The 122,753-nt window shown below is 46.3% G+C and overlaps 1 protein-coding gene across 6 annotated transcripts; it reads right to left on the bottom strand.

Moving 5' to 3' along the window:
• Positions 1-37,994: 37,994 nt before the first annotated feature.
• PECAM1 (platelet and endothelial cell adhesion molecule 1) lies at positions 37,995-100,389 on the bottom strand. Of its 6 annotated transcripts, XM_043464565.1 has the most exons (17): positions 100,242-100,389; positions 99,515-99,676; positions 99,402-99,428; positions 89,110-89,403; positions 84,969-85,274; positions 80,728-81,003; positions 74,665-74,913; positions 72,511-72,786; positions 68,194-68,481; positions 67,265-67,372; positions 65,747-65,774; positions 65,000-65,076; positions 62,404-62,457; positions 61,333-61,395; positions 55,061-55,117; positions 44,478-44,500; positions 37,995-39,040 (listed from the first exon to the last, which is right to left on the bottom strand). In XM_043464565.1, exons 2-17 carry the CDS (start codon positions 99,576-99,578, stop codon positions 39,011-39,013), a joined length of 2,220 nt encoding a protein of 739 aa, XP_043320500.1. In that variant the 5' UTR covers positions 99,579-99,676; positions 100,242-100,389; the 3' UTR covers positions 37,995-39,010. The 6 variants fall into 6 exon arrangements, with proteins under 6 accessions (XP_043320500.1, XP_043320508.1, XP_043320489.1 ...); XM_043464573.1 differs by lacking the exon at positions 100,242-100,389 and having other exon boundaries at positions 37,995-39,098; positions 99,515-99,789; XM_043464554.1 differs by lacking the exon at positions 100,242-100,389 and having other exon boundaries at positions 99,515-99,788.
• Between the last annotated feature and the right edge of the window lie 22,364 nt (positions 100,390-122,753).

The raw sequence follows: 122,753 nt of genomic DNA, 5'->3' as shown, positions 1-122,753 counted from the left end.
TCCTGGATTGTCCCTCCCCTGGTTCCTTTTAGAGAATGATCTGTGGCTGTGTGGCCTCCAGCGCTTTCTGTTCACTCTGCACCACTCTCTGAGATGATGGAGGTGGGAGAGCATCCTTCTCTCTCGTCTGGTTTTCCTTCTAAAATAAAAACCTGTTAATGAACAGAAGGACACCCACTATCGTCATGGAGACAGGAGCATTTGCAGGAAGGGATGCTGGTGGGAAGTCTTCTGGGGCTTTAGAGGTGCCTCACCTGGTGGGTTGATGCACTTGTGAATAATTCCCAGTCATCAGGGAGTGGCAAACAGCCAGCTGATGTCGATTGTATATTTTGCTAATTAGCATGTGAGACCCGAGGTTATTAAATATAAATGTCTCAAAGCTCTGTCATTCTAAGGGAGGACCAGTGAGGGAATGGTGGCTTCTAACTAATGTGGAGCAGAGCTAGAGTGGACTTCTAGGGAGAAATCCTGACACCTCCCTCCATTTCCCTGCTGACTCTCTGCCCACCCTCTGCTCCACACAGAGAACGACTCCATCGCACAGCATTTACTCCCTCCCTTTCCCTCTAACCCGCCATCCTAGAGGCCTTCCAACCACCGAGGCTTCTCCTCCACTCCAGCACAGGAAATCCAGTCTCCAGCTTGTACAGAAGCACCCTGGCACACAATTTTAACTCCCGGAATGAAGGGTCAGCCCCGCAGCCAACAGGTGCTGGCCCCCACTTCTGTATCTCTTTTCCCCTTAAGTAGCGGAAGTGGGAGGACTCAGCTGGCTTTTTGGGGGTGGGAGATGCTCAGCTTGTAGTCTGTGGGATCTCAGTTCCCTGACCCAGGCCTTGGCAGTGAAAGCCCAGAATTCAACCACTAGATCCCCAGTGAACTCCCCCAGCTGGCCTTTTAATGACACATGTGCATGTGTGCTAACTCACTTCACATGTGTGCTAAGCTGGACAAAAAGTGTCCAACTCTTTGTGACCCTATGGACTGTAGCCCGCCAGGCTCCTCTGTCCAGATTCTCCAGGCAAGAATACTGGAGTGGGTTACCATGCCCTCCTCCAGGGGATTTTCCCGATGCAGGGATCGAACTGATGTCTCTTATGTCTCCTGCATTGAAGGTGGGTTCTTACACTAGAGCTACCTGGGAAGCCCTTAATGACATACACATCCACCTACACATAGGGGAAGGTTGTCTGTTTTCATTTTGAAAACATGATTTACATACCCTGATATAGAGTAGCTAGAAGTCAGTGGAAAATATCCACTCCCAATCAGATTAAATAAAATGAGAAATGGTAGAACTGCTAGCCTCTGCCATGTCCTTGTGGCTACTCTACTCAGCATCTATATGATTCAGAAGACAAAGATGGTCTATATTTGGGTAAAAGCTTAGGCAAAGAAAATGTTTCAATCTGTTTGGGCCAAGGTTCCCCCCAAAGCAGAACTTGAGACAAAGCTCACATGTGAGTACATTGCTCAGGAGCACGAACCCAGGGAACATACCCAAGGCTCAGGAACCAAAGCAAGGATGGGGGCAGAGGCATTTGATCATCCGTTACTGGGGTGGCCACTTTCCGGGCTGCTCGATTAGGAGATACTAAGAAGCCCTAAGAGAAACATGTTAGGACCCACCGTCTAGGGTAGGGGAGACAGAGGAAGGCATTTATCCAATGGTTTCTGTTGCTATTGGTGAAGACCTCTGCACAGGGGTCTGAGCTATGCTTCCAGGGTGTGCTGGCCTGGCATTGAGTGGGCATCAACAGAGATGCCCTGGGTGTGATCCAGAGACAAAACACTGTCAGATTGTACCTGCTGGTAGGAGCAGACACAGAACTGGCCACTAGAGTGGTGGCTGAAGATCTCCAGTGGTTTCCAATCCAAAGCCCATTTTTTAAACAGGGTTTCCCTTGTGGCTCAGTGATAAAGAATCCACCTTCCAGTGGAGGAGACACAGGTTCCATTCCTGGTCCAGGAAGATCCCAGATGCCGTGGGGCAACTGTTGTACCTGTGTGATCTAGAGTCTGTGCTCTGCAACAAGAGAAGCTGCCTCAGTGAGAAGCCTGCATAATGCAGCTAGAGAGTAGCCCCTGATCGCCAAAACTAGAGAAAAAAGCCTACATAGCCATGAAGACCCAGCACAGCCAAAACTAATTTTTTTTAAAGAGAAGAACATCCCACTCTACCAAAAAACTTGTCATCTTAAGTTAGGCTGGAGGGACACAAGATTTCAAATGTCTTTTAATTTTGTTGTAATGTTCTGCTTAGAGAAGCAGCATTAGGCTGGTGGCTTTGGGGTCATTTGGACTGGTTTCAAGTTTTGCATCTGTCATTTCTGAGCCATGTGACTTTGGAAAAGATATTGAACTTCCTTGAACTTCCTTGAATTGTTTCCTCATATATAAGTTGGAGATATCCACATCATATGTTATTATAAAGATTAAGAGTATGCATATATCCTTAGTGTAGCATCTTTTCATATTAAGTGCCCAGTTAGTGGAAGCTGTTGCTTTTCACTCTAGGACAAATTCCCAGCCATGGAGTTTACTGTGTACAGGAAGACAATGGGGTGATATGCCTAAGCCTCAAAAATAGAAGTGAAAGAAGATATCACATGGTTGCAGGCAACAAAAAATGTCTAATACTATGAAACAACCAAACAGCTTTTATCTACAGTGGCTAAATATCTTGGAGTTTCCAAGAAAGCTCAAGTTCAAATGTTCTTTTGTGTTGTTGTTCAGTTGTATCCGACTCTGTGCAACCCCATGGACTGCAGCATGCCAGGTTTCCCTGTCCTTCACCATCTCCCAGAGTTTGCTCAAACTCATGTCCATTGAGTTGGTGATGCTATCCAACCATCTCTCCTCCTGCCCTCAACCTTTCCCAGCATCAGGGTCTTTTCCAGTAAGTCAGCTCTTCACATCAGATAGCCAAAGTATTGGAGCTTCAGCATCAGTCCTTCCAGTAAATAGTCACGGTTGATTTCCTTTAGGATTGACTGGTTTGATCTTGCTGTCCAAGGGGCTCTCAAGTCTTCTCCAACACCACAGTTTGAAAGCATCAGTTATTCTCTTGTGTTGCCCCACTACAAAAATGCCTGTTTGAGGGGCAGTCACCTTGATTTGGACCAGAAGATAGCATTATATGTACATCCCACTAGGAATGGGATCATCAGTCCTCCAGTTTCTTTTGCTCTACCAATCCCTGGAGTGTGGGAAACACAGCTCTTCTTTTTCTTTTTAAAAATTTTTATTTATTTCTTTGGGGGATCTTCTCAGATCAGGAATTGAACCCATGTCTCTTGCATTGGCAGGTGAATTCTTTACCACTGAACTACCTGGGCTTCCCTAGTGGCTCAGACGGTAAAGAATCCACCTGCAATTTGGGACACCTGGGTTCGACCCCTGGGTTGGGAAGATCCCCTGGAGGATGGCATGGCAGCCCACTCCAGCATTCTTCCCTGGAGAATCCCCATGGACAGAGAAGCCTGAAGGGCTACAGTCCATGTGGTCGTAAAGAGTTGGACACGACTGAGCGACTAAGCACAGCCCAGAGCCACCTGGAAGCCCTCCTTTTACTCTTGTAGGAAGACTCCAGTGTCCTCGGCCTCTCTTTCTCTGATCCCCACACCAGCTCCTTATTCATTCCTTCTGTGGAAAGGAGCCCCAGGCCCTCATGATGCTCCCCTGGTGATCTCAGTCATGAGGATGTGTAAGCTGCCAAGAAGAGATGAGCAAAGGCCCTTCACCCTTACAGATAGCGCCTGCTCAGAGGAAACTGGAAACACTCTCATCAGGTCCCTGGGGCGCACGGGCAAAGAACGGAGCAAATGCAGACAGAACTGTCTACCCACTCATCCTCAAGGCTAAGTCCTATCGTTATCTTTGGGCTAGAAGATGATTGGCCTCTTTCACAGTATCCAGGACCCCACTAAGTCTCCTGGAGAGGACACCAAGTCTTTGCTTCTGAGAACTAACGCTCAGCTTCTGGTTTACTAGGTGCCTTTGATAGCCATAGAGGCTCCATAATTTTAGTAGTGGTGCCTACAACCATTTGGGGTGATAGATCTCTATCACAGCCATAAAAAGCCCAAAGACAAATTAAAAGGAAGGAAAAATCGAGTAGTTAGCCTGAGGCCCAAAGCAAACCCCGCTTACTGGTGGAATCGGAATTGCCCCCCTGCCATTTCCCATTGGGCTTCCCAGGTGGCGCAGTGGTAAAGAACCTGCCTGCCAATGCAAGAGACGCAGGAGATGCAGGTTCGAATCCTGGCTCAGGAAGATCCTCTGGAGGAGGAAATGGCAAAACCCACCCCAGTATTCTTGCCTGGAAAACTCCATGGACAGATGAGCCTGGCAGGCTACAGTCCAAAGGGTCAAAAAGAATCAGACACAACTGAGCACACACACATGCATTTGCTAATCACCCTTCCTGCCTGCCTACACCTACCTTGGTCTCTCGTGGCCCTCTGAGCAATCACGGTGTGACCCACTTAAATGATTCTTCAGAAGAGCAATTGGTCTTTGCTGGCTATAAGTCATCTGCTAGTCATCGTCATCATCATTATAATTAGTAAGACTTCTCTCATTAAGTTGTGAAGGCATCTGTCCCAAGCCTTAGTAGGTCACCCAGTTTCCAGAGGCTGGGAGAAACCATGATGCTATTCATTCATCCCAGGCCCAGCTCATGCTATAGTTTTCATGCATTTCAGAGCAGAGGAGAAAACACTCTGTATGCTCCAGTCTTACCCGATGCCTGCTAGGCCTCTCCTGGATATCTGATAATCATCTCATGATAAAAGTCCTCAAAAGGAATCCTTGGTCCCTGCCCACCCCCATCTTAGTCAACAGTGCCGCTGCCCACCCACTAACTTGCTGGAGTCAAGAACATCAAGAACACTGAGTTGGCAGAGGGGAGGGATAAACTGGGAGATTGGAATTGACATATACGCACTACTATATATGATAGTACTATTTACGGCACAGGGAACTCTGCTCAATACTCTGTCATGACCTATAGGGGAAAAGAATCTAAGAAAGAGTGGATATATATAACTGATTCACTTGCTGCATGGCAGAAGCTAACACAATGCTGTTAATCAACTATGTTGTTTGCTAAGCCATGTCAGACTCTTTTGCAACCCCATGGCCTGTAATCTGCTAGTCTCCTCTGTCCATGGGATTTCCCAGGCCAAAATACTAGAGTGGGTTGCCATTCTCTTCTCCAGGGGATTTTCCCAACTCGGGGATCAAACCCAAGTCTCCTGCATTGGCAGGCAGATTCTTTACCACCAAGCCACCAGGGAAGCCCGCTTTGAAAAAAAAAAAACAAAAACAATGAGTTATCTGAGATTCCATCCTTTTCTGCTCACATCCAATCCACCAAGGAGAACGCAATGGCACCCCACTCCAGTTCTCTTGACTGGAAAAATCTCATGGATGGAGGAGCCTGGTGGGCTGCAGTCCATGGAGTCGCTATGAGTGGGACACGACTGAGCGACTTCACTTTCACTTTTCACTTTCATGCAGTGGAGAAGGAAATGGCAACCCACTCCAGTGTTCTTGCCTGGAGAATCCCAGGGACGGGGGCGCCTGGTGGGCTGCCGTCTATGGGGTCGCATAGAGTTGGATATGACTGAAGCGACTTAGCAGCAGCAGCAGCCAATCCATCAATATACAAACTTGCTCTGGCATCTCTCTACTGAAAAATCTCCTCCCTTTTGTCCAAGACTCCCTCCTGTTGTCTTTACAGCACAACTTCTCAAAAGGGTTCCCCTCTTCCTCTCCCATCATCCTCTTTAAGCTGCTTCTCCAGCGGCTTCCACCTCTACTGCACCCCAGAAACTGCTCCTGTCACATCATTAATGACCTCCACTCTGTCAAGCCCAGGAGTCACTCCTCTGACCTACCTGACCCTTACTTAATACTTTTCACAACATCTACTGGCCACCTCCCTACGCGTCTAGTCCTCATTTCCTTAGTCCATCTCTCATACTCCCTCCAGGCCCTGGTGAGATGGAGAGACCAAACCTCATCACCCAGGTCACACATTTCCAGTGGCCTGTTGCTTGTCCAACAGATCAGACTTCAGGCAGGACCTCAAACTGTCCCTGGGTGCCAGGCTGGTCAGGGCAGGCCCTGTGATGTCCTCAAACAACATCCCTACGAGCCTGTTCTCTTTGTCTCTTACACAGAGCTGGAAATGGAAAACTTGACATGTTGGCGGAGGAAAGTGACAGCATTGCTGTGTGTTTTTTTCCCCCATCTCATTTTCCATTACTGCTGTTACAATGGTGTTTGCGCAATAGAGGAAAGTTGGGTGCCCAAAAATAAAATGCCTGATAAGAAGATTTGGCTCTCATACATGGATGAAGTTCTGGGGGGAGGTGCCAACGGTGGGCAGCAATCCATGTAGTGACAGCCGGGGGTCTGGCTGGCATTGCTCAAGCTTCCCTTGCAGCTGTGATGGTATCTCAGTGACCTTTTCAAGAGCTTGGCTGTAGCCTTCATGTGTCTGCTGTAATTCTTGTGCATGTTTATGCTGACAGAGCACCCAGCGAACAACTTGGAAAATTCCTTGCCTTTTTTGCCCTTTCTGGAGATTAATCCATATCGAATTGCAACTTTTTTCATCAACATTACCTCTACTACCTTCTTTTCAAACCTCTTCAGTCAGACTCTTGCTTTTCTTTTTCTTTCTTTTTTTTGGCCACACTGCCCAGCTTGCAGGATCTTAGTTCCCTGACCAGGGATTAAGCAGCATCCTTGACAGTGAAAGCGTGGAACCCTAGCCACTGGACTGCCAGGGAATTCCTCAGACTCTTCCTTCTCTAAAGATGAAATTGAGCCCTGTCACCCTGGCAACCCATTTCCTTTGGCCTTGGGTTGTTAATCAGCGTGGCCTAGATCTTTCTGGTCCTGACTATTTCCTTTGTGACACTTACCCAAAGAGTGATTCAAGAATTATTAGCATCTCTGTCCCTGGATGGTGAGTTCCAGGAGGCCTGGGATGGGATCTGTCTCTCCCTCCTTCTGCAAGACCAGGCCCATCACAGGCCCTCAGTAACACTCATTGCTGAAGGAGTGATGTCCCGTGAGAGCCAGTGAAGGGCCCTCCCTGGACCGGGAAGCACCTCTCAGCTCTCCTCTCCACTTGGCTCTTACAGACAAGCCCTTCCAGCTAGAGTTTGGACAGGTCCCGACTTCCTCCAGCCTGGTCTACCAGAAGGAAAGAAGAAAGAAAGTTCCTGCCTGCTAAGTTGGGAAATTTTTATTTTTTAAAAAATATCTTATTTATTTGGCTATGCTCGGTCTCAGCTGTGGCACACAAGTTCAATCCCCAGTCTGGGAACTTGACCCTGAATGTCATGATTAACAGCCTGCACGCCACAACTATACCTGGCGCAGCCAAATAAATTTTAAAAAGGGGGCGGGGATAGAGCAGGGACTTCCCTGGTGGTCCAGTGGTTAAGACTCTGTGCTTCCATTGCAGGGAGTGCAGGTTCAATCCCTGATTGGGGAACTAAGATATCCTTGCCAGTAGTGGGAAAAAAAAAAGAGAGAGTGAGAGATGAAGAAGAAGAAATAGCACAGCACCAGGAAAAAAAAGAGAGAGTTGGAAACCCTGTCGTCTGATCCTTAGGATGGAGTTTCCAAAGCCTGGGGGAAAGTACAAAAATCCTTCCTATACATGGTGGGTCAGGGTGGGGGCTCCAATGACTACATCTAATATCCACTGAACGTAATAAAACTCTGCAGTTGTGGTATTTAAGGGAGTGGACTCTCTCTGCCTTAAAATACTTTATTTCCTAAATCACATGCAATATATAAGAATAGCTAGAAATCCCCATCTCTATGGCCAAGTTGGAGGGACAGAGCAGGAGAAGGCATGCTAAATTTTGCTAAGTTGCTTTTTCTTAAAGACTTAAAAGAATATCCAGGGTTTATAATAAAATTTATATTTCTAATTACTCATATAGTAAAAGCTGAAGACACCTGAAATTTACTAAGCACCTATTTCATTCTTTCTTGCCTTATTTAAAGTTGAGATATAATTGACATATAGCATGATGTTAGTTTTAAGTATACAACATAATGATTCTATATTTGCGTATATTGCAAAACAGTCCCACAAGTCTAGTTAACATCCATCACCACACATCGTTACAAAATTTTTTCTTCTTGTGATGAGAACTTTTAAGACCTATTCTCTAAGTAACTTTCAAAGGTACGTTACAGGATTATGAACTCCAGCACAGTATAGTACTATAATGCTGTACATTATATCCTAAGGACCTATGTATTTTATAACTGAACGTTTGTACCTTTTGAGCCCTTTCACACACCCCCAAATTTGCCTTTGGCAACCACGAGTCTATTCAAACTGTGGTGCTGGAGAAGTCTCTTGAGAGTCCCTTGGACTGCAAGGAGCTCAAGTCAGTCAGTCCTAAAGGAAATCAACTCTGAATATTCATTGGAAGGACAGATCCTGAAGCTGAATACTTTGGCCACCTGATGCAAAGAGCAAACTCATTGGAAAAGACCCTGATGCTGGGAAAGATTGAAGGCAGAAGGAGAAGAGGGTGGCAAGGGATGAGACAGTTAGATAGCATCACCAGCACAATGGACAGGAATTTGAGCAAACTCCGGGAGATAGTGGAAAACAGAGGAGCCTGGCGTGCTGCGATTCGTGGGGTCGCAAAGAGTCAGAGATGACTTACCAGCTGAACAACAAGTGTGTTCTCTGTATCTCTTTTATTTATTTTGCCTGTGTTGAGTCTTCACTGAGACATATGGGCTTAGTTGCCTCTCTGCATGTGGGATCTTAGTTCTCCAACCAGGGATTGAACCCATATCCCCAGCATCGGAAGGTGGATTCTTAACCATTAGACCACCAGAGACGTCCCCTGTTCCTCTGTATCCTCTTGAGCTTGTTTTCTGTTTGTTTGTTTTTGATTCCATCTATTAAGGACTCTTGAAGACTGAAAAACCAAGATCTACGGTCGGGACACCATGCTGTTCCCAGGTTTCATCAAACATCCTCCTTTGGGTTTACCTCCCTGGGGACCAGCTGCCCAGAGTAAGTGCTGTGTGGACAAGCCCAGACCCGACTGCTGGCAGAATTGTCTGGGTGAGGCCTGTGTGTCCTACAGAAAGAAGACAGGAGGGTGGATAGAAGGTGCCAACCCATAGGAGGAAGAGCAGGGAGGGTGGGAGGGTGGAGGGGATTTGGATAAAACCACAGTGGTGTGTGCCAAGTACCAAGCAGTATAACTCTTTCCTTTTGATGCCATGACCTCCCCCAGAAGACAGTCTCCAAAAACACCTGTGTCCATAAAACAAAACATATGGCTTTTTAGATTTAAAACGATGGATGAGGGACTTCCCTGGTGGTCCAGTGGTTAAAACTCTGTACTTTCACTGCAGGGGGCATGGGTTCTACCCCTGGTTGGGGAACTAAGATCCCTTATGCCACACAGTGTGGCCAAAAATAATAAAATAAAATAATGAGTGAATTTCCCCCCGTGAAAGGGAATGCTGGACAATTCCAGAAATTTAACAAAGGCTGCACCAAATGATGGCTAGGAAGTGTGTGCATGAAATTGTCATAAGAGGATTGATTATAATTCAGAAGATGATTCTCAGAAGTTTAAAAAAAAAATGAAGACCAGATCTCTAAGACTCTTTCCAGCTCTATAATCCTGTTAAAAATAAAATCTTAGCAAAACAAAATCAGTTGATATGTTTTGGTTTTAGGGAGAACTTAACTTCTGTTTGATGGAGAGAGGGATATGAGCAAAATTATTCTGTTGGTAGAAAGCCACCTTTTTTCTTTTTTTCTGCCTTTCCCACTAACTGAGTACAGCAGGAGATAAAAGGCTGTCTTCTCTTGTAGATTCAAAGATATTTTGATTGCTATATTTTAAAGTCTTTGTCACAGGAATTTTCAAACATATACAAAGTAGAGAGAATAGCATAATTGACACCTGTGTACGCATAACCCAGCTTTATCAACCATCAACACACACCTAATCTTTTTAAAATCAATCCCACTCCTCCCTTACTTATTTTAAACTAAATTCTATACAATATTATTTCATTTGTAAATGCTTTACTATGTATCACTAGGAAAGGCTCTTTAAAAGTACATAACCACAGTACCATTAGCACATCTAGAAATATCAACAACAGTTCCTTAGTGTCATAAAATATCCAGCTAGCAGCCTAGATGGGAGGAGCGTTTGGGAGAGAATGAATACATGCATATATACAGCTAAGCCCCTTTGCTGGCCACCTAAAACTATCATGTTGTTAACTGGCTATATGCCAATATAAAATTAAAAGTTAAAAAAACAAAATATCTGGTCAGAGTTCAAGTTTTTCTGAAATTAAAAAATTTATATTTGGGGCCTCCCTCGTGGTCCAGTGGTTAAGGATCCGCCTTGTAATGCAGGGGACCCCAGTTTGACCCCTAATCTGGGAGGATCCCACATGCCTTGGGGCAACTGAGCCCCAGCACCACAAGTACTGAAGCCCGAGAGCCCCGGAGCCCGTGCTCTGTAGCGAGAGCCGCTGCGATGAGAAGCCCTCACATCACGCCTGGAGAGCAGCCCCTTCTCGCCACAGCTAGAGAAAACCCGCGTGCAGCAATGCAGACCCAGCACAGCCAAAATTAAAATAAATAAAATTTAAAAACAAACAAAAACATATTTGTGCTGTGTATTGATCAAGGGCCTTAAAATGTTTAGACTTAGTAAGTTCACTTCTAGAAAATTTCCTGAATCCAGAAAAAGCTTTATACATAAAAGATGTTTTCTGCAGCTTTATTTATAGTAATGAAAGTTGGAATAAGTTAAACGGACACCCTAGGTGAATGATTAAGTGAGTTTTGGTAATACCCAATGAAGCATTGTGATTAGAGACAGACAGTGATATTAGACATAATACATTTCACAACACCATTTATTATCAAGTTTTCTTGAAGCATCCTCTTTACTCAAAGATAAAATATGAGTAATAATAGTATCTACTTAATGGAATGAGGACTAAGTAAAAATACATGTAAAACACTCAGTAAAGTGTTTTCCTGGTACCAAGTGAGCCCTCAATATATGATCACTGTATAATATGCAGCAATAAACGTGTTTTTGAAGAACTTGTAGTAACATAGAAAATTATTACAGTATCAAATTTAAAATCCAGTAAGCAATTTTACCACCATTTAACCACAACCATGTAAAGAGTGTATACAAGGGTAGTATACCAAAATAACAAGTTTATCAGAGTGGTGATTCTCACCTCCCATCATTCTTATTTTGTAGAAGCAATGTAGTTCATTGCAGAAAAATTTTTAAGTGCAGAATAAAAAAAAAAAAATTAAGTTTTGATGGGTTAAGGAGGGAGCAATCTTGAGATTTCTTTTTTAAAGCCCTCAATGTTTTCCACGCCCCAACCAGTGGCCACCAAGCCCGTTAGCACTCCCTTGTGGTCAAACAAAGCAACTACTCTTAGACAAAAATCCAGTGAAGAATTAAACAGATGATCGTATCGCCCCGCAGGGAGTGTAAATGTCACACCGGGTCTTGTGCCATGGGACTTTCAACCCAAGCTCTATCTGAATCATGGGGCCAGGGGTAGCTTGGGGACATCGTGTGATTGTCCTCAGGTGAGAAACTTGGCTCACGGATTTCATATGACTCACGGACCCATGAATCTAGCTCACCCATCTCAGAACTATTGTATGAACCGTTCTGAAAATTCGCCTCCACTGTGTCCAGCCTTCAGAGAGAAGACACCCTGCCCTAGAGCTTCCTGCCTGCGCAGAGGAAACCTAGCCAGCATGTGCCCACCAGAAGATCAGCGGGGAGAGGAGAGAACCCAAGAGCCACACCTGAGTTTGTCATAGCTCCACCCACTGCAGGTCCTCCCTGGGTCAACCCTGCTTCCTAAGGGGCGAAACCAGCTGCAGGACCTCGTTAAAGTCCTCCAGCTCCACCAAACCCATTTCCCTTCCTGTAAAGTGGGAGGAGCAGACCCGAGGTTCTGGATTGCCAGCACCTGGATCAACAGCATCAGAACCACTTGTGTGGGGGGAGGTGTTGACATAATGAATTTTGATGCTTCCACCCAGAAATTCTGATGCAGGCAGTCTGTGGGGGATGAAGGGCTGGGAATCTGTAACTGAGGAAAGCTCAGCAGGTGTGGGGACCTGGGATTCTTCAGATGCTCTTCCTTTCGGAATTGCCGGTCTCTGTCTTCTTCCTGTGGAGTCTGGAAAACTTCCTTCGGACTGTGGCATTGCTTCAAGAACATCCAAAAGGAACGCATATGTCCTCATGGATAAGAGCAGGACTCTGGAGGTGGATTTCCTCCTGCATCTGCCCTTTCACCTTGCTAAGCTTCAGTTTCTTCCCTTGTGAGATGAAGAAGATGTTAGTATCTACCTTACAGGGTTGTTGTACATGGAAGATTAAATTATTTATTATAATGATTTAATTATATTTCCATTTAATTATAATTGTTTTAGCTACCAGTAAGTGGCTCAGATGGTAAAGAATCTGCCCACAGTGTGGGAGACCTGGGTTCGTTTCCTGGGTTAGGAAGATCCCCTGGAGAAGGGAATGGCTACACATTCCAGTATTCTTGCCTGGAGAATTCCATGGACAGAGGAGCCTGGTGGGCTACAGTCCGTGGGGTCTCAAAGAGTCAGACACTACTGAGCAACTAATACACACACACACACATAATTATTTTATATATGTAAAGCCCAAAGCTCTTAAAACAGTGTGTAACACACAAAGGCTATTTCAGCAGTGATTATTTTAACTATTATTATTGTTACTGATAAAGATACTGAGTATCTTTTTTTCAGAATTTTTAAAGTTTATACTCCATTAATAGTTATTGTAAAATATTGGCTATAGTCCTTGTGTTGTACAATATATCTTTGTATAGCTTATTTTACACCTACTAGTTTGTATTTCTTAGTACCCTATCCTATCTTGCCCTTGTTTCTTCCCTCTCCCCACTGATAACCACTACTTTGTTCTCTGTATCTGTGAGCCTGTTTCTTTTTTTGTTGCTGTTACAGATGGGTATCTTTAAATAATAATACTTTTTAAAAGGTACAACCCCTGGGGGAGTATGGGATGAATTGGGAGATTGAGAGTGACATATATTCACTATTGATACTATGTAGAAAATAAATAACTAATGAGAACCGACTGTATAGCCCAGAGAACTCTATTCAGTGCTCTGTGGTAACCTAAATGGGAAGGGAATCCAAAAAGAGGGGACATATGTGTGTGTGTGTGTGTGTGTGTTAGTCAGTCGTGTCCGACTCTTTGCGACCCCATGGACAGTAGCTGTCAGATTCCTCTGTACGTGAAACTCTCCAGGCAAGAATACTGGAGTGGGTTGCCATGCCCTTCTTCAGATATATGTATATGTATAGCTGGTTCACTTTTTTGAAGCAACTCTTCTCCAATAAAAGTTAATTTAAAATATAAAAGATACAACCCTTAAACCGTGAAAAAGAACCTGTGAGGTGTAGTTAAAACTCTGGGTTCAAGCCAGCCCTCTATCCCCTCCCAGAGTGAATCCAGGTGAACACCCAGGACAAAGATAAGCTGCACCATCTACGAAAGTGATGCTCCCTGGGAAAGATGTACAGAGGAGGTTGAGGGGTTTTAGGAAAAGGCCAGGTCAATTGTGGCGACAGGGGTCATGTCTTACAGACTTGTGGCCAGTATGTGATGATACAGAACAGGGTTTTCTGAAGTGGGCACTGCTGCAGACACTCAAGAAGTTTCCAGTGGTCCAGGGACCTAAATTGATCATGAAGATCCATGGACCACACCATTACTTTGACTCTATCCATGATGGGTCAGCTGACATGGGTGCTCAATGCTTTGCTGACCCCTCCCCAACGGCATCCAGTGAGCGTCCTGACTGCTCATTCAGCACCACTAAAACTCAGAGGGGCTGCCTGAGCCTACTCAAGACCTCAACCCCATCCTCCTCTTTCTTCACTTTTTTCTTTCTCTGCCAGGACACTTGCCTCCCAACTCTCAATCCCCAGGTCCTTGGAGGGTAGTTAGCAGATACATGAATTTATTCAGCCATTAGGGTGTGCTCAGAAATTATGCCCCAGAATACATATATATTTGAATCCCTGAACCTGTGGGTGCTCCTTCTATTCAAAAAATATCCTTGCAGATGTGAAGAAGTTAAGGTTCTTGAGATGGAGAGGCTATCTTCATTTATCTGAGTAGACTCTCAATGCACCAGAGTGTCTTTATATGACAGAAGCAGAGGGAGATTTGACCTGCAGAGAAGGTGTCAGGAAGACAGAATAGAGAGAGACTTGAAGACACCACCCCTGGAGTGAAAGCGCTACAAGTGAGGGAGGGCTTGGGAGTCAGGAGACCCGAGTTCAGGTCTCACTCTCCTTACTGGGGAATTCGAGGCAAGTCCTAATCTTTGGTTCCTTTGCCTGTAAAACTCCCACAGTGACACAGAAGAGGAAGGTTCCCTCCTGCTGCAAATGCTATTAGGCTTAAGGGAAATGCCGGTGAGAACACCGAATACAAACACATGCTACTGTTACCTTTGGGGCTGGGGGTGGGGGGGGAGGCGGGTGGCTCACGGTAGCTCTCAGATTCTGCCACCAGTAGCCACCCTGCTTTGAATTTTAGGAATAACAATTATAATAGGAGCATCTAACCTTGACTGCATGCCTACTATGTGCCAGGCGCTGTGCCAAGAATCTTATTTGCATCCTCCAGAGACATGTAGAAATGGGATAGTGGAGTTTGCACTTTAGTGTTTTTATTATTATTATTTTTGCACTTTGGAAGCAGAAAGACCTAAACTGGAATCTCAGCTGTGCCCTATTTAGTTATGTGACCTCAGGCAGGCAACTTCACCTCCTAAACCTCAGTGTCCTCACGGACAAACAGTGCTTTCTTTTTTTTTTTTTTTAAATCATTTGACCCTGCCTCATGGCATGTGGGATCTTAGTTCCCTGACCAGGGATTGAACCCGTGCCCCCTCCATGGGAAGCACAGAGTCTTAACCACTGGACCACCAGGGAAGTTCTCAAAATGGTGCTGTTTTGACCTGTCTTCCTGGGAGGTCACAAGGATCAGATCTACCCTAAGCAAAATGTCTGGCGTGGTCCTCTTATTACCATTGGTTCTCTATAATCAGTGGCGGCTTCGTGGTGAACACACAGGTTCATAACGGGGTGCACGCTCTCTCCCAGTGTGGAAACATCTATGTGCCACTGGCATCCATTCAAAAGGCAGCATTTCCACTCCCGCCCCATGCCTGTGGAACCACAGAATCTTTCTTCCATGACAGCACCTAGACATATTCATACGTGGTAATTTTCAGGCCAGAGCTGAGCAACTAATTTTCCCACCTAAAATTTATTCTTTCTTCTTTTGTTATTACAGGCTGGGGAAAAGACATAATAAAAACCCTCTGAGTCTGGCAAAGAGAAACAACAGTGAAATGCAATTTGAAACTGGGAGTAATCATTGTGTCTACAATTCTAAAAAAATAAATAAATCAAGGAGTAGCTTTTAGAGCCAGTTTTAAATCATGCAGAAGAGTCAGAGTTAGAAAAAAAATTCGTTATTTTCCTCTCTAAAATGCTGCTCCCCCTGGACTTTCCATCCTGGCTCAAAGCCCCACGAACCCTCAGACCCACTGTTCCTAAACCCCAGGATGCCATCAATATTCCCCTTTTAACTCCATCAGCTACCCAGTCCCTTGATTTTCTGCCTCTTACAGTCACAGGGCATTTTCTTTCTTTCTTTTTTTTTTTTTTTTAGGGCATTTTCATTAGTCCCCTCCAGGCTTGAACTTGGCTGAGAACCCTCCAAGCCAGCCGCCAAGGGATCTTCCTGAAACACAGATGAGAAGATTATCAGGATGACTGTCAATTACTGAAAACATGTGGGGCATCTACCACATAGCTGGTATCCTTTCACTAATCTCCCAAAGCCTCTCTCTCTCTCTCTTTAGTCGCTAAGTCGTGTCCGACTCTTGCAGAGGCATGCACTGTAGCCCACCAGGCTCCTCTGTCCATGGGATTCTCCAGGCAAGCACACTGGAGTGGGTTGCCATTTCCTTCTCCAAGGGATCTTCCCGACCCAGGGATTGAACCCCAGTCTCCTGCACTGCAGGCAGATTCTTTACCGACTGAGCTATTAGGGAAGCCCCATTATTAGTTCCACTTCACTAATGAAGCAATTTGCTTCTGTAACTTGCCCAAGATCACTGACCTGGTAAACAGTGAAACTGGGACTTGAGCCCAGGTCTGGAGACTCCCATGTCCCTGCTTTCTCTCCTGGGCTTCCTACTGACCGCAGCCAAATCTCCCAAACCACGCCCTAGGGCCATCACTGTATAAGATAGAACAAGTTTTCTTTAAAACAGCACCAGTAAAGTGTACGTGGAGGGGAGACATGACCAGTCTGCCTTAAATAAACTTGAGGCACGCTCCCTAGGCTGCCCAGCCTGAGAATCCCTGGCATATATTAAAGGCTTTCGTGTGTCTTACAACTTTAAAAAAAAAAAAAAAAAAACAACCCACTTTAACCTAGAGTTTTCCAAAGTTATTTTGCCATGGAACCCCTCTGCTCTGAGCATCCATCACAGCCTGAAGGAGGACTGGTGTTCCTCGGCACACAGCCTGGGAACCACCTGCCTTCCAGCTCAGGTCCCACAAGCCGTTGGGTTGGGCTCTCTGCCTCTCCAGTTTCACCTCCTCTTACGCCTTGTGTCAGCCTTTTGCTCCAGCCGCTCCTCGATGCTCATGTTTCCTCTAACACGCCAGGGCGTTCCTGCCTGCGTGCCTTTACACGAATTGTTCCCTCCCTGAGTCCGCAATGCTGTTTCCTCCTCCCCTCCTCCTCGAGGTGGTCTGGCTGAAACGTCTCCTATTCCGGAAGTGATTTCCTAGGCTTCTAACCAGAGCTAATTACTCCTTGTACCTCGAACTTACCTCTAGTACAGCACATTTCTCCAAAAACCATTTGTCTCCCCAAAGCTGTTTCCTGTGGTGGTCTGTGAGCTTCTAGAAGGGCACACCATACTTTATTTCAGAATCAACACCACGCACAAGGTCTGGTACACATCAATTGTTTGCCAGCCGAACTTCCTTAGCTGTCTTCTATTTTCTTAATACAGCTTTCTGATTATAAATGTCACTCAAGCCCACTGTGAGATCTGAAAAAATATACATGTATATGATGATATATATTTAAAGAAGAAATACCCATAATCTTGATGGGAGAGACTGACTGAGGGGGAAACTGGGTCTTGTTCTGATGGGTGGGGCCATGCTCAGTAAATCTGTAATCCAATTTTCTGTTGATGGGTTGGAATCAAGTCCCTTATGATTATACAGTGGAAGTAAGAAATAGATTCAAGGGATTAGATCTGATAGAGTGCCTGAAGAACTATGGACGGAGGTTCATGACATTGTACAGGAGGCAGGGATCAAGACCATCCCCAAGAAAAAGAAATGCAAAAAGGCAAAATGGTTGTCTGAGGAGGCCTTACAAATAGCTGTGAATAGAAGAGAAGCAAAAGGCAAAGGAGGAAAGGAAAGAAAGATATACCCATTTGAATGCAGAGTTCCAAAGAATAGCAAGGAGAGATAAGAAAGCCTTCCTCAGTGATCAGTGCAAAGAAATAGAGGAAAACAATAGAACAGGAAAGACCAGAGATCTCTTCAAGAAAATTAGAGATACCAAGGGAACATTTCATGCAAAGAAGGGCACCATAAAGGACAGAAATGGTATAGACCTAACAGAAACAGAAGATATTAAGAAGAGGTGGCAAGAATACACAGAAGAACTATACAAAAAAGATCTTCATGACCCAGATAACCTCGACGGTGTGATCACTCACCTAGAGCCAGACATCCTGGAATGCGAAGTCGAGTGGTCCTTAGGAAGCATCACTACGAATAAAGCTAGCAGAGGTGATGGAATTTCAGTTGAGTTATTTCAAATCCTAAAAGATGATACTGTTAAAGTGCTGTACTCAATATACCAGCAAATTTGGAAAACTCAGCAGTGGCCACAGGACTGGAAAAGGTCAGTTTTCATTCCAGTCCCAAAGAAAAGCAATGCCAAAGGATGCTCATACTACTGCACAGTTGCACTCATCTCACACGCTTGCAAAGTAATGCTCAAAATTCTCCAAGCCAGGCTTCAGCAGTATGTGAACCATGAACTTCCAGATGTTCAAGCTGGATTTAGAAAAGGCAGAGGAACCAGAGATCAAATTGCCAACATTTGTTGGATCATCGAAAAAGCAAGAGAATTCCAGAAAAACATCTACTTCTGCTTTATTGACGATGCCAAAGCCTTTGACCGTGTGAATCAACACAAACTGTGGAAAATGCTTCAAGAGATGGGAATACCAGACCACTTGACCTGCCTCTTGAGAAACTTGTATGCAGGTCAGGAAGCAACAGTTAGAAATGGACATGAAACAACAGACTGGTTCTAAATCGGGAAAGGAGTACGTCAAGGCTGTCTATTGTCACCCTGCTTATTTAACTTATATGCAGAGTACATCATGAGAAACACTGGGCTGGATGAAGCACAAGCTGGAATCAAGATTTCTGGGAGAAATATCAATAACCTCAGATATGCAGAAGACACCACCCTTATGGCAGAAAGCGAAGAACTAAAGAGCCTCTTAAAGAAAGTGAAAGAAGAGAGTGAAAAAGTTGGCTTAAAACTCAACATTCAGAAAACTAAGATCACAGCATCTGGTCCCATTACTTGATGGCAAATAGATGGGGAAACAGTGGAAACAGTGACAGACTTTATTTTCTTGGGCTCCAAAATCACTGCAGATGGTGACTGCAGCCATGAAATTAAAAGACACTTGCCCCTTGGAAGAAAAGTTATGACCAACCTAGACAGCATATTAAAAAACAGAGACATTACTTTGCCAACAAAGGTCCATCTAGTCAAAGCTATGATTTTTCCAGTAGTCATGTATGGATGTGAGAGTTGGACAGAAAGCTAAGTGCCAAAGAATTGATGCTTTTGAACTGTGGTGTTGGGGAAACTCTTGAGAGTCCCCTGGCTTGCAAGGAGATCCAACCAGTCCATCCTAAAGGAGATCAGTCCTGAATATTCACTGGAAGGACTGATGCTGAAGCTGAAGCTCCAATACTTTGGCCATCTGGTGTGAAGAACTGACTTATTGGAAAAGCCCCTGTTGCTGGGAAAGACTGAAGGCAGGAGGGGAAGGGGATGACAGAGTGAGATGGTTGGATGGCATCACTGACTCAATGGACATGAGTTTGAGTAAACTCCAGGAGTTGGTGATGGACAGGGAGGCCTGGTGTGCTGCAGTCCATGGGGTGGCAAGGAGTCAGACCACAATTGGAGTGACTGAACTGGTTGAACTAACCCATAATCCTAGAGGGATCAGGGTGAGTGATTCTCAAACTTACGTCAAAACAGCCTAAGAAGGACCTGTATGAGCTTGTTAAAAATAGAGATGCTCAAACTGCAGCTGGACCGCCCAGCTCCGGTCCCAGTGTGTGTTCGTGTGCACACACATGCATTTAATAAACTTCCAGTTGAGTCTAAAAGATGTCCCTTGGGAATTCCCTGGTGGTCCAGTGGTTAAGACTCCACACTTCCAGTGGAGGGGCCAAGAGTTCTATCCATTGTCGGGGAACTAAGATCCCACATGGCGTGTGCATGGGTGTCCGACTCTTTACGACCCCATGGACTGCTCCTCTGTCGATGGGATTTTCCAGGCAAGAATATAGGAATGGCTTGCCATTCCCTTCTGCAGGGGATCTTCCTGACCCCAGGGATTGAACCAGGGTCTCCTGCATTGCAGGCAGATTCTCTACTGTCTGAGCCACCGGGGAAGCCCCCACGGTGTGGTGAAGCCAAATTAAAAAATAAAATAAAATGCACTGGGAATTCCCTGGCAAATCCACTGATTAGGATTCTGCACTTTTCATGGCCAGGGCCCAGGGTCAATCCCTGGTGGGTCTCCAAAGCCACTTGGCATAGTCAAAAAAGAAAAAAATGAGTCCCTCATCAAGCATCACTGCTTAGGTGATTTCCCATGTTTTTGTACTATGAACAAGACAGCGATGAACATCTTTGTATGTAAATCTTCCTCTGTGGGTCTACTGATTGCCTTAGGAAAGATTCCTGGAAATGGAATGGTGGCGCCAAAGCAGGAAGGTTTCTCAGGCTCTCGGAGGAGTTCTTCTCCGGGAAGATGGTGCTGCTCTCTCTTCTGCTGGCAGCTTCTAGAGATGCTTGTCCCACCACGCCCCCATTATTATGGCCATTTTGGACAAGAAAGAATACAGGAATAGTTGCTATTAAATGTGAAAGAAAAATTGCCTAGCTGGGTGGTTTTTTAAGAGGGACATTTAGCAAGCTTTTGAAGTATAATTACTGTTTAATCAAGCCTGGGAACGCACAGTCATTAGTTTCTTTTTGTGCATGCTTAGTAATTTTGCCAACGAACGCTGTGAGCACCCATCACTTCATCTGTTTTCCAGGGCTCACGCTGCTTGTCTGTTTTCCTAGAAGAGCTGCAGTCTCTCTCGTATTCTCTCTCTCTGTCTTTGTGTCTCTGCCTCTGTTTCTTTTGCTGAGGTATGTAGACACTGAGTTTAGTTTCTTCTTTTCTGGAGGCTCAGGTAATGGGCAGGTTCCCTCACCAAGATGCTCACACCCACCAGGTGGGCAGGGGGCTGCTGACTGCCTACCACCTAGAATGGTGCTTAACGCTCTTGATTTTTAGACTTCCCTGGTGGTGCAGTATATAAGAATCTGCCTGACAATGTAGGGGACATGAGTTCGATCCCAGGTCCAGGAAGATCTCACATGCCCAAAGCAGCTAAGCCTGTGTGCCACAACTACTGAGCCAGCATTCTAGAGCCCTCAATCTGCAACTACTGAGGCCTGTATGCCCCAGAGCCCATGCTCTGCAACCAGAGAAACCACTGCAATGAGAAGCCCGAGCACCGCAATGAAGAGTAGCCCCCACTCGCTGTGACTAGAGAAAGTCCAAGTGCAGCAATTAAGACACACCACAGTCAAAAAATAAAATAAAGAAAGAAATCTTAAAAAATATAATGAAGCAAAACAGACTAAACCTATATAGACGGTGGGAGGATATCGACTGTTAAATGAAAACAGCAGGAGAAAAAAAAACATGTTCGGAATGATCTCATTTCTGTGAAAGGAAATCATTTATTCAAACAACATTTAATAAGGACGTATTGTGGCTCAGAGAGTAAAGAATCTGCCTGCAATGCAGGAGACCAGGGTTCAATCCCTGGGTCGGGAAGATCCCCCGGAAAAGGGAATGGCAACCCACTCCAGTGTTCTTGCCTGGAAAATCCTATGGACAGAGGAGCCTGGCTGGCTATAGTCCATGGGGTTGCAAAGGCTCAGACATGACTGAGCGACTAACACTCACTCATATGCCAGACGCTGTGGGTAAATAGGTAAATCCACACAAAGCTTGCCTACATGGATGTGCATAACCAGGGTTTATCACTAAACAGAAAGGAGCCTGGAAGGACCTGTTCACCCTGGTTATTTCAAGGCAGAGTGAATAGGAGCAGGGAAATGGTTTTAAGAGTTTTCATATTTTACTCTCTACCCTTCTATATCGTTTGGATTTTTTCCACAGTAAATATGCACCATGTTTGTAATTTAAAATAATACAGAATGAAGAAATGAAATAGTGGGGAAACAGAGCCCATGATATAGCCAGGCTGGGGGACCCAGGCCTGAGCTGATTTCTCACCCCTGCTCCTTGGGACTCCGTCACTTCGCTCTCCATCCACTCAAAGGTTTGGTCTTCAGTCTCTCCAAAGAAATCAGCCAGAGAAACAGAGATAACCATTGGGTAGGGTTCAAGTTTACCCCCCAGCTGTTACCACTTGGTCCCCTGGTCCCAGGTCTCCTGGAGGAGTTCCTTGTGACTTAAATGTGTCCATGTGTGATAGCGATTCATTTTATTTTTAATTTTGAAAACTCACCAGCCTTCAGAAAAGTTACAAGAAGTAATACAATGAGCAGTTGTATATTCTTCACCTGGATTCACTAGTTGTTACCATTTTGCACGTTTGCTTTATTTCACTCTCTTTTTATGTATTAATTGTAATCTTTGCTGAATTGCTTGAAATTTAGGTATAGACTTCATGACTTTTTATTCTTAATACTAAGAAAATATCCTGCATAACCATGGTGTAATATCACACTTGGGAAATTGAACACTAACACTTTGCTATTATCTTGTATACATTTCATATTCAAATATTCCCTATTGGCCCTTTATTGTCCTTGAGTAACTCCTTTTAAAAAAAAAAAAGATTTGAGATCCAATCCAAGATCACGGGTTGCATTTAGTTGTCCAGTCTTTTTAAAGTACCCTTTAATTTAGAGAAGTTCCTCAGCCCATTCTGGTATTTTCTGATATGGAGGTACTTAGAAGTCCAAGCCAATTGTGTTAAAAACTACGACTACTTTAAATATAATACTGAATTCTACAAGATACGTGAATTTTCTTATGCCACCACTAGGTGACGCTCTAGCAGCTCTTGCCCTTCAACAGCCCTTAGGAAAAGATCCTTGTTTTAAGGATTGATTGTCTCAACCATCCCAGACTGCATATTAAAAAGCAGAGACAAAAAAATAAATAAATAAAAATAAAATAAAATACATTTAAATAAATAAATAAATAAAAAGCAGAGACATTACTTTGCCAACAAAGGTAAGTCAAGGCTATGGTTTTTCCAGTAGTCATGTATGGATGTGAGAGTTGAACTATAAAGAAAGCTGAGCATCAAAGAATCGATGCTTTTGAACTGTGGTGTTGGAGAAGACTTGAGATCCAACCAGTCCATCCTAAAGCAGATCAGTCCTGGGTGTTCATTGGAAGGACTGATGCTGAAGCTGAAACTCCAATACTTTGGCCACCTGATGCGAAGAGTTGACTCATTTGAAAAGCTCCTGATGCTGGGAAAGATTGAAGGCAGGAGGAGAAGGGGATGACAGAGGATAAGATGGTTGGGAGGCATCACCGACTCAATGGACGTGAGTTTGAGTGAACTCCGGGAGTTGGTGATGGACAGGGAGGCCTGGCGTGCTGCAGTCCATGGGGTCACAAAGAGTCAGACACGACTGAGCGACTGAACTGAACTGTCTCAACCAAATAAGGCGCTTACTAGGTAAAGCATATGCTGTTTATGATGCCTGTATATTGGGAGGAGGAATAATGTAGGAGTTTGGAGTTAAAAGATACACACTACTGTATATATAATAGATAACCAACAAAGACCTACTGTATAGCACAGGGATGTGTACTCAATATCTTGCAATAACCTATAATGGAAAAGAATCTGAAAATAAAACAAAAAGTACACATATATAAAACTGAATCATTTTGCCATATTCCTGAAACACACATTGTACCTCAACTGTATTTCTTTTTTTTTTTTTTTTAAGATTTCTTTTTCAATGTGGACCATTTTTTAAAGTCTTTATTGGACTTTTTACAGTATTGCTTCTGTTTAATGTTTTCTTTTGGGGGCCACAAGGCATGTGGGATCCTAGGTGCCCAACCAGGGATCAAACCCACACCCTCTGCACTGGAAAGTGAAGTCTTAATCACTTGACCACCAGGGAGGTCCCAATCAACTATATTTTAATAAAAAAAATAAATAAATAAAATGTCTGTCTATTTATAAATGTGGTATCCTCTCAAGATACCTTGATGCTTTTGGATTGTGGTGCTGGAGAAGATTTTTGTTTTTTGGACTGCAAGGAGATGAAACCAGTCAACCCTAAAGGAAATCACCCCTGACTATTCACTGGAAGGACTGATACTGAAGCTGAAGCTCCCATACTTTGGCCATGAGATTCAAAGAACCAACTCATTGGAAAAGATTGAGGGCAGGAGAAGGGAGCCACAGGGGACAAGATGGTTGGTGGCATCACTGACTCAATGGACATGAACCTGAGCAAACTCCAGGAGATAGTGGAGGACAGGGAAGCCTGCCATGCTACAGTCCATGGGGTCGCAAAGAGTTGGACGTGACTTAGTGACTGAACAATGACAACATCCTTTAAGAACATCCTCCCAGCAACAGCCGGATATTGTTCATCAGGATGCTGACTCAGTGGGGCTGGTGTAGGTCCTAAGATTATGCCTTTCTAACAAGTTTCAGGGTGACTATGATGCTGCCGCTTTGGGGAACACACCTGAAGGAGCAGGGTTAGCAGAAGCATATGAAGAATCATATCTATTTACACTTGAAATGTGAAAGTGAAAGTGTTCGTCACTCAGTTGTGTCCATGACTCTTTGTGACCCCATGGACTGGGGCCCGCCAGGTTCCTCTGTCCATGGGATTCTCCAGACAAGAATAGTGGAATGGATAGCTGTGCCCTTCCCCAGTGGATCTTCCCACCACAGGGATTAAACCTGTGTCTCTTGCATCTCCTGTATTATAGGCGGATTCTTTACCATCTGAGACATCAATGAGGCAACCTTTATTTTTCTGTCAGAGCCGGCAATGAAGCTGGTCTTATCTCCTGCTTTTTCCCTCCCTCCCTTCTCCCTCCCTCCCTCCCTCCTCCCTGGCCCTTTGACCTTGGTGCTTCCTGACCACAGAGCCTTTGTTCTAGCTGTCCTCTCTGCCTGCACACTCTTCCCCAGGTATGCTTCTGTTTGGCCAACTCCATCAGCTTCCTCAAGTCTTTCTCCAAATCTCACTTCTTCTTCTTTTTTTTTTTTTAATATATATATTTTTTACTGAAGTCTTCCCTGGTGGCTCAGACGGTAAAGAATCTGTCTGCAATGCAGGAGACCTGGGTTTTATCCCTGGGTTGGGAAGATCCCCTGGAGAAGGGAATGGCAACCCACTCTACTATTCTTGCCTGGAGAATTCCATGGAGAGAGGAGCCTGGCGGGCAGAGTCAGACATGCCTCAGCGACTAACGCACACAAATAGCTGATTTACAAAGTTGTGCCAATCTCTGCTGGACAGCAAAGTGATTCAGTTGCACACATATAGACATTCTTTTTTTATATTATTTCCCATTATGGTTTATCACAGGATATTGAATATAGTTCTCTGGGCTATATAGTAGGACCTTGCTGTCCGTTCATTGTCTGTATATAATAGTTGACATCTGCTAATCTCACACTGCCAGCCTTTCCCTGCCCCTCCCTTCTCCCCCTAGGCAACCACGAGTCTATTCTCTGTGTCTCTGAGTCTGCTTCTCTTTCGTAGGTAGGTTCAGTTGTGCCGTATTTTAGCCAACTCTCACTTCTTACTGAGGCTTGCCCAGACTACCCTATTGAACACTGCCCCCTGCCCCCAGTGATTTCCTCTCTCCTTCAATCTGCTCATTTTTCTATAGTCCTTGCCATCTTTTCATGTATCATTGCTGCTGCTGCTGCTAAGTCGCTTCAGTCGTGTCCAACTCTGTGCGACCCCATAGATGGCAGCCCACCAGGCTCCCCCCGTCCCTGGGATTCTCCAGGCAAGAACACTGGAGTGGGTTGCCATTTTCTTCTCCACTGCATGAAAGTGAAAAGTGAAAGTGAAGTCACTCAGTCGTGTCTGACCCTTAGCGACCCCACGGACTGCAGCCTACCAGGCTCCTCCATCCACGGAATTTTCCAGGTGAGAGTACTTTCATGTATCATAGAATATGCTTATTACAATAATTGCTTATTTCTCTCTCTCTCTACTAGAATCTAAGTTCCACGAGGGCAGATATCTCTGTCTATTTTCTTCACTGATATACCCCTAGTACCTAGAACAGTGTCTGGCACATAGTAGGTTCACAAGAAAATATTTGTGCTCCTTAACGAGAGCTTCAAGGTGACAGCTCCCAATCCCCTCATTCAGTTGATGAAGAAATGAGCCCCAGATCTTTGGGTATGATAAAGACGTGCACAAGGGTCACAGGGATTGCAGGGAGATTGTCCAGTTTGTCTAAATGAATATAATTTAAAAGCAGGACTTGTTTGTATCAGTCAATTTTTCCTTTTTTTCTTTTTCTATTTGTTGTTGTTTTTTTTTCCTGTCAGTTAAATTTTAAACTGCCATCTTAATTGTTATTATTTGTGTTCAGCCTTTTCCCAAAAGGATCTGAAGCTGCTGATGAGATGAAATGTCATATAAAACAGAACAGTTAGGAATCAAGTTGGAAGCGATAGCATCTAAAGGAAGAGGGAGTTGACTTTAACAAGCCCTTGACGGTAGTTAATTGCCCTAATGGGGTACAGAATTTGGCGCTGAATTCTTTGGCAGCCGAGTCAAAGGGGAAGCACGTGGGGCTGCAGAGTATTCCTTGTCTGTGCTAAGAATGTCTGAACGCTCAGCAGGGACGCACTTCCAGGAGGAATTCAGCACAAGCCCAGAGAACTCTGTGTGACATCCAGTGGCCCCAAGTGGGCTCCTGTTTACGAAAACCCCCAAAATCCTCATTGAAGACTGCGATCCTTTTATCCGGGAACACTAAAAGCGTGACGTTAAAGCACATGATGATTGCTCGTGAGTTCTTTTCTGATGCTCTTCCTGAAAATAAAGGTGAAAACCAGAGAATCTAGAAGAAAACATGGATAAACATGTCTGTGTGCTCAGTCGCTTTAGTCGTGTCTGACACTTTGAGATTCTAAGGACTGTAGCTCGCCAGGTTCCTTTGTCCATGGGATTCTCCGGGCAAGGATACTGGAGTGGGTTGCCATGCCCTCCTCCAGAGATCTTCCCCACCCAGGGATCAGATTCATTCCTCCTGTGGCTCCTGCATTGCTGGCGGATTCTTTCCTGCTGAGCCACCTGGGAAGCCCCAGTAAACATGTCTAGGAATACATTTACAAATATTTGCTGTCTCAGATCTTTGACAAACATTGAGCCAGAGGCAATTCATGGACTGAATTTTCATATGTTCAGTGGCAGGGGGATATTTATTTTCTACTGGATGGCACAGTGTTAAAGAATCCATGCAGGAGACAAGAGTTTGATCCCTGGGTTGGGAAGATCCCCTGGAGCGGGAAATGGCAACCCACTCCAGTATTCTTGCCTGGAAAATTCCATGGACAGAGGAGTCTGGCAGGCTACAGTCCATGGGGTCATAAAGTCTCGGACACAACTGAGCAAATGAGAGAATCACGAGAAAACACCAAGCACTATAAATAGAATCCTCTTTCTTTTTTTCCCAGAGGGTACCCCCCCCCCACCCAGATCCAGCTAGATCAAGGACAGAGAGGACAAGAGGGAAAGTCACTTTTGTTTATTTAAGTTGCAGAAAGTATTTGCTAGGGTGTGTTTTATATCCAAAAGAAGTATCCAGCAAATTCACCTCTTGGGCCACCAGGAAGCTGTCCTCCACCATCAAGTAAGGATAATTGCTCTGTGTTCTGTCGATGCTTTTTCAAAACCCAGTTCTTTTACAAAGCTTCTGAATATCCTATATTTTAATAAATGATAATGTTTTTTCTCATAAATTCCTTGTCTCAAAAAAATCATTTAAAGATTTCCCCTTTAAAATAATTCATAGTCTAATGACAGGAATAAGCACACCTAAACAAATAACTGCAAGAAATGTGATGAGTACCATACTCATCAGTACATGGGCAAGAGTGGCCGGACCATTTCCTTTAACAGCAATGTACTTCCTCTTTTTACATTTGTACATCATAATATTGTGGATTGTTCCGCTAGGATCAGTCTTTTTATTTTTTTTTAAAATATTTATTTATCAAATAAAGAGTTGTGCTAGGTCTTAGTTGCAGCACGTGTGATCTTTAGTTGCAGCATGCAAACTCTTAGTTGCGGTATGTGGGATCTAGCTCCCTGATCAGGGATCAAACCCAGGCCCCCTGCATTGGGAGTGCAGAGTCTTAGTCACCGGATCACCAGGGAAGTCTCTGGTAAACTTTTAAATAGAAATCATGGGACTTCCCATGGTCCAGTGGTTAAGAATCCGCCTGCTAATGCAGAGGAAACAGGTTTGATTCCTGGTCCAGGAAGATTCCATGTGCCATGGGGCAACAAATCTGGTGCACCACAACCACTAGAGTCCATGTGCCCTAGAGTCCATGCTCTGCAACAAGAGAGTAGCCCCCACTCTCTGCAATTAGAGAAAGTCCAAGCAACAACAAAGACTCGGTGCAGCCAAAAATAAAATAATTGATTCAACTTAAAAAAGAGAGAAATCATGGTGACCGCATCTTCAGCTGAGCCCTACCGTCTCTGCTTCTGCCCATCACAGCTGTGTCACACACACGGAATGTTCTTTCTCCGCCTGGCATTGGTGCCGCCACACAAACCTGGGCTGCAATATTATCAAGCGGTGGGGCCACCTGGGGCTGGATTCCACTCCAGTCCAACTCTGAGCTTTTGCCTGAATGGCCTGGAATCCTCTGCTTCCACTACATGGATTAGTTGCATCCGTCTTGAAAGAAGAGACCAGCTTGGGTTTGGCAAACAGCCGGCTGTGTGCAACCGGCAGGAGAGCGGGGGTGGTGGGGTGGGGGTGGGGGGTGGAGGGGAAGGCGCCCTCTTTGGGGGCTGGGTCGACTTGTAGTCTGTGTTGGTTATCTGTGGGCTCCTGCCTCTTCAAGGTGTCTGCTTATCTTGGCGTCTTCTGCACAGCTGTGGAACGTGCAAAACCTTGCACAAACCAGGTGCTCATTGCTTGTTGAATAAGCCCTGATGAGCAAAGGTGATATATTGGACTGTTTGGAGTCACATTGCCTAGATTTTCACTTTTTGCTTTCAATATCACATCCCCATATGCCAACACCTCCCGCAAAACAGAGAGAAGCACCTGTGTTGGTCTTGGCACACGATCTGTTCAAGGGCAGGGAGGGGTCATCTTTGTTCTCTATTGCTCTGTGCATGTGTATGTGTGCATATGTGTGATCCCAAGCTCCTGTGGGTGTTCACACACATGTCTACTTATGTAGTTTTTTCTTAATTTGTCTGCGCTGAGTCTTAGTTGGAGCATGCGGGATCTTTCAGGTGTGGCATGTGGGATCTAGTTCCCCGACCAGGTATCAAGCCTGGGCCCCCTGCATTGGGAGTGTGGAGTCTTAGCCACTGGACTACCAGGGATGTCCCTGGCTACTTACGTTTGCTCATGGACCAAGGGTTGGACAGCTGTGTCCCTGAAAGACAGCAAGTGGAACTCTGACAAATTCAGAGTTGAATACAGTTAGATCAACAGATCCCAACCTGTTCAAGTTTAAGGATCCTTCTTTAACTAACAAAAAAATTGCAGACTCTCATATAAACTTGTCTTTTCTGCATTTGCAAATTGATTTTTAAAAAAATGTCCCTATGCATTTGAAAACCTTTTGCAATGATTCCCAATCTCTCCAGATCTGGGGGTGCACTTCCCACATAGACCTTTAACACCAGAAAGGAATACCTCCTGTGAACCCCTAACATTCTAGCAACTTTCCCCCTAAACAAACATGACCAAAAGCGTGAGCAAAGTACCAGAAGCCCCAGAGGCCACGTACATCGGTTCTCTGATGCATCCTCTGAATCTCACACAGGATCTGCACCTTAACAGGTACTGAGAAAACATCCAAAAAGGTGAGGATGGAATGGCTGGTTAGGCTCACTCACCAGCAATGCTCTATGGTCCTGCACACCAGCCTCAAAGAGCATGATTCCAAGTTCTACGTAAGGGACTTCCCTGGCGGTCCAGTGGCTAACAGTCCATGCTCCCAATGCAGGGGGCCTGGGTTCGATCCTTAGTCAGGGAACTAGAGCCCACAAGCCATGACAAAAATTTGGGATCTGGAGGGCCAAAACTAAGATCTAGTGTAAGCCAAATATATAAATAAATATGTTTTTTAAAAGTTCTGTGTAGAAGGCCTGACTTAGTATCCTTAAACTTGGCTCTGCAACAAATATCACATTACTTTATTATCATGAAATGAAATAAAGTCTGTTCCTGGGCCTCCATTCTGCCAGCCTGTTGGGAAATTTAATGTTGGCCTCAATCGGCAAATCCCTTCTCTGCCTGGAGTTGCACAAGAATCTGGAAGGATCGTGTGTTCCTGGAAAACGGGAAGGGAAGTGACTCTGGCTGTGGTCCCTGCTCAAGCTCCTTGTGATTGGGGCTCCCAGGGTCCTGAGAAGACTGTTGGCTTCCCAGGCTCCCCGTTACATGAGCTGTAAGGGGATCGTGGCCGAGGCTGCAAGCCCCAGGCCCAGCGTCCAGCCTCCCTGGACACCCTGTGCCATCAGACACTTCCCTGAGGGACCAGACTCCTTCACAGGGATAGAGCACCCTCCCCAGTTTGGGGGACTCTCCTTTGCCGGCTGCTCCTCCTCTGTTCCTCCCAACTACCACCTTCCTTGAATTGAGGGGCACACACAGGGCCTCAGCTGTACTTTCTAGAGCTGTGCCTGGTGGCAGGAGTCGAAGGACCCCAGAGGGAACTAAAGACAAATTGTACCTCAGTGACTGGCCCTGCCACAAGGACCCATCAGAAGGACCACATGCCTGCCTCGTGTCTAACTCTTCTGGGTTATTTCTTTCTTTCTGTTTTAATTAAATAATTCTTGGCTGTGCTGGGTCATCTCTGCAACATGAGGGCTGTCTCTAGTTGCAGCGAGCAGGGGCTACTCTTCGTTGCAGTGGGTGGGCTTCTCACTGCAGTGGGCTCTCTTATTGCAGAGCACAGGCTCTAGGGCGCTTGGGCTTCAGTGCTTGAAGCACGGGGGCTCGGTAGTTGCAACTCCCGGGCTCTAGAGCGCAGGCTCAGTAGTCATGGTGTGAACTTTAGTTGCTCCTCAGTATGTGGGATCTTCCCGGATCAGGGATTGAACCCATGTCCCCTGCATCAGCAGGCGGATTCTCAGCCACTGGACCACCAGGGAAGCCCCAGGTTGTTCCTAAATAATTCAAACCCCAAAGAGCTTCTTCTGCCTTCTTGTTTTTCTGAAACTGACTTGCCAGAGAAGTAACCTGGAATCTGAACCCGTCTTAGCTCAGGGACACATCTTTCACTGAGTGGCTGGTGGTGTGACAGAGCTTCTCCAGATGGTGTCAGATCCTGGCTTGGGGTTCACCTTCGCTTTGGAGGCACTGAAATCCACTCTTTTTCCTTTTTCTAGGACCCAGTCCTGGGCCCCTTCAAAGTCCCAACAGCAGGAGGTTTTCTCGCTCGGGGAGGGGAGTGTTGGTTGTACCAGAAAACTAGTGGAATAGTTTCTGGCATGAAACCAGACCCTCTTGTGCCAAGAGGTTCCAGGAAAACCAGCACATCCCAGGACTGGGAGGAAGCAAGGCATCAACTGGGGAGTTTTTCCTAATGAATCCAATAAATCCTTGGAAAAATAATCCACCAAAGGTCAGATATAGATAGAAAACAACATTGCAGGCTTTGGGAGGCATTTTTTTTCCCCTAAAAAGAGAGAAAAATAGAAAATATTCCATGCATTGGTTCAAAATAAATAACTAAGAATATGAAACTCATCTATTCATGTAAGAAATATATAAACTTTAGTTCTACATGATGGTCAGTTAATTGGGGGTGAAAGTAAAAGTGTTAGTCGCTCAGTTATGTCCGACTCTTTGGGACCCCATGGACTGTAACCTGCCAGGTTCCTCCATCCACGAAATTCCCCAGGCAAGAATACAGGAGTGGGTTGCCAGTCCCTTCTTCATAATTGGGAGTGAGGAGGGAGAAAAGGAAAAGAGGAATTCGAGGAGAAAAAGAAGTACAAAGAGGAATCAGAGAAAGGATAAGAAGTGAGGGGGAGAACTTGGAGGAAGATTAGAGAAAGAAACTAAATAACATTTTCAGAGGCAGAGACAGGAGACACAAGAGAACAGGGCAGGGTGAAAGAACCCCAGAAGGAGAAGGCTCAGATTATGTTACAGATACCAAGAACAGAGGGGTGGTTACCAAAGCGGAAGGGGTGTGGGGGCAGAGTGAGGCGGGTAAAGGAAGTCAGCGGTATGGTGATGGATGGAAACTGAATTTTTGGTGGTGAGCACGCTGCAATGTGTACAGAAGTCAAAATATAATGTTGTACACACGAAGCATATTATATACCACTGTTTACCTTAATTTAAAACAATGTTATTTGGGGGACTATTCTGGTGGTCCAGTGGTTAAGACTTCACCCTTCCAAGGTAGGAAGTGTGGGCTCCATCCTTGGTCAGGGAGCCAAGATCCCACATACCTAGTGGCCAGGGAAAAAAAAAAGCCCCCCCAATCATTAAAAAAACATAAATATTGTAGCAAATTCAACAAAATTGGTCCCATCAAGCTGCTGTATATTGCAGGGAGCTCAGCTCAGGGCTCTGTGATGACCTAGAGGGATGGGATGTGCAGGAGAGGGAGGCTTAGGAGGGAGGGGGTATATGTATATTTAGAACTGAGTCAGGCTGTTGTTTAGCAGAAACTAGAACAACGCTATGAAGCAACTGTACTCCAATTTTAAAAAATAATGTCCACATCAAAAAAATATTTAGGAAAAAAAAGTCACTTGAAGGTAAATCCTTGTTGTCATGCTTTTCTCTTTACGTGAGCATTTGAAACACATGGAAGGTCAGAGCTACGAGGACATGAGGTCATCTTGTCCAATTCCTTCTGGGTTGCCTTGGTGTCCCCCTCTTCCACCAAAATTCGTATCTACCTGGACCCTCAGATCGTGAGCTCCTTTAGAAACAGGGTCTGTGCAGATGTAATTAGTTAAGATGAGGTTACAGTGGACTAGGGTGGGCCCTAAACCCTACAACTGGTGTGTTTAGGAGACAGTCGTGTAAAGACACAGACACTGAGGCATATGGAAGGAGGCCACGGGATGACACAGATGGGGATTAGGGTGGAGCAGCAGCCACGGGGCCCCAAGGATCGCCAGAGACCACCAGAAGCTAGAGGAAGCCAGGAAGCAGGCTTCCCTGGAGACTCTGGAGGGCTCCTGGAATGGCTGACACTTTGATTTTGGACTTCTCGCCTCCAGAGCCTTGGGAGGGTAAATTTCTGTTGTTTTGAGTCTCAGTTTGTGGGGATCTGCTGTGGCAGCCGTAAGAAACTAGTTCACCATTTTCTTTTAAAAAAAATTTTTTTTAATGTATTCATTCATTTTTTTATTTATTTTTGACTGCACTGGGTCTTTGCTGCTGCACGAAGGCTTTCCCCAGTTGCAGTGACTGGGTTACTCTCTAGCTGCAGCAAGCAGGCTTCTCATTGCAGTGATGTCTCTTGTTGCAGAGCATAGGTTCTAGGGCACATGGGCTCAGTAGTCACAGTACACGGGCTTAGTCGCTCCGAGGCATTTGGGATCTTCCTAGACCAGGGATTGAATCACGTTTCCTGCATTGGCAGGCAGATTCTTTACCACTGAGCCACCACGGAAGCCCAGTACACCATGTTCTTTCTTTCTTTTCTTTTTGGCTGCACTGGGTCTTAGTGGCACTCCCACCCAGAAAGTTTAGCGGCTGGACAGGGAGTGGCAGAGACTCAGATACGGCAGGAAATTTCTGTATGTCCAGGTTCCAAGGGCTAGATGGGCATGCCCTCTTCTCTTTTCTCTTCTCCGGCCCTTTCTTCACCTCTCTTCTCTCCACTTAGGTCTTAGTGGCGTGGGGTCTTTGATCTTTGTTGCAGTCTGCAGGATGTTTAATTGAAGCATGAGAACTCTTAGGTGCAGCATGTGGGATCTAGTTCCCTGATCAGGGGTCAAACCTGGGCCCCCTGCCTCGGGAGCATGCAGTCTTAGCTGCTGGACCACCAGGGAAGTCCCTAATATGCTTTCTTTTGCAGGAGAAGAACTGCAGGATGTGTGACATCACCAAGGTTGTGGAGTCAACTGGAAGCCAATCTCCCACTCCAACTTGCCTTTTACTTTTCTTGAAGAATTTTATTTATTTCCAGCATCTTCCAGCCTCTCTGAACATGAGAATAATTTCTCTCTTCATTGTCAAAGTTCACATTGAAATATTCTTTTCCTGTTGAATTAGGACATGTATGCAGGGATAATTCAGGCTTCAGAAACACTTTGGACTCAGAAGCTTTTTAGATTATTTACTGCATATTCCTTTGGCATTCCAGCACCGTCTAATAGGTTATTACTTTTGAGAGATGAGGCTGTCTCTTTTGAACACTGAAATCACTATTTCTTTATTCTGAGCTGTGTTTTCAAGGCAAGCCAAGTCCCTCTTAGGACATTGGACTTAAAACTGTCCATGAAGCAGGCCCTTTGATAAGAAATGGATTGACCTCTTTCTGGGTTTTCTTTTCAAAATATTTTTTGATGTGAAGTGAAAGTCACTCAGTCGTATCTGACTCTTTGTGAACCCATGGACTATACAGTCCATGGAATTCTCCAGGCCAGAATACTGGAGTGGGTAGCCTTTTTATTCTCCAGGGGATCTTCCCAACCCAGGAATCGAACTGAGGTCTCCTGCATGGCAGGCAGATTCTTTACCAACTGAGCTATCGGGGAAGCCCTGATTTTTGATGTGAACCACTTTTAAATATTCTTCATTGAATTTATTAAACATTGCCTCTGTTTCATGTTTTGGTTTTTTGGCCCCAAGGCACATAGGATCTTAACTCCCAGAACAGGGAAGGAACCTGGACCCCCTGCATTGGAAGTCGAAGCCTTAACCACTGGACAGCCAGAGAAGTCCCACTTCCTGGGTTTTCAACTGAGATCAAATCATATGGAGAATGCATGAGTTTTTTAACTGTTTCATAGTTAACCCTTTTTGGGATTGTGTCTCTGAGAGACTGATAAAAGCTATGCACTCTCTGTCCCAGAGTACTGTATACTCTCAGAACCCTTTTCACCCACTCTCGGGTGCTCACAGACAACATGGCCTACCCCCAGTCCCCTGTGGACCCCAGCTACGGAGACTGTCTGTTGGGCAGCCACCCTCCTCCAGTTCACCTTCTCAACTTGAGGCTCATGGTGGTAAGTGAGCAAGGGTCACATCTGACCTATGGCAGAGGTGTTCTCTCCCAACATGTTAACGATGCTGGTGTGTGTCTATTACTTGCTCAGTTGTGTCTGACTCTTGCAACCCCATGGACTGTAGCCCACCAGGCTCCTCTGTCCATGGAATTCACCAGGCAAGAATACTGGAGTGAGTTGTCATTCCCTTCTCCAGGGGATCTTCCCCACCCAGGGATCAAACCCACGTCTTCTGCATTTCAGGCAAGTTCTTCAGCATCTGAGCCACTGGTGAGACTGGTGGAGACTCTTAAAAACAACTGTGCTCAGAAACTGAGTTCTAGCTGAGCAACCTTGGGGGACCTTCTCCTTAAAACTCTCAAAGATTGGGTCAGGCCAATGGGATGCCTGGCAGAAATTCTCCGGGGACAGTGGTGTCTTTTTGAAGAGGACTGATTGGGTCACAGGGGTGACAGGCTGTTTCCCTGGTATTCTTTGGGGATGCCATCTTTTCCGTTGTCTCGAGGCCTGAGCACAGGTCTCCCTGTTGTTGGTCCTGCTCCTTGCTCCTCACTCCACCTTTTCCCCCTGCTACCCTCTACCTACCCTCGGTTAGACACTTCATCTTGGACACTTTCTCTGATCCCCCAAAATCTGTGTTAGGAACTCCCTGCCCTGTGTCCCCATTTTCTTTGAATTTCTCTATCACCACCTTTGTCCCACTGTTGTAACTGGCTGTTTACTCACCTCTCTCTCTTCTAGACTGTACAGGAGATCAGGTGCCATGTGATTCTGATAATCTTCCTATTCCCACCAGTGTCAGGAAAACAGATGGATGGATAAAAGCTTGCTGAGTGAATACACGACTAACTGCAGGGTTGCTCAACCCTGTCACTTTTGGCATTCTGGACTTGGTCTTCCTCTATCACAGGGGCTGTCCTGGGCATTGCAGGGTATTTAATGGTATCCTTGGCTTCTACCCGCCACATGCCAGTTGCACCCCCACCCAACTGTGACAACTAAAAATGTGTCCAGAGACTGCCCAGGGACCCCGGGAGATAAAATCACCCTGGAAGAAAACCACTGCGTGCATGAATGAATGTATGTTGATCTTGGGGTCACTTCGCCTATCTTGAGTCTACGTTGGGGTGCGAGAGTTTGGTCAGTCAGTTCCTGCTGGTGGAGCACTCAGTACGTGCTCATGAAATGGGTGGCTGACCTCTTGTGGGTTGTCAGAAGAGGGAAAAAATTCTCCTCAGTCTTTTCTAAGTGGTTTCTTCTCGAATGATCTATGACAACATGAGGACACAAGAGGGAGCTCTAACTAACGACTTTGAGAGCCGAGAAAATGTCCTTTCTTTCCTGGCAACGGTGACTGGGCCCTCCCTTTAAGTGACGAGCTCAGGTACGCTTAGCTGCTTGCTATCAGGTTAGGACAGTGGAACCAGGATGCTGGGTTTAGAGAGATTTTAGCCATTAAATATCCTGAAAGAAAGATCCCTGGGTGTGTGTGTGGTCTCCTCCTCAGACATGTAGACTGAGGGGGAAAATAAAGACCCAGTCGTGCTCCATAAATAAATCATGAGCAGTATGAACAGGGTTTCCCGTTTCCACAGCAATGGTGGTGCTCTGGTGGCATCAAGGGACCGAGGGGTTGACAAGGGGGCTTGGGGTGCTCCCCAAATCACCGACACATCGACTATCAGGCTTGAAGGCTGTTAGAGACCGTCTAATCCAGTGGTCCCCAATCTTCTTGGCAGCAGGGACCAATTTCATGGAAGACAATTCTTCCACAGACCGGGGGTGGGGGTTGGTTTCCGGATGATCCAAACGCATTACATTCATTGCGCACTTTCTTTCTGATCCAATGCCGCCGCTGATCGGACAGGAGGTAACGATCCACGGCCCAGAGGCTGGGCACCCCTGGTCTAATCCTCAGTCTCTGCCCTGAGTCCACAGCCCTGAACACTGGGAAACTGTATAGCATCTTTGTGATACAACATTGTATGTGTATGTGTGTGTCCATAGCTTCCCTCATATTTTGAAAAGAACCTAAACCCTCCAAATGTTAGTCTAACCATCTTATCTTAGAGATGAAGAATCTAAGAGGCTCCTTCAAGTTTCTGCAGCTGCAGGCTGACAGAGTCAGGACACATTCTCAGATCTCCTCCACCTTCAGGCCAGGAGGAGGGGGTGGGGAGGTAGGGGAGTGGGGGAGGCGGTGATGGTGCAGCTGTGATGGGGCCCTGGCCTGTGGGTGGGAAGGTCTGGTCTGAGGACGCAGGGGAGGGTGGGTCTGGAGGTTTTGAGGGGTGGGAGGGTGCTTTGCCAGTAGGGTTACCAGATAATATGTAAGATGCCTAGTTAAATTTGAATTTCAGATAAATGAATATTTTTATAGTGTCAGTATGTTCCAAACGTTACATGGGACATGTAGTGGTTGGTGGTTTAGTTGTTAAGTCGTGTCCAACTCTTGCAACCTCATGGACTCTAGCCTGCCAGATTCCTCTGTCCATGGAATTCTCCAGGCAAGAATACTGGAGTGAGTTGCCATTTTCTTCTCCAGGGGATCTTCCTGACCCAGGAATTGAACCCTGGTCGCCTGCATTGCAGGCAGATTCTCTACCAACTGAGCTACGAGGGAAGCCCTACATGGGATATACTTATACTCAAAAATTATTTGTTGTTTATCTGGAATTCAAATGTAGCCAGGCATCCTGGTTTTGGGTGGTGGCAGGGCATGGGGGTGGGGGTGGGGGTTGTTACTATTTTTGCTCAATCTGATAACAGCCTAGCAAGCAAACCTCAGCTGCGAAGCCAACACTGAAGTAGCCCCTGATGGATATTAATGACTCAGTGTGCCTGACTCAGACTACCTCTGGCGTCAGTGAAGGCCACAGAGGCACTGCCCTGCTGACAGAACCTGCGTGGTTCTCTCTGTGGCCTCCTAGGCTTTGATGGAGGAGTCCTCGGGCATGACAGATATTCTGTATGTGTACGGCCTCTCAGAAGATGACATCTCATGGGTCTGTGAAAAGTGAAGATCAGATTTATTTAATACAACACCCCGCAGGGCCTCTGCACTGCGTAGCTGAGGAGGACGAGGGAGGTGGCTTCGGTGGGGTGAGCTCACGAGTGCAATCCCGCCACGGAAGTGCCACAGCCCCTCGTCCACACTCAGGACACCATCAGAAACACCTGAGGACCTCGGGAGACCATTCCTTTTAGCAAGGAATAAATAACAAAAAATTAGTAAGAAAAATATGCATTTCGTTTTTCTATTAAAAAAAAAAAATTTGCTGGAGGCAGCCATCTTCCTGTCCTTTGGCCTTCAGCGTGGTAGAGGAAAAGAAACAAAAGGGGATAGAAAACCAGCCTAGGAACATCTGTGCTTTGTCCAACTTCATTTTCTATTTGGTGCATTGCCCAGAAATGAACTTCGTCTTCAAGTTGGCATCTCAAAAGGGTCGCTCCCAAGCAGCTTTTTCTCCCAGTTGTGGCAGGCGAGGTCGTGGAGAGGACAGGGTGCAGCTGTCCAGTCCGTGCTGTGCAGTTGCAAGGAACAAGGACTGCCTAGAACCACAGACCCTCAAAGGACCAAAGGCAAAGAGAAAAACTAGCCCCTAAGCTAGACCATTCTCTAGGGGGAACTGACTACAAAACAGAAACCGGCTTCTGTGGATGAGAGTACTTGGACAAGTTCTCGATTTCTGCACAAGACAAAATATTCAAGTTTCAAAATATCCCAATGGCCAGTTTACCCTGAACCTCTGGCTGCCACTCTCCACTCCTGAGGATGCTCCAACTTGCTGGGAGGCGGGCTGTGTGGGAAACTAACCAGCCCGTCTGTTAGCTCTTTATACCCAACATAAAAGTAGTTAAGATGGATTTAATAACTGGTGACTTGGCCTGACGAATTGCTACGTTCGGTGGGAGCAGGGCAGGTCCATAAATAAGTGCACAAAACTCTTGCGATACAGGAATCATCTGCTCGTCTTGGAATGTGGGTGTCCTCCCAGGGAGGCGCGTGTGCTCACGGAGTCCTAAGATCCGTCAAGGGAGCCTTCCGTTCTCTGCAGTGACAAGAGACAGGACACGCTATGGTCACACCCTTTAAGATTGAAGACTGGCCTGGTGGAAAGATACGCAAAACTGCACCTGGCGCTTTTCCAAGACACTGCACAGCAGAACCGACATCCGTGGGCACCCCCCACCCTGTGGGGGCAGCTTCTGCCCAGATTCATTCGTCTTTCTCTCCATGTCTGTTCTGTGGGGTCTGCAGCCTCTGTCCCCCACATACACGCCGCCCAGCAGACTCTCAACCAGTTTCATCAAGCACCCACACAGGAAGACCAGGAAACACCTGGTGTCTGACTCCAGCTCTAAGTTAACCTTCTCTGGGTCTGTTTTTTTGTTTGTTTGTTTGTTTGCCTGTTTGTTTTTGGTCATGCCTCTTGGCTTGCAGGATCTTAGTTCCCTGACCAGGGATTGAACCTGTGTCCCCCTGCAGTGAAAGCCCTGAGTCTTAACCACTGGACTGCCAGAGAAGCCCAGAGGTCTGTTTTTAAATTTAAAAAAATGAAATACCAAACTCAAATGATTAAACTCTTAAAATAATTTTAAATTATATGATTCTTCCTTATAAAAGAATGAAATTCTGATTCATGTCAACATGGATAAACCCTGAAAACAATATGCTAAGTGAAATAAGAGACACGAAAGGAACAAATATTGTTATGATTCCACTTAAGTAGGGGTATCCAGAAGAGCCAAGGTCCTAGAGACATGAAGTAGGATAGTGGCTGCCATTCTGGGAGGCAGGGGGAATAGGAAATTAGGGCTCAATGGGTGCAGACTTTTGGTCTGGGATGATGAAAAGTTCTGTGGATTTGGCAATGGTCACACAACAATGAGATTGTACTTAATGCAACTAAATTAATTGTACACTGAAAGATGGTAAAAATGGTAAACTTCATGTTGTGTGTATTTTGCCACAATAAAAGTGAAAAAAATTTTTTTAAATTCCATGTGCCACCTTACAGTGTTCTCTAAGTGTTACACATGGTATTTGTGTTACCTACACACCCCTCCGTGAACGGACCTCCGTCTGACCCAGGCACTGTTTTCCCTGCTGAGGATGCAACAAACTGCCCCCGAGAATTTTATATCCTATCAATTACTGACAAAAAACACTACCATGAAGTAGAAAGTGGAAGAGGTCCTAAAGACCTGCAGAAGGAGTTGAAAGGCTATGAGGGGGTGGATTTTGATGAATGGATGGAGCAAAGAGGCAAGAGTGGAGCATGCTGGGAAATTCCTGAGTAGAGGGGCCCCGGGCAACAGTGAGTCTGGAAGAGCAGGCAGCACCTGAATGCATGACACTGGGCCCTCTGTGGGCACAGAGTACCCTGCAGCAGGTGGAATCCAGGGAGGCAGGAGAAGTTGTGGGGATTGGCCTGGGTCTTGGGAACACCACGATGGGGCTCTGTCTGTCTCCCTGAGGGTTGGCTGAGATGGAGTCCCTGTTTTGTTCTGGTCCTACCAGGTCTAAGGAACCTCTCGGAAGGATGCAGGCCTGTGGGGCTCCAGCTGGAAGGCCAAGGCTCTGTCTCCTCCTTTGCCAAGAGAGACCCACGCAAGCAGGCCAAGAGAACTGTGTTGGCCCCCGGGGGCTGGAGGCCCGCCAGCCCTGGCAGCTACCCTTCCTCCATTTCCTCCACCTGGCCCGGAGGAGTGACCCTGGTGTCCAGCCTTTCTGCAGGCCCTGGACCAAGTCCTCCACCAGACACCTCCGCTGCCCTCTCCAGGGGAAGTGAGCTCAGCGAGCTGCTGCAGGAACAGCTCCAGAGCTGGGAAGGGCAGGGCCACAGTCGTCCAGACCTCGGGGGTTTTGAACTAAAGGCTAACACACTCCCATCCAAGGCTGTGCTTGCCTGCTTTTAAATCAGAGCCCAGCTGTCAGGCACCTAAGAACAGCCAAGAAATCAGCCCACTTTTGGCCAGAACATAGTGTGGACAGTCTCAAGGGTCATTTTGCTTCTAACACTCCTGGGATTTCTACTTCCTGCTTCTCGAATGTGTCCCTTCTGTGCACTCCCAATGAATCAGATCTGTGCTGGGTGCCTGCTTAATCTTTGCAACTACCAAGTGAGAGGGTTCTATTTCCTCCAGCTTATAGATGAGGCAACTAAGGTCCCAAGAGGTTAGGAAATCTGCCCAGAGTGACATGTCTAATAAGGAGCTATTAGGGAAGGGTCAAGTTTTAATGTGCGGCTCTGCTTCCTAAGTCAAAGGTTGGCTTGAGTTGGATCCTGGGTCTTGGGTAAGCAACTGCTACATTCTCCTCATGTGACAGGGGCCTTTTAGGGCCAAGCAAAGTAAATTCCCTATCCATACCCTATGCTGCCAGAGTGTCTGATGAAAAGAACTTTAAAATAGATAACTAGCTTTTCTATGATAGTTTTTAACCTGCAAGTACTTTGCAAGGTGGTTCTCATTTAAGAAGCGTTTCTCATTCTTAAGAAGCTCCTTGCTGTTGTTGTGGTCTCAGTCACTAAACCATGTCTGATTATTTCACGATTCCATGGACTGTATAGCCCGCTAGACTCCTCTGTCCGTGGGATTTCCCCGGCAAGAATACTGGAGTGGGTTGCCATTTCCTTCTCCAGGGGATCTATCCAGCCCAAGGATCGAACCCCTGTCTCCTGCACTGGCAGGCAGATTCTTTACCACTGAGCCATGGGGGAAGCCCTAAGAAGCTCCTTAATAGATAGATGTTACTGTTTTTGCTATTGTCATCACCATCTCCACTTTATAGATGGGGAAGCTTAGGCTTGACGAGGGAGCTGGAACCCAGACGCCAGTCTCTTGATCCCAAATCCTGGGCCATTCCCATCGTATTCCAGCTGCCTGCTGGCTCCCGGGAAGGAAGAAGGTAGGTTGTAACTAGGAATTGGCTTTCTTTTTTTTTCGTAAGAAGGAAATTTATTTCCAAGATCCTGAGAGCCACACAGGTTCAGGTTCATCCCTTTAAGTACAGGCTGTTCTCTTTCATGTTATCTGTCTGCCTGGGCCACAAACACGATTTATAAACAAGGCAAAAATGGCAGAGGAAAAATGAAGTCAGAATGTGCCATTGAAGCAAGTCAAACAATACTAAATTAGTATTTGGCTAAGCGGCTATCTCATTGTTAAGATATTTCCTCCAATATGTTTTCAGAAGCAATGGCTATTAAACAACTGGGAATGATCGCCAGGTTTGATTTCAGGAAGGAAATCCCCTCCCATTTCCCTTCTGGGCATTTCAATTAATTTTCTCCTGAGCCTTGCCAGCTGATTATTAGGGAAACTATACCTGTGTCGTTTATAAACAAGATGCTTTCGCGTCAAGATTCCAAATGCCTTTCCGAATGGCTGGGAATCCCTGTGCTCCCGCCAGAAGACTTAATTATTTTGGGGGGGCAGGACCAGCCATGAGTGAGCTCTCAGGAGCAGACTCCTGGGCCCGCAGGCCAGCTTCTGGGCAAAGGGAAAGTTCTGTCTGTCCTAGAGCTTGGAGCCTCTGTCCAGAGAGATCGTTTGGATTGAAGACAAAGTAAATAAATTGGTCTCGAGGTCCAGCAGACCTGCCTTGGGTGGACACACCATGATTACTGCATCAGGAGAATATCTCTTTATTTGGGTCCCACAAGGTCCATGGAGCAAAGTTCTCCCTTCCCACGCTCTCGGAGCTGTGATGGCCGGGACAGTGACATCACTCTTGGAGGGAGTCTTGTGGTGCGGACTGGCTGGGGGGCTTGGAGACCTCGGTTTTCTAGCCCTGGCTCTGCAGTTAACAAGCTGGGTCACACTGGGCAAGCTATTCTGCTCTAAATTTTCCTTGCCCCACGTCCCTAATGTCCTTCAAAAGCAATCGTCTCTGATTTCAGAAGTCTGAGTGAGCTTAGCCTAGAAAAAGACATTCATTTCATTCCTCTTTTCCTTAAATTGAAAGCCTTCCTCCATCACAAGAATGTCAGCAGCTTCCTGTCCGTCAAAGGCATAATGAGTTTTCTGTTTTACAAGAATTCAGACTCAGGCAAAACAAAGGAAGCTGGGGGTGCATTGGAAGGGGCTACCAGCAATCTTGCTGAAAGTTCTTCCCAGACCTTAAAGAAGCAATCTGAGGAGCAAACGCCTTATTCCTTAAGATGCTAGTTGCCCAGTTAACTTCTATGCTGCTGGGCAGCTCATAAAGAGGTGGAGAGTAGGAAAATAGGGGGAGATGGGTCTTTGCAAAACTTGAACTTGGACCTCTGCACCATTTTTTTTTTTTTTTTTTACTACACCATGCAGAATCTTAGTTTTCCAACCAAGGGTTGAACCCATGCCCCCTGCATTGGGAGTGTAGAGTCCCAACCACTGGACCACTAGGGAAGTCCCCTTCTGTACTTCTTTTAAGCATTCCTATCTGCCAAGTTTGGAGAAGGCAATGGCACCCCACTCCAGTACTCTTGCCTGGAAAATCCCGTGGACGGAGGAGCCTGGTAGGCTGCAGTCCATGGGGGTCGCGAAGAGTCAGACATGACTGAGCGCTTCACTTTCACTTTTCACTTTTCTGCATTGGAGAAGGAAATGGCAACCCACTCCAGTGTTCTTGCCTGGAGAATCCCAGGGATGGGGTCGCACAGAGTCGGACACGACTGAAGTGACTTAGCAGCAGTATCTGCCAAGTGGCAGCTTCCTGAATCCTCTACTAGCTACAGAATGAAACCTCATGATGAGGTATTTTGAGTCTTTTCTAAGCAAGCGCTACCTTACCTTTCCCCCCATCACTCCTCACGGGCACCCTTGTCTGCTCCCTGATCTGCCAGGGCTTCCGCCATCTCTCCAGCCCTCAGACCTCGCCCCCTGAAGACCTTTTGCCCGGGACGCTGCTGTAACGGGCTCATTCCTCACGGCCCTTTCCCTGGGGAAGAGGCTGCTAACCAGGCAGCATGAAGCACCTCTCTCCTGTTTCTGCGGTCTCTGGAGCAGCAAATTGCTTTGCATTCTCACCTGAGATTACCCCCCTGATTTCCTCACTGGGTCAAAGACCTTCCATGTCCCCCACAGCAGAGAGCCTGGTATGGGAGGGTAACTACACCCCCGAATCTGCACTGCCCATCCCTACCCTCACCCCACCCCCCAAGGACCTGGACTCAGAGGGAATATGGACTCTGCTCATCTAGAACTGAGTGCCCTAGATTTCCAATCCTGCGGGCAATTTCCGGGCTTTCATGTCCTAAGCGGGCTGCGAAGGAATGATGGAAATGGTGGGAGAGAATTTCAAAAGCACAACAGGCCTAGAAAACCTGAGACCCTGAGCACCAGGCTGGTCAGAGGAGCCCAGGGTCTTGGTGTAAAACAGACAAGGCTAGTCCACGGGTGTCTTTGCTAGGGCTGCAGAAAACTGAGTGAGTCTGGAAATATTTCACTGTTGAATGGACTATTTTTTTTTTTTTAAATAATGCATATGAAATGTGTACTTACAGAATATCTGTTTTCCACGAAATCTGCAAAACAAAGGATAAGGCAAAGGTGAGCAGTATGAAGAACACGAAGAGCAGTTAGGCTCCCCACTCCAACATCTCAGAGGCTGAGCAGGCGAAGGAAAGAGACGGGGGGAGGGGCCGGGTGGCCGGGCAGGAGACCCCAGGCCCTCACCCTTACTGGGTGCCCAGGTTTATGGCCCCTTTGCCCACGGGTAGCTTCCCCAGGACCCTGTGGCTCCATGTAACAAGCATATAAAGTCCCTGGCAGCCCATTTGACATTTTAAACAGTTTTTTTTTTTTAAACTTACTAGCACATGCTATTTTAGAGGGGAAAAAAGAAACCTGAAAATTACAGAAAAGTAGAAAGCAGGTAAAAATTCACTCTGGCTCCACGGTTGACTGAAATGTCTTCCAGTCATTTTCCACTAAGAGTAGAGCTTTTTTGTGCTTTTGTCGGGGGGTGGGGTGGAGAGGAGTTACAATTATCTAGTCTATGCCATTTTAGAGCCTCTCTTTTACACATGGTGTGATTTTAGAAACATAATTGTTAGCAGCTATTTAGTCATCATTCCACGAGTATGCAGTTATTTACTAAACCAGTTCCTTACTTTTAAAAATTTAGGTTCTTTCCAAGTTTTTGCTATTTTATATGATGCCGCCAGTATCCTCTTTGGGAATAAAGCTATTTCAAAGGTTCATACTAGTTTGTCTGTTCCCAGGAGTGGGGATCCATGGAGCAGAAAGCATAAACAAGGCCAACGCCCTTGGCATATAGAGTTCAAGTGCTGTCTGAAGGGCAGGACGCCACATCCCCTTCCCCTGGAAGGGAGCATCGTCCCAACGATGTGGAGACCACACGGTCTTCTTGCTGGGGGGCATGCCGAGACATGTCCAGAAGATGTGAAGGAGGGTGAGAAAGGCCCAAGGGAACAGGAGACCTTGCACCGAAGGTGAGTGACCACCTGCGTTACTTAGAGATGGTTTTTACTACGAGAGGTGAGAGAGGGCTGTGATTGGCCCTTGGACAGGATCATACTCCACGAACAGCAGAGTTTCTGAATGGGGGGGGGGGGTGGCCTACCTCTTGGCTGACACCCCAAATAGCCCACTATGGCCCTAGCTCTGAAGACATGGAATCCTGGGGAAGGCCCACTCACCCCCAAATCCTCATTCTTCCTTGAGAGGCAATCCTAGGGACCTCGGTTTCTACCCAGTCCCCTCCGCCACCCCCCAAGTTCAAGCACCTTCTGAATCTTGGCTGTCTCGGGGCCCGACTGTCACAACGGGAGTCACAACCTTCTGTTTCTTTCTTGAATTTAAAAATATCCTGTTTCCACCAGTCCACTTCCCCCTCAAACCCTGTCTTATCACAGCTCCATTGTGAGTCTCTTCTAGAGGGAACAGGGCCAGGAGTTCCTAAGGGGCCCCCTTCTGTCCTGGCTAGGCCAGAGGCAGGCGTCAAGGGCCAAATGGATGAATCAGCCCAACCAACAAGTCAAGCCATTGTGTAAACTTCCACACATTGAGAGAGGCCGCGGGCAGCACCCCACCCCCAGCCCAAACCTGACCTGGAGGACCCAAAGGACCCCATGCTTCCCGCTCCTTCAGAGCCCCAAGGCTTCTGGAATCAGACCCACGAGGGCAAGAGCCTCAGGCTGCATTTCCTAATGCAATTAAGACTCGGAATAGCAGCATTCGAATGTAATATATTTGATAATGTATTATAATAACACTGATTATACTGATAATACTGATGGAGCACCAAGATACACAAGATACGCTTGTTTTCGGTACTAGAATCTGGTGGGTAGTGTCCATTTTCTTTTTTTAATAGAGTAAGTTTTATCTCCTTGAGGTAGGAGAGGCCTCCCCGGGGGTGGGCTAGCAGCGCCCACAGGCCTGGTTTGTTCTGGGCCTCTCAAGATGGGGGTGGGGGGTGGGGCACAGGCGCTCAAGTGCTCTTTCCTTCCTCCCAGAGAGGATATGGCAGGGGCCCTCCTCTGATCATGACTGTCTATGATCAGCCCCTCCCTGGTCTACTGGAGTTCTGCTCCCTTAAGAAGAAGCCTGGAAGTCTGAATTCTAGGCAAAGAGAAAGTAGAAGAGGGAGGCTGAGTGAAGGAGGTGGGCCCTGCCAGACCCAAAAGACAAGAGGTTAGTGTCTGGAGCAGGACTTGGCATCTCTCCCTAGAACCACAAGTCATCAGGTGGGAGGTGCCCAGGACACCTCCAAGGGGGGACACATGACTTCTAGGAAGAAAAACCAGCTCCTGTCTTGCGGGAGTCACAGGAAATTTATTCCTTTAAACAAGAGTTTCTTAATGCTGGCACTACTGATATCCTGAGCTGGATAATTCTTTGTCATGGGGCTTGTCCTGTGTGGTATAAGATGTTTACCAGTATCCCTGGCCTCCGCCCATGAGATGCAAGAGCAACCCCTTGCCCCCGCTTGCCAAATTATGACAACCAAAAATGTCTCCAGACACTGCCAGAGGTCTACTGCATTGATAACCACCGCTCTAAACTGTGCAAATCTTATCTTAGACCTGAGTTCTCTCATAGGGAAGAACTGACTGCATTGTTAATTAATTATGAGAAACCACTTTATGCTCCGGTCTTTAAAACTGGGGTGCTGCTGCTGCTGCTAAGTCGCATCAGTAGTATCCGACTCTGTGCGACCCATAGACGACAGCCCACCAGGCTCCCCCGTCCCTGGGATTCTCCAGGCAAGAACACTGGAGTGGGTTGCCATTTCCTTCTCCAATGCATGAAAGTGAAAAGTGAAAGTGAAGTCGCTCAGTTGTGTCCGACTCTTCTCGACCCCATGGACTGCAGCCCACCTTTGTCCATGGGATTCTCCAGGCAAGAGTACTGGAGTGGGTGCCAGTGCCTTCTCCTTAAAACTGGGGTAAATATATGTTAATAAGTTATGCTTCGGATGAACTGCAAACCATTTTATAAAGTACTTTCAGGATAAGCTGGAGCCCTGTGAAACCATCAAGTGCTGAATCAGAGTGAAGGTACAAACTTCCTGGGCTAGCCAGGAATTCCAGTTCACACAAGCCTCAACCAGGCTGAGTGGAGCTGTTGACTAAGCCATGGCAACCCAATGTAATATTCTTGTCTGGAGAATCCCACGGACAGAGGAGCCTGGTGGGCTACGGGCCATGGGGTCACAAAGAGTCGGACACAACTAGAGGGACTTAGCATGCATTGTTGACAAATCCTAATCTTGGGCAAAATAAGTGGAAAGGAAATAAGAACTTGAAAAACCTAAAGTGCTAAGCTTGCAGATCTAAGTTATGAGGCAATTATCAGCATTTTCTTCATCCCGAGAAAGCTGAAGTTTACTGACAGGCAAGATCTCCTTCTCCACCCATTAATTCCGGCTGTGTCCTCGGAGTTTGTTCTCTTTTCTCCTGAGGCTGACTTCAACTTGGTCTCTTTCTAATTGAAAGGTCGGGTATGTTGAAACATGCCCCGGAAAAGTGCCTTAAGGCAAATTCCGGAGGCTGGCTAAACTTCCGGGGACCGACCCCCTGCAGCCTGGTCCAATCAGGTACCGACCCGGAGCCCTCGGACACTAACCGCCCTGTAGCCCGCGCTTTCTTGCTTATATGAAAAGACCTGGCTTAAACGCCGGCCCTGGCTATAAAACCCCTCCCCACCCCTCATACCTCGCAGACTCCCTTTGTCTCCTCACTCATCCGCCCCCGGGAGTTCTGCCCGATAGCGACCACTCAATAAAGGCCTTCACCAACGGTCCTTAGAGGCGGCTTTTTTCCTCCCGCGGCGTTTTCTAACACTAATAAAGTCTTCTTAGTTTTGAGAACCCCTCTCCTTCCCTCCCTAACAGACAGGGACCATGTAACAAAGAATGGTCTAACAGCTGGAAAGTGAAGCTGCTCAAAGGTGGAGAGATTTCCTTGCCTGGGACAAAGCGTTAATTGCTGGGACAAGAAGATGTTAGCTCAGCTGTAGGTCAGCAAGTTGGCCAAAAAGTTTGTTCGGATTAGTCTAGAAGCCGGTATGTCAAACCCAAACGAACTTTTTGGCCAGCCCAATAGAGGAGCACAGGGAACTCTGCTCAATATTATGTAACAACCTAAGTGGGAAACGAATTTGAAAAAGAATAGATACATGTATATGTGTAAAAGGACTTCCCTGTGGCTCAGACAGTAGAGCGTCTGCCTACAATGCAGGAGACCCAGGTTTGATCCCTGGGTTGGGAAGATCCTCTAGAGAAGGAAATGGCAACCCACTCCAGTGCTCTTGCCTGGAAAATCCCATGGACGGAGGAGCCTGTTGGGCTACAGTCCATGGGGTCACAAAGAGTGGGACACAACTGAGTGACTTCACTTCCATTTCCACATGTGTTAAAAAAAAAAAAAAAGTAACTCCAATGGGAAAATAGGCTTTAGTATCAATTTTTTCTAGTTATGCTACTATAATTAGTACTTTGTTGTCCAGTTCGCCAAGTGGTTGGTGTCTGACTCTTTGCGACCCCACGGACTGTAGCATGCCAGGCTTCCCTGTCCTTCACTATCTCCTAAGAATGAATATTTCAGGTGTTGGAATAGTTAAGAGTAAGAAGAAACACAACACCATTTGTGCTTGAGTCACTGTTAACAACATATTAATAATTAATTTGATTTTTTCAATAAATTTTCAACTATCAGAAAAACAACAGAACAGCAGATGTGCAAGACTGTGGTCAAGACTCAGTGGGAGGTAATGAGTTGCAAGAGTTGCCTCCTTCCTTCTCATTTTATAGAACTCACCTGCCCACCACAGCCCTTATCCACTGAATGGCCATGTGCATTTCTGAGACACCCTGAGGTGTTCACCTTGCAACAACTCCCTGAGGCCAAGGGCATTTTATTCAGAATTAATGAGGAAACTGGGCTTCCCTGGTGGCTCAGTGGTAAAGAATCTGCCTGCCAACGCAGGAGACTCAGGTTCGATCCCTGGGTTGGGAAGATCCCCTGGAAAAGGAAATGGCAACCCACTCCAGTATTCTTGCCTAGGAAATCCCATGGACAGAAAAGCCTGGTGGGCTACAGTCCATGGGACTGCAAAGAGTTGAACAGGACTTAGCGACTCAACAACAACAAGGAAACTAATTGATGATAAGAATCTGGGGTGGGGCAAAGTCTTATAACTTGACTAAGGCAGAACTGAGATCAAACCCCAGGGGTCCTACTGAGCGTGTTTTCCATTAGGCTGAAGTACAGAGAAGCATCCAGGCTGGCCTCGGACCAACACAAAAGCAGCAGAAACACAGTAAAATGGCTCCTGAGACCCAGGACTTATTCAGATTTGAAGGGCAAACTTGAAGTCAAGGATGGGTAAAGGATTAGGGTGGACTCCAAGGGACCCGGGGGTGACTCTTAGAAGTGACTGAGTCCCCACCCCTCATCAACAAGTTCCAGGGCAGGGGTCGGGAGTGACCAAGGTATAGACAAATGACCGTCACTTCCAAACACAGGACATTGAGACTCTGAATGTTATGATTGAAAGGCCACTTAAGATCGTTCATTCAGTCCCCTGATTTGACAGATTAAAACAATTGAACATAGTCAAATTCACAGAGACAGAAAGTAGAATGGTCATTGCCAGGGGTTGGGGGGCAGGGTCTGGGAAGTTATGGTTTAATGGGTAAGGAGTATCATTAGGAAAGATGAAAAAGTCCTGGAGATGGATCGTGGTGATGGTTGTATAACAATGTGATTGTACTTAGTGTTACTGAAATGCACACTTAAAAATGGTTATAATGGCAAGTACTATGTATTTTTACAGTTAAAAAACAAAACAAAACTGAGCTTAGAGCCTAAAGCCAAGATCACAAAACCTGGTGCCTCCCATGGCCCATCAGCTCCCCAGACACTTCTCAGCCTACAGCCTCCAACACCCTCCTCAGGGCCCTGGTCCTACCCAGAGCCCCACCCTAGAGCTGCTCCTTGGGGCCAGGCCTGCCCGATGCCCTTTGGCTTATCTAGACAAGCAGTTTTCCTTTGTATCACTCAGGGGGAAAAGGGAGTCTAAGTGCCAGAACTACGTCCTGTGAGCCATTTCCCAAAATAGCCAGCCCTGAAGTGATGCTGTGTTGGAAGAGGATGGGAAACTGAGAAGCTAAGGAGGGGAAGAATGAAACACTAAGAAGGAAAGGTCAGACAAGACCCCACCCTGTACTCAGCTTGCTTACTGAGACCTGCTTCCACTGGGGCCTTTTATTTTTATTGTGGGTCACACCCTCCCCTTAAAGCGCAAACACACACATAGTTTCTGGGTTATCTCTACCAGCCAGTCCAGAACAATCACTCCAGGATTGCTAGGGAGTAAGAAAGACTCTACCCCCTTTGAATGAGAACCAGAGCAGAACTCAGAACATCTAGAAAATGGTTCTAAAAGCTATCTCCAGCCTGACAGCAGCAGGGGATTTGTTAGAAATGCAAGTTCTCAGCCCACTCCCAACCTATTGAATTAAGGGTGGTGCCAAACTGCCTGTATTTTAACCCACCTGGAGAAGCCCTCATCAAGCCCATGCTCCTCATTCCACAGAGAGGTGACCGAGGTTCCGAGAGTCACCCAGACCACACGAGGCTGTTACTCTTAACTTGTAAAGAGTAACAGAGTTGAATGCTCTAATCAGGCTGATGACAGTGAAAAACCCACTGGTTTGGCAACACAGAGAGGGAACATGAAGCTGGTGAAGGGCATCGCGCTGCAGCCAGGCTCCCCACACCCCATTCCTGCTCTGCCATGGACCAGAACAAGCTTGTCACCTCTGGGCCCGTCTCCCCATCTGTAGAGCAGGAATAATAACAGAGCCTCCATCAACCCCTGTGACGGGTTTGAGCAGCCGATAAAGGAAGAGAAAGAAAAGGGAAGAGGAATCAACCAAGCCTCAAAGCCTCCTCCCTTGGGCAGCAGACAAGTGGGAAATGCTCAAAAAGAGGAACTCCCTTGGCTTCCAAGACGCTGAGTTTTGCAGCAATGATGTGGTTTTGGCTACAAGGTCCAGGTCTCCCTCTACGTATCTGACAGGAGCTGGCTGCCAGGTTAGAGACCAGACTGTAGAGAGACCCAAGCCCCAGTTGACCCTTGATGGCCCAGAGGGCGCCGTGGGAGTGTCCCAGCCTGGGAGTCCAGAGCTGGCTCTTGTGTTGCGCTAAGCCAGGCACTGAATTCTATGGCTTGAGTTTCCCTTATGCGTTTTTTAGCTAAAATGGATTGACTGCTCACCATGGTAAGAATTGGCTTCCCTTAGTGACTCAGATGGTAAAGAGTCTGTCTTTAATGTGGGAGACCCGGGTTCGATCCCTGGATTGGGAAGATCCCCTGGAGAAGGGAATAGCTACCCACTCCAGTATTCTTGCCTGGAGAATTCCATGGACAGAGGAGCCTGGCAGGCTACAGGCCATGGGGTCGCAAAGAGTTGGACTTCTGTCTCATCACCTTCTCTTATTTAATCTCTTCTCTGTTTAATAGTTGAAGAAACAGTTTAATAGTTGAAGAAATCTCCAGGTCAGAATACTAGAGTGAGTAGCCTTTCCCTTCTCCAGGGGATCTTCCCAACCCAGGGATTGAACTGGGGTCTCCCACATTGCAGGCGGATTCTTTACTAGCTGAACCACAAGGGAAGCCCAAGAATACTGGAGTGGGTAGCCTATCCCTTCTCCAGGGGATCTTTCCAACCCAGGAATTGAACCGGGGTCTCCTGCATTGCAGGCAGATTCTTTACCAACCGAGTTATCAAGGAACTAGCACCAACCTTGGGGAACTGTTTTAAGCTCTCTAAGCCTCATACCCTCATCTGAAAAATGGGATTTATTGTGGAGGATTGAAAGAGGTAATGTCATATAGACCACTTAGCACCAACAGTAAGCGCTTAATAAATGTTGAGTTTTTGCATAACCAAAGCAACTGAAAGCAAACCATCTCGGGGACCATGAGGAAAGCAAAGGGCATTTTTATACAAGAACCTGACAGGACCAGCCTTGAACCCTCTCTGAATTTCAGCTTTCTGTTACACTGGAAGAACAGAGGAAGCCTGTTTCTGAATTTGTGTTTTGCTAGCTCTGAATAATACTAAGAATGCAAAATGAGATACTGAAGCTAAAAATCACCCAGGAAATGGTTTTCAAAAATTATTCGGTCAGTGTCATGTTCCCCATGGGGCTGAGTTTCTGATCTAATCATGAAAACACCACCTTTTAGGGAGGGGGGATAGGGATGGGGAACACATGTAAATCCATGGCTGATTCATGTTAATGTATGGCAAACACCACTACAATATTGTAAAGTAATTAGCCTCCAACTAATAAAAATAAATGGAAAAAAAAAGAATATATTAAAAAAAAAGAAAATACAACCTTTTAAAAGATTGGTTAAGGGGTGATTCCTGGTTGAGAGAACAAGTAGACTCTTGAGGTAAGAGAGTGCTTTTCAAATATTGGCAGCATCAGAAATATGCGGGACTTTGTTGGGAGTACAGATTCTGATTTTGTGGGTCTGGGTTGGGCCTGAGACCACCATTGCTACCTGTCTGTGGACCACCCTTGGTTTGAATAATTGCCTTTCAAAGAATCCACTTAAATAGAGGTCTATTGTACAGAGAAAGATATCTGCATTGTGACTGTTTTCCCTCGGAATGTTTATGCTTTTTGGGTTGTGACTTATTTTCAATGTGATATATCAAATAAGGAAGGTGGCCAATAATATTGTAATAACTCTGTATGGGAGCAGATGGTTACTAGGTGGTGATCATTTAATAATAAAATGCCAAACCTTTATATAATAAATCTGAACATAACATAATACTGTCCATCAGCTAGATTTCAAGGAAGAAATAAAAATAAATAAAAGTGGTTCTTGGGTAGATTTCATATCATGAGAATGAAATAGAATAATTACACCAAAAAATGAGATTGTCGGGAGTGATTCTAGTTTGCTGCACACCTGGAACTAACATATTATAAATCAACTAAATTTGAATAAAAATTTTAAGAAATAGATAACTAACAAGAAACAGAAGGAGAAGGGGATGACAGAGGATGAGATGGTTGGATGGCATCACCAACTCAACGGACGTGAGTTTGGGCAAACTCTGGGAGATGGTGATGGACAGGGAAGCCTGGTGTGCCACAGTCCATGGGTGTGCAAAGAGTTGGAAAAACTGAGCAACTGAACAACAATAAGAACCTACTATATGGCACAGGGAACTCTATTCTGGACTCTCTAATAACCTATATAGGAAAAGAATCTAAAATGAGTGGCTGTCTACCCCTGGCAGAAGCTCCTCTGCCTGTTCCACCCTGTCCCCCCCCTCCCTAGCCCCTGGGTGACTCAATTCTCCCAGGTCCTAGCTGCGTTTGCTTCTTCTGTATGTTATTTAGACAAGAGATGGGAATGAGGCGGGAGGTAGAAGGAGGGGGAAGAAAGGTTAGTCTGAGCCTGCCTTCACCTAGCTTTAGAGCCAGGGGTGGGCTCTGCCCAGTCATTGGAGGTCGATCAAGGTCAAGTGGGTGTAGGGGAGGAGGGAGAGAGAGGCCTACTAGAAAGGGGGAGAGCCTGCTGGGGCCCCACCGAAGAGGAGGAAGGGGAGGAAGGGTGGAGGGTGTGTGGCAGCGGGTTTTGGTGAACACTAAGGAGCCTCTTGCCTCCCATTTCCCATCTGCACCCCTTCTCTCCTCCCTGAATCAATACACTAGTTGTTTCTAAAAAAAAAATGAATAAATAAATAAAAAATAAAATGAGTGGATGTGTGTATATGTATCACTGATTCACTTTGCTGCACATCTGAAGCTAACACAACATTGTATATCAACTCTACTCCAATAAAAAATTTTTTTAATCAAATAAATAAAAGTGGTTCTTTGTGGATTTCATTTCCTGAGCATGGACTAGAATCATTACACAAAAATGAGATTGTTAGGCACGGCTGAAGTTCCTTGTCTGCCCAGCCCTGGGGAAAGCTCTCTGAGAGGAAGCAGTAAAGGCAAGGAATGAGGTGGGGTCTGGGCAAAAATCACAGGAAGAGGAAGTGAATCCCTACCGCCCTCCCTAGCCCAGAGTCAACGTGCTCACAGAAAGGATGTGGCTACTGAATATCTCCCAAGCAAAGCTCTGACTCTGCCTAAGGCCTTCAGGAGGCCGCTGCACCGGGGCCTGTGTGAGGAGCAGGCGAGGCCCCTGAGAAGAGGCAGGTAGGACTGCGCCTCTTCTGTCTGGGTGAGGGGTGCCCGGAACGCTGTTGGGCACCTCATGAGCACACTGTGGCTCCAGGACACGCTCCAGCCCGCCTGGCCCTTAGCTGGGTGTGAACGAGTGAGGTTCCGCTTGTCTGGCGTGCAGCCCGCCCTCAGTACGTGTTCATCAACTACATAAATAGTACACATGGCCACTTTTTCAGGGTGGTGGGGAGAGACCGTCGACAACTCCCGTCCAACTCTGTCTGCACTCTCTTTGGCCACCTCTGCACCTTCTTTCCCCGGTCCACACCCGAGATCCCATGGATGAAATTGTAGGAAGTGCCCTCCCCCCGACCCAGGCTGGGGGTGTGGGGGACCCTCACTCACCAGGATCAGCTTTCCGGATTTCACTATATACCGTCTCCGTGCCCTTTGTTTCCAGACCTGGAAAGGGGCCAAGCACAGGTCAGCAGCCACCTCTAGGCTCCAGGTCAGCCACTGCTGAAGCAGGAGAATGTTGGGGTGCCCTAAGCAATGCGGTACCCCCACGGTCCACCCCATGGCCTGCCCCATGAGTGCTGTCTGCAGGGGCCCCTGGCGTCTTTGTCACCACTGAGCCCGGGCCACTTCCTGGAAGATCCTGGTCTCTCAGCCTGGAAGTATGAGACCGACAGGCTTCTGTGGGACCCTGGACCCTGGGGGTGTGGATAGAGGTGCACCCCATGCAGACCTGGAGTCTCCAGCTCTGCGGCCCCTCCCTCCTTCTGCCACTGTGACCCCGTGTCCAGCTGCTCTGCCAGCCCTGTCCCAGGAGGCCGGGATAGGGTCTTCCAGTCACCCTTGTGAAAGTCTGGGTTAGAGCCTGGGCATCACTGAGACTCTAAGGATCGGCGGAGACCCGCTCACAACACTAGAAGCTGGGCTGGTTGATTTCAAATGCCGAAAACCTTGGCCTCAATGCAGATTCTGATTGAGACAGTCCAGGGTGGGCCCTGGCACTGGTCTTTTAAGAGCTTCCTGTGCAAAAAAAAAAAAAAAAGAGTTTCCTATGCATGCTCAGTCGCTTCAGTCGTGTCTGACTTTTTGCGACCTCATGGACAATAGCCCACCAGGCTCCTCTGTCCACTGGATTCTCCAGACAAGAATACTGGAGTGGGTTGCCATGCCCCCCTCCAGGAAAGAGCTTCCTAGGGGGTTCTAATATGCAGTCAGGGTTGAGATCCTCTGGACTGGACTCTTCCTGAACAGCAGACAAGATAACCAACTTAAGGTGTAGGTTACACCCAGGGGAGACTCAAGGGTTTAGGAGACAAAGAACTCCCAGTACAACCATCTGTTTAAATTGATGTACACGCACAGGTCGTGTATGCACACATATGCACACATTCACAGTGTATCTACACGCATTGTACACACTCACACCCTCAGGATGGAACCTGCCACTTGCCTCTCATTTGCACAAAGGACCAGGAGGCCTTATTGTAGAAAAACGCCTGGTGCTCTGTGGCCAGGCTTCCCCCTCTACAGACCAGGAAACGGAACCCCAGACTGGGTGACGCTTCCTACCACCATGGCCAATGCCACTTGGACGTCGCCTTCCTCAGTAGCAGATGGCCGGGGCGCATACATTGATTCTAACTACACCAAGATACCCTCAACTCACCAGACTCCCCTCTCCCATGCCCTGACCCTGCCTGCACTCCTCCACTGACTGCAAGCCCCTTTTGTTTTGGCCCATTCCTCCTTGTCCTACAAGCCCCAGGGCAAGCTTTGCTCCTACACTTGGGTGCACACACCCTCACACACCTACATCTTCCCTTACATACGCCCCTCTTTCCTGGGCCCTGGGCAGTTTCATGGGCTCCCACAGCACTTTGGGGACACTTGCCCATGACACTGACTCTACTTGCCTCCACATCCGTCTCCCCTGGTGAACCCTCCACTCCTCTAGGGCAGCATCTTGGGTCTTGTGTTCCTCCAGATACCAGACCTTGCACATCTACCTGGAGGCATCTATAAGGTTTGATGGGACAGTGAAGACAACAGTCAGTCTCCCTGCAGGGGTCTCTGTCTCAGACCTTCCGGAAGGTTTTACATGATCAGCCTGATCATTGAAGTTTTAGGTCTTAGGATGAAAATCACCATCATTCCCTAAATGGTGGTGGTTCCTAGTTCATGACGTGAATGCCAGGAGAAAGCTTGGGAGGCAGTTCAGTACAGCTGCTGAACTTGGGGCCTTCGGGGTGTCAGGACCTTGCAGAAGGCATCATAGTGACTCCCCAAGGGCACCGACAGCCGAGTGGCTGAGCTACAAGGTACCCCCCACTGGGACACCCATCTTTCTCCAAGAGGACAGCAGAGATGCCCACTCTCCACTCTCTCTCCATGGCACCAGACCTGGGGGTGTAGAGGGGAGCTCCAGCAATCCCCATGTCTGCCAGGGTAGGGGCGAGTCTATCCCATCCCTGAGGGACTCCACTCAATGTCAGGCCTGGACACTCACTCATTCAACACGGTCCTAACACCTACTGTGTGCCGGGCACCGTGAAAGAAGAAAAAGTGAATGGGGACCTGGATCCAGCTTTCGGAACTCCAGGCTCCGGGGCGGGCGGCTTGCAAACAGTGCTGTGATAAGGCTCCAGGACACTGCCCAGGTGCATCAGTGCTGCGTGTGCAATCCTCCACAACGGGCTCAGCAGAGGGAGGGAAGGGACTGGGCAGCCAAGCCTGGGGGCCTGGACACTCCTGGGAACCTCACCATCTCCAGGCACATAAAGGGCTCCCAAGGGACCTCTGGTCACCTTGGGGACGCTCTGACACCCTCTGGATCCGAGGAGCTGCACTTGGCTCCCTTTCATCCCATCACTCTGTGTATCAGCCGGGGCACAGGGAGTTTTCACTTCTTGGTTAAGCTGTCAGAGCTGCAGCTGCCCCAGTGGTACCCCCCACCCCTGCCCTCCTGGCTCCCCTGGGCATGTGGACGAATTTGCAGCTCACTCAGAGCTCTCCGCCTCCTCCCGCTGCTCCGAGGCAGCAGCTGCCTGCTAATGACTAAACCAGGCCAACAGGCTGTTTGTCTCTGCTGTCAGGGATGTTTCCGGAGGGGCTTTGTTTGGGCTTCTGTTTTTCTCTGTTCAACAGAGAAAGAGATGGCTTCAACGTCACGGGGTTTTCCCAGCAACTGGTCTCAGAGCAAACAGGCTGCAAACCGGGATTTAACGAGTTCCTTCCCACCCCTCCTCCACCTGCGAGTGACCACTTGGGCAGCCGCCAGCCACGGTTGGAGCTGGACTGGTCTCTTTTCCTTCCTCCAGCCCGTCTGTAGAGGAGGGAGGCCTGGACAATAGGGAACTGGGTTGGCCAAGACCAGGTCAAGTCTACCAGTGGCCTTGAACCCACCGTCTTCTCCCTACCTAGTAACGTCCCACTCCCCACCCGCGGGAGTGAGCAGGCAGACACCATCCTGGGCTGGACTCCCCCACTGCTCCTTAGCTGTTGAGAAGGCTGTGTCCAGAAAACAACTGGAGTCTTCTAGAGACTTCCCATTTTCACCCTAGTCTGCCGAGGCCCCTGCAGGCCACTCAGCACTTCTGTGCAAACTGGGGAAAGTCCCCGCAGGGGTTCCAACCCCGCAGCTGCATGACTGGGCACGAAAGCACCCCTGCTTCATCCGGTCCCGGGAATCCTCTTGTCCCTTCAACCCCTCCCTCCCTACCTGCAAGCAAGAAAACCAGATGCTGCCGACATGGAAAGCCTCCCCAAGGAATGGAAAACAGACGCTTTCCCGAGGACAAAGCCCTGTTTCCTTCTTCCTGCTTCAGTTTCCTTCAACCCAGAGCCTTCGAGGCCTTATATACAGGCCTCAGCACTCCACCTCGCCTGGCTCTCTGGGACCAGCATGAGAACCTCGAGGGGCCAGGGACTTCCCTGATGGTCCAGCGGCTAAGACTCCGAGCCCCCAGTGCAGGGGGCCCAGGTTCGATCCCTGGTCGGGGAACCAGATCCCACATGCCTCAATTAAGAGTTCGCATGCCACAACTAAAGATCCTGCATGCTACTGCAGACTGCAACTAAGACCTGGCACAGCCAGATAAATAAATAATTTTTTTTTAAGAGATCTTCAAGGCCCGAGCCCAGGGCAATCACTCTTTGCTTGAGCGCTTGCTGGGGCATGGAGGACAGCGGACTTTCCCATGCACATGCAGCCCTGACCTCTTGTTGAGGTTCCCTTTTCCTTCCAAGCCTGAAGCCCCCTTAGGAGGAAGTGAGCTCTTTACATGGGATGGAGCCCACAAGGCACAGGGATGGAGGACCTCAGGCCAGACCCGGGAAGGCTGGCGAGGAGCCTCCCTAAAATCCCATCAGCCACAACCCACCCAGACTCGGTTCTGAGCCCTGGCACCGTCCCCTCTCAGGCTCTCACATTTAACCCGATTGAACCAGGCTCGCCCTGAGCCTGTGCTCCCAATTGCATGCATCGTGAACATCCATGCAGTTGTTCAGTCAAGAAACATGTAGAAATTCTGTCTCCCTCATCATGGCCGTGAATGTCTCGCCCAGGGTTATGGTCTGACTCTAACATATGTCCAGAATCTATCTGTTGCCAGCACCTTGGCTCCATCCCCATCTCCTCTCGCCTGGCTTCAGTTTTTGTTCCCTTTAATCCGCCCTCCATACCAGTCCTAAGGACCACAGGATCACTTTTAAAGAAGGAAGTTGACTGCTTAAAGGCTTCCAAAGGCCCCCAGTCTGGTCTCGGTGGACTAGAATAGAAAGAGAACTTTGGTGGCCCCACCCGGTCCTTCCAGCTGCATCTGCCTTGGCTCCCTCTCACTCGCTCTGCAGATGTTTAAGGATCTGAAAGTGTCATTTAAGGATCCTTTAAGGTCTTCTTTCAGATCTTTAAATTAGCCAAGCTCAAGGCCACCTCCCACTGCCCTGCACATCTCCTAGTCCTCCTAGCCCTCCTTCCTCTTGGCGGGGCCACCTTCTCTGTGCCCTTCAGGCCCCAGCTCAAAGGCCACCCCTCCGACTGGCCTTCTGGGACCACCCAGAAGAGGCACCACCTTGCAGGCCTTCTCCTCACTCCCCACTCTTCCCGAAAGCTCTGACTCTAACCCGATACCATCTGCTCATCCCTGATTCCCTCAGAGGCTATACCTCCATGAGAGGGGGACCACATATGTCATCCTCGATGCTTGTGCTGGGGCTGCTCCACCATGGGCCCTTAATTTGTTAACCCAACAAGCAAATCACTTTACCATGAAACAATAAGGGGGAGAGAAATTCAGGCCAGCTGTGGCCCCCACCTCTGCCCCCATCTAGCCTAAATATAGAACTGGGACACCCTGTGTAGGCCAGCAGATGGGCAGTATCAGCTCAGGGGCCAGGCTGACTGAGACTTACAGGCCCCATGGCCCCGTGGGGCAGCACCTAGCCCCAGGGGATGGCCCCGCCTAGAAGGTTCCACACACACATCTGCAGACATGGTACCTGGAACTGAGCTAAGCAGAGGAGGAAGGAAGGACCCACAAACTTCTTCCAGATCATGGAGCCAGAGAATGCCCTCACTGTGTGGCTTTGGCTGAGGCGACAGAGGCGTGATCTGCAAGGCAGTCCCGGGTGTGCCAGGCTGAGTGAACACGGTTTGGCCTCAGCCTCAGCAGGAAGTGGGGTGCTTGGCAACAGTCCTAATGAGCTTCCCAGCAGGGCAGGAAGGCTGGATGGCTGCTTCCTTGGTGTGGCAGCCTCTGGGGGAGCTGAGGAGGCTTAGGTAGATATGCATGTCTTTTTGTGGTGCCAGAAGCAACTGAGATTGATGTTCTAGCACTTCCTGTGGACTTAACCCACCCTGAGTCAGTCTCTCCAGCGCAGGACCAGAGACAGGGGCTGGTCCCCCAAACCAGCCTGCCCAGGAGAATCACACACAGAAAAATAAAACCCAAGGTCTAGGTGGCTCAGTGGTAAAAGAATCTGCCTGCCAATGCAGGAGACACAGGACGTGCGGGTTCAGTCCTTGGGTTGGGAAGATCCACTGGAGGAGGAAATGGCAACCCACTCTAGTATTCTTGCCCGGAGAATCCCGTGGACAGAGGAGCCTGGCCAGCTACAGTCCATAAGGTTGCAAAGAGTCGGACACGACTGAGCAGACACACACACCCATAATGCTGGTGCCACTGTTTCTGTGGAGAGAGTCTCTGCTTTCAAAAGCCTTTGTCCCTTAAATAGCCAAGCCCTTGCTCGCTCCTTCAAACACACATTTCATTTACACAAGTTCAGTCTGTAAGCAATTTTTTTTAAGGAAGGTACTGGACTGGGGCAAGGGGGTTCCCTCTGGAAGAACACCCAAATGCCCAGGGGTGAGGCAGCCTACAAACAGTCTTTTAACATGCCCATGTCTTAGCACCTAGTAACTGCTCAATAAAACACACCCATCTTTAGTAGTATGGTAAATAATAATGCAATTGTATATCTCTAAGCCTGGATGGCGGTCACTGCTCCTGCCTCAGGCATGTTCAGCCCGCCTGTCTGCTGGCCACCTCCCTCCTGAGTGACGAGGGTGACTGGACTCTTGCCCCGGGGCCACAGCACAGTCCAGTCTGGCATCTACACCCAAACAGACAGCAAAATGTGGGGGATCCCTCGAGGGATGGCGCTACCTCGGTGAGGCTCCGGGGAGGTCACTTCCACTTCCGTGTACTCCACGTCCAAGGTCAGAGGCTCTGCTCGAAAGAAACACAGCAGCCTGTGGTTAGACAGGGTCTCCCTGGGTCGGGGGTGCTGGGGCGGAGACTTAGGCCACATTAGAGGTTTCTACTCATATGATCAAATTAATCGGTATTTTTTAACGGGGAAACCGGACACAGGGTTAATGCCACTCCAAGTGGATGAGAAAACTCAGGCTGAGTGAGGTAGTGAGGAAGCCCGCGCTCCCAGGATGTGGAAGGACCCTCCGGGTCAGGTCCCACTGTTACCACAGTGGGCAGACTTGCAAAGTAGATACAGAATCCAGCCAGCATGGGTCACGGCAGTTACCTCTAGAAGCCCTCTCCTTGACCACAAGCACAGAACACTTTCTCCAAGACGGTAAGGATCTCAGGAAATGAGGAACGGGACCCCCAACCTCAAAGTGCTTGAAGAGTGTGAGGCATATGCATGGGAAATCAAGTTACACCCAAAACGGAACTTCCTGATCTCAGAATGGGCTACTAAACAAGTCAGGAAGCTCTCCCTTCTCTTGAATAGCAGAGGCACAGGTGTTTTTTCCAATATATTGAGTTACTGCAAACCATCACATTGTACACTTTAATTTATGCAATGTTATATGACAAGTGTATCTCAGTAAAGCTGGCAAAAAAAAAAAGTGTTAAGAGGCTGGGGTGGGGAGAAATACACATAGTAGAAATGTTCTTTTTTTTCTTTAAGGATAATGGGTAGGTATTTATTGAATTGCTATTGTTTACATTTTATGCATGTTATACACATTATTTTGTATCTACTAAATGTCTAATAAAAATGAAAAATACACATGAAAAATAAAATAGCACTGCTGCTTACTTTTAAGACAAGTAACAACAGATACTAGATGGTGTCTTTGGAAAAACCAAGAGCCATCTCCATTTAGAAGAGGTGAGGAAACAGCCATGGGGTCTGAACAGTTTTAGTTATTTTCCTAGGCATCTTTGACATAAAAGCAAAGGTTTCTAATTTTTAAAAAATTAGATAATTACCTTTATTTTCATTTAATGGCTTCACTGAATGGTTTCCAACATCTTCATTGTAACCTAGTTGAAAAATAGCAATCATTGTGAGAGACCATGGAGTTCCTAGTTTTCTACATAAATTGTAAACAACTCAGTGCCACTAACAAGAGAAGTCCAGGCCAAATTCTTTAGTGTAGTTGGCAACCACAGTGTATCTGGGTTCTGAATACCCTCCCAGTGCCCCTAGGCCCCATCCAACCCACAGCGTGGTGTCTTTCTAAAACCGGTGTGATGTCCACCATCACACGGGACAGACACGTCTATTTATGAACTGTTCAAAATTCAGAATTGTTCACTAGAAGCAATTTCAAAGGAAAGTAAGCTTAATTCTAGAAGGGATGAGTCAGTGACAAGAAGCGTGAAGGATACTGGTGAACTAACCCTTTCTATCTAGAGAACTGGGTCCATGAGAACATGGTTTAAAGATACTGCAATACCTCAGGCTGCCACCTGTGCAAGGGGAAAATTCTTTGATTTTTTTTTTTTTTAACCAAGTTGTTCTTTATTAGAAAAAATTCTTATGAATGCTATAAATACTATCCCTGAAGAGCACATGGTTTTCCATTCCATGCCATTATGTATTTACTAATTACTATCATGATTACTGGGCTTTCCAGGTGAGGCGGTGGTAAAGAAATCGCCTGCCAATGCAGGAGACGCAGGAGGTGTGGGTTCAATCCCTGGTCAGGAAGATCCCCTGGAGCTGGAAATGGCAACCTACTCCAGTACTCCTGCCTGGAAATTTCCATGGACAGAGGAGCCTGATGGGCTATATCCCATAGGGTTGCAAAGAATAGGACACAAGTGAGTGACTGAGCATGTATGCACTTTGTGATTTGTGATTACTAACATATATTTATAAGCTAAAATAATCCATGCAGAGAAAAATATAATAAGAATTGTAGTAGTTCATGCATTTTAGAAATTTGAGAGGAAATTCTATTTTAATATAAGTATCAGTATTTAAAGTATCATATCTTTGTACTTATGTATGTTAATCGCTCAGTCGTGTCCAACTCTTTGCCACCCCAGACTGTAGACTGCAAGGCTACCTGTCCATGGAATTCTCCTGGTAAGAATATGGGAGTAGGTAGCCATTCTCTTCTCCAGAGGATCTTCCCAACCCAGGGATCGAACCTGCACTGCAGGCAGATTCTTTACCGTCTGAGTCACCAGGGAAGCCCATACTTATGTACACATAATACATATTACCAACAGAACCCACTTTATACCAGAAAGAGGTATTTTGTCTATAGCATTGGATTACTTTTTGCTAAACATCCACCAAATTTTTCTGAACAGAGTTTCTCAAATGACATATTTGCTCTCTTCTCTTTATTGGCACATTACTTTTATTATGACAAATACTTTGTTTTACTTTTTAAAAAGTTTGTGATTCTGTACAATAGGAATTGCTCCTTTCTCAAAAGATTTCTCAAGACTTCCCTGTAAAGAGGGTATTCTAAAAATTTCTTGTTTTGTGGGACACTGTTATAAAATTAAAAAAGAACATCAGTGTTCAACTCCCAAAGCTATCTGGGACAGAACTCTTGGTGTGATGTAATCATGGCCCACTCTGGGAAAAAGCCAGCACACCTGCTAAGGGCTTGAATAATTTTCTCCAAGATCTAACGGGATTAAGAACTCCCTGGGGCTTCCCTGGTGGTCAGGTGGTTAAGAATCCCCCCTGCAATTCAGGGGACCCCAGCTCCATCTCTGGTCTGGGAAGCTCCCACATGCTGTGGGGTAGCTAAGCCCACACATCACAACTACTGAGCTTGTGCTCTGAAGCCCACAACTATGAGCCCATGTTGAGCAACTACTGAAGCCTGCATGCCCCACAGCCCAGGCTCCACGGCAAGAGACACCACCACAATGAGAAACCTGCACATCACAACTAGAGAGAAGCCCCCACTCTCCACAATGAAAGAAAGCCTGCACACAGTAATAAAGACCCAGTGCAGCCAGTAATAAATTTTAAAAAAAAGAAAATAAAAGAACTCCCAGAACTGGCTCCCGGTTGAGCTGACTCTCAAACTTGCAATAAACCTCACAACTAAGTATTCTTTGATTGTACCACTTCTTCATTTTAAGTGCACCTACTAACAGTGAAATCTTTATAAATTCGTTTCCCATTGTGGCAAGTTTGAAATTGCCTTGTGCTTGCAGTAAATAATTTCATCTGAGATGTTTCACCAGTGCCTTCATTTCATAGCTGGTTTCTATCTTACAAATGGAACATGATTACACGTGGGCAGTGTCCCGTGTTTGAAAAGAACTCACGTGGTTGTCCACAGCACTGTAATTATTCCCCACCTTTCGATCCTTGGGATATTTAAAAGGTGGTGAAATTAGAACACTATGTTCTGCCTTTCTTCTGAAGTTTTTGTTTTGCTTCCTAGCCCACCACCCAATGACTGATTAGATTAGGCACCTCTGCCTGAAGCCAGAGTTTCCCGTCCAGCCTCACCCTACCGCCCACGGATTCTGCTTCTCAGAAGGATGGGAAATGGGGAGCAAGCTTGGAAAAACTCTTAACAACTGCACAAAACCATGATGGTACCATAATGTCTGTCAGCTTCGGTACTGGCATCTGACGAAGTCTTCTCATTGTTGGAGTTCAGAAGCGGTACGGCTGGCCTTAAATTGAAATTTAAAAAGGGAAAAAGAAATAACATTTTTCTTGGCTCTAACTCCAAACTAACAACATCGTCAAAGAAAGAGCATGAGAAAAACCAGGAGGAGTTTTCTGCAACGAGAAAATTTTACTCTCTTATTTGGAACTCATGCTTTCTTCAGTTCTATGATTATCAGACAAAAACCTTTTAGCCACTGAAATCAGTGTCCGGACCAAAGGATGCAAGGACACGAGGAATCCTTTATTGGGTGAATCCCATGAAGGGAGGGGATTCCTTATCCTGTGTTAATGTTTTCTCTCAGGAACAGAGAGATAGTTTCCATATGTGGGGAGTTTAGATCTCAAAAACAGTAAGAATAGTACAACCATTGTTTAAGGAAACTCTATTTTGCCAATTAAGTTTAAAAATTTTAAATTCCATCTACCACCATAATTTCATAAGGAAAAGTGTAGAGAGGACATGATCTCAGAATAAAGCCATTCCTTCTCCTGAAGGACAGTTGGCAATCTTACACACACACACACACACCACCCCTCCACAGCTTGCACTCAAGGTCCTAAATTATTTGAGTTTGCCAAGAACCACTGAAGACTTCCTAATGATAGATATCCTTGCCAGACAAGTCTATCCACACCCACAGATGAGCCTCCCCTCTTCCAAAAGACACTGACCTGGACATCTCCACCGGCATCTGCTTGGCTTTAAAAGACAAAGAGAAGAACCAAAGTCAGAATAAAGAACCACATCCATTATCAGATGGGAACACTCATTTCAACCATATTGGACTTCTTTTTTTTTTTTTTAAGATTGAACACCCATAAAAAGAGAAAACAGAAAGCCAAATATAAGTCACAGGTGTTTTTTTTTTTTTTAAAGGAATACAAACAAATAAACAAAGTAGGTCTTCTCTTGGTCTCACACCAAGAGATTTCACATCATTTCCCCTGAAATTAGCATTTCAACCATTTCAACCAGGAGCAACTTCCCTTCGTGGAATGTGGCAAAGAGGAAGATGATAGCACAGGAGACAGATGAGCCAGATAAATGGGTGACTATCTCTTTGCTCCAAGACCTTTCCCAAAGTAAAGGTTAAATCAATCCCCATGCTTTGAATCCCAAACTGGCCTGAGACAAAGGCCAGACTGACCCTGAGGAAGCGGTTTGTCCTGAAGACCATTTTCCCGGAGGGGCTGCTTTGAAAAAAACCCGCCTCATCGCATCTGGTCCCTCCTGTCCCCAGCAGCAGCCCCAGGGGTCTCCAACAAACCTGCCTTATCTCAAAAAAAATGTTGTAGGGCTTCCCTGGAGGGTCCAGTGGTAAAGAATCCACCTGCCAATGAAGGGGACGTGGGTTCGATCCCTGGTCCCAGAAGATTTCACATGCCTCGGGGGCAACAAAGCCGGTGCGCCACAATGACTGAGCCTGTGTTCTAGAGCCCATGAGCCGCAACTACTACTGCCTGCTCACTCTAGAACCCCTGCTCCGCAACAAGAGAAACCACCGTAGTGAGAAGCCCGTGCAATGCAGCAGAGTCGTCCCCTCTCCCTGCAACTAGAGAAAGCCTATGCAGCAATGAAGAACCAGCACAGCCAAAATAAATAAACAAAATTTGAAAAAAAATTATTTTTTTTGAAGACTCTACTGATGCTGTGCCCTTTTGCTTGAGTCTTGCTTACTGGACTGATTCCTCAGTGTCAGTGGATAATCCCAGCTTCCCTCCCTTGTATGGCTAACCCCAAGTATAGGGTAGAAATCGTAGCGCAACCAGAAGATTGACCGGGAGGCATTCAGTGTGTGTGTGTCGGGGGGGTGTCTCCACTCATGCCCAACTCTACCAGCTGTCGGACTAGGTGTGGTCAAAGCCCCACACAGAGGGCTACTTCTGATCATATGTAGATGCAACATTTCCCCCCAAATTTGTCTTTTCCTGGGAGCCCAACTCAGAAAGCAAAGGCTTTCACTCATGCCTGGCTAACTCCAAGGGGCAGTAAAAGCTCACACCCACCAAAGCCAACATCTTTGGTTAGGAAGGTGACACCCCAGGAGGAAAACAAGTGTCATCAGCCGCATGCCCTCAGCTCCCACTGGACCAGGGCACAAGCTTTCCATGAGGCTGAAGCCCCTCACCTCCATGGCAGGTTCCCTGGCAGGGCAGCCTGGCAGGATGGAAGGAAAGGACTATGCTCACCCTTGGCTTTCTTCAGAAAATAGCATCTGGCTCCAAATACCAAGGTGGCGATGATCACTCCGATGACCACCACTGCGATGAGTCCTTTCTTCCAGGGGGCAAGATAGACTGGAAATGAAAAAAAGAAAAAAATTTAAAAAAAAATATGTTTATCCCTCTGCCAGCAAGAAATAGTACAGACTTACGCAACAAATGGGCTTCCCTGGTGGCTCAGATGGTAAAGAATCCACCTGCAGTGTGGTAGACCTGGGTTTGATCCCTGGGTTGGGAAGATCCCCTGGAGAAGGGAACGGCTGCCCACTCCAGTATTCTGGCCTAGAGAATTCCGTGGACTATAGAGTCCATAGGATTGCAGAGTCGGATACGACTGAGTGACTTTCACTTCACTTCACTTCACTTAAGCAACAAATAAGACTGATTTTTATATCCTTGTCACTCTACCTACCTACCTACCTACCTCTGAGTGACTCTGTAGTAGGTGCAGAAATGTTTGTTTCTGCTATAGAGTCAGTGGTGACCTGAGGGGACCATAGGACTGAAGAAGATGCTTTTTAAGCTGTCTGTTCACCCCTCTTCCCTCTCTATACATCATCCTCTACCCACACAGGTGGGCCCCTCTAACCATGTCTGATCTGCATGACCCACTCCCCTCAACCATAGGCGGTCCGTGGGTGGACTCTTGATCCAAGTTGGTGTCTCTGCACCAAGAAGTTTGTAATGAGGACTGTGTGGAGTCCTTCTAATTTTTTATCATAATCACTTCCTATTTCACACTTAATTTGAGTGGACTTTTGTTACCTGCCACCAAAGAGCCTGGTGGATGTTAGTCCCTTAGATGCACTAAGTTCCCAGCCAAGTCCTCTTACATGCGCTTTCTGGCCTTGAGCTTGCAGCTCACACTGCCTTCTGCTGTTGAGACCTTGACTTACCTCTGACGTTCAGTGTGTTGCTTGGGCTCACGTGTTTGGAAAGGTTGGCTCTGTTGGAGGCCGTGCAGTAATACTGTCCCTCATGCTCCTTGCTGGCCATGGGCACGTGCCAAAGGACCTGGGTGGCATTTGAGGTTTCTTGGTAGAAGGGTTTGGTCTCCTTTCCTTTGTAAAACTTGTACGTGATAGGACCGGATCCTTCCTTCACGGAGCAGCGAAGCACAAGGGGCTCCCCAGACTCCACCTCCTCCTTCAAGAGGATAGAGAGCTGGGCTTCATCCACTGGGGCTGGAAGGCAGGCAAAGGATTAGTGCTGAGCAGAGAAGTGGGCAAGGGGAGGAACATGACATGGCCACTGGTCACTGCCAGCCTTCTGTAATCACGACTCGGACTTGGACTTTGCCCTTTACTCAAGTCTCTTGTGTTACCCCACATTCTTGATAGTTCCTCCCCCAATGAGCCCAGAAGGGAAGCAATGGACACCTGTCCTCACACGCTGATTAGACACAAGAGGCTAGGGACATCCCCCGGCCCCTTCATTTACCACCTCAAGTATTGGGTTGGACATAGATGTTATGGAAAAACTTGAACAAACCTTTTGGCCAATCCAATATTACTGACCACTCAGCTTAACTATACGATTAGCTTATGTGTTCTATTGGGGTCTACTCTGGGTGTTTGTATGTGTGACTCTGTGTGTGTGTGTGTGTGTGTGAGATATTTCTCTCCCTCTGCTTAACCCAGATGCAGGGCATTTCCAGATCTTACAAGCAAATAACCTTGACACACTGCCTTCTCTAGCTCTTGTCCTGTCTTTCTCCTCCTCTGAATGATCTAAACCAGTTGCTTTCACATCCTTATTTCCCACTTCCTCGTGAGCTTGGGAACCTGAATTCTGTCGCTTTGCTTCTGAAACTGCACTGCATTTTTGGTTTTGAAGAAACTCCAAGGTCACCTGATTCCCAACTAACTCCTCCCCGAGTTTCCTTAGGTCAAATCCACATTGAATGTTCCTCCTGCCTCCCGTCCTTGGCCTCCCCACGGCTTGCACCTGTCACCCAGCCCTTCCTTTTCGGCTTCCCCTGGGCTCCTGTGAAGCCTCACTCTGACTCTCTTACCTCCTCATCTGCCACTTTCTCTTTATTCATCAATTTTTGCTCCCTAAATTCAGACTTTCTGCAAAATTCAGTCCTCAGTTTGCCATCTCCCTTCTCATCTTTGGTGATTTCACCTACATGATAGCTTCTATCTGCACATTTAATGCATAAACACATAGCACCTAAAGCTTAGATACATAGCTCTAGTCCAGGTTACTCCCTTGAATTCCGTGTCTTGACTTTAACCTGTGCATTTCCACCAAGAAGCCCTGCCAGCCTCTCACTCCCAGCAGATCTGAGCAGAACTCACCTTCCTCCTATAGCCTCTTTTACTCCATGTCTAGCCACCAAAATTCTGAGCCTAAACTTCCCAAGCCTAGTCTTCCCAAGTACGTTACTACTAGTGCGAGAATGAGCTGATCAGCAGACCAGGATCTGATTTATGAACCACCCTCTTGTGAGTGCAGGGGGTGGCCAGAAAATGGAGCTACTGATCCAACAAAAGGGAGCACCTGGCCTGGCATGGGATGGCAGGAGTTGATCACAAGGAAGGCTCCTGAATGGTGCAGCCTGCCTGACAGCCTCTCTTCTTGTGAAGGACAAGCGGGGGGTGGCAAGCCAGGCTTAGGAGCCAGACGGCCCGGCCAGAATTCCCAGCATTGCAGGCCACCAGCTGTTTATCTTAAGCCCTAGTTGCCTCATTGTAAAATAAGGATGATATGAATATAGTGCTCACATGGCTATTGTAAGTGTGAATGGGACTAATTTACTAACTTAGTTCACACAGGGTTGGACATATGATCAGCGCTCATAAACATTAGCCACTAATATTGACCCACTTTATTTTTTTAATTCATTCATTTTTGGCAGCACTGCATTTTTGTTGCTGCATGCAGACTTTCTCTAGTTGTGGTGCAACGGCTTCTCTCTGAGGTGGCTTCTCTTGTTTTGGAGTGTGGGTTCTAGAGCACGTGGGCTTCAGTAGCTGTGGCCCACGGCCTAAGTTGCCCCGTGGCATACGGAATCTTCCCAGACCAGGGATCCAACCTGCATTGGCAGGTGGATTTTTAACCACTAGACCCCAAGGGAAGTCCAATACTGACCCGCTGTAAACCAAGAGTTTCACATGGGCTTCTACGTTAGCTTCTTAAAGCACTGTAAGGTTTGAAGTCCCCACCCCTTCTAACTGATGGGACCAGCAGGTGAATCTTCCCAAGACCCAATTCTCAGCATGCCCTCCTTCCTTCTAGCTCTTCACTGCATACGGGACAAAGCCCCAGTTCTTCCGACAGCTGATGCCCTTCGTGGTTAGGCTCAGTTACTCTACAAGTTTATACCCAATGACTCTCCATTTCCAACCTTACTTTCCAGTCATCCATCCCCAGCCTTTTGAGCTACTCCACGGAGCCTTTTGATCACCTATTTGACTAGGCTAGAGACCATCTTGAGCCCTCTCTGCCTACCCATCATCGAGCCCTAGCTCCTGGCCCAGCTCTTCCCACTCAAGCGAGATGATATCTTTCATACCCTTAATTCCTATTATCATCACTGTAAGGAGAGTTTGCAGGAGAGTTAATAATGTGTTGCCTGGTCACATTTTTAAAATATTTATTTGCATTGTTATTCAAATATGTTAAAATGTTTCTTCACTATTTAATCAGGAGGTACAAAGAATATATCTTATTTTTGTTGTTGTTGTTATGACCTATAGCATGAGATGCTTATTAGATACCAATGCTAATTTGAGAAATACAGTTACTCAGTGAAATGAAGTCATTCAGTCATGTCTGACTCTTGGCGACTGCATTGACTATATAGTCCATGGAATTCTCTAGGCCTGAATACTGGGGCGGGTAGCCTTTCCCTTCTCCGAAGGATCTTCCCAATCCAGGGATCAAACTTAGGCCTCCCACATTGTTACTCTTAGGCTATACACTAATAGTAGGTTTAGAGATTAGGATTCTGGGTTTTCACTGCAGAGGACATGTGTTAAATCCCTGGTCAGGGAACTGAGATCTTGCAAGCCAACTAGTATGCCTCCCTGAAAAACAATTATAGGAGGAATTACTATCCAACTCAAGATGTCCACATGGCACATGTAGATAAGCAGTCCTTAAACAAAAAGGAGGAAGAGGAAGCCTTATTAAGCTTTTTACAACAAGATGCAGAACATCTCAGAGATGCAAATAATGGCACACCTAAGGCCTTCTGAAAGGCACAAGACCAAGGCTCAAGGAAAATTATTCACCCCAGGACAATGGTATATTTCTCTTGAGTATGAGAGCCCCAGGGACTGTTAGCCTGCAGCTCTGACTGCTGTGATTTCCACACATGACAGAATTTGCCCTGCCAGGGGTCCAGGGTCCATGGTAGAGAAGAGCTTTGATCTACATTTCCCAGAGAGGACTGTCAGTTCATCTAAAAAGGGGCAAACAGGGACTTCCCTGCTGGCTCAGTGGTAAAGAATCCACCTGCCATTGCAGGATACACAGGTTCGATCCCTGGTCCGGGAAGATCTCACATGCCGCAGAGCAACTAAGCCTGTGTGCCACAGCTATTGAGCCTGTGCTCTAGAGTCCAGGCGCTGCAACTAATGCAGCCTGAGTGCCTAGAGCCCATGCTCTGAAACAAGAGCCACCGCGATGAGAAGCCACACACTGCCGCAAAGAGTAGCTCCCACTCATCACAACTAGAGAAGAGACGTGCAGCAGTGAAGACCCAGCACAACCCAAATAAATAAAGAACATTATAAAAAGGAGCAAGTGGAACTTCCCTGGTGATCCAGTGGCTAAGACTCTGCGCTCCCAATGCAGGAGGCCTGGGTTGGATCCTTGGTTGGGGAGCTAGATCCCATATGCCACAACTAAAGATTCTACATGCTGCACGTAAGATCCAGCACAGCCAAATAAATAAATGAAAAGGAGCAAATGCTAAGGGAACCTCAAAGCACAACTTTTGTGCTTCCTCAAGTTGGGACACTTTACTTATATTTCAACAGTTCACTTGAAAGTTTCTGAAAATAGATGATACCAGCCACATTGATTAACCACCAGATATTTTCCAGCCCCAGTTACTTGGGCTTTGGTCTTGCTTTGGCACGCATCATGTTTATGGACTTTGCACAAGTACCATCCACTTCTCTTGTCCACTCTCAAACCTTTGAAAATGTGAACTAAAACTGCAGTCCCCCATGGATTCTTCTCATAGCACAGAGACTTACCTATCACCTTGATTCGCAGAACTTCGCTGAACATCTTGGTGTGGGAATGGCAATTATCTGCACTGCACCAGTATTCTACATCTTTCATGGGTTTATCTCTGAATATTGCAGGCTCATTTGAGCCCATGCTCTGGTTTGCCACAGGCTTACTTGCATCTGAAAGCTGATAAAAAATGGGCGCAGTTCCGTTTACGGACTGACAACTGACTTCAATGGTCTGTCCTTTTATCACCTCAGACCTGGAGTCATGAAAAATCCTGGGCTTGGAAAGCATTTCTAGAATGACAGAGAGAGAGAGAGAGAGAGAACACAACAATCTGAGACAAAACATCCAGCCCAAGGTGTTCCTTCTGCAAACTCTGGGCTTGGCTTTCTCTATCATTGCTCTAATTTAAAATGCCTGCCTGGACCCAGAGATTGCCACACTTAGTGAAGTACGTCAGGTAGAGAAAGACAAATATCATATAATATTGCTTACATGTGGGATCTTAAAAAATGGTACCAAAAAAAAAAAATGGTACCAATGAAACTATTTATAAAACAGAAAAAGATTCACAGATGTAGAAACAAACAGGGTTACCAAAGGGGAAAGGGGGGGAGTGGGAGGGACAAACTGGGAGACTTGGGTTGACATATATACACTACCATATATAAAAGAGGTAACTATTAAGGACCTATGGTATAGTACAAGGAGCTCTATTCAATACTCTGTAATGGTCTATATGGGAATAGAATATAAAAAGGAGTGGATATCTATTATGTATTACTGATTCTCTTTGCTATATAGCTGAAACTAATGCAACATTGCAAGTCAACTATATTCCAATAAAAATTAATTTAAAAAAACAATAAAGTAAAATAAAATGCCTGCTGCCATATCTATCTTTAGGGGACTCCTTTAAGATTCTTGAGGAGGGAGAGGGAAAGAGAATAACATAAACAAAAAAGGATGACACAAATTCAGGAAAAACAGTATAACCTCCTAAATATATGCTTATATTTTCACATATCTTATGTACACATACACACACATTCATATCTCTTTCTTTGTATTGAGAAAATACAGAAGAAAAATGTTAAAAAATATATATATAACAAGTATGCAACAATATATTTTTAAACAAACTCTCAGTGCTTCAGCTTCTCCTGATAGCTAAGTTTCATGCCTCAGAAACAAGAATTATACTAGGCCATTATTTAGAAATTAGCTTATTTATAAAGCTAATATGATGAAATGACCTCCTTACAAGAACTACAACACAATTACAATAGAATGACCCACATTTGTCTTGTATATTATTTCCTTGTCGGGTAGATGACCGCTAAAATCCTGCTTCGGTTGAGACTAAAATCTTGGCTGGGTTTACACTGAAGGACCATGACTATTGAATAAGAACAGTGACAGGGACAGCTTGACTGGCGTTTCACATCCCACTACTCAAAGTGTGGTCCGGGGCCCAGCAGCACCAGCATCTCCAAGACGCTGGTTAAAGACATAGAACCTGACCCCAATCTAACCTGCGCTGTAATCAGGTGTTTTGTGCCCATTCAAGTCCGAGAAGCCCGGCCCTAAGTGGTCCAGATATCTACTTCTACCCAGTAGGGGTCCCAGCCCTTTGGGTAAGCCAGGAGAGGAATCAAAAACTGGAACCTAGGGACTTCCCCGGCAGTCCAGTGGTTAAGACTCCGAGCTTCCACTGCAGAGGGCGAAGGTTCCATCCCTGGTTAGGGAACTAAGATCCCATTTACCAGGCAGTATGGCAAAAAAATAACCCTAAAATCTTAAAGCTTAGCATTGATTAAGCAATGTTTCCGCCCTGACCCTTTGGGTGCGTGCCTGTTCAAGCAGCAGAATCCTGTGGATTCGGAGGCCACTTCATCAGCATGCAGCCACAACAAAGCCACAAACGTGACTTTTGCCAACGACATCGCTCTCGATGCATCTCACCTGTATCCTGAGCAGAAATACCCACTTGCTGCTATTCAGCCTCTTGTTTTCACTCCTCTCTCCCCAAATCCCCCTCCCCAACCCCCTGGGTTTTTATCCTGCCTCAGTCTGAACCATCTTCAGAATGGAGAGGGTGGCGACTGGAGATAAACTCCCTTTCTCCCATTCAGTCCAGAGGCTCTCAGGGCCAGTGAGGACATACTCACCACACACAGTTATCCGGACTGTGTTGCTTCTCTTGACCACCCTGCCGACACCTGCGACACAGGTGTATGACCCGCTGTCCCACTCTGACACTCTCTTGGTGAAATTTTGAGTCTGTGAGACAGTCGTGCCTCCCTTCTGGATGGTGAAGTTGGCCGGAGGTGCTCCTGGGATGGAGCACCACAGGTTCAGATCTTCGCCCTGGTCCAGATGTATGGCTGATGACTCCAGCTTAGGCTTGGAAAACAGCTCTGAAAAGAACAGTGAGTGGGAATGGGGTGAGATGTTTGCGGGTACCAGCTCCCCAGTCCCCTGTATGGAGAAGGCTGTGGCCCAGGTGCTTCTGGGAGAACCAGTTCCCCACTTCCTACACAAAGTTTCCCTTTGCTTCTCAAGAACCTGATGATCACGCAATTCACAAGCCAGGGTTCATTCTTCTCCTGGAATTCCAATGGAGTTGGAATTGCCTCCCTCATTAATCCAATTTATCTTACAGACACGGATTAGAAAAATTTGGCAATTTGTAATGTGGCAAGTAATGACTCAGGCATTCACTCGTTTATTCATCCACTCACTCGTTTCATCCCACAAGTATTTATCTCAGGCCATCTCTGTGTTTGGCAGAGGAGAGGTAGCAGTAGAAAAGAAACAGTCCTTGACTCTAAAGTGCTTAAGTCTCGTGGGCGATTCTTCAGATAGTGTTTGCAGTAGAGCCCATAGAGGGGACGTGGAACGTAGGCTTGAAGAAAGCAGGAGAAAACTCCTGGGGTAAGTTATCCAGGCAAAGATAGAAAGTATCACAGGAAGAGAGAATAACATATGGAAGGTCTGGCAAGAGGTTCAAGCACCTGAAAGTTCAGGCAGCCTGGGACGCTGTGGGAGAAGAAAAAGAAGGCTTGCAGATCTTCAAGGAACTTGAGAATCGCATTTTAAAAAGTGTGGATTATACCCTCAGGACAACGGGAGCCATGGATGGTCTGAGTCACGGGGATAGCTTCAGATGTGTTCTGTAGGGAGATCTCTGGAAGGAGAGTGGATGGGGTTGGAGGGACCCAGACTGGAAGCAGGAGGGAGTGTGGTCTGGGCTTGAAGCAGAGTGATGCTGTGGAGTTGGGAAGCAGCAGCTTGGCCACCATTCCTCCAGCACTTCCCATGGAGGAGCATGAAGATGCCACCTGAAGCCTCCCAAGGCCAAGTACTTGGTAAGTTTCAACAGTCTATGCTACTGGAAGGAGTTATTAGCATCATAATGTAGGTTGGATGTCGAGAGTATTAAAGACTGTGGTTGACTTTCAAGAAGTTTCATCATCTCCTAATACAAATATTCTCTAAACAATACCAGTATTTTATAATAATGGTAAATGTTTGTTTTCAGCTGCAGAGGAATTACTATTATTATTATTATTATTAGCTATATAACCTTTGCAGAGACTTGGCTCCTTCATGTAAGCAAATGCACACTGACTCCATGGTTATGACTCTTGAAGCAGAAGGAAGCAGAAGGAAGAAGGAGCCAGTGGCGCTTGAGACTCTGAAAGAGACTGAGACTTGAAGTTTCTCTTAGAAAACCTTAGGGGTTTAAGAATGCAATTAGGACTCAGGGGTCAAATTCTACCTTTTGCTCTAAATTTAGGATTTGATCTGCCATACAGGTTTGGAAGTAAAAACCAACACTGTTGTGATGATCACTAATATTCCATGGATGGAAATGGAAGTCATTTCCATCATAATTATAATCAGTATTTACACAGTGTCTTCTTAGTTTCCTTGATAGGGAATAAAATAACACTGTAAATCAGGTGATCTCCTAATAATTAATTCATTGAGGCACATTCCACCCCTCTTTCCTTCCATATAATGAACATCAACTTACCACTTTTCAAATCACCATCAAAAGCTCTAGGTTAGGGGACTTCTCCAGTGACCCAGTGGCTAAGACTCTATGCTCTCAATATATGGGGCCTGGGTTCGATCCCTGGTCAGGGAACTAGATCCCACATGCTGCAACTAAGAGGGGCAACTAAAATCCAGCATGCCACAACTAAGACCAGGCACAGCCAAATGAAATAAAATGAAATAAAACAAAGCTCTAGGTTAGGAGTGGGGAAAAAAAAAGAAAGAAACTGACCTCCTTAAGGACCTTACAATGTCATTGGACAAATACCAAAAAAGTGAAAAAAAAAAAAAACTCAGGAAGAATCCCACAGAAATGATTTCACATTTAAAAATAAGTAAACAAAAATGCAAAAAATACAAAACATCTTGCTGGGGTGGGTGGACAATGGTTTACAATTAAGAATGAGATGTTGTTAGGGAATAATCTGTTTGTAAAGGAGATGTAAGCAGACCTGCTGGACCATCACTCGGGTTAATAAGGATAAGTCTTTTATTTACTCACTGAGCAAACATTTACTGAGTTCCTATAACATGCCAAGCTCTGTGCTAAGTATCAATGTTGTCAGATGAATTGAGCCACAGACCTTCCAGAGCTTACCCAGGATGATGGAGACAGATGCTAAATCTTTAGTGACTGTTGACCTGTAGACAGGAGAAGAGTGTGATGGGAACTGAGGCGTGACCATGGGACTCTTCCTGGGAGGTTCCTAGAGGGAGATTTGGGGCTTGGTCTTTAAGGACAGTAGAGGTCTTCCAGTGACCAAGCAGAAATAATATTCCAGGCAGAGTGGGGTGAGATGTTTGGAAGGGGCTGGAGTCAAGCTGAAGGTGTATGTAAGCGTGTGTGTGTGTGTGTGTGTGTGTGTGTGTGCGCATGCATGCTCAGTCATGTCTGACTCTTTGCGAGCCCATGGACTATAGCCTGCCAGGCTCCTCTGTCCATGGAATTTTCTAGGCAAGAACACTGGAGTGGGTTGCCATGCCCTTCTCCAGGGGTTCTTCCTGAGCCAGGGATCAAACCCAGGTCTCTTTCATCTCCTGCATTGGCAGGCAGGTTTTTTTTGTTTTTGTTTTTTGACCAACTGAGCCACCAAGGAAGCCCATAAAGCCCAGGAACAATGAAGCCAAACAGGTGCTTCTCCTACAGGTTAGTCGAAGGATGAATTGGAGCAGAGATGCTTGGGGAACTCCTATGACATCCTGGTGTGAGGGCCAGAATGAGGGTGTGATTGTAGAGATGAGATGACAGGACAGAGTTGCAAGTCCTGGCAGTACCTGGGTCTGAAAATGTGATGGAAACCCACTTTCGAGCCAAAGACAAATGACTAATTCAATGATCCTGATGTCCACAAAATTATTGTGAGCCTCCAACATCACTCTATAGAACCACTCATAGTGAGGCTGGACAGCAACAGGGGAGTGGAGAACAGGCTGCAGAAGTGGGCCTGGAGCCAGGTCCAAGGGCTTGCAGCACTTGAAGGTGGGGGAGTCGCCTGCCAGCCCTGGCGTGGCTCTGGCAGCTCTGCATGGAACCGGAGCACAGAGCATCAGACTGAGGGGATGGAAGGGCCGGCCGAGCCTAACACTGGGCTTTATTGGGCCAGGGAGCCTCGCCTTCTGAATGACTCGCATACTCAGCATGACTCAGACTTCTGATGTGGGATCAGCTGCAGCAATAGTATCTTGTGGTCCAAAGATGCCTCGTGTTTCCCTAAAGTAGCCTGGTCCGAGGGGTTGGAGTACTGTTCTAACCCCTGAAATTGCCCTTGTGTTTGCCACTTAGTCCCTGCTGCTCCCATGGCCATACAACCATCTCTTTAATGGAGTTGATCATTACATCACATTCTCATCATCTATTTCTGTCTGTGAAATTCTTCAAAGCTGCATAGGGCAGCTCCCTAGGTCCCCAAAGTTGCCCAACATACAGAAGGTGCTCAATATATGTTGAACTGAGTACTGTTCTCTAATGAGATAATTATATTTTATCCAAAAAAATATGTGCCATCAAAATATTTGCCATTATCAGTAATGAACTAAATCGCTAGCAGGAGCCAATCTGGTATAGACCAGCAGGATCCAACACCTACCAGTCTCCTAGATGGGTAGATGACAGCCTACCCATGATACGGGAGACCATCACTGTGACTGTACAGTCTAGACTGAGACAGAGGAGGCTCTCAGTAAATGAGCGAATGAATGATGAATGAATGAACACTTTCACTTGGGAACCAAAAAGTGCCGACTCTCTCTGCCTCTGGAACGCTGTCACCGATGCTCATCTGTTCATCCAACAAATATGTATTGAAAGTCTACTGTGTGCCAGGTACTGTTCGGCTGTTAGCGATATAGCACTGGATAAACTAGATAATATCCTCACCACCTTAACATTCTAGTGCCGAAAGATATACAATACACAGGGAGAGGTAGAGTACATTTTTTCTTTGCTGGTAAAGGCTGTTTTGAAAAGTAAAGCCAGGTAGGGATTTCCCTGGCCATCCAGCAGTTAAGACCCTGCGCTTCTCGCAGGACTGTTTATAATAGCCAGGACATGGAAGCAACCTAGATGTCCATCAACAGACGAATGGATAAGAAAGCTGCAGTACGTATACACAATGAAATATTACTCAGCCATTAAAAAGAATACATTTGAATCAGTTCTAATGAGGTGGATGAAACTGGAGCCTATTATACAGAGCAAAGTAAGTCAGAAAGAAAAACCCCAATACAGTATACTAATGCATATATATGGAATTTAGAAAGATGGTAACGATGACCCAAATGCGAGACAGCAAAAGAGACACAGATGTATAGAACAGTCTTTGGACTCTGTGGGAGAAGACAAGGGTGGGATGATTTGAAAGAATAGCATTGAAACATGTATATTATCATATATGAAACAGATCGCCAGCCCAGGTTGGATGCATGAGATAGGGTGCTCAGGGCTGGTGCACTGGGATGACCCGAAGGGATGGGATGGGGAGGGAGGTGGGAGGGGGGTTCAGGATGGGGAACACATGTACACCCATGGCTGATTCATGTCAATGTATGGCAAAAACCACTACAATATTGTAAAGTAATTAGCCTCCAATTAAAATTTTTAAAAAAAGACCCTGCACTTCTGCTGCAAGGGGCATGGGTTCTATCCCCGGTCAGGGATTTCAACCTCAGCAGGGCAACTAAGCCCACACACTGCAACTAGAGAAGCCAGAGCGCAGCAGTGAAGACTTGTGTGTCTGTGCGTCCTCTGTTGTGTCCAACTCCTTGCGACCCCATGGACTATAGCCCACCAGGCCCCTCTGTCCATGCGGTTCTCCAGGCCAGAAATACTGGAGGGGGTTGCCATTTCCTTCTCCAATGAAGACTTAGTACAGCTGCCAAATTAAACTAAATAAGTAAATGAAAAGTAAAACCAGGTAAAGAAGGAAGGCATCCCGGGGAACTTTCTAAGTACATGGGTTTGGAAATCTAACAGGCCGGGGGTAACTCTTGCTCTGCCACTCGGCAATCCTGTAATCACTGGGTGAGTGACCTGACTTCTCAGCTCCAGTTTCTACATCCATAAAGCCAGCATCATAATACCTACCTTATGGCACAATTATGAGCTTGAAATGAAAATGTATGTAAACCAGGCAAAGAGTATTCAACAAAGAGGAACTGTGACTATGATTTTTGAGTCTAGTAATGCTTTTTTGCTCCTGACCCTGTCTTAGGACCTCCACAGGGATGTAGAGATCTAGCACAGTACTTGGCACAAAGGGAAGAAAAATGTGACATAATAATAGAAACGCCAGTTAACATTTGCTGAGTGCTTACTCTGTATGCGGCTCTGTAGGAAAGGCAATGGCATTTAGTCCTTATAACAGTCCTGCAGTCCTATCATCACTCCAACGTCAGAACTGTGGCAAGGAGACGGTCAGTCACTCACTCAAGGTCACAGATGTACCGAGTGGCCCGGCTGGGATCTGAGGGCCCAACCTGCACCCTCAAGCACCACAGGGGTCTGCTGACTCGCTCTGCACTGACTTTTTCCCCATGAGCACCACGGCCCTGCCTGCACACACCCATTCAGACCGGCGGGAGCAGAAGAACCAGCTCTCACTGCCCGGCCCGGATTCCAGCACAGAGACCTCGCGAGCCCGCCACAGGCCGACGCCCTCCAGCCGCCCTACCTGTGATGTTGACCATGACGCTGCTGACTTTGGATATGCGACTGGCTTCCACTTTGCACGTGTAGTTGCCGTTGTGCTCCGTCGTGGCCATCACAGAGTACACAGCCTCGCTGCTGTGGCTGTTGTGTGCGACAATCTCCCTGTCCTTCTGGATGATGATTTCCGGGAAAGACTGGGCCTGGTGCGTCACCTGAACTGTGCACTTGACCTGGAGGTCATCTCCTTCTGTGATCTTTCCCTCGGGGATGATGTGGAACTTGGGATTAGAGAAGGATTCTACAAGAAGAGGACAAGCTGGTTGGACTCAGGTTCAAATCTGGGTGAGGAGAAAAGGCACTTCCCTCCCCTTTCCTGTGCTTTTGGATGCCAACCAGTTTTTCCTTATTAATTAAAAAAAAAAAAAAAAGCAACCTTTCCTTTCAAAAACCTTCACCTAGGCTGCTCTGGTGCTCCCTCCCTCTCACTCACTCTTGCATCTTCAGCCTTCTTCTTAATTTCATTTCTCTAACTTTGAGCTTCCCAAAGGTCAAACCCACACCTCATCTGAAGAACATTTTTCAAATGACTTCAGAAATAATCACAGCAGTGAGAATCAGACCCTTCTCCTGCCCACCAAGGGTTTTCTAGGTAACTCTCATACCATTTCATGGACCTCTGGCATTTCAGCTTAGATATTCCCCTGCTTTCCAAAGTTCAGCTTCATGGAAATGAATTTTTAAATAACCATATGCCCCTGCGAAGTGTTTTTTAGTCTATTCTATTTCTTTTTTAAAAATGCCGTTTGTGACTAACTAAATTGATTTCATGACTCATGCAGTTTGAAAAACACTGTTTTAATAAAATATGGGTCAACATTAGGGTTTGGACACATGAGGGAACTAGGACCAGGCCTTTGCTTCCACCAAAAACCCCAGCAGAGCGTAGAGGAGTATATACACTGATTACAGCCACATAAAATACAGATAAGGACATTAAAAGACGCCAAAAGTAAATTTAAAGTGACCTACTACTTTAATATTCGTTAGTTTTATTTTTTTAACTGTAAAGTGATTTAAATTCACAATAAAAGGCTATCATTAAAAAAAAAAAAGTTTGTTTTCCTGAGTAAGAGTCAAAAAAAGAGATGGCATCTTTTAGGACATTCAACAATACCCTCTGGGGTAGTTTGATAATAACTAAAGATTTTTTCCTGACACCCAAACTAACTCCAGATGTATCAGAGATCTAAATGCACAAAAGGAAAAAAAAATTAAGCCACAGAAATAGTAAAAGAAAACAGAGGTGCATTTTTTGCTTTAATAATCTTGGAGCATGGAGGAACTTTAGGTATGAATCACAAAACTGGATACCGTAAAAAAAAAATGCATAAATTGATACCATAAGGGGAAAAGATGCATAAATTTGATTTTAACTAAAGATTGAAAGCTTTTTCAGGGAAGTAAAAAAGAAAGACAAGTAACAAACTGGGTAAATTTTTGCATAGCACCTGACAAAGAGCTCATCCCTTTAATTTATAAAGGGCTCAAACAAATCAATCAGAAGCAGTAGGCAAATATGGGCAAAATGTATGTGATAGGCAGGCATGAAGGGATATAAAAGTACACATTTACAAATGTAAAAAGCATACTCAACCTTCTTTGGTCTTTAGACCAAAGAAATACAAATCACAGTAGTGATATGCCATTGTGCCTCAATTATAATAGACTGTCAAAAATAACAAAAATATTGGGAGCTCCCTGGCAGTCTAGTTAAGATTTGGTGCTTTCACTGCTGTGGCCCAGGTTCAATCTCTGACTGAAGACGGAGATCCTGCAAGCTGCTCACAGGCAGTCAATAAAAGAGAAAACATCAATAATGTACTCTGTTGATGAGGATGTGGGAGAATGAATACTTTTGATGGAAATGTTTATCCTTTTGGAGGAGCGCATTGGTGATATTTTTCAATACCAAAAATGCACAAAACATCTGAATCAAGAATTTGACACAGGGACTTCTCTGGTGGTCCCAGTGTTTAAGAATCTGCCTGTCAAAGCAGGGGACACGGGTTCGATTCCTGGTCCAGGAAGATTCCACATGCCACAGGGCAACTAAGTCCTTGTGCCACAATTACTGAAGCCACGGTGCCCTAGAGCTCATGCTCTTCACCAAGAGAAGCCAGCACAATGAGAAGCCTGCACATCAGAACTAGAATAGCCCTCACTCCCTGAAACTAGAGAAACAAAGACCCGGCAAAAAGTAAATAAATAAATAATTAAATAAAAAAAAGAATTTGACACATAAATAATAATGAAATACTCACAAAACTATAGAAGTTACAAGAATGTTTGCTGCAAGATTGTCTTAAGAGCAAACAAGTGGGGAAAAAATGCCTAAATGTCCATCAACATAAAATGAGGCAGGTGACTGTCACCTTCTGAGATGGCCCAGGCTCTGGCTATGGAGTGTGTTCCCTCCCTGAATAAAACCTTCTTTCACTTTCAAAAAATAAATTAATTTAAAAAACTAACATGAAATGAGGCAAATATATTATAGCATATCCTTACAACAAGATTCTGAGTTGTCACTAAAATGGTAAAGATCTGTATTTCTTGATATGGACAAAAGTACATCTATATTGTATTTGTTAAGAAAAAGTTACAAGATAGAATGTTTGACAGGTCTCTCTCTCTCTTTTTTTTTTTTTTGGTAAAAACAAAGATAAACAAGTCAAAACTGTGTGTGCACATGATGAATGAGCAGAACAAGTCTAGAAGACCATACAAAAGACTTTCTCTAAGTGCTGGTACTTACTGTGAAGAGCTGTCACTTTATATAGTACCACATTTTCTGAAAATTTAACCCACACCATGAACTACAATAAAAAAAAATTTGTATATACATAATACTATAAATATATATATATATATATACATACACATAATACTATACAGGAAATATATACACATACAATATAGCATTATGTACACACAATGGGCAAAAGTGAAGGTGCCAAAAGCAGAGGTTCGTTTTTTTTTTTTTCTTAATTGTTGCTTTGATTTATTATTTTTTTGGCCACACCACACGGCATGTAGGATCTTAGTTCCCTGACCAGGGATCAAACCCGTGTCCCCTGCAGTGGACGAGCAGATTCCTAACACTGGACCACCAGGGAAGTCCCCTGAGGGCCTCGTAACAAGCTGTAGGGCTCCAATCCTGAATACACTTGAGGCTTTCTGCGGTAAGCTGTTCCTTCCCCTACCTCCTTCCTGCTTCACACATGCGCCCCTCTCAGGCCACTGGGAGCTGCTAGTTGCCTGACCTGGAGCTCTGAGCTCTCTGCCCTGGACACTCAGACCCTGGCTCCCCTCTGCTGTAGCCTTTCTCACCTGAGAGCACTTCTCAGGTCACCTCATCTGTTTCCTATTTGTCCAACATCTCAGTGATGGAAGGATGGGTAGAAGAGGGAAACTCCTCGTCAGATGGAGGAGGTGAAAGCTGAGGACCTGCCCCCCTTCCCTCTGGGTCCCCTCCAGACCCCACTTCCTGATGTCTGATCCTCATGGCTGAAAGTCACAGTTCCCAAGCTGCAGGTCACACAAGATATCATTTCAGTGAGTCTCTGCCAGTGCTTTAAGAAATGGAAATAGGATAGAAAGAAAAATAGCAAAATGCATCATGTACAAAGGTTAAGAATTGTTTGGAAATATATATGTATATATAATTAAGTTGTGCCACAGTCAAAAAGTTTGAAAAATATAAAGTGATTAAGAACAGTTTTGACAGAGGAGAAATATGGTATGACGTCTCCTGTATGTGGATTCTAAAAAGAAATACACATGAACTTCCTTACAAAACAGGAACAGACTCACAGACTTAGAGAATGTTGCAGGAGGGTGGGGAAGGATGAGGGGAAAGGATCGTTAGGGAGTTTGGGATGGACATGTATACACTGCTATATTTAAAATAGATGATCAACAAGGACCTACCACATAGCACATGGAACTCTGCTCAATGTTTTGTGGACCAGAGGGGAGTTTGGGGGAGAATGGATACGCGTATATGTATGGCTGAGTCCCTTCGCTGTTCCCCTGAAACTATCACAACACTGTTAATCAGCTATACTCCAACACAAAATAATAATAATAAACAAAGAACAGTCTTAAGCAGCAAAGGCCTGAGCCCCTTTCCAATTCTGGGCTCTGTCTCCCCAGACCAAATCAGCAAACCAGGAAGAATGATAGAAAGGAGAGTAGGACTCTGACCCCGCACAGTGACTAGTTCACTCCTCATGACTTTGGAGGACTCCACTTTGGACCCGGAAAAGATCTTCGCTTGACATTGAAAGTATATGGCACGGTCTTGCTCCTCAACTGTGAATTCCAGCGTCGCAAAATTCTGGTTCTGAGAGTTTTTTTCTCTTTTTTTCTTGGCGCCCCTTATATTTAGTTCGAATTTTTCAATTGTGAAATGTACAGGAGCCTTTTCCTCTGGGACAGAACAGTTGACTACCACGACTCCACCCTCTATCACCTCCTTCTTGTCCAGCGTCACCCTGGGATCAGACACTCCTTTGGGGGAAGAGAAAGTTCATTAGTATGTTTGCTCCAGCGGCCAAGCCACCCATCAGCCCAGTCACTGGGGTTGACCCATCTGACGGTTCTTTTGTTCCCAGAACCTCAGTGCTACCTACCAGGTAATTATTGAGTATGTATGTGCTGAACACCATACCAGGTACTTTGAAAAAATATATAGACTATGTCTAAGATGTGGTTGGTGCTTTCAAAGTTTATAATTCCACTGGCAAGTCAAGTCATCTCAACCGACATAGTTAAGAACAAAACAAAGGCTGCCAGTATTCATCAGTATTACTGTGGTGGTTGTTACAATATACTGAATGCCAACAACAAGCTAGGATTAACTTTCTATCCATGACTCCATTTTGCAATTCTCATAGTAAATCTCTGGGGAGGGCACGAAAGAGAAAATTATGTCCATTTTACAGATGAAGAAGGTGACGCTCTGAGAGGTTCAAGGCTCACCCAGAAGCTTACAGCCTTCAAGCCCCAGAGCAACTGAGACTCACCCCCAGGTCTGTGACTTTACAGCCAGAGGCAGGGGTGGGATGGGTAAGGGTGGGGGTGGGGAGGAGAAGAGGCAGGCGTGGCCTCTCAGTTAAAAAAGGAAAGCTGAAAATAACTAGGAATTCGAGTACCTCACAGAGACAGTGACCTAGGGAGCAGTCGGGAAAGGAGGAGTCCCTCTTTGCCTGAGGAATCAGAGAAGATCCTAGAAAGGAATAGCGCCTGAGAGGATTCTTGGAGGAAGGAGGTTATTTGGACAGATGAAGTGAGATGGGGGCTAAGGACAGGCATTCCAGGGCATCGGGATCTGCTTGTGCCAAGGGACATGAGTGGCTTTTCAGGATGGCCGTCTAGAGCAGAGGAAGGGCTGGAGGGGAAAATACATCAGGTGGTGAGCCGGGGTCGGATTAGAGGGAGCTGGAAGAGTCTGGCTGAGATGAGCTGTCCTGTCCAGGCCCCAGGGTCCAAGGGCCATGAACTCTATCTTGGAATCAGACAGACTTGCTCGTATCCTAAACCTGCCTCTTCCTGAATGTGCCACCTGCCCTCCGTCACTCAAGACTCGTGAATCTTTTTCCTTGACCAGCCCAGGTCAGAGATGTAGAATGGATAGATGTATATGTATGGCTGAATCCCTTGCTGTTCACCTAAAACTTTCACAATCTTGTTAATCGGCTATACCCCAAATACAAAATGCTTTTGGTGTTTAAAAAAAAATGAATAAAAATATTATTTATTTTTTTTAAAAAAGGGAGAAATGCAGAGTTGTCCTCTTGGGGAGGAGATCTGTACGTGCTCCACCTCCGCTGTCACTTCTGGTGAAGGTGTTCCCCTGCCCCGACATGAGATCGCCAGGAGAAGGGATCAAGCGATGGGATGACCTCGTACTCATTGTTAGGTCTTCATCAGAATGCGCACTTGATAAATGGCTAATGAATGAATGGATTGTCTTTTGTCTGCCTCAAAGACCTTCTATCATAAAAAAGAGAGAGAGGCCAACTGCGGAGTCAGATAGATCTAGGTTCTGACTCAGGCTCTGTGTTTGATGTGACCAGACCGCCCAACCTCTCTGAGCTCCAGCGTTGACACTTGTACACGGGAGGAACCAGGCTAATCTTGCAGTACCATTGCAGGAGTAAAATGAAATGCATGTGACGTGCTGAGAAACGTTTATCTTGTCTCATGAGGGCCTGAATAAGTGGTAGTTCTTATTACTGGAAGTAACAATGGCATGAACGACTGTTCTGATCACAGAAGTGAGCTCAAAGATGCAGAAATGACAATTATGGCAGCAGCTGTCCAGAAAGAATGGGGCTGAATTCACAAACTATGTCCATTAAATCATCCCAAGTTTCTGGCACATTTCTTTTCAACATCTGTTTCCCAAAGTCTTGGCCTGCCACTCTTTCCTCATCACTACTGTGAACATGGGGACCTATTGGCTCCTCCCCTGTCCCCAGTGGAGATGCTGAAGTGCTGCTCTGCTTCCCTGTGGCTGTGGCCCCTGGTGATACAGAGGGATGTCTGGCCAGCCATGCTGCGATTGTCCATGGGACACCCAGGATGTCCAGAGGACGAACCGGCCTGGAGGATGACACAGTCATGTCCTCCCGTGTGACCCTCAAAGCCTGATGGGAAGGTGGTCAGAGGTTGTATACTTCTGAGAGGAAAATGCCCCTGAACCCTTGCCTACTGATTCTTCCTATTTCCTGTTTGCTGTAAGATTATTTCTTTCTAAGGACGGTCTGGCCAAGCACCTAGTACATGGTGGGCCATTCATTCATCCAACATTGGATCACTCCCTCTGCCCCCATTTAATTCTCAAAACAAACAACATTCAAGGGTATGCAGAGATACCCAGTGATCTCGATTTTAGAGACGGGAACTGAAAACCTGCCTACAGAGGTCAGGGAAGTTGACCCAGGGGCACTCTGCTGGGAGAGCAACTTCTTTCTCAGCCTCTGCACTTTCACTCTTATGCTACATCCCTTTTCTCTGTCCTTGGCACCATTTGGCCATCAAGATAATTCCTACGTGATCTTTTGTATCTGAACCCGGTGTCCATTTTCCGGCAAGCCATCCCCAACTTCTCTAGGCTGAATTGTTTCTTCTCACCGCTGTGCTCCCAAGGTAGTCAGATCAAATTACTGTTGAACTGCAGTGATTTGTTAAATATCTCTCTTCCTTTCAGGACTGTAATTGCATCCCAGAGCTAGGATTTGCCTGATGCATTTTCATGTCTAGCACCTATTTTTTTTTCTTCCTGACTTGCAACCTTGGGACATGCTTCTTGAGAGAGTAAACCAATGAACGAATGGATGGATGGAACTGTGTGAGCCAAATTTCCCCCAATGATACATATTCCACAATCATTTATTGAGTGTCTACTATGAGCCAGATTTTTTTGAGATATATTAAAAGAAAAAAGCTAAACACCACCTCTTTCCTCAGGATCTCACAGTCTGGAGAGCAACCAGATGTGTTAGAAATTTGCATTATTGAGTGAAATAGTAATTGCAGCTTATTGGAAACTCATTATGTGCTAGAAATTGCACTAAACTCTACCAACACAGAATCTTTTAATCCTCTCAGTAACTCCCTGAGGTAGTATTGTTATCTTCATTTCACTGATGAGAATTTTAAAGTGTAGAGAAGGTAAGGGACTTGTCCAGACCAAAACTAAGCAGAGCAACTGCAGAATCCAGTGTCAGCACCCAGCGCCCTGATCTTTGTACAAATACCACTGAATGCAGAGAGGGTCAAGAGCTATAAGGACCAGGACCCTGGGGGAGATCAATTTTGCTTGGGAAAAGTGTCAGAGGAGAGATCACTGAGTTAAGTGTTCAAGGAGAGAGGGTTCATGAGGAGAGGGGGTGAAGAGGGAGTTCTAGGGAGAGCAGATAGCATGTGTAAAGGCAAGTGAAGTGAAATGAAAGTTGCTCACTCTTTGTGACCTCATGGACTATAGAGCCCATGGAATTCTCTAGGCCAGAATACTGGAGTGAGTAGCTGTTCCCTTCTCCAGGGAATCTTCCCAACCCAGGGACTGAACCCAAGTCTCCCGCATTGCAGGCGGATTCTTTACCAGCGGAGCCACAAGGGAAGCCTGTGCAAAGGCAAGGCGGTAAGGAAAAGCCTGGTGAATCGGGAGCGTGTCTACTGCCAGCATTTCCAGGTTGGGGAAACGTCAAGCACACAAGTGAGAAGGGTGGTGGATCGGCAGGGAGGTCCAGTGTGTAAGTGACTCATTCAGTCGCTCTGCTAGCTACAGCACCTGTTTGTGATTCACCCTCCCAAACCGTGTTCTTTTCCGGGCTCTCACCTTTCACCCACACCTCATGCTCTGGCGTCGTTTTCTCCTTGTTGTTCAGGATCACGGTGCATTTGTATCTCCCTGAGTCGCAGACCCGGACGTGGGGAATCAAATAACTCTCTGTGTTTCTCATGGAGGAGACGTTGTGAAGCAGCACATCATCCTTGTAGAATAGCACCTGGTGCAGAGGCTTGACCCGCGAGGTGGTGCTGACGTCCACGATGCACTGCAGCGTCAGGTTCTCCCCGTTTTGCACCTCCTTTTGCGGCAGGATCTGCATGTGGATGCTATTGATGGTGAAGGCTAAAGGCCGAGGGGAAGGAGAGCAGAACCACCCATCTGTTATCTCAGGAACAATATCACCGTCATCATCAGATGGGTATCATCACCTCCTGCACAACAGAGGGTCCAGGGGTCCCAAGCAGGTGATGACTATGCGCGGTGGGTCAGGCACAGGGCAGTTAGTACTAAGTGGCTCATATTCCCACCATGACAAGGTGGCAGGCTTCAGAGCGTGACAACTAAAACACATCCAGGAGATGTGTGCAGCCAGTGAGCCACCGCATCGTGGCCCTGGAGAGAGCTTAGGATTTGGGCAGAGGAATGTTCACGTCTTGGGTCATCACTTACTGTGTGACCTTGGGTGATTAACCTCTCTGACTTCAACTTCCTCATCTCTAAAATGAGGTTACAACATGTACATAGTAGGTTGTTGTAAGACAGAAGAATAGAAAGTCACCCAGTGCAGTTCCTGGCACACAGTAATTGCGGGATAAGTGATGGCTACCACTGTTCTGAAATCACATGGTGACGCCCAGGAAATGCTCCGCCACCCTCCCCCACCTTCCCCACAACCCCGCCACCCCTCCATCCCCCCACCCTAGCCTGACCAAATTAACACAGTCTCAGCTGATGTTTTCTAGCTGATGGAGTCAGAAGCCTCACCAGATGAGTGAGAACTTGAAACCACATTTTCTCATGGATCTTGCTTCCCTTTTTCACCTTGGCTGCTAAGAAGTACAAGCTCCAAATTTTACCTCTAGCAACATTTGGGATGTATTTTTCCGTGCTGAAAGAGTCATAGTTTTGTTTAACTGCCTTAATTTTCTTCTCACTCTGATTTCCTTATTTTATCCTATTGAACAATAATATACATAATTTTTGTAAGTGGTCCCAAATCATTTTACAGACAGCAAAAGGTATAGCCAGGTAGCTAGCCAGAGATACTGGCAAAAAAAACAAAAAAACAAAAAAAAATGTCTTTCTTTCTCTCTTTTCATAACATCAAATCTTTTTTGAACAACTTAAAATTTAACTTCAACATGTCCCAGGTTTTAACTGAATAGAACAGTCCATCCTTGTGCCTTTATTTCTGAGCATCTTAACAAAAAATGGCATCTGATTAGTCATGAGATGAAACAAGGTGATTGTTTAGGTGCATTTCTTACAGCATTAATCTTCAGAACCCCCTTTTTTGTCTTTCAGGTCCTGGTCTGAGGAGCCTATTGGGTGAGCACTCAGAACAGAAGTTTCTTTTAACCATGTTATTTTCCCATCAATTTATACATTCCCTCCTAGGTAAGGACAGGCAGGTCTCCCTACTCCTTCAGTACCTTCTCCTTCATTTTAAGTGATGCTGTTTAGTACAGTGATTCTATCAGGAGATAGAGAGCAGGGGGATGAGTGCAGAGTCAGACTTTCTGGACCAAATCCCATCTCTGCACACAACTTGTGTGGCTTTAGATAAGTCACTGAACTTCTCTGAGTCTCAAGTTTGCTTATACATACAATGGACATTGTTGTTCAGTGGCTAAGTCTTGTCCGACTCTTTTGCGATCCCACAGTCTGTAGCCTGACAGGCTCTTCTGTCCATGGGATTTACCAGACCAGAATACTGGAGTGGGTTGCTGTTTTCTTCTCCAAGGGATCTTCCTGACCCAGGGATCAAACCTGAGTCTCCTACTTGGCAGGCATATTCTTTACCACTGAGCCGCCAGGGAAGTCACAATGGACATAATAATAGTCAGTGTAAATGAGAAATTGAGTTTAAGTCCTTGGAGCACAGTTCCTGGCACAAAGTGCTTTTGAAATGTTGACTAGATTCCGTCAGTCACAGATATAAAACCAGCTGTTGAATCTTGTGCTTTCTAAAGCTCTTTCTTGAAGTCTTATTTCTAGCAAATTTTTTTCAGGGGAAAAACAAAACAAAACAGGGTTTCCCTCATGGCTCAGCGGTAAAGAGTCCCCCCAACAAAGCAGAAACACAGGTTTGATACTTGATCTGGATCCGGGAAGATCCCACATGTGATGAAGCAACTAAATCCATGGGCCCCAACTACCAAGCCTAAGCTTTAGAGCCCGGGAGACGCAACTGCTGAGCCTGGGTGCCCTAGAGCCCGTGTGTTTCAACAAGAGAAGCTACCGCAACTAAAGAGGAGCCTCCACCTACCACAACTAGAGAAAACCCCTCGCAGCAGTGAAGACCCAGCACAGCCAAATTAATAATTTTTAAAAACCTAAAATATTTTTAAATTTCTAAGGTGAATTACAACAACTTCTCCAGATTCCTGGTGTTAGTTACCCCTCTGGTTGGGGCTACTTTACTGTCATCATCTGAATGAAATGCACACCCATGCCTGAATCACTGGGACACAGAACTGGGACCAGGAAGAAAGCAGAGTCGGGCACATCTGGTCCCAAACCCCTGGTCCCTCAGCCGTTAGCTGGGTGTCCCTGGGAGTTATCTAACCCTTCCAGGATACCACCTCTCCTCCTGTAAAGAAGGAACACTAATACTTGCCTTCCTTGGTATTTTAATCTCAAACAATGAATGACCAAACCAAGGCAGCTGAGAACACTGAAAGGGCAGGTCCGCTTTGCCCAATGCCTGGCCCCTGATTGACATCTCCTTCCCACTTCGCATCACTCATTCAGCAGATACTGGAGGGGCCGTCTCTGTGCCAGGCACTGCACCCAATGTTGGGGGCTCAGAGAAGGGTAAGACTGGCACAGTTTCTGCCCACCTGGGGCTCATGGTCTACACTTCACCACCCTTTCCTACTCCAGGCCTTCCAGCCTCAGCGCCAGCCCTGCCAGAGTCTCCCTACTGATCAGCCCTAGGGCGGTCTAACACTGTCTAACCATTTTACAGCAAGCTCAGCTAAAGCATCGGGTAGTTGGTTTTTCAAGAGGAGGGTGTGTACTAACACCAGGCGCTTCCGCCACCTCATTTTTCTAAGCAAACCTAACGTACGTCTGCTTAATAGATTAACTCAGCTGATTCGCTGGTAGGGATCTCACACTTCCATAGCCAGCCAGCGGGAGCAGACAAGAAAGAAGAAGGGAAGACAGGACAGAAGGGGAAGCATTTATAAAATGTACCAAGATATGAATCCCAGCTCATTGACTTGATGCAACAGACCAGCAGTCTCGGTTTTATCACCACGACCACAACCTCCACCAACACCCTTCTGGTTTCCAGTTTTCAAGAGGGCACCCCAATGAGCCCTGCCTTCTACTGTCACACCCGCAAGTGGTCCCCTCCCACGTCGGACCAGGGTTGGTCTCAGGAACAACAATATTGCAGAAGTGCTAGTAGGTCACTTTTGAGATTAGTTTGTAATTGCAATTTTCCTCTTGGGTACCCCCTCCTCTTCTGGGATCACCCACTCTGCGCAAAGCCAGCTGCCGTGTCATGAGCCTCCCTCTGCAGAGACCCACATGGTGAGGAATGGCCTCATGAGTGGGCTTAAAGGCAGAATCCACAGCATCAGACAAGCCCTCAGGTAAATCATGGTGCTGCTGCTAAGTCACTTCAGTCGTGTCCGACTCTGTGCGACCCCATAGACGGCAGCCCACCAGGCTCCGCTGTCCCTGGGATTCTCCAGGCAAGAACACTGGAGTGGGTTGCCATTTCCTTCTCCAATGCAGGAAAGTGAAAAGTGAAAGTAAAGTCGTTCAGTCGTGTCCAACTCTTCGAGACCCCATGGACTGCAGCCCACCAGGCTCCTCCGTCCATGGGGTTTTCCAGGCAAGAGTACTGGAGTGGGGTGCCATTGCCTTCTCCACAGGTAAATCATAACACTGACCAATATTTTACCTGCAACTTCCAGACAAACCCTGAGTCAGCACCACCCAACTAAGCCATTCCCAGACTCCTGCCCCTCAGAAACTGCAGGAGATGATAAATTATCTTAAACCACTGAGTTTGGGGATAATTCGTTAAGGAGTAATAGATAACAAATACACCACACAACCTTCAAAAATCTCTACCTGATTATTACAACATGTGTGTGCTCAGTCTGTCATGTCTGAATCTTTGCAACACTTTGGATAGCAGCCCACCAGTCTCCCCTGTCCCTGGGATTTCCCAGGCAAGAATACTGTAGTGGGTTGCCATTTCCCTCTCCAGGGGATCTTCCTGACCCAGGGATCAAACCCGAATCTCCTGCATCTTCTGCATTGGCAGGTGGATTCTTTACAGCTAAACCACTGGGGATGCGATCATTAAGATAATATGGAAAATAATATCCTCTTTGTGAATAAACTTTCCAGAAGCAGCCAAACTGGGTTACTGTGTGTAGGGCTCATTATTTACACAACAGAGTGATTGTTACAACCCAAGCCTCCCCAAAGTTCACAGAGAGGTGTTAGCAGACCCATGAACCACCTCCAATTCTATGCAAGTGTGTGTTTTTCTGGAGAGAGGACACCAAAGGTTCAGAACTGTAATGAAAGGACATGCTTGAGAAGTGAAGTGTAGTCGCTCAGTCATGTCCAACTCTTTGCAACCCCATGGACTGTAGCCCTCCAGGCTCCTCTGTCCATGGGATTTCCCAGGCAAGAATACTGGAGTGGGTTGCCACTTCCTTCTCCAGGGGATCTTCCCAACCCCAGGATTGAACCAGGGTTTCCGGCATTGCAGGCAGATTTTTACCATCTGAGCCACCAGGGAAGCTCAAAGAGGACAGATTTTTTTTTAACCTGGAGAGATGAAGGGCAGATGGAGATCCAAAGCAAGAGAGTCACCACAGCTCAGATGAGACACCAGGGGACCACAGCGCCAAGGCCCCGCACCCTAAAACAAAGGGCCCTGCTTCCCTCCACCTCAGGCACGCGGTCAGCGGATGCTGATGCTCTGGGGAAGATGAGGCAGCGTGACTCAGTCACCTCCTCAGCCCTCCACCTGGAAATGACTCATAAAGAAGTGGGCGGCTGGGGGTGGGCGATAGAGAAGGAGGGACCATCCACCAGTCTCAGGAAAATACAGGGAGCCACGAAGCACGGAGGCCCTGGTGACCCGTGATGCTAGCATGGAGTGTGCTGACCCAGCTCCCCTGAATCTCAGGTACCTCCAAGTTCAGTCCCAGCCTCTTTCAGGAAAATATTCCCCGAGTACCAGGTGCCAGGTGCTGGGATCACAAGGTGAATAAGAAAGCAGCCCTGTTGTCCTAGACCGTGCAGGCTAGGGGGGACCCAGACGGCTGGAGTAAGTGGTGTAAGGCCAGGAGGAAGGGGTGCTCAGCAGAGGCCAAGGCAAGTCTGAAGGAAGTGACCCCGGAACTGAGCCTTGGACTGGGACAGAAGGGATGGGTGGGGGACTCAGGGCAGGAGAACAGCATGTACCGGAGCACAGGGGCAGGAGAAATCAATGCATTCCGGGGACAGGTGGTCATAGGAACCGGAGTGTGGGGACAGGTAGGAGGGGCCAGAACAGAGGACCTTGTCCACCCTGCTGACCTGCAGGGCCCTGTCCTCAGGGTCTTGGGAGGGGTGGGGGGTAACCGGATGATACTGGAGCTTTAGAAAGACCACTGTGGGCTGGGAGGGGAGGCTACAACTACATGCATGAAGGTCCAGGTGAAAGCTGATGCGGCCTGAGCTCGGGCAGACTCAGTGGGCTGAGGGGCAGGGATGGGCTTGAGAAATGTTTACTGGATGCAGAAGGACTTCGCTTTTTTGAGGGTGAAGAAAATGTTCTGGAGCTAGACAGTGGTGATGTTTGTACGACATTATGAACATACTGCAAGGGCATGGGTTCCCTCCCTGGTGAGGGAACTAAGATCCTACATGCCATGCGGTGCAGCCAAAAAAGTATAAAATAATAATAATAATATTTGTTATATGTATTTGACCTGTTTGATTGGCCATGGGGATTGAGGTAAAAGGTGGAAGATAAGGTTCCTGGATTAGGTACCTAGGTGCTGCAGACTAAAGGAGACAAGGCCAGACAAAGATAAGGGCGGGACAAAGTTCTGGTGCTGCAGCTGGTTTGAGGGACCCTAGGGGATGACTAGGAGGAAACGTCAGCCACGGCCCCGGAGAAAGCCTGACCATCAGTGGAGCGGCCAGAGCTGGAGTGGAACTGGAGGGTGGGCATGTGGAGGTGTGTGTTGGGGGAGGGAGGAGGAGATGAGCTTCAGCAAGGATCAGACCCTGGGAAAGTCCAAGTCTCCCTGGGGAAAAAGTCCAAGTCTTCCTGTCAGAAAGTCTCCCTGGTGCGAGAACACCAGGGAAGAGGGTTTACAAGGCCAAAGAATGAGGCTTTGTGCAAACACTGGGGTCCTGAAGGCCAAGGTCTGGATGTGTCCCTGGCATTTGGCATCACCTCATAGCGAGGATTTGGGAGGTGTGGGGGCCAAAGCCAGACTTGCTTGGTAGGGTTGACTGAGAGGTGAGGAAGCAGAGAAGTGATTAGAAATCAGGCATCAGAGGATTTCCCTGACGGTCCAGTGGTTAACCCTCCACGCTTCCACTGCAGAGGGCACGGGTTTAGTGCCCGGTCAGGGAAGTAAGATTCCAAATACCAAGCAGCCCAAAAATAAAGAAATAAATATTAAAGAAACAAGGCTTCAGAGGAGTTTGACTGAGGAAGGGAGCGAATAGATAGGGGGACAGAAGATAAATGGGGGGTTTGTTTGTGATTTTTCTTTTTCCTAAAATAAAGTGTTACGAATCACGTTTGTAGACTGAAAGAGCCACAAAGCCAGGGGTAGCTACTAAAAGTGGGGTAGGTGGCTCAGTCAGGGACAGCGTGAGATTCTGGGGGAGGGGGTGATGCCAGGGATGGGCTCAGAGCCCAGGTGGACCAGCCGGCCCTACCCAGCTGCAGGGTAGACATGGCCTCTGAAGCCAGGAGGGAAGCTGGGAGGACGGGTGGGGAGGCAGATAAGCCTGAAGCCGGGGCAGGGCGGGAAGTGGAGGGAGTTCCCTCCAGACAGCCTTGTGTTCTAGGTGAAGAGGGAGCTGAGGTCATCTCCTGAGACTGGCCGGCTGGGGTTGGGTGGGGGCCTGAGGTAAAAGGAGAGGAAGGGCCAGGGCTGACCAAGCACTTCAACCATGGAGCAGGCTGGCAGGTCAGGCACATGGTCCTGGGTGGTCTAAGGAACGGTAGACCTGAGTCCCAGGCCCCCCTGCCTGGCTCTGCCATCACCCAGCGGTGACCTTGCACAGGTACCTTAGGTAAAATAGGATGGAGGCCTCAGGAGGCAGTCGGAGAGCCTGAGGTCTTCCCCAAAGTTACAAAGACCTTTCTCTGGGAAACCTGGGCAAGGAGTGACTGACTTCCCCCTGAGGTGGGGACTGTGGGAGTCCTATACCAAGGTCAGAGGATAAAAATCTCCGGAACTGACCAAGCCCCACTGCAACTGTTGCCATGAGCCTCTGGATCTAAACCGGCCAGTTCCCTGACCCAATATTAGGTAAAATACCCAACCTATCTGATGCAAAGAGCTGACTCATTTGGAAAGACCCTGATGCTGAGAAGGATTGAAGGCAGGAGGAGAAGGGGACGACAGAGGATGAGATGGTTGGACGGCATCACCAACTCAATGGACATGAGTTTGAGTAAACTCCGGGAGTTGGTGATGAACAGGGAGGCCTGGCGTGCTGCAGTCCATGGGGTCACAAAGAGTCGGACACGACTGAGCTACTAACACACACACAGCATCCTAACCAATCACCTAATGCCACCATTCCAGTAGGAATTGTCTGTCCTGGGGCTATAAAAACAGGCTACCAGCCTGGGAAATGGTTGTCAGAAATGGCTCTCCCTTGAGATGGCCTGCTTTTCTAACAGCGTCTCCCACTCTAAGAAACTTCCTTCTCATCTCATTCTGCCTCATGTCTGGAAATTCTTTTCCAAAATGCACATGGACCATGACATTTTGGTATGGGGCTTGGTCATTCCAGAGATTTTTATCCTGTGACCTTGGTACAGGGCTCCACACCTGTGACCTTAGTATAGGGCTACACAGGGATGAAGAACGGAGAGCTAAAGAAGTCCAGAGGCAGGGTGTGGTCTGGACCAAAGCAGAGGCACAAGGCTGCAATGGACAGAGGAGGAGCTACGAGGGTGATGGTGAACTAGGATCATTGCTGTTATTGAGTCGTTGCAACTCCATGAACTGTAGTCCACCAGCCTCCTCTGTCCATGGAATTTTCCAGGCAAGAATACTCGAGTGGGTTGCCATTTCCTTCTCCAGGGGATCTTCCTGACCCATGGGTCGAACCCGAATCTCCTGCATTGCAGGCAGATTATTTACCGCTGAACCACTGGGGAAGCCCTGAGTTAGAACCATGATAAACCATTATTTTACTAACTACTATATGGTGGGCAGGTGAGTCACCTCTTTCATCTCATCTCATACTGACTCATCACAATGGTTTTACAGACTGAGAAAAAGGCTCAAAGAGGGACTTCCCTGGTGGTTCAGTGGTTGAGAGTCCACCTATCAATGCAGGGGACATGGGTTTGATCCCTGGTCTGGGAGGACTGTGGCAACTAAGCCCATGACCACAACTACTGAAGCCTGCTCACTCTAGAGCCCACATTTACTAAAGACCGTGCTCTTGCAACAAAGAAGCCACCACAATGAGAAGTCCGGGCAGGGCAACTGGAGAGTAACCCCTGCTCACTGCAACTAGACAAAGCCCTCAAACAGCAATCAAGGCTCAGCACAGCCAAAAATAAAACAAAATTTTCAAACAAGCAAACAAATAACAGTACAGAGGTACCTCAAAAAAAAAAAAAAAAAAATCTCCAAGAGACAGAGTAATAGTAGCTTTAAAGATCTGAGTCAAACCTGTGGCTCCAGACTCCAGACAATCGGGTTTTGAGAAGGGGAAGTTCTATTGCTGATGTTCTAACTGACTCTTTTTGGACAAGTTCCTCTGAGGGTCAGAGATTTCATCGGTCAAGTAGTCTGATTACGAAGCTAATGGACATCCTGATTCTGTGGGTAGCCATGGGGATCAAACACCCTTCAAAGCACTTGGGCAATCACAGGAGACCTGCCAGATCGGCCTCATGAGTCTCATGAGCCCTCCCCATACGAGTGACTGCTCCAAGCTGGGGGCTCAACAAACAGCACCACACACATAAGGCATCTCCAAGCAGCAACCCAGTCACCCAGCTGCTGCCAACTGACGTGACCTCTGGCAAGGGGATCTCATTCTGTGAGCTCTCCCTCTATTCAGTCCCCAGACCCCGCCCAGTCCCCTACTTCACCGGGTTCCAGATGAAGCACAACAAAACCTGCTTATCTTAACGATTCCAAATCAGCTCTAAAGTGGATGACAGGCCAGATTTCAAAGTCAGGCAAAAACCTGCTTCCCGTGCCCCAGAACAAAGTATTACAGGTATTTTGCAGATAATTTGCAGGTATGTTAGATATCATAGCCTCATGGATAGATGGGAGATGATATCTAACCTGTTTTAGATCATTTAGGAGAGAAGTCATAATGACAATTTATTTATTTATTTTTCATAACGACAATTTAAACTCTGTTCTGACTTCATGAATCTAACAAGTTGATTGTATCTCATTTTTTAGTAAAAACAATTGGGGATATGAAAAATAGATATGCTATGGTAGAGGGCTTCCCTGGTGGTCCAGTGGTTAAGAATCCACCTTGCAATGTGAGGGACAGAGGTGCAATTCCTGATCCAGGAAGACCCCATGTGCCGAGGAGTAACTAAGCTGGTGAGCCAGAACAAGGGAAGCCACCACAATGAGAAGCCCGCCGCGCACCACAGCTGGAGAGTAACCTCCGCTCGCCGCAGCCGGAAAAAACCCGAGCGCAGCGACAAGACCCACCGCAGCCGAAAACTAAAATGAATAAATTAACAAATAAATCTTAAAAATAAAAAAAGAAAGAAATTTATGGCAGAACAACAACCAAAAAAAAACCCAAATTGTGGAATCACTCGCTTTCCAATCACCCCTCCCTTCACCCACCAATCCTAACAAGCAGAGTCACAGAAAGAGGGAATGAAGCTAGATGGGAATCTCACGACTTACAGTTTTCTTGACCTTTGAGGCTTGAACCTGGAAAAGACAGGAGAAATACATTGATTTCATGAGCTTCCCTTCTCAAGAAGCTTAAGTGATGTTGAGCAAGAGTGGGAACTCACAGAGCAAAAGTGTCAGCAGGGCTCCGAGCCACATCATGCCCTGCTGGGTCCACCTCAGCTGCATCCTGAGAGAAGCGAAGACTTTGGCGGTTAGTTCTGCGTTGCGGCCATGCCCCGGGGGGCAGAAGACACTTCTCTGGAGTCACAGTTGAGAGACCTGCCCTGTGAAAAGCAGAGACCACGATTGGGAGCGTCTCCAGGCGCTGCGGACACACTGGCCGAGGCGCTGGTCAGGTAATGGCAGCCATGCTAGAAACCAGGAACAATGCCTGGACGGCCTCATATCTCCTCAGGAAATGACTGGCCTTCCTGAGGGGCCACTGAGCGCAGCTGCTTTTGTTTAGTTTGTTTGGGGTGGGGGGAGACATGAGTGACATTTGCCTCAGAGCTCCTGACCCTCTTTGTGTCTCCACTGGGTCTGGGGACCCCCTTCTCATGGCAGCCTGAGAGGTTCCTCCCTCCCTTTCTCCAAGCTTCCCACAAAGGGCTTCTCTCCCCGCACACTCAGCATAGCTCTCTGCTTTTCCTCTGGCCCCTCCAAGGGGTCTCTTCTCACACAGCCCAAGTCTGGACCTCCTGCCTTTCCTGATACGGGCTTGGAGAGGACTGACTGTTTTTCTAGAGAATTGCAGGTTTGTCAGGGAGACCCTGTAACGCCCTTCCCCAACCACCATTGCCCTCCAGAGAAAGTCACTTCCCCATCCTTCACGGCCCAGCCCTTGCTTACCTCTCCAGCCTGGTGTCTCACTTCTTCCTTCCTTGCCCTGCCCTCTGGTTGCTGAAATTTATAGTTCCCAGAACACATCACATGTCTGTGACTTTGCCAACACTCTGGTACCCTTTCCCCTCTCCTTTTCTGACGAATTCCTACCCATTCATCATAACTCAGTCTAGGCATCAATCCTTCAGCATCCTCCCCTGTCTTCCCCACACTGAGCTGCCCTTCCTCTGGGCCCCCTCACCTTCCTTTCTCAGACACTTTCTAATGTGCCCCGCCTCCCCAAGCAGACTGCTGGCTCCATGGTGGCAGGCACAGTGCCTGGTGCCTAGTAAATGATCAAAAACCACCAGTAAAATGGGTGATAGACTGAAAGAGGACAAGTTAACTGTATGGTCAGAAAGAGAGTATCATTGCCTTGGGGGTCACAGTGCTCCTTTCTGAAAAGGTACCCTTGAATACTGTCACATGGTAAATCTGGAAGTTTTGATAAGAGCTGTTAGAGGGCAATGCGTGCAGAAAGGATTTTTTTCTTTTTTTTTTTGGTTGTTGTTGTTTTGTATTTTCCACTCCCCGCTATAAACTATCTTCTTTGGCAACCTATTGGAAATTACTCCCACCCATTTACCAAACTTCAATTTGGCAGGAAAAGAAAGGAAACGTCATGAGTAATAAAATAAATGTTGGTGTCAAAGGTGACTTTTACCTACTGTGGAGTAAGCAACTTCTGCTTCTCAAAGTGACATTCAAGCAAGAGTGATAAATGTCCCACCCCATGGCCCTAAGTTCCAAAGTAAACGTCCAAAAATTAGTCATTGTTTCATACACAATGCTAGTACTTTTAGAACACACCAACAGAAAATAAAGCTTTATTTCAAAAATGTGTTACTGCTTTTTAAAAAAGTAGAAAAACTATATCCTACAATGTACACTATGCACCAGAATAAATTGCAAATAGACCAATCTGAAAGTACAACTGAAACATAAAAGTTCTAGAAGAAAACATAAAAGAATTCCTCATGCCTTGGGCAAAGGCTGGCTTAACTATGATTTAAAATCCAGAAGTCATAATATGAAATGTTGGCAAATTATACTCCATGAATTAAAGTTCTGCTTTGCCCGCAATCCCCCCCAAAAAGTTCAGTCAAGAGAAAAACTACAAACTGGAAAAAATATTTGCAACTCCCATCGTAGACAAAGAGCTAACTCTAATATGTATATAAATGGACTCATATAGTATGTACTTTTTTATTGGGGTTTTTTTTTTTTTTTGGTCTATCTTCTTTCAATCAGCATAATCAATACTACACCTTTTTTATTGCCGAGTAACATTTCATTGCATGAAAATACCAGTTTGTTCATTCACCCACTTACGGACATGTGGTTTGTTTCCAATTTTGACCTAATACAGATAGAGCTGCTATAAACAAGCCTTTGTCTGGACACATCCTTTCATTTCACTTGAGTAAATACCTAGAAGCAGAATGCCTGGGCTTTATGGTAGGTGTATGTTTAGCATTTTAAGACACTGACAAACTATTTACCATGCTGATTACACCATTTTTTCATTCCCATCAGGAGCGTATGAGAGTTCTACTTGCATCACATCCTCTCTAACAGTGGCAGGTCAATCTTTCCAAATTTAGCCATTCTAATAGGGAGCATGTGTACGTACATGCTCAGTCATGTCCAGCTCTTTGTGAACCCATGGCTCCTCTGTCCATGGAATATTCCAGGCAAGAATACTGGAGTGGGTTGACATTTCCTTTTCCAGGGGATCTTCCTGACCCAGGGATTGAACCCAAGTCTTCTGCACTGGCAGGCGGATTCTTTACCACTGAGCCACCTGGGGAGCATAGAGCTTTCTTATTATGGTTTGAACTTGCATCTTCCTAATGACTAATGATATTGAACATATTTTTATGTGCTTATTTGTTATTTAATGGGTCTATTAAAATCTTTTGCTCTATTATTAGTTAGGTTGTTTGTTTTCTTAGTGTTGTGCTTTTAGAATTCTTTATATATTCTGGATACAAGTCTTTTATCAATTATGTGATTTGCAAATATTTTCTCCTAGCTTGTGGCATGTTTTTTTATCTTCTTCAGTTCAGTCGCTCAGTCATGTGTGATCCAATGGACTGCAGCATGCCAGGCTTCCCTATCCATCACCAACTCCCAGAGCTTGCTCAAACTCATGTCCATTGGTCGGTGATGCCATTCAACCATCTCATCCTGTCTTTTATCTTCGTAATGGTATCTTTTGACAAGCAGAAGCTTTAAATTTTTAAGACTGAAGCCCATTTTTCCTTTTATGGATTTTTCCCTTTATCCATTTTTCCTTTTATGGATCACATCTAATGTATGACATCTAAATGGATCAGATTTCCTTTTGGTGTCATGTCTAAAATATCTTTGCCCACCAACGTCTCAAAATTTTTCCCCTATGTTTTTACATTTCAATCTATTATCTATTTTGAGTTAACTTGTGTACATGATACAAGACATGGATCAAAGTTCTCTCTCTCTCTTTTATTGCATCAGTTCAGTTCAGTTGTTCAGTTGTGCCCGACTCTCTGTGACCCCATGAATTGCAGCACTCCAGGCCTCCCTGTCCATCACCAACTCCCGGAGTTTACTCAAACTCATGTCCATCGAGTCGGTGATGCCATCCAGCCATCCCATCCTCTGCCGTCCCCTTCTCCTCCTGCCCCCAGTCCCTCCCAGCATCAGGGTCTTTTCCAATGAGTCAACTCTTTGCATGAGGTGGCCAAAGTATTGGAGTTTCAGCTTCAGCATCAGTCCTTCCAGTGAACACCCAGGACTGATCTCCTTTAGGATGGACTGGTTGCATATGGATGTCCAATTGTTCTGGCATTGTTTGTTGAAAAGACTGTCTTTTGTCCAGTTAATTCTCTTTGAACTTCTGCTGAGAATCAGCTGTCCATATGTGAGCACATATATTCTGGAGTCTGTATTCTATTCCACTGATTTGTGTGTTTACCTTTATGCAGTACCATCCAGTTTTGATTTCTGTAGCTTTAAAATACATCCTGAAGTCAGGTAGTGTTAGTCCTCAAACACTTCTCTACCTTTTCAAAATTACTTGGACTATTCTAAACCCTTCATCCTTCCATATAGTTTTAAAACCAACTTCTCAGTTTCAACCCAAAAAGAAGCCTTCCAAAAATTCTATTGGAATTTCATTGAAATTCATGGGAATCAATTTGGGGAGAACTGACGACCTAACAATACTGAGTATCTGACCCATGAACATGGCATATCTCTCCATTTATTTGTCTTCTTTGTTTTCTCTCAGCAGTTTTATAGTTTTCAGTATATTTTTCATTATAAACTGTGTCCTTTTTAGTTTTTAAATCATGTGACTGTATCAGGGTGTTGGAAATCATTTGAAATGGCTGTTGTAGGGACTTCCCTAGCTGTCCAGTGGCTAAGATTTCATGCGTCCATTGCAGGGGGCCCAGGTTTGTTCCCTGGTCAGGGAACTAGATCCCACATGATGCAATTAAGAGCCTACATGCCCACAACTAAAGATTCTGCATGCTGCAACTAAAATCTAAGATCTCACATACTGCAACTAAGACCTGGTACAGCCAAGTAAATAAATATTTTTAAAATAATAAAATAAAATAAAATAAAACGACTCCTGTACCCACCCCCTACCCCGACCCAGGCAGCTCAGCAGGGTGACCTGGGCTAAGGCCCAGAGTCAAGACGACATGGGGCTGGTTCTTCACAGGACTTGTGGGTCCTCATGGGAGAGCCTCCCTCACCATTCTCCATGGGTTTGTCTGTCTGTCTCCTTCTCACTCTCTTTCCAGGGGAACCACTCCTTCTAGTTCTCATGCAAATCTCTTCCTTTTCTCTTATGCCTTGGCTGTGAGATAAGAACTGAAGCGTATATTCTCCATCATTTATTTTATTCCTTGAAATGATAATCATGCCCCTTAGTTTTCATTTGTAAAGTTTGAATGTCTTAATCAGAGTTAAAAATGTATAAAAGGAGGGACTTCCCTGGTGGTCCAGCGCTTAAGAATCCGCCTTGCAATTCAGAGGACAAGGGTTCCATCCCTGGTCAGGGAAATAAGATATGACACGCTACAGGGCAGCTAAGCCTGAGTGCTGCAACTACTGAAGCCTGCGTGCCACAACTAGAGAGTCTGTGCACCAAACCAAAGATCCTGAATGCAACAACTAAAACCCAGTGCAGTCTAGTTAATTAATCAAAATGTGTAAGAGAATTTTTCTCTATTTCACCTTTTTAAAAATAGACAATCAGCTGACTTTCTATATGTATGTGGCCCCCACATATCTTCCTGTTCCTTCCTCCAGTTCTTAGTGGATCCCTTAATCAGAAAAAAAAAAAAAAGGTTTCACACAACTATTTTAACTCCTTGGTAAATAATCAAGAAACTGACTCCCACATTGCCGAGGATGGAGACCCCAGGAGTGCCCACCAAGCAGGACGAGCTCACCCGGGAAACTTGCTCCCATAGCACTGCTCTCTTCTCCCTCTTCTCAGGGGACAGGATGCTGTCTACATGCTGTGCTTCTGCCTTCAAACACCAGGGATGTCACAAATCCAAATCACTGCAATTCACTAGCTGCCTGAAAAAGCTGCTTTTTGGGCTAAACCTCAGGAAGTGGTTTTTCTGAGAAGCTGGGGTGGATGCGGGAGGAAGAGATGGGCAACAAGGATGTCAGAGGGCAGAACCAACCTCCCATCTGTTTCATGACTACAGTGATAGGAAATAAGATATCGGTCATTTCCCCCAGCCGTGACCTGTGCCTGACCTGTGACCGGAGGTCTGATTAATTAACCTTGGCCAGTTAATGAGTGAGCCTAATCCTGCATTGGCCAGATTTGAAAGTCACCTCACGGGCGTGTACTAATACACAGATCAGAAGCCTGGGTTTCCAGTCCTTTCTCTGCAGCTCAGTAGTGTTAGTGTTTTGAGGTTCACTTCCTGCAGCTTTAAATAGGAGTAGTATGCCCGCCCACACTGGAGACACATAGTCAACAAGAGAGTTCGAAATGCAGTACCTGGATGCAATCTCAAAAACAACAGAATGAGCTTTGTTCGTTTCCAAGGCAAACCATTCAATATCACAGTAATCCAAATCTATGCCCCGACCAGTAATGCTGAAGAAGCTGAAGTTGAACAGTTCTATGAAGATCTACAAGACCTGCTAGAACGAACACCCAAAAAAGATGTCCTTTTCATTATAGGGGACTGGAATGCAAAAGTAGGAAGTCAAGAGATACCTGGAATAACCGGCAAATTTGGCCTTGGAGTACAGAATGAAGCAGGGCAAAGGCTAACAGAGTTTTGCCAAGAGAACGCACTGGTCATAGCAAACACCCTCTTCCAACAACACAAGAGAAGACTCTACACATGGACATCACCAGATGGTCAATACCAAAATCAGATTGATTATATTCTTCACAGCCAAAGATGGAGAAGCTCTATTCAGTCAGCAAAAACAAGACCAGGAGCTGATTGTGGCTCAGATCATGAACTCCTTATTGCCAAATTCAGACTTAAATTGAAGAAAGTAGGGAAAACCACTAGACCATTCAGGTATGACCTAAATCAAATCCCTTACGATTATACAGTGAAAGTGAGAAATCGATTCAGGGCATTAGATCTGATAGAGAGAGTACCTGAAGAACTATGGATGGGTGTTCCTGACATTGTACAGGAGGCAGGGATCAAGACCATCTCCAAGAAAAAGAAATGCAAAAAAGCAAAATGGCTGTCTGAGGAGGCCTTACAGATAGCTGTGAAAAGAAGAGAAGTGAAAGGCAAAGGAGAAAAGGAAAGATATACCCATTTGAATGCAGAGTTCCAAAAAATAGCAAGGAGAGATAAGGAAGCCTTCCTCAGTGATCAGTGCAAAGAAATAGAGGGAGACAATAGAATGGGAAAGACTAGAGATCTCTTCAAGAAAACTAGAGATACCAAGGGAACATTTCATGCAAAGATGGGCTCAATAAAGGACAGAAATGGTATGGACCTAAGAGAAGCAGAAGATATTTAAAAGAGCTGGCAATAATACACAGAACTATACAAAAAAGATCTTCATGACGAAGATAACCACAACGGTACGATCACTCACCTAGAGCCAGACATCCTGGAATGCGAAGTCAAGTGGGCCTTAGGAAGCATCACTATGAACAAAGCTAGTGGAGGTGATGGAATTCCAGTTGAGCTATTTCAAATCCTAAAAGATGATGTTGTTAAAGTGCTGCACTCAATATGCCAGCAAATTTGGAAAACTCAGCAATGGCCACAGGACTGGAAAAGGTCAGTTTTCATTCCAATCCCAAAGAAAGGCAATCCCAAAGAATGTTCAAACTACCACAATTGCACTCATCTCTCACGCTAGTAAAGTAATGCTCAAAATTCTCCAAGCCAGGCTCCAACAGTACATGGACTGTGAACTTCCAGATGTTCAAGCTAGATTTAGAAAAGGCAGAGGAACCAGAGATCAAATTGCTATCATCTGTTGGATCATTGAAAAAGCAAGAGAGTTCCAGAGAAACATCTATTTCTGCTTTATTGACTATGCCAAAGCCTTTGATCATGTGGATTACCACAAACTGTGGAAAATTCTTCAAGATTTGGGAATATCAGACCACTTGACCTGCCTCTTGAAAAATCTGTATGCAGGTCAGGAAGCAACAGTTAAAACTGGACAAGGAACAACAGACTGGTTCCAAGTCGGGAAAGGAGTACATCAAGGCTATATATTGTCACCCTGCTTATTTAACTTATATGCAGAGTATATCATGAGAAATGCTGGGCTGGATAAAGCACAAACTGGAATCAAGATTGCTGCGAGAAATATCAATAACCTCAGATATGCAGATGACACCACTCTTATGGCAGAAATCAAAGAAGAAGGAAAGAGCCTCTTGATGAAAGTGAAAGAAGAGTTTGAAAAAGTTGGCTTAAAGCTCAACATTCAGAAAACTAAGATCATGGCATCTGGTCCCATCACTTCATGGGAAATAGATGGGGAAACAGTGGAAACAGTGACAGACTTTATCTTTTTGGGCTCCAAAATCACTGCAGATGGTGACTACAGCCATGAAATTAAAAGATGCTTGCTCCTTGGAAGAAAAGTTATGACCAACCTAGACAGCATATTAAAAAGCAGAGACATTACTTTGCCAACAAAGGTCCATCTAGTCAAAGCTATGGTTTTTCCAGTAGTCATGTATGAATGTGAGAGTTGGACTGTAAAGAAAGCCGAGCACCGAAGAATTGATGCTTTTGAACTGTGGTGTTGGAGAAGACTCTTCAGAGTCCCTTGGACTGCAAGGAGATCCAAACAGTACATCCTAAAGGAGATCAGTCCTGAATATTCATTGGAAGGACTGATGCTGAAGCTGAAGCTCCAATACTTTGGCCACCGGATGTGAAGAAGTGACTGATTAGGAAAGACCCTGATGCTGGGAAAGAATGAAGGCAGGAGAAGAAGGGGACGACAGAGGATGAGATGGTTGGATGGCATCACCAACTTGGTGGACATGAGTTTGAGCATGTTCCGGGAGTTGGTGATCGACAGGGAAGCCTGGCATGCTACAGTTCATGAGGTCACAAAGAGTCGGATACAACTGAGCGACTGAACTGAACTGTGTAGGATGTGCGATCTAGCTCCCTGACCAGGGATCGAACTCAGACCTCTTGCCTTGGGAGTGAGGAGTCTTAGCCACTAGACCAGCAGAGAAGTCCCTCCAGTTACATTTCAATTTCACAGAAGCCACAAGTCATTTTTTGGTCTGTCTCACATGTTTTTTGGGACAGTCCCAATGATTATTCATTGTTGATCAGAAACTCAAATGAAACTGGGCATCCTGTATGCTAACTGACAGCCCTCACTCAGGACCCCTTCTGGGGTGCAGTCCATGTCAGGAATGCTTCTGCTAACCTGGAGTCACGGGTAGAAAAGCCAGAACTTCCAGGGGCTGATGCCATCCCTTCCCAATTTTTGCTTTTTTGGGTATTTGAATGGACATCAGGGGGAAACAAGGGCTTCCTGGATGGCTCAATGGGTAAGGAATCCACCTGCAATGCAGGAGACACAGGAGACAAAGGTTTGATCCTTGGGCCAGAAAGATCCCTTGGAGAAGGAAATGGCAACCCACTGCAGTATTCTTGCCTGGGAAATCCCATGGACAGAGGAGCCTGGTGGGCTACAGTCCAAAGGATTGCAAAGGGTCGGACACAAATGATCAGGAGCACAGAGGGACGCAGAGCGGGAAATAAGGCACTGAGCCGGCTGCAGACCAGAGGGAGTATCAGGAACGCTCTGCTCGAGGCCAGGCCCCACCAGGATGAAGTATCGAGGATGCCCTAGAAGAAAGGATGGCGTGTCTCAGTGCGAGCAGGCACCAGGCTCAGCTCCAGGAAAGACAAAGGCCTGGCCCTGCACTCCAGGGGTTTGGAGGGGAGGCTTCCCTATCCCTGGATATACATTAGTTCCTGCCTTGGTGGAGCTTATAGTCTAACTGGGGAGCCATGAAACCTAAGTACCCAAGAAAGTGAATTCATAGCCACAAACTGTGTTGAATGTTATAAAGAAACAGAAACTGGCACAGTGATGGAGAAAAGTCAGAGGGGTGGTGGATGGGGAGTGACTTCCTTAGACTGGATAGTTGTGCGCATACTAAGTCACTTCAGTTCAGTCATGTCTGACTTTGTGATCTCATGGACGGGAGGCCCCCAGGCTCCTCAGTTCATGCAGTCCTCCAGCCAAGAATACTAGAGTGGGTTGCCATTCCCTATTCCAGGGGATCTTCCTGACCTGGGGTCGAACCCGTGTCTCCTGCATGGCAGGCAGATTCTTTACCATCCGAGATCAGGAAAGCCCTGACCCAGAGCAAAACAGCCACCATTTTCCCAACCTGTTCTCTTAAAGCTCTGGGTTTTAGAAATCCATCCTTCTCCTAACATTTTATTTATTTATTTATTTTGGCTGTGCTTGGGTCTTTTGTTGCAGTGCACAGGCTTTTTTTCTTGCATCACATGGCTCTCCAGTTGCAGTGCATGGGTCTAGTTGCTCCACGCCATGAGGGATCTTAGTTCCTCAACCAGGGATGGAACCCTCGTCCCCAGCAATGGAAGGCAGATTCTTAACCACTGGACCACGAGAGAAGTCCCCATCCTTCTCCTAACATTTTAATATTAACATTAGGGATTGAGGAGAAGTAGCAGAAAACACAGAAGGTAGGAGACAGGAATGTTGGCTGATGGCTGCTGTTCATATCATCTCTCTATGGCTTGCTCACCTTGCACATAGACTCTAGGAGTTTAAGAAAGAAAAACACTTTAAAGTACTTAAAACATTGCCTGCTGGAGTGGTTCTCAGTCTAGCCTGTGTGCGGGTAGCCAGCCCAACTGGTTTTCATGGGGTCAGCAGAAGTGCGTTTCCATTTCTTATCGTAATCATCTATGCGTCAGCTCGATTTTAACAGGAAATCTGGCTAGGGCAGCCGCAGAGGAAGCAGAGTTCAGGAGTTGTGAGGGCTCTCTCATCTTGGTTCTCAGCAGACCCCTCCATCCCCTGCTTTGAAAGGAAACAATGGTTCTTGCCTAAGAGGCTTCACCTCCCCAGCCTTTTGGGCCAAGCAGATTGGTGCTATTCCTGGGCTGGACCTCCAGCTGATGGAAGTATGAGGGGGCAAACTTGTCCCCCTCTCATATTTAGCCTAAAACCCTGAAAATGTACTGAGTTTTAATAAAGGAGGTGGGGTGGAGGTAAGGAATCCCAAACCCACAGATCACAGGGGCCTTGATATCCATCTTGTACAAAACTCCAGCAGGGACTTCCCTGGTGGTCCAGTGGTTAAGAATCTGCCTTCCTGTGCAGGGGACACGGATTTGATCCCTGGTCCGGGAAGCTGCCACGTGCCATGGGGCAACTGAGCCCATGTACCAGAACTACTGAAGCCTGAAATCTACAGCCCATGCTCAGAAACAAGAGAAGCCACCGCAGTGAGAAGCCCACACACCACAGCTAGAGAAAAGCCCGTACGCAGCAATGAAGACCCAGTGCAGTCATAAATAAGTCCAGCAGATTATTTATTAGGTATGTAAAAACTTTTTGTTGTGTCTAAGCATCTCCTAAAATCTTTCCTAGTGAATTATGGCTCTCACAGCGTGCAGAACATCACTAAAGGCTTCATCAAAGAAAAAAAAAACACACACACACATATATACAGAGGGGGCCCAGACCTCTGTGGCTGGAATAAATTTAGGGAAGGATGGAGACTAGGGAGTCTAGGCCAGACCCAACAGCGTGGCCAGTGAGGGTCATGCCCAGGAGGAGTTAGGTCATGTATGAAGGGCTAGATGAGGCCAGAGACATGGAGGAGGAGGGGATAGTAGGAGAGGTGCTCAGTGAAGCAACTGAAATGGGGTTCGAGCACCCAATAGATAGTACAGATCAGCGCAGATCTCTTACAGGTTGGCGGAGAGCAATTTCAGTTACCAGGCAGGAAGTAGAAATGACCAAAACCCAGCAAATATCTTCTAAAAGTAGGTCAGGACACACTAACCTGGTTTCTTCTGTTGTCAGAGTTATTGTTAAATGAGTAAATCCTGCAGGTGTAGGGCTTGTGGATTTCAGCAGGATGTCTGACCAGGTGTGTCGTGGGGTCCTCATGGAGAAGAGTGTGGCATCTGTCATGTGTGGGACAGTTAGATCCAAAGAGTTTTGATCCAGGTCAACTTAAAAGATATCTGTAGGAACCTCCCTGGTGGTCCAGTGGTTAAGACTCGGTGCTTCCAATGCAGAGGGTGCAGGGTTTCATCCCTGGTCAGGGAACTGGGATCCCACATGCCGCATGGCGTGGCCAAAAAATAAATAAGTAAGTAAGCAAGTAAAGGTTCACAGAAGTGGTGCATCACTGATCCAAGATGACATTAAAAAAAAAAAAATACATACCATAGTGGAGTGCCACTTGGCTCTAGGAGGTCTTGAGAACATGCTGACTGGATCCCTGAATGACACAGCAAATGAGAGAGATAGATATGTAAGAGGCCAAACGACAGGATCAGTAGTAAAAAGTTGTCACTAGGAGGGTGCAATGGGCCAAATGATGATGCACAACAGAAAGTTAAAGTTCCTCAAAGCTGACCTTACAAATACAGGATGATGATGACAGACATGTTGCTTAACAGCAGGATACATAGTGGAAAGACTGATGAGTTAGCGTGGCTGCCATCCTGGTTGACGGCATTAATGAAAGTGAAGAGTTCAGAAGAGGGGAGAAGACAGCCCCACTGTATTTTGTCACACACGCTCAGTTCAGGGGATGACGTCCCAAAGCATACAGAGGGGTGATGAAAATGCCACAGGCAAGGGACCTTCAAAAACCACATCATAAGAGGAGCATTTGAAGAAAGTAGAAATGTTAAGACCAAGAAGGAAGATTTGGGAAGATCTGAAAATCACTGCAGATGGTGATTGCAGCCAAGAAATTAAAAGATGCTTACTCCTTGGAAGGAAAGTTATGACCAACCTAGACAGCATATTAAAAAGCAGAGGCATTAGTTTGTCAACAAATGTCCATCTAGTCAAGGCTATGGTTTTTTCCAGTGGTCGTGTATAGATGTGAGAGTTGGACTATAAAGAAAGCTGAGCACCAAAGAATTGATGCTTTTGAACTGTGATGTTGGAGAAAGTTCTTAAAAGTCCCTTGGACAGCAAGGAGATCCAACCAGTCCATCCTAAAGGAGATCAGTCCTGGGTGTTCATTGGAAGGACTGAAGCTGAAGCTGAAACTCCAATATTTTGGCCACCTGATGTGAAGAATTGACTCATTTGAAAAGACCCTGATGCTGGGAAAGATTGAGGGCAGGAGGAGAAGGGGATGACAGAGGATGAGATGGTTGGATGGCATCACCAACTCAATGGACATGGATTTGGGTGGACTCCGGGAGTTGGTGATGGACAGGGAGGCCTGGCATGCTGCGGCTCATGGGGCCGCAAAGAATCAGACACAACTGTGTGACTGAACTGAACTGAACTGATAATTATCTTCAAATATTGAATTATTTTATTCATTTTAGAATTTGACTTATTTTTTATTTGTTGATTTTTGATTTGTTGATTATCTATTTTAAATATACCAGTGTGCACATGTCAAACCCAAACTCCTAATCTATCCTTCCCCTCCCTCTTCCCCTGCCATAACCATAAGTTCAATTCTCTTAAGTCTATGAGTCTGTTTCTGTTTTGCAAGTAAGTTCATTTGTATCATATTTTTAGAATTCACATAGAAGTGCCATCATATGATATTTGCCCTTCCCTGACTGACTTCACTCAGTATGATAATATCCAAGTCCATCCATGTTACTGCAAATAGCATTATTTCATTCTTTTTAATGGCCAAGTAATATTCCATTGTGTATACGTGTGTGTGTATCACATCTTTATCCATTCCTATGTTGATGGACATTTAGGTTGCTTCCATGTCTTGGCTATTGTAAACAATGCTGCAATGAACGTTGGGATGAATGTATTCTTCTGAACCATGTTTTTCTTTGATATATGCTTCAGAGTGGGATTGCTAGATCATACGGTAACTGTTTTTAGTTTTTTAAGGCACCTCCATACTGTTCTCCAAAGTGGCTGCACCAATTATATTCCCACCAACAGTGTAGGAGGGTTCCCCTTTCTCTACACCTTCTCCACGATTTATTGTTTGTGGATTTTTTGCTGATGGCCATTCTGACAGGTGTGAGGTGATACCTCATTGTAGTTTTGATTTGCATTTCTCAATTGCATTGGTTGTATGCAAAAGAGGAATGGGACTTTTATTTTTTAACCTTTCAGTAGAAATTATAGGGAGATCTACTTTAGTTAGATCTCTGTAACACAGAAGGTGAGGGAAAGGTAACTTAGAAGTGGGGAGACATTTCCAGAGGGCTGTGGAGTCTCCTCTGCGTCAAACTCTGGCAGCCACGTGGGCAGACCTGTTCTGTCCAGGGGAAAACCGGCTACTGCACATTTCTTCATCTTACTGACGAAGCTTCTCAGAGCCAAATATTTGTCAAAGCCAACGTCATGAGTCAGAGCAGAGTCAGAGCAGTGTTCCTGCTGATTGCCAGGGTTGAAGACAAAGGAAAGAAGAAGTTGTCCTCATCACGAAGGTCACTAAGTGGCCTCCGCTGCTCATAAGTGGGGCTGGGATCACCACTCCGGTTGGACACTGAGAAGAGCCATGAAGTTGTTCACGGAGCTCAGGCATCAATTGCCAGATGCCGTGAGAAGTCATCTGTGTCCCTGTTGTGGAAACCCAAGTGGATCCGTCTGACCAGCCAAACAGCAAACGTGGCAGGAGAGAAAAGACAAGAAGGAAAGCAGAATGCAGTCCAAGCACTCAGTCTTCATCTCAGCAGGGTGGGGTGCCAGCCAGGGGTGGCAGAATGACCGGAGTCGCCGAGGAAATGCAGAGAAATCTCAACAGCTACCTGAGGGAGAAAGGGGCTCATCTGGGAGTGAGGCTGACAGGGGGAGACCAACTGGCTGATTCGGTAGGGGCGGTGGCGGCTTGGCTTTGAGGGAGAATCTAGGTACAGGAGACTCGTAAGAAGTTTTTCTCTGGGCAGTGAGACGTAATTCTCCCTCACAGCCCCCTTCAGACAACCTTCAGTGAAGGCTTTTGAAGCACTGTTCTCAAGAGATTGGGAGAGGGGGTTTCTACTAAAATGTACTGAGCACTCAGTACTTCTCATGGATGGTCTCATTTAATCTTATGGATTAGATGCTAGAATTATCCTCACTGTACAGGAGAGAAACGAGAGTCTTAAAGAGGTTGTTCCACTTGCTCACAATCCCACAGGTGGTTTAAGTCCATCGGAACATTGGCTGCCTGACTCCAGACCTAAGCCCTGAACTCCATACCTGATGCCTCTGGAAGAAAAACATTTCAGGGCTTCTTGAAATGCACCACCATAGGGAAATCTTTGGCTTAGAACAAAGACCGAAGGGGTCAAAGCCTACAAAAGTTGAAATGCACAGAATATGAGATATTTATTCACCCAGGTTATTTTAGGATGCCATCCTTCAGCGTGTTTTATACAACTGTCTTAATGTTTCCTGTTTCTTTACAGCTTCATTACCTGATTAAACAAAATTAAAACAGATACATCCCAATAAAAAAGGCAGCCAAGTTGGAGGATGAGACTATGCACAGGAAACTGTGCTCCCGGACAGACATGAGGCTCATGTGATTTAAGACCGAGCCAAGAGCCTGTATAAACATTTCCAACTCTGAGAAAGTGAGAACGCACATGGGTCTCAAATAGATCCCTCACAGACCTCAAGGATCTTCTTCAATTAGAGCTGTATATTTTAAAAAATGGAAAAGCTGCCCAGAGAACATTTAAATGTAGGATCACACACACACACAGTTTTCATGTGAATGTTCACAGCAGCTCTATTTGTCATTTCAGCTTTCTGAAAAAACTGGGGTCCGCCCAGATATCCTTCAGTGAATAAATGTTGGTTACATGCACACCATGGAATATTCCTCAGCAATGAAAAGGAGCAAACCATTGATACAGGCAACAACTTGGATGAATCTCCAGAGCAATAAATAGGCTGAGTGAAAAACAGCCAGTCCCCTACATATGATCCTATTTGCATAACATTTTTGAAATAACAGAAGTTTAGAAATGCAGGCCAAACGGGCAGTTTCCAGAGGCTGGGGGTGGGGACAGGGGAGGGAAAGGGTGTGCCTAAAGATGGGCAACAGGAGGATGCTTGTGGCTTGGGAACTGTGTATTGCCTGCCTGATGGATACCAGAACCTACACGGTGATAAAGCTGTTAAGAACTTTACACACACTGAAACACAATGAGTACCAGTAAAACTGGGAGATTAAATCCCATAGGTGGGTTGTATCAATGCCAGTCTCCTGTAACATTACACTGCAACATTAAGGTGTTACCACTTCAGAAACCTGGATAAAATATACACAGGCTCTCTGTATTATGTGTTACAAATGCACAAGAATCTAATATTATCTCAATAAAAACTGCTATTAAAGGACTTCCCTGGTGGTCCAGTGGTTAAACACCCGCCTGCCAGGCTTCTCTGGCAGCTCAGTGGTAAAGAATCTGCCTGCCAGTGCAGGAGACACGGGTTCAATTCCCGGTCCGGGAGGATCCCACATGCAGCAGAGCAAATAAGCCCGTGCATCACAACTATTGAGCATGTGCTCCAGAGCCCGCGAATGGCAACTACTGAGACCTCAAGCCACAATGACTGAAGCCCACGCGCTCTAGAGACCGTGCTCTGCAACAAGAGAAGCCACCGCGAGAGAAGCCCATGCACTGCAACTAGAGAGTAGCCCCTGCTCACTGCAACTAGAGAATAACCTGTGCAGCAACGAGGACCCAGCACCGCCAAAAACAAATAAATACATAAAAATTTAAAAAAAAAAAGTCTGCCTGCCAGTGCGGGGAACACACGTTCGGTCCCTGATTTGAGAAGATTCCACACGCTGCAGGGCAACTAAGCCCGTGCACCGCAATTACTCAGCCCACGTGCCTAGAGCCCAGTCTCCCCAGTAAGAGAAGCCACTGCAGTGAGAAGCCCGCACACCGCAACTAGAGAGGAGCCCCTGCTCGCTGCATCTAGAGAAAGCCCACATGCAGCAAGAAAGACCCAGAGCAGCCAAAAATAAATTAATTAATAAACATAGTTTTTAATTGCTATTTTTAAAAAATGGACTGGTTCCCTGTCCCAGAAGGATTCCAGTGCTGGTTGTATGTCCCCTGACGAAGGTGTTGTTGAGGGGTTCACTGCATGGGGCGGCCCCTCCAGTTCTCCTGCTGTCTTATGGGGAATGAGACCCTTCCAGGGCAGTGAGGAGGTAGCTGAGCATCGCCCAAGGGTCCTCCGTTTCTGCCAGTCCACAAATGTGCAGGGAGAATCAGAGAGAACTAGAATGTCCTCCTTACAGATTCTCGTTCTCTTATACCAAGAGGAAGAGGTGAGCTGAGCGGCTCTGAAGGTATTTGGCAGGGCTACCTCTGTCACCGTCTGCTTTTCCCTAAAGGCTGGGCTCCCCTGGGGTCTGGGGGTTCAGGCAGCTCCCCTGGCAAAAATAAAACATGAACTTTCACGTTGCTACTTAGAATCTGGAGGAAACTTGGAAATTCTCTCCCCAGTAAAAGAACCTTCTAGATGGAAAGAGAACAGGAATATTTTGAGACCTAGGAAAGACGTGGATGTTCAAGGAGGTAAAGGGGTTTTGAACATTGTCCTAGCTGAAATGCACCAGCTTCTCCTAAAGGAAGTGTTTCCTTCCTGGATAATTTCAAGGCCAGGTTCCTGTAGACGGTTATTCCTGATGGACCTCTTGAACAGTGAAATGGGTAGATGTGGGGTGTCCTTAGACTTCTCTTCCCCCCTAGGTTGAGGCCAAGAGAGACATCCCTTAGGTAAACTGACAAACAAGGTCCCTGAGGCTGGCCACAACCTGCCCATGCAGCCCAGGTGGACCGGGCACTGTCTCAGGACTTCCTGGCCATCAAGCTTCCTTCATTGTCTCTGGGGTCGCCGTTCACCACATGCTCTGTGTCCTTATACCAGGACCTAGCCCAGTACATGTGATGTCAGACTCAGGGTACCAACCTTTTTATTTTTGGCCACCGCACTATGTGGGATCTTATTTCCCCAACCAGGGGTCAAACCTTTGCTTCCTGCAGTGGAAGAGTAGAATCTTAACCACTGGACTGCCAGGGAAATCCCCCAGGCACCAGCCTTTAAGGAATGTCTCGAGTCCTATCCGACCCCAGCTAAGTCAGCTCTCACCAGGCCTCCAGCTGACGGCACCTGAAACTCATGGGAAAGTGGAAGTGATAGATGATAACACAGGTACGAAGTCTCCTCTGAATACCCTCTGCCTCGCATCTGCATCTCCCTGTGTCCACATCTGCCTTCCGTGCGCCTTCAAAGAAGGCTTGGCCCCCACAAAGGCGCTTTGCGTTTACTGCCACCTAACACAATGCAGACTACCTGCATCTGCCTGTAAATCCATTTTTAAAGTGCAGTGAGGAAAGCTGAAGGAAGGGGAAAAACAGGGCCCCAGTTCAGCCCTGGAGGCTGCATTGTTCTCACACCAGCATTGTTTCCCCCCACAACCCCTGGGGAATCAAATGGGATTGTTTTTCCCCAAGACCGAGCTCTTCAGGTGTGAGCTCGTTCCTGGACAACCGTGGTGACTGTGGCGTTACTGCAACAGGAAAGAGGAAGGAACTGTTGATCTGCGTAGCCAGGGCGCCAACAATGTGTGCCCCCCCAGACAGCCAGCAGCAAAGAGGAAAAGAGCTCAGTGTCCATAGTGATAAATCACTGGGAAGCCGGAGGGGGAGAGTCGGCAACAGGGTTTTTCCTTTCCTCTGGTTCCCCTGCAAACACCGTCCCAGCTCCAGAGTCTGGTAGCAGCCTGGCACCTCTCCAGGCTGAGACTCCAGAACCACAGGTAGAGGAAGAGGGAGGGGTCACAGCTAGATGGAAATTGACATGGAAAACCCTCCACTGCTGAGAGTAGAAGGGAAGGGGTTTGGGCTCCTCTTAGAGGTGAACATCGGGCCCAGCAGGACATTACACCTGAGTGGCCTCGTGCCAACTGTTAAGCTCCCCCATGTATGCCACTCACATTATTCCAGTTCACAGGTTTCCCAGGCGGCTTGAGTGGTAAAGGATCTGCCTGCCAAAGCAGGAGATGCAAGTTCGATCCCTGGGTCGGGAAGATCCCCTGGGGAAGGAAATGGCAACCCACTCTAGTATTCATGCTTGGGAAATCCCATAGACAGAGAAGGCTGGTGGGCTACAGTCCATGGGGTCACAAAGAGTCGGACACGCTTAGCACGAGCACCTATCTTACGTTAAGCCCTGCACGATCCTGGATTCTATTATGGGAGCCACACACATGCGAGTAATACTGGCTTTTGCAACAGAACAGGCCTGGTGAGGGAGGGAGATGGGCCAGAGACAACTCACCAAGTTAAGACAGTTGCTGCAAGCTGCTCCTGAAAGTCTTCAGGGCTCGCGCCTGAGACTCTTTCCCGTGCTCAAGTTAGACTGTATTTCCCAAGGAAAATTCCAGTTTTTTGGAAACGCTCTGAAATGTTTGCTCCGAGCCTTGCTGGTTACTCTTCTTTGTGCCTTGTTTCTTCTCTTGCCTCTTACCTTGGCATATGCCATTCCCTCTGCTTGAAATGCTGTTCCCTCACTCTCTGGTCAGCTAACCTCTCATGCAAGATGCCTGGGAAGGTTTCCCCATGGTTCAGACACCTCGCTTTCTGGGCTCCCACAGAATTTATCCCGACACTATGTGAGTCAGCAGAGTAGTAGTAAGAAAATGCTCTTCCAGGGCCAGACGAGCTGGGTGATCTCGGGGGACTTGATCTCTCTGAGCCGCCACTTCCTCACAGGCAGGATGGAGAGAACAATATTACAGCAAGTCCCCTGCATACGAGCGAGTTCTGTTCTGAGAGTGGATGCCTTTAGTCTGATTGTCCGTAAATCCAAAGAAGTTAGCCTAGGTACCTAAACAACACAATTGGCTATATAGTACTGTACTGTCTTCGGTGTATAATACTTTTCCCACAAATAATACATACAAAAAAACACAAAAAATAAAGGAAACATTTCTAATCTTACAGTACAGTACCTTGAAAAATACAGTAGTACCAGTTACATCACCACTGCTTTTACGCTTGCTTCCAGACATCCTGGGCTTAAAATAAAGATACTGTACTACTGTACGCTATACAGTACCGTAAAGTACCCAAATAGAGGATGAACACACGTGACAGTGTACGCCAGGCACGTGAGCTAAGTTACGTGATTGGACATGCGAACACGTGTTCGAGTGTCTGAAAGTTCGCAAGGTGAAGGGTCACATGGCAGGGACTTCCTGTATCTGCCTTCCAGCGTTGGTGAGGATTAGATGTTAACACACACAGAGCACTTAGAAAATGCTGGCACACAGCGTTTTCGTGCTCAGTAAACAGGCTGCTAAAGGATCAGCTGTCTTAACGGGGAGGACTTCTCTGGTGCAAACCCTCAGACGGAACGGCTGTAGCCCTCGGGGGGATGTTCAGCAGTATATGTCAGGAGAACTCTGAATTCACGGAAGCCCGCTTTCAGCTACCATGTCCACACCAGGCACAGTGTGACTATATGAGCTTGACACACACTATCTCAATTAGTGGAGTCACTCCAAGACTGGGCCCAGGAGGCCAGGCATCAGCATTCACCCATTGAGGCGTGTGGGGTCCTTGATCCGCCCCTCAGATCGCCTGAGAACCCCTCCCATCCTCCTTGCCCACCCGCCCTGGTTGGGCCGGGAAAGGCTTTCCGCTCAGGGCCAGGCCAGGAGGCTCTTGGCCTTCACCAAAGCCGGGCTGCCCCGGCAGTCTGCAAACACTGAGAGAGGCTGAAATAATCCACGTAACTGCATCCCAGAGGCCTGCTTTCTGGGTCCACAGAACTCACCCCACCGTGACTGTGAGGTGTGTGGTGGGACAATGTAATCCAAACTGCATATGGGGTGGCCGGTCCTCTCCGTGGTTTCAAATTCAGAAAAAAATGAAACCAAACTCTTCACGCACTTAAGTGGTTTAGTCGCTAAGTCGTGTCTGACCCTTGCAACCCCATGGACTGTAACCCGTCCATTGGATTTTCCAAGCAAGAATACTGGAGTGGGCTGCCATTTCCTTCTCCAAAATACTTAAGAGTTTAAACTAAGTCGTATAACAGCTGAACCCTTTCTGCAGCCAGCTTTTTAATTGCCCTGGAACTTTACAGAAAGCCCTGGACCAAATGGAAATAATAAACCTTTTTGGAGCAAAACAAAACCACGAAAACAACTCCCCACCCATACCCCAGCCTTGCTCAAGTCTATTCATCAGCCCAGAGGTGAACCCAGACCAACAGGGCTCAACCGGCATGATCAATGTCTGCCTGAAGATAAAGCCACACACGTTGAATAAGATGTTGATGATAGTAACTGGCGTTTATTGCAGGGCGACATGTGATTTACATGCATGTGGGACCTGGTCCCACCATAACTTGTCCACAGTGCCAGGCTGGTCGGGGCTGGCCCCAGCCAGGGTCCTTGCTCTTAACTGCCCAATTCAAGTTCCTCCAGCTTCTGGCAGGAATATCAACCCAGCAAGCTTGTCCCTTTGTCTATCAATAACTTCAACTGATCAAATACATACATACAGAAACAGAAAATAGAAAAACCTTTAGCTACTTAGTAAATGCTATTACCATATGGGTAAAATCGTTCCAATAATGAGATTTAATTAAGAAATAATAGAGGAGTTGGTGGTGGAGAAAAGGTAGGAATCTCAGCCTGCTCAGAAGTCTGGAAATTTCAAAGTAACAGATAGCATTTTGCATTTCTGGTAATCAGGATATCAGTGGTGAACTTTTACAGGACTGAGAGAAAACAACTTGTCCCTAAGTGCCCGTTTTAAATGCGTTTGACAGTAGTTTTCATCTAATTTCTTGAAAAAGTATCTCATTTCATTTACTCCCATTAACTTGAAATGATAGGGTATTACTGAAGGGTGTTTTATTTATTTATTTTTTTTGAAGGGTGCTTTAAACTTTTTTTTTTCAAGTGACTTAAAAGCAAACAAAAATAATAATAAGTCTTCACAGACAGAAACAGTTAATGAGTGTGTCTGTTCCTTCCATGACTGATTTGAAGTTACAGAAAATTTTACAATGGTGCCATCTAATGGAATATCTAATGTAAAATTTTATCTAAAGGAATATCTAGTGTAAAATTTTTACAATGGCGCCATCTAATGGAAGGGGCTTCCCCGGTGGCTCAGATAAAGAATCTGCCTGCAATGCCAGAGACCTGGGTTTGATCCTGGGTTGGAAAGATCCCCTGGAGAAGGGAATGGCCAGAGAAAATAGCATTGAAACATGTATATTATCAATTGTGAAACAGATCGCCAGTCCAGGTTTGATGCATGAGACAAGTGCTCAGGGCTGGTGCATTATGATGACCCAGAGGGATGGGATGGGGAGGGAGGTGGGAGGGGGGGTTCAGGATGGGAAACACATGTAAATCCATGGCTGATTCATATCAATGTATGGCAAAAACCACTGCAATATTGTAAAGTAATTAGCCTCCAACTAATATAAATAAATGAAAAAAAAAAAAAAAGAAGGGAATGGCAACCCACTCCAGTATTCTTGCCTGGAGAATTCCATGGACAGAGGAGCCTGGCAGGCTACAGTCCATGGGGTTGCAAAAAAGTAGGACATGACTGAGGTGACTTGGCACCCGTGCATGCATGACCATCTTAACCGATCAAATCTGCAAATGTCTGATTTTCAAATAAGCTCACATTCTAAGGTGCTGGGCGGGTATGAAGTCTAGGGGGCACCATTCAATCAAGGACAGAATCTATGGGAACAAATCAAAAACAGTGAGCTGCAGCCCAGAACATCTTCTGCTCAGATCAGAACAGCCCAGAATGTCTTTTTACACTGTACAAAAAGCAGTACAAAATAAAGCAAATGATCTCTATTTCTGGAATGAAAACCAATTTGATTATTCAAACAGAAAACATGAACAGGACTCAGAAGTTGTGCTGTGAATAAATGGGGCTCAGAAGTTATGATGCAAAAAATTGAAAATACTAAATATATTTCATCAGAATGGCAATCTTGTTCTGACAAAGCTCATTGCTCTAATAAATTCTACAATTCTAGTGAGCAAAATAATGAAAAAAAATCTTAAATCTGTATTTGAAATAATAAAAATTTCTGGAAGTTAAAACATCAAAATTATATCTATGAAACAAGTGAAAATATTCAGAAACTGCTATCAGAATTTTAATGTGTAGTTTTAAATAATTAAGTATTTTTAGACAAGAAATGAATAGAATTTCAAAAAAGAATAAAAAAGCACCTGTGTATCATTGTGACCTAAATTAATGGCTCCATTTGTAATAAAATGTCACTATTGAAATAAGAAAACACATTTTGAAAATTTATAAATTAAGGCAATAAAATCTGCCTCATTTCCCCCCAGTTTCAACTACTTCCCTAACATGTATTTTTAAATTAAAATGTAATATTCAAGTCTTCAAAAATAGTTGCTTGTTTTTGCTCACCTCTTAAAGGGGAAGGAACATGTAAAATCCTATATCCAGATTTTTTTTTTTCCTATATCCAAATTTTACTGTCTGTGCTTGAGAAATATGGTTTCCATGATGTTTCATGAAAATCTTACTGGGTTTTGTGCATAGCAGGAGTACTAGAGCAGGGTAAAGAGGAAGTCTGGGAAATCTGGAGTGTCAGCCAAGATTTTAGAAACTGTTTCTGGACCCTTTAGTTTGGTGGTAGGCTAGTAGCCCAGTGCCCTTCCTCCATGACTGACTGGGCAGAGTGGTACATCCTTTCTGGAGGATAGCTCATCCAGAGATGCTTGGGTGGTTC

Source organism: Cervus canadensis, chromosome 1 (assembly GCF_019320065.1).
Source record: "Cervus canadensis isolate Bull #8, Minnesota chromosome 1, ASM1932006v1, whole genome shotgun sequence".
Classification (NCBI taxonomy): Eukaryota; Metazoa; Chordata; class Mammalia; order Artiodactyla; family Cervidae; genus Cervus; species Cervus canadensis.
This window is presented reverse-complemented; position numbering and strand designations above follow the sequence as displayed.

Coding starts and splice junctions, on each gene's coding strand:
- PECAM1 (XM_043464565.1), bottom strand. CDS start 99,578: ATGCAGCTGAGGTGGACCCAGCAGGGCATGATGTGGCTCGGAGCCCTG. Junction 61,396..62,403: donor GCCATTAAATGAAAATAAAG/GTAATTATCTAA, acceptor TCTTTCGAGCAG/AGCCTCTGACCTTGGACGTG. Junction 55,118..61,332: donor CTCCCCGGAGCCTCACCGAG/GTAGCGCCATCC, acceptor GCCCCTTTCCAG/GTCTGGAAACAAAGGGCACG.